Source organism: Malaclemys terrapin, chromosome 4 (genome assembly GCF_027887155.1).
Source record: "Malaclemys terrapin pileata isolate rMalTer1 chromosome 4, rMalTer1.hap1, whole genome shotgun sequence".
NCBI lineage: Eukaryota > Metazoa > Chordata > Testudines > Emydidae > Malaclemys > Malaclemys terrapin.
Window position 1 is genome coordinate 99747806 of NC_071508.1, and position 144179 is coordinate 99891984.

The 144179-nt window shown below is 41.1% G+C and overlaps 1 protein-coding gene and 1 long non-coding RNA gene across 2 annotated transcripts in view; both read left to right on the plus strand.

The window, feature by feature from the left end:
* Positions 1-4646: 4646 nt before the first annotated feature.
* On the plus strand, positions 4647-112481 carry AQR (aquarius intron-binding spliceosomal factor). Its single transcript, XM_054026561.1, has 35 exons — positions 4647-4924; positions 7165-7221; positions 10072-10112; positions 11185-11220; positions 15210-15330; positions 17007-17147; positions 21351-21419; positions 23822-23922; positions 24761-24837; positions 27563-27627; positions 32763-32879; positions 36954-37067; positions 38113-38216; positions 39709-39811; positions 41832-41952; positions 46649-46790; positions 48255-48433; positions 52107-52274; positions 52581-52750; positions 58235-58476; positions 61094-61240; positions 61640-61709; positions 72402-72512; positions 80785-80894; positions 84378-84513; positions 85184-85393; positions 86335-86472; positions 87817-87888; positions 89476-89663; positions 96578-96749; positions 99969-100139; positions 101884-101969; positions 102687-102861; positions 103928-104041; positions 111582-112481. The coding sequence occupies exons 1-35, from the start codon at positions 4841-4843 to the stop codon at positions 111807-111809; spliced, it is 4380 nt and encodes a 1459-aa protein (XP_053882536.1). The 5' UTR covers positions 4647-4840; the 3' UTR covers positions 111810-112481.
* Positions 112482-134308: 21827 nt separating this feature from the next.
* Positions 134309-144179, plus strand: part of LOC128836644 (uncharacterized) — a 10092-nt gene continuing 221 nt past the window's right edge. The window contains exons 1-5 of the long non-coding RNA XR_008444817.1: positions 134309-134539; positions 137761-137794; positions 139421-139482; positions 140695-140765; positions 143455-144179. The exon at positions 143455-144179 is cut by the window's right edge and continues 221 nt beyond it. This is a non-coding gene — a long non-coding RNA (uncharacterized LOC128836644). The remainder of the gene's footprint in view (positions 134540-137760; positions 137795-139420; positions 139483-140694; positions 140766-143454) is intronic.

Consider the following 144179-nt stretch of genomic DNA (forward strand, 5'->3'; position numbering starts at 1 on the left):
TCCAGTCTGACATATCCTATGTAATGCCCGCTGAGGAGATATCACAAGCTAAGAAAACTAAAACAGCTCTGAGGCTGTTCTAACTTGAGCTGAAAGCCAAATCAATTCCTAGCGTTGGGGAAGCTAAAAGTGGCATGCAGTAACATATGTTCCCTCCCTCTCATTAGGTGTACCCCTCACTCCTATGGCCAGGGACGGCTCTATGTTTTTTGCCACTCAAAGCACGGCAGTCATGTGGATTCGGCGGCGTTTCTGCGGGTGATCTGCCAGTCCCGCGCCTTTGAGGCTGGTGCCTGGAGCCGCCCAAAAGTTTTGCACAAAAGAATCAAGGGCAGAACACTGCCCAGAATGTGTCCTACGTTTTTATACCACAAACCAGAACATCGCTGTAGGCTTCTTTACACTTGAAAGTTCTAAATATTTTAAGACGCATCTGTTACTAAACTGAGGCATCATGTTTGAAAGTACCCACATTCACTATTTAATGAGATATACCCAGAATGAAACTACTGGAATTAGACAAATACTGTACACACATCAGTGAAAACAATGTGACACACGACTGAACTGGAATAAACTCAGTAGTGGCTGTTTTTCTGTGGGTACTGAGTCCCACAAAAATAAAGTAAAACCAAAGCTTACGAGATGGGGAGCTGGTAGCACCCCCTATTATTAGGCTGCCTAACACTTTCCAATATAAAAGATTCTTGTGACCTTTTTCAAGAAGTTCTAATGCCTGCCACATATGATCTCAGATTACCTGGAGCTGGTTGAGCACATTTATCCATCAGGTTCCACAGACAGGATTCCCCTGTGGAGTCCCTGCCCTTCCTAAAAGAGAATGTCCCTCTCCTTTGCATATCATTTAAATAACATTCTCTTTCTCCAACCCTTTTCCCCATCCCCTCAGTACCTGTTTCAAAAGCTCTTTGATGTTATTGGGCTTTCTTGATTAAAAACTGCTGCATATTGGTAAGCATTTTCCTTCCAAGATTAAAAAAAAAGTGTGTGTGCATGTGTGATGGGCTTGTCCTCTTGAATATTATCACATGTGGAGTTCCCTTATACTGAAGAGCTTCTCAGAGGGATGCCCCTCAAAGAACTTGTGCTCACGTATAATTGTGAACAAGATAAAGCTAGAAGCCTACTTTAAAGAGCACAAGTCTCCTGGACCCTTCAGGTAAAGGATACTAAACAGATGGCTTAAGTTGAAACTCAGTGAAAATCAGTTTGAAAGACACTTGCTGTCCATTTCTTTCTGAAGGAGAAGATTGAGAATTGTGGTGAAATTAAAAATGGGATCCAGATGAATTACCATATAAAGACATTAGCATAGTGGTTAGTTGGTTTTTGACTAAGCTTAACATTTCTTTAGTCTCCTGTGCACCATGGAAACATGCCTATTACAAGAAAGCATCCTGTATTATTGTAAGTAATATACCATGGAGGACAACACGTACTGACAGTTGATATTTCTGGCACCACTAAGGATTTCTGTTGCTGCCACTGAAGGATTACGGTATTTTAAAAACTGAAACAAAAATTACCAATGTTTAGACAACTCATAAAGCAGTTTACTTGGCTGGGATTGCTGTTTGCAGGTTCCACATCCCCACATCTTCCTTTAGTTGTTATTGCTGTGGAAAAATACTGATCCCAGAAGTCTCCTGCTTGCTGTGTAGAAAATATTTTGTCTGCTTCTGTTTCTTTACGGCAAACATAATACACATTTTGAATTACTCTCCCCACCTCCCATACTTTATTTTAAAGGAACTGAAATCAGATGAATCTTAAGTGGTTTTTGAAAAATAAATTGTTTACATTAGAATGTCTTGATGCCACAGTATTATCTGTTTACTGAGAAGGGAAATATATGCCCCACCCCCCCTCAAGTTAGTCTTATAAAATTCTGTTCCATAGATCTGCAGTGAGTTGCTAAAAACTATTTTCAGGACTCTGTGAATGCAGGATTCCGAGGTTCATATAATTATTTCACTACTCTTGACCCTTTTTACCCAACAGGAAGATTCCCAGTTTCTTTACATCTTTGGTACAATTTTGTCATGTTACATTAAGTAATGGTGAATCGTGTGGGATAATATGGAACACAGTGTGATGGGTAAAGTGGGCATTTCCTTTTATCTTATCTTACTCAATACCCTTCCATTTAATGAGGTTTAGGCACTTGCAAGGGATACATATTCTGCACGTATTTGTGGTAACTGAAAATGACAGACATGCCAATTCCCACCCATACATCTACTATTGCACTATATTCATCTATATCTGTATCCATAATTCATTGTATCTTTCCAAGTTCTTTAAGTCTGATACCCAAGGACTGCATATTGGACTTGAAAAAGTTTTATATTGTGGTGATTGTCAGCTAGACATCACTCTTGATAGTAGTATTTTACTTTGATGTGCATTAAAAACCTCATATTATCTAACAATTATTGGTTCCACTATATATACGTCATTAAGGACTTCCTTGTGCAGGCTTCCCCTATCGCTGGCAGCAGTGTGGGGGAGAGCTACCACTGGGCTGATAATCCTAAGGGGCAGAGAAGGGAATAGATGGAGCCTGGGCTGTGCAGCCCACCCCAATAAGCTGCTCCCCAGAAAGGGAAGCAAGCTGTGTCAGAAAAAGGCCTCCAAGGAGCCGGGGGTAGGAAGGGGATCATTTTATGACCCTCAGAATTGCAGTTCAGTCCCTAATTTGCTCCTGGAATAGCACAGCTTTGCTCTGTCCTTTACTTGGGGTAGATTACAATGTACTAGTGCAGAACATCGTAACATACTCAATGTGAATCAGGCTCAATATTTGGCTATATATACCAGACACAAAATTTTACAGAACATCTGAAGTCAAATTAGGGATCTTACATGATTATTGTGTATTAACATAACATCTAGGAGTCCTGCTATGTTTCCAGATCTCTTAGAGATAGGAGATTAGGCTTATTAAATGAATGATGGAACAGGAGCAACTCGCACTGAGATGACAATGAAATAATTCACTTCTAAAGGATAATTCTGGCTCTGGGGTACAGTAGTACATGGAAAAATCTAAAATGAATAGGTAGGACTGAAATTTAAATAAATGTAGTGATATGAGGTTTTTAAAAATAACCTGAAGTTTAATTTAAGACCATCAGGGAATTCAAAGTTTTAGCTCCACCATGAGTTTAAGTTGCTCAGATCACACACAATTTCTGTGTCATCAGTAGAAGTGTTTCCCCCTCCCCACTTATTTTAGAGGTGAATTTACAACTGTTCTACATCAAGCTACTATCTATTTCTTATTATTCTATATTCTTCATATTACAAATGCAAAATCAGGAAACAGGCTTAAAATCTTATACAATTTAATGTCACAACCTTTTAAGATGCCAGCACAGTTGGTTTTATCCTGCATTTAGTATTGGCACATTGAAATATGTATTTTAAAATGTAAAATTTAACACCACAGCCATTAACAGAAAATAGTGTACAGCATATATTAAAAAGGTGACAAGATACATTTACTTGGACCACAAAGAGTTGGAAGTTCCTGGGCCAGATTCTGTGCCGTGAATTCCCAATCTGCTGGAGACTTTGTTCTGTCCAACCCAATTCCAAAACCTGACAGGAATAGAACTTCCTTTGCACTGCTTCACAGCTGTACATGCATAAATGAGATGAGAATTTGTCCCCTTGACATTAGAGCTTGTAAAATCTCCTCCATATTGTAGTATTACTGTGTCTTTTCTCTGACAGAGATCTGCTGGTATAACTGACACTGTTTGGCCTGACATGAATTTGAACTGGAGACCTATAGTGCAATAACTATGAGCCTCTAAAGTGTGAATTGAAGCATTGGGTCTTAGTTGGCTGCCATTGCTGATTCATTAAACTCTTACATTATCCAGCCACTCAGTGGGGTGGTGCTGCAGGCAAAGGCAAGTGCAAGTTACATTGGCAGGTGTGGAAGAAAAACGAATCACTAATAATACATGAAAATTGCTCTGTTTGGAAATAGGCTTGGGGTAGCTGAGCTCTCTCACTCCTGCTGCTCTGCTCCCTCTTTACAACTGGTAGTACTAGCCTCTTGGTCCCTAGGCATTGCCTTCTCACTGTAGGGGAGAGAGCCGTCTCCCTTGCAGCACCGGGGTCAGGAGCTGCCATTGGCTCTCTTACTGCTATTCTTCCCTGGGCACCACTTGCTTACCCCTCATACTTTTGGTCCCTGGAATAGTGTGATGGGGTTAAAGGGCGACCCCAGCACCTGCCCCCAATCTCTGGGTTAGGGGCACAGGGCAGGATTTGTGAGCAAGGAGGAGACTGAGCTGTGCTGTATAACGGGACGGTACCCTGTCACAGCCACACTCCCTCCTGGCTCCCACAGCAGCACAGGCTCCCAGCCGACTCACCTGGCTAAAAAAACACTAGAGGGTATGGGAGGAGGGCGCGGATTACCATCTTGCTGCAGTTACACAGAGTGCCCAGCAGGTGGTGCAGCCAACGAATTGTCGCCCACTAACTGCCGCTCTAGCAACGAGCGCTCGATCTCTATGGCCTCGCCGGACTGCCTCTCTAGCCCTGGAGATTCTATGATGACGCCAATTCTGCTTCCGTTTTCTCTCTAAACTTCCGCTATCCTGACCCAAGCGGCAAGCGCCAGGTGTAAGGCGAGTAATTCAGCCGGGAGGGCTGAGGCTCTGGGCCGGAGAGTCCATTCGGGGTCGGACCGGGGGCGAGACCAGCGGCCGGGGGGCGGAACAGAACAACCGTGCCTCGAGACCGGTTACCGGGAGGAGACGGGGTGACTGAGGCGCCGGGACCCCCTACGCGCTTCGGCATGGCGGCGGCGGCGGCTTCGCTTCAGCCCAAGAAGATCGTGGCGCCCACCGTGGCTCAGATCAACGCGGAGTTCGTGACCCAGGTGAGGACGGGGAGGGGCCGGAGTGGGGAATATCTGCCCCGTGCTGCGGCCGAGCGCCGTGGCGAGGAGGACCGGCCGCGGGGTGGGAGCCCGCCCTGGGCTGTCAGTCCCGTTAGCTGCCCTGGGCTCTCCCGGGCCAGTTCATTCAGGAGCTAGTGATTAACGACACCCGCTTAGCGACCCCCCGGGCGGGTGGGGTTTTGGCCTTGGAGACGTTCGTGCCGGTGTAGCGAGATTTTAGCCCTTGTGGGTGTAACAATAACCTTCCAAACGTGACCCAAGTGTGAGACAAAGCTGCCGTGTTGAGTCTGCTGACACACAACTCAGTGCTCATAGCATCGCCACATATCACGTAATTAAAGAAACCCAGGCCAGCCCTCCATGAAATCACTGAACGGCGTGCACTTAAGACGAGGTCAGTCAAGCGTGCCGGTTGGCGGCTGGGACTGCAGGTGAGCGGAGGGTGTGCGCGAAGGGAGACAGGCCACACAAGCGTACGAGGGAAGCACGGACGGACGGGATGTCGAACTGCTCAGGCGCTGTACGCACCGTGCTCCATGAACCAGAGCAACGCGCTGCCTAGGGATGCCCCCAAAGCCAGGAGCTCAGCAGGATCAGACTCTGGTCCCTTTCTCAGCCTTAATCCCACAGAGCCCCTACCCACGAAGGGAGCACATGGCCTGCGAAGAGAACTACAGGGAGTACAGATGAGGAATTCAAAGCACTGACTGCTTACACTCACAGCCAGTTATGCGGAAGGCAGAAAGCTGAGGACTGTTCATGTCTCCTAAGAAGGATGTCCAGGTTGCTCAGGTCCATCTCTGCCAATTGCTCCTCTGGCTAGGGCTCCTGAACAAATTCTCTGCAAGAGCAGCTGCAAAAGCCAAGCATGAGCCATCACTATACAAAGCTCCATTGATGTGTGAAATCTTGCCCTCATCCCTGCTTCCATATCCCATCCCATCTACATCAACCCCAGTCGATGAACAGAGACTGAGTGAACACTGACAGTCACCGCTCCGCTATCATGCCCACTGCCCCACATGATTTTTGTCCCCTGCTGCTACTTTGTGGCTCCCGAGACCTAGCCTGTGGGGATGCACACTTAGCATGCCTGCACATGTCCTATGAAGGGAGATGGCACAAGGAGAGGCAACGACAGAAGCTATGTCTATGTTACAAGCCCTTACAACAGCAGCACTGTAGCTGTGGTGTAGATGCTTACTACAGCAACGGAAGGGGTTTTTCTATCTCTGTTGTAAATCCACTCCCTAGAAAGGCAGAATTCTTCCATTGACCCAGTGGCATCTACACCGAGATGTAGGTCAGCTTAACTATATGTCTTTCAGGGGTGTGAATGATTTCATGGCCCTGAACGACATAGCTAGGTCAATGTAAGTTTTAGTTGCAGTTTTTGACTCAACATATGTTCATGAAACTTGTAGAGCAAGCTGTCTATTTATTGTAGGGGAATGGATTTTTCAAGTTCTCATTGTATGGTAGTGTTGAAATATACTGCTGCACAACAGGAAGGTCTTTGCGAAGAAAGTAATAGGTCCTCTGACCGGAGGGACTTATAAGAAAACAATTTGTAATGGTACAAAGTAAGCAGAACATCGTAACTGTGGCCGAAGGTTCAGCGTAATTGGAATGTATCATGAAACAGGTGTGTTTTAAGCAGTTTTATGTGAATTCCTGCTCTACTCTGTCCAGTGGATCCTCCCCTTCTTCATTCAGAATGAAGCTTGCTCAGAGATGACCATGGAGCTTATGGCAGCATATCTCATTAACCTTGCTGAATCAGGAGATGGGGAGTAGTGAGGAGGTGCTAGGCCTTCAACAGAAATTCCTTGGCCCTTTCTGAATATCCTGAAATCTCTGACATTTCTCAGGAGGTCTTAGAATATCTGCTTGGGTGGAGGCCCATGACCAATGCATACTGTGTGGGGAGCCCACCTGCCCTTCCTGTCCCACCATCAAGATGATTTAGGAGAAACATGCAGTCCTCACGCTCCGGAGTTTTTCATCCAACTTGAGCCTTCCCACATCATCTATGGAGCAGTGCATGACTTAAATAGCACCTTTTTATTAGGTATATCTGTTAGGAGATTAAATTTAGCTAGCATGTGGAATAAAAACTTTGTGGTTTTGGGTCACTATAAAATAGATACAAAATCATCTGTAACTACATTGTATTTTTTCCAAATGTTTAATGAAAATACTTTTTTTCCCCCTTACAGTTGGCAAATAAGTACTGGGCTCCACATGTGAAGAAAAAATTACCTTTTGATTCAAAGGTAAAAACTTAGGTTATTACTTGCTTTGGTATTAACAGGATGTAATAGAGTGATGGATGTTTAAAAAATTCTTGGCTAGTAGTATTTAAGAATGTTGTTGTGTTCCATCCCGTCCTTCCCCCGCCCCCACATGGAGCACATCACTGTAGTAGGGTTTCTCTATACAACAAAACAGAAAATCCAGTAGTAGGGTATTAGGCAACCAATGTTGATATTCTAAACTTTGTTGGTATTGTCTTGAAAATTTCCCAAAACAACCTAGTTAACTTTTTATCGTGCTAATCTTTCTGATTTTTATTGATAAATACACTTGCATGTTAATAAGGCCCCAATCTTGCAAATGCTTAACTTTATGTAGGACTAGGAAGTAGTAGTAAATCCATTTATTCATATCTGAATGCTGGTGACATAATAGTAGAATTTTCTGAAGACTTCTCGATCCATTGCTAACTTCGCATGCTCAGCAACTGACCACCCTGTGATCTGTCACACATCAGCTAATTCTCTCCTCACTGGTCGTCCCCTACTATGATGACTTGCTACCATTTCTTCCATGATAATTTTCTCAAGATTACTTCCAGCTCTTCACCTGATGTGATCAAAGTACATAAGTCAGCTTCTGTCCAATAATATTTCTAACATAAGAATCCTTCATCTTTTCCATCCAGGTGATAGACAAGAGACTTTGCCTTCACCATGTTGAAGGGCTGCAGTTTTCTTCTTGTCAGCAACGTTAGTTTCTTATGTAGGACTACTTGTGTGTAAAGTTAAGTACACGTTTGCAGGATCAGGCATAATAGAGCATCCAAAACTACTCCTGGGGGAATTATATGCCAAAAAAATAAAAATTCTGTACACGATATTTTAAAGGTCTGCAAAATTCTGCATATTTTATTTGTAAGGTTAACACAATTTAATCATGCTCCTTCTATCAGCCCTGGGTGGCTGGGGCTGTCAGTGGGTGGTAGAAATCACAAATTCTGCAGGGGAAAAATAAAATCAGTGGGGACATCAATTCTGTGCAAATTTTGCGTTACACAGTGGCGCAGAATTCTGGCAGGAGTAATCCAAACCCAGCTTTGGTTTTGTATACCCAACAACTACAGGTGAGTCAGTGGATCTAATTACAATAGATTCCACAATAACGTGTCTAGGGCTTTAGTTAAGATCTTGTCTGCACTATAAATAAATTGAAACTGAGCTGTAATTAGCTCATGTGCCTGTTATAATTGTATATTAGATGACTCCTTAATGTTCTGGGTCTTCTGATGCATCAGATCATCTTTGTGGTGATAACATAGACCAGAGATTGGCAACCTTTGGCATGCGGCTCGCCAGGGTAAGCACCCTGGTGGGGCGGGCCGGGCCAGTTTATTTACCTGCCGCCTCTGCAGGTTCGGCCGATCACGGATCCCACTGGCCGCGATTCGCTGCTCCAGGCCAATGGGAGCCACGATCGGCCAAACCTGTCAAAGGTTGCTGATCCCTGGCATAGACTGGGAAGGATCGTTCAGTGCTTAGGGCACTGGCCTAGGACATGGGAGACATGGGTTCAATTTCCTGCTGTGCTGTAGACTTCCAAGTGACTTAGTCTCTCTGCTTCAATTCCCCATCCATAAAATGCCTTCCGACTTCCCAAGGATGTTGAGAGGATAAATGCATTAAAAGATTATGAAACTTTGAGATCCACCAATGAAAAGCATTATATAAGACATAGGCATTATCAATATTTTTATTATTAGCGTTATACAAGTAAATTTAGGAATACGTGCTCAGGAGACTTAATATTTTAGATTCTCTTTGTAAACTTGACTAGTATTTTCTGACATTTACGGAAGCACCAAGTCTATGAAACTGATTGCTTGACACTGGCAGTATGTCTACGCTGCAACTTATCCCAGACCCCCTTTGCCTTTGGGCACTGGGGTTCAGTCTCCTCCCCAGCAGTCTGCCTCACTCTCCCCCTTACCATCTTTCCTCTTCCTGTCTGTCTTTAAAACTTTGAGGCTTTTGAACTCCCCACAACCTTTACAGGACTGTGATGTTCCTGAAGAAATGTGTTTCACAAGCCCAGGTGTGGGATCTGGCCATCACATTACAGCAGATCGCTCTAGCACTGTCAATCACAAAGTGTTTATGGAGATGGACATATGAAGTTGTCTCTCTTTCTGCCTACATGCAACTATCCCCTTTTTGAATTAACTCCTTATAAACAGCACAATAACAAAGGCAAACAGATGGAATATATATTTATGAAATATTACAGGCAGCTCCCATGTGCTTTGCAGGGACAGCCCTACCACTCAATTCTTGGTTTAAAGGAAGCAAAAATAATGAAAAATATAGTGTGTGGTTGCTGGATGAAGTTCTGTGGTGACAGTATCATCTAGCATACAAGTCATGGGCCCAGATTTTCAAAAGTTTCTAGTGGTTTTGGATACCTCTTTTTGTGTGTGTGTTTGCCCAACTTGAAAGATCTTAAAGGGGTCTGAATTTCTGAGGGCGGTTTCACAATACTTTCTGAACATCAGGCCTCTTTAATATGTCTCAAATTGGCTACCCAGAATTATTAGTTAGTTTCAAAACTGGTTGTAGCCTGAGCACTGCCAAAGACTTCCTGTGAGACCTTACCCACTTTTGTAAAGCACTTTAAGATCTGTGGAGGAAAAGTGCAATAAGGATGCAAGGTAGTATTGATATAATTGAGGACTCACCAAATGTCATTAAACGTAGAGCATCTAGTTGATGGCAATTCTGATTTCAGAAACCTTAATGTCTAGAATATAAAAATGAATCCATCCAAAAGTATGAGTTATTAATTAATATAATTTAATATATCATTTGCAATAGGTTATTGAAGATGTGTATACAAAAGAAATTGTCAAATCAAGGTCAGTACAATGTTGCTCCTTTATTATTTAGAATATGTTGGAGACATGTATCCATGCTAATTTAAAGTACTTTAATAATATGAAAGTTAGAAAATGAATGAAAAGTGTAGTAATGGCCATTGGCTGACTTATGTGATTTCAGAGATTAAATGTAAGCTTTCTTTATGGCTACATTTCTAGAATTATGATCTAACTAAGGTCTGATCTAGTAAATAAATCATTCTCTGTGTTCCATTCTCTATTCCCTTTAGGAGATATGTTGTAGCCTAAGGTGGTCTTTGTAGTGATGGTTAATTTTAGAGTCGTTCCCCTTACCCCCAGTTCACAGTCAATGTGGAGAAGAATCTCTCCTTCCTACCCTCTGTGATCTCCCTGCAATGTATTCCTGTTTGAGATATGTAAAGAAGCTGACAGCTAGGGAGACCTTCTCTTCTGGTTGTTGTCTTATTCCTAGTTTACTAATAACAGTTTGCTAAAGAGAATGTTTCATGTGCACAAACAATTGAACATATTCTAATGAACCTTAATGTTAAATAGAGAAGAAGCTGAGGCAAAGCATTGTGTAAGGTTAAAAACAAAATTCCATGACTGTATCCAGAGAAAAGGGGGCAGCAACTGATATCCTTGAAGGCTCATGGAATCCGTATAAGTTAACATCCCTGGAAGCAAATTTGGGATCTGGAGATCTCTGGTTTTAAAATCTGGGATACCAGAGTTTGATTTACAGTTGCTTTATTTTTAATCCTCTTTACCTATAAAATAACCAAAATCATTTGGATTAAAAATGATCATTTGTAGATTTTTATTACAGTGAATTCATGTGGGATTCCTTTAAAATTTAATCCATTGCCTTTGAAGAATAGGTGCTGAAGTTAATTTGGGATCCATTTAGCTGTCATTGCAAGGCAATATTTGAAAGAAGTTGCACAGAAGTTTTAGAAGAAAAGTACAACTTTTTATTAAAAATCATGAAGTAAAGGAAAAGTTTTACACTTTTTCTGAGTCATCTAGACTAAAGATAAGCATGAGAGTTTTTCTTTTGTTTCACTTCTTGTCCTTTTTTCCTTTTTAGGTTTGCCATTAGAAAGATAATGCTTCTTGAATTTAGGTAAGTTTTGGAGTGAAATAAAAATTAACTCTCTATAATAACCAGTGAAAGTAAAAGTCAGACACAGGAGCTTGCAAGGTAGTATACTTCGTCCATCCATACTTGCTAAAGCTCAGAATGAGACAAATAGGAAAATTTAGTGCAGAAAACTTGATATGATGTGGGATAACACTTTTTAGAAGGTCTTGTTTCATGATCCTGAATTTGTAATGTAAATAAATATAGAGCATTGAAAAGGAGTACCAAGTATACAGCGAATAGTGATAAATTGTGGACACCTCTTAGGGGCTCTGATTCAAAGCCCATGAAAGTCAGTGGGAGTCTTTGGATCAGACACATAATTAATGTACAACATTTGTAAGGTATGGTACATTTTAAGGACAGTAGCATGACTTTGTTCACCTGACAGGAGATGGAAATCTGATATTTAGAAATGATTAAGAAAGTCTGCTTTATTGTTTTCAAGTTTCACTGTAATGGATTAAATAAAAACCACAAAAAAAAGAAAATGTATGAAATGCCAACATTAATTGTAAATTAATCTTTTATTTCGCTTTGATTTCTCTAGCTCACCTACTGGGGAGGTAGCATGAGCTGGCACTTGGCCAGGACTAAATTATCCCTTCACCTCTGTTAAACACAAGCTTTTTATCTCTTTTTCTGCTGGCGAGAGATGAAGGGAAGGAGTGTGATATACAAATGGGACCATTTATTGGAAAAGTAGGATAAGCTTAGAAACAAAATGTTCATTTTTTTTAAATGTTGGCATTTTCTCCTCTTTCCTCCCTTTTGTATTTGAAAAGATCTGAGGGCAACATCAAATACAATTCTGGTTTTGACCAGGACGATTAAGTAGCTTCTTACTTCATTTCCAGTTGGCATGGATACGCTTGTAAAGAAATACAGTAAAAGCTGTCTTATCCAGCATGTTGGGGTAACTGGGGGTGCCAGTAAGTGAAAAATGCTGGATAACTAAGAGGAAGTGAGTTTGGGTGCAGGAGGAGGTGTGGGGCTGGGGTTGGGGCGCAGGAGGGAGTGTGGGGTGCGGGCTCTGGGAGGGAGTTTGGGTGTGGGAGGAGGTTTGGGGTGCTGGATCTGGGGGCACTCACCTCGGGCGGCTCCCCGCAAGCGGTGACCTGTCCTGGCTGCTCCTAGGCGGAGGCGCGGCAGGCAGCTCTGCATGCTGCCCCTGCCCTGAGTGCTGGCTCCGCAGCTCTCATTGGCCAGGAACCATGGCCAATGGGAGCTGCAGAGGTGGCGCCTGGAGGCAGAGGCAGCGTGCAGAACCCTCTGCTGCACCTCTGCCTAGGAGCAGCCGGGACGGGCTGCTGCTTGTGGGGAGCCGCCCATGAGGAGATTCGGCCCCCACAGTGTGTGCCCCCTGGATCTGGCACTCCGAGCCCCCTCTTGCGTCCCTGCCCCAAGCCCCCTCCCGCACTCTAAACCCTGCATGGCCATTCCTCCACCGAGGAGCAGCAGGGACATGTCACCGCTTCCAGGGAGCCACGCACAGCCAGGTAGGGAGCCTGTCAGCCTCGCGCCAACCGGACTGTAAACCAGACTTTCAATGAAGATTATAAATGCCGGTTTATAGAGCTTTCTGGTTGGTACAGGGCTGGATAACACAGCTTTTCCTGTATTCTGTAGTATGCACTGTTTTAATCTTTCCAATAATCCCCCATTCTTTAAGTTGTGTTAGAGGTTCTCCGTGCTGATACTGCTTGTCAGTATATACCTCCCCACTATTTCCCTAAACCCCGTGTCTTTTCTGTCTCTGTCTCCCCATCTCCATGTCCTATCAAAGCCTCAATCTTTTCCATCTTCATATGCACATTTCATATTTCTCTATCCTTGAACCCCATCAGCTACCATTCTACCAGTTGAGGATGACTGGTCAAGCACCTTTGCAAGAACCAGAGAATCTTCAAAGCACACAGGAGAATCTGAGTGATGTGAGGCTTTTTCTCCACCTATTGGGGCTGACCACTCTCCATACCCTGAGCCCAATTGTGCAAACTGTCCATATGTGCAACTCCCAATGAACTCCCATGGAGGGTTTGCAGGATTAGTCCTCTATCTTTAGAATGGCCATGTGCCACTCCATTTCTGCACTGTATTGTGGTGCACCAACCTTGTCCTTAGAATGCAAGTCCCTTTGGGCAGAGAAGTTACTGCTAAGGCATTGCTCTCCTCTTGTGCAGCACTATATACCCTTTATGATATAAAAAAATCTAATATCCGTGGGTAACCTGAAGTTTGTTGTCAGATGGGTAAGTGTGCATGAAATATTTGTAATGTTTGGGAAGCAAAGTTATGCATATACTGATAGCACTTACTTACCTGTTAAGTTACCCAAAATATTAAAAATATAGGAATGAAAAAGTGGTTAATAACAATAGCAAATTAAATAGGCAGCATTCCTTTATTCAAACTGTAATACTTCAAAACTTATTATTTTTGATAAAGGGCTTTAGTTTACCTCTCAGTTATAAGCAAGGTATGGATTTGTGAAGCTGCAGACCACACTCTAACATATTAGTTGGAGTTTTTTTAATTGTAAAGAAATTACTTATTTTGATGTCATAGATTGCAAAAAGCGAGAATTATTGAGAGCACTAGTTCTTGTTTAATTTATAGTGGTTTATTTTATTTGAGTAATTTTTGTAACTATTAGTGACTTTGTTTATTTAAGTACTTACTCTGGGCTCATATCATACCCTCTCAAAGAAAGCCTGTGGAAACTTTCCAAATTATTCTGTCTTCCTCCATGCGGTTCATCATGCAGAATTTCCTTGTATGCTCCCCTCAGGAGTGAAGGATTTAGGGGAATTGGAGGTTGCCTGTTTTGTAGCATCCAATTATGGCTCCCATCAAGAGTGGAGGCCTATTTTTGTCAGAAGTGACCCTAATTCATCTCTTTTGACTGACCTCTATTTTTAGAGTTATTTCCCACGTAGAGGGCTTTAGCTTATCAGTCAAAGAAGAAAAAAAACAGCCTCCTAGCTAAGACATTACAGGAAAACTGAGTATGCCCTTTCTTCCCCAATATAGTTCCTCTGAGTCCAGTTGTCACACAAACCAAGGATGAGTTGCAATCTTTGAAAGGTGGTGGGGGCAAGTAAGGCAAAATCTTGGGACTAAAGAGACTTGATTACTATTCTTGACTCCGCCATTGATATTCTATGTGACATTGAGAAAATTACTTAACTGTTCTGTGACTGTTTCCCCATCTGTAAAACTAGTATAATTATACTTACCTGCTTAACAGGAGGGTGTTGTGAGGTTAAATCCATTAATGTTTGTGTGTGGTGCTCAGGTATTATGGTTTTGGAGTAGAACTGCTGTAAATAATTAAAAATAAGCTCATGGAGCTTTTGTGGGCTCTGCAGTTGCGAAAGCAAATTAGGATTTGGGGTCTTATTCAGTCTAATGTGTTAATTACTTTAGATTGCTTGCCCTGTGGAATTACAACATTTTGTTGCCTTTGTGTACGACTTATATGTATAATCTTTGCTGATGCTTAGTCATTTTCTATTATCAAGTAAAATATGTATATTAATAATCATTTTATAAAATGTGGTGTTATGCCATAGGGCTTTCTCTCATGAGGGAAAGCTGGCATTTGTATCTGAGTACTAGAGGAAGTGTCTGAAGTGCTTATCATGTGCAGTAGATTGTTATTCTCTTCTACTGGAAAATCAACCTGAAATAGTGTCCAGGCTTATGATATTATGACCACCTAGTACATGTAAAAACTCTTTAATCAACAGTCTTCCAAGTGAGTAATTCATCTCTCTTCATATACTGTGCCTATCCAGTAAGTTTTGCTGCAATGACCTAGATTAGATTTAACTTCAGGAACTACTCACAAGTTGTAAAGATGGATTTAAAAAAAAAAATCTGTAGATAATTATGCTTTTTTCAGATAAGTGACAGATTAGGTGGGTGATGGGAACTAATGAGAAATTCTCTCTCTTCACTCTTCACAGCCAGTACCTCGAAAATTACCTGTGGATGAATTATTCTCCAGAGGTGTCCAGTAAGGCCTATTTAATGTCAATCTGCTGTATGGTGAATGAGAAGTTCAGAGAAAATGTACCTGCATGGGAGGTAACCAATTTCAGTTACAGCTTGCATTGACTTTGATCCACAAGTTGCAGCTTTCACACTGTGCCCACTTAAAGTGATGGAAGGTTGCAGAGCTTACAATGTTAAAAGTAAATGGTGCGTTTTCTGAGGTTGTCTGCCAGAGTACTTTAAGCAGTTGTATGTTTGGGTTTTTTTTTTGAGAAAAGCAGTGGACAGATGAAAGGTTTCTTTTCATAGGGATTTCTCCTTTGATATGAAATCATTTGTTCTACTGTGTAATGCCTTTGCATTTCAGATGTTTCCTCTTTTTTTGGCACTTGACAGAAAGTCTGGCATTTGGTGAAGGATTTCTTCTGGTAGTAGGAAAAAAAATGCTGAGAGGAAATTACGTTTGTGTATGTGGAAATGTATCACTGGAAGTAGGACAACTATTTTATCTCTGTCAGTTTCTTGTTTGAAACCTTTGAGTAGATTTTTGTAGCTTATATAAACTCAAAATGTTTTATGTATAATATACTTATTAGTAACTCCTTCAGAATACCATTTCTTAAGTAAGCCTCTAATTTTTAAATATATATAAGCAGGTTTCAGCAATATAATCTAGGCAGAAATATAATATGCAAACCTTAGAGCAGAGGCACATTTTCCTCCTAATATGATTTACTGATTTAAAATAAATAAATAAATAAATACCTACCTACCTACCTACCTACCTACCTTTTAAGCACTGCTGAAATAGTGATCACCATTAGATATAAAAATATACCAGGTACAATGTTTTTTTAAAAAAAACAACTACAAATCTCATTGTACTTCAATACATTCCAAGTATAGGCATGTGATAGTATGGTAAAGTCAGTAGTTTGTTAGTTTACTTTTTAATAGTGCCCATTATATTGATCTTACAAGAGAAAAGGAAGGGAATTACTTTAGTGTTAGTGAAACAGGCCAGATGAATAGCCTAGATGAGTGACTCCGTTTGCCCAGGTGTCTGCAGCTTCTGTATCAGCACAGGTACTACATGGGAAGTGACAGGTGCAAGCCTCCTCACACCTTCCTATCCGTGTACTTGAGTCTTGTTCTGGAGGGGCAACCGGTCCCCATGATTATCCAATGCTTGTTTTCTCTGCTGAGATGATTGAGTGCCCCTGTTATGGTGGCTTTGTGGGGTAGGAGCTAGAGCAAGACTCCTTGCTCTGACCACCAAACAACTGCGACTTTTTTTTTTTTTTAGTCAGAATCCACCTGATTCCCTGATACTCTGACTGGGCCTGAACACAGGTTAGAGTGGTATGGGGGCTGATCTAATTGGTACCAGCTGGTAATAGTCCCACAGGATCCTCTGCTAGCTGAGCCTAACCAGAACATGGAGTATTCCTGCCAGGATTCTGATGTACCTCCTCCCCAACACACCACCTGTGCCACAAACTGGGTAGAGTGTGTGTCAAAGCCAGCCAGTGCTCTGCCCCTGGGGACTCCCGCACATCATGGGAATTCTGGAACAGGAAGATATGGCCAATCTCTGCTCTATTTGTATTGTGTAAGAAGCATAAAGGGACCAAAGTATGGCAGAGAATCAGCCACAATGTTTTTCATGTGTGGATTTTGTTAAGAACTTACTTAAACTTTTTTGTGTTAGACAGTAAATAGTTTTGACTGGAGCTAATTGAAAATACAACTTTCCCTTCTATTCCTAGACATTCAAAAAGAAGCCAGAGCACTTTCCTTTCTTTTTCAAATGTATATTGGAAGCATCATTAGATGAGAGTGACAGTGAACTGTCTCTGCATGAACAGACAGTCCTTCTGCTCTTCCTTGATCACTGCTTCAACAGTTTAGTAAGTTATGCTGAACATGTTTGAATATTTTCCATATGGCTGTACTGTTCCAGGTGAGAACTAGATTGATTTAATTGGTGAGTCTGCTAAATAGGACATACATTGAAATTCCTATCCTCAGGAGTTGGGTGCAGCATGCCTCCTTCCAACTACTGACTGTCCTGCTACGGGGAAGGGCATGCAGTGTCTTATCTCAAAGTTGAGAGAGGGACACTTGTTGAGAGAGGGCGTGTGTACTATAGAAGACTTAAGAGGGTATAAGACAATTAGTTATTGGAGTCCTAAGCTCAGTTAAATTTATAACTGTATATTATACTGGGAAATGTGCTTTTATTTTATAATTGTGTCTTTTTAAAGAACTGGTTGGAAAACTTCCATGTAAATGAAATTTTGATGAAACACCGAAAAAAGACTTAGCAATTTTTTTTACTTTTCTAACCAGTTCTAGTTATTAATGTATTGCTGCACTAGTAGTTGTTTTAAAGAGCAACCACAAAAGTATGTGTTTAGTTTCTAGTGTAAGTGGTATAAAACTCTAGATCATAACTTGGTGCAATTGGCATTATACATACAATGGATATTTGAAGCTGAACTAGCTTTTGTCCAAAGGGTAGCTCCTCTGGAGCATAAGTTTTCTACACACACACATTATTTGAAATATTGCTCCCCCGTCATTCATGGTGGTGATGGTCTTTCGTTATTTGTATTTTGCTTTCACCTACAAATCCCCAGTCAAATTCAGTGTTGTAGTTAAGCTTGATAGAATTCTTTTTTTTTTTTAAATGTTGATGGATAATATCAATGTTGATTTTTAAGGATTTTTTTTATAGTTTTTTAATCAATTTAAATCTTCACAGTTGCAGGATATTATGGGGCGGGTCAGACAATAATTATTTAATGACAATAGTCACTGAGATTCAAAAAGTTAAAGCTTTATAACAGTTAAAACGCAAATTGTCCACAGGTCAAAATATAAAGTAAATATCCTTAGAGTTTAGTTTAAATTATTCTCAAGCATCATTTTCCTTACTTTGCCTATATGTACATTTCAATTATTGATACAAATTATTTTTGATCGGGTTATGTGTGTACAGTGAAATCAACTTTTACTGATGTTTACAGATAAAATATTTAGTGATTCCAAGCCTACACGTATTGCACTAGGTGCTGTAGAAATGGAGTAAAATATAGTTTGTCCCCCAAAGAACTTACGATAAAATTAAGACAGGATCTAAGAAGTAGTGACCAGAAGGTATGGGAGAGAGTGGTTAAGAGAAACAGTAATAAAAGTGTGTTTACATTGACCAGATATGTTTATAACTAGGTGGTTTTAATTTGTTTGTAAAAATATATTGTAAGAAAACAAATAAGATAAATATTAGGTGTCTCTGTTGTTCTTCTATGTAGCTATTATGAGTTAATATTTTTCTCAGAGGCATTATGGTAAAAGTAGATCTTCAGGGCTGTGAAAGAGAACATGATGGGAATTGGTGGACTAATATGGGGAGGATGTTCCATATATATAGCACAGTATGGAAGGAATTATGAAGGTGCTTGTGGTAGGAGACTGGAACTGGGAGCAAACTCGTGATGTAGGCTGGAATCTTACATGGAATAGGGAACAAGATAAGTTAGAATAGTGGTTAACAAGGCATACGCTAAATTGGGGAGGTCTGAAAGGTCGAGGATAGAGTAGAGCCTCTCATACTTGGCTAGAAAGAGGTCATTGGAGACCTTGGTGAAGCAGTTTCAGTGGAGTGGAAAGGACAAAGACTAAATGGATGGAGAGCAAGGGCAGAAGTGTAGATGGAGCATTCAATAATTCTAGAGATAGTGCATTAGGAGGAAGTTGGGTCAAGGGTGGATTTCTTTCAGATTTTGGGGAGACTATAAGAAGCTTCTATTATGAGTGGAGAAAAAACACTCTCATCAGATTGAGGAAAAGTCTGAAGGAGTGAGTGGAGCAATGGGAGTCATAAGACAAAAGAGGCTTGTGCTACTAGGATATGTGGAGGGGATAGTGGAAGGAAGGAAATGAGAGAATTCACTGTCATTGAGCAGAGGGAGTGATTGGGATGGTCATGTCAGATCTTGCCTATCTTCACTTTGAATTGCCAACTCCATATAGCAGGAAGTCACCAGACAAACCCTGAAAAGTCGCTAGATGTAGCTGTTGCAGCACTCAAAAGGAGTCAAAAATGTCACCGAACAACATTTCCAGAGAATTACACGCACACAAGTATAGTCACAAAATCATTCACATGCAGCTCAATAGTGTTGTTAAAATCCATTCCATGCTCCTCTTACTACATTCTGCTGCACACCAGAAGCAACTACAATAGTACACTGTCATCATCAGGAGGGTGCACTCTGCTCATTGGGAAGGGAACTGCAGCCCTCTCTGCTCATTGGGAAGGGTGCTCTGTATACTGCAGCCCAGGTTGGCTGGGGTTGGTTAATTTCTGCCAAGCCTCCCTTTTTTGCCAACCTGGATTTGAGCTGACAGGTTAGTGAAAGGGGGGAGAGCCCAGAACCAGGGGGAAGAGGACATTCGCCTGACCTGAGCTCAGTGCTGCAGGGAGCCAAGAAAGTAGATTTAAAAACAAAAATCTGCTAGCTGGACCTCTTCCCCCTGTTTCCAGGGTTTCATTTCTGAAAACAGCTGGGCAGCTAACTCTAGGCCAACCCAAGGGAAAGAGTAAATGGGAACTGAAATCAAGCTATCTCCATCTTCGATCCTGTAGTAATGGCTTCAATCCTGGAGGCACAGGGGTCATGTGTGTCCCCCCCCCCCCCCGCCCCATTGGGGCACCTGGCCCTGTCTCATCCCACCCGTGTCTCATTTCATCCGTGTGGCTCTCCCTGCTGGCTAACCTGCCTCCCCTTTCCTGCCCACTTCATTAGCCTTCTTTCCCTGCACCACTGGGTGCGCTATCTACTATGGAGCAGCAAGCAAGAACACATTTGGGTAAAAACAAGCCCTGGCTAATGTGCTGCTTTCTCCAAAGTGCGCCTGGCTTTAGCATTGTATTCAATTAGCCTCCACAAACTGATTTTCCTTGCCTGTAGATTATAGTGTTCTTAGAGCAAGAAGCCTTGGAATGCGATTCTTTCTGAGGACCTGCTCTGGTGTGCAACAGAATGTAGACATGGAATGGATTTTATTAACACTATTGAGCTGCTTGTGAATGATTTTGTGACTATACATATTGGTCACGTCTTTCTCTGAATGTCACTGTAATTGGCAGTCGCTAGATTTGTCACTGGTCACTTTGACACTTATTTTCTTGCTGGGGAAACCAGAAAGTCACTAAATCTAGTGACAAAGTCGCTAAGTTGGCAACACTGCTTTGAAATAGTTAGATAAGAGGGTTTCATGGATTAAATAGAAAACTTAAGTGTCTTGTCTTGACAGAGGATTTGTGAAAGCAAACCAAAACAGAAAATTCCTAAAAGAATAAAGTTAGTGTTAGATAGCATGGCATTGTGTAGAAGTCAACTCTTTCTTATCTGCTTGAAATCTTCTAAATCTAGACTAGTATGTGTGTTTTTTTTATATGAAGAGGGGTAGAGCCCATAATATTTATGGACATAAAGGTATTAGGAATATGCTTGCAAGATAATTCTTTGCTTCAGTCTTGAATTCTTTGCTTCGGTCTTCACGGCTGAGGATGTTAAGGAGTTTCCCAAACCTGAGCCAGCTTTTGTAGGTGACAAATCTGAGGAATTGTCACCAGATTGAGGTGTCACTAGAGGAGGTTTTGGAATTAATTGATAAACTTAACTGTAACAAGTCACCGGGACCAGATGGCATTCACCCAAGAGTTCTGAAAGAACTCAAATGTGAAATTGCGGAACTACTAACTGTGGTTTGTAACCTGTCCTTTTAAATTGGCTTCTGTACCCAGTGACTGGAAGATAGCTAATGTAACGCCAATTAATGGCTGTTAGCCAGGATGGGTAAGGAATGGTGTTACTAGCCTCTGTTTGTCAGAGGGTGGTGATGGACATCAGGAGAGAGATCACTTGATCATTACCTGTTAGGTTCACTCCCTCTGGGGCACCTGGCATTGGCCCCTGTCGTTAGACAGGATACTTGGCTGGATAGACCTTTGGTCTGACCCAGTATGGCCATTCTTAATATTTCTGTAAACAGATCTTAAATGCTCTAAGTTGACTTCTCTATTTAATACCTTGTAACAGGAAGTGGATTTGATCAGGGGTCAGGTGCAGCAGCTCATCTCCTTGCCAATGTGGATGGGCCTACAACCTGTAAGTATTTTATCACAAAAAATGGCAAAACAACCTTCCAAAGAGTGCACAAGGCTTTAAGTATGAAATGTCCATTAACTTTAATGGAAGACTCATACTTTTAAAATCCTATGCAATTCTTTAAAAAATGAACTCCTTCATGTTTGCCAATACTTTCTCTTTACTTGACCTACCGCATCCTCTTGCAAAAATCAGTTTAATTGTATTATAGGTGGCAGGGGTAGCATTTATTGCAGTTAAGGTTTCCTAATACTTTCCATTATGAGACCTGTTTTCGGTTGTTTGTAACTTTGTCAAACTTTAACGAGTTGGGTTGAGAGATCTTCCATGCCAGGTGTCTGATTATTATCATTAATTTTTAAATTCAGCAGAAACAAATCAACTGTTTCTCAGAACAAGCTCAGGGGAAAATTCATTGTTTTGACAATGTAAAAAAATTCTTATAATCATTTGAGAAATTCTAGCACCTCCATGCTTTGGAACAAGGACTACAAATTTGTCAGGGGAGATCATCCTGGTGTCAGGGATGTGCTTTCTGCTGTCCCTGTGAAAAGGGCTCAAATCTGGCCAAGTTATGAACCTCTTAAAAAAAAAATATATCAGTTTACATATACTCAGTAGGTACCTGTTACTGTGACTGCTAAATTCTCTTGGACTCCATCTGTATGGAGCATTCTCCAGCTCTAGGCTGCACCTGTAGGGGCTAAGGACCTTCCTTGCAGTTGCTTTGTCTGGCAGCCCAGGGGCCACTGTGGCAACATGAACTGCAAGCAGAGAGAATGTCTCCTGTATTAATACTTCCCTGTTGGCACGACTGGAATGCAGCCTTACTAGAATGCAGAGGAATGTGGGGTGGTGGTGGTGGTGGGGTGGGTGATGAAGAGAGCAAGAATTGAGTTAAGGATTGGGACATGGAGCTGAGTTGGGGGAGCTGGGGCTGGGATCAGGAACCAAGACATGTATGTTTGTGGCGGGGACTGGTATGAGGAGCTGTGAGGTGACATGGAGATGGGGATAAGGACACACTGGAGGGACTAAGGATAGAAAGGTCTAAGCATTAGATACACTATCCTCAGAACCTGGAATAGAACCCTGAAACACACTGGCAATGTGTATACCTAATCTCCCTATAGTGGCTGTTTCACACAGATGATGATAACCTATATACTATCTGTTAACTTAAATGGCACAGTTCTGTGCTCTTGGTCCTAAGATTCTAACCATACTGATGAACCATGTTGGAGTCAATGAGCTTCCACATGATGAAATTTCTCTTTTCAGTTTGCATTTTTTAAAAACCTAGGAAATTGTGTGCAAACACACCCTCTGTATAGTTGCAAAGTGAGGAATTTAGAAGTTAGCAAATGTCTGAATTAAGATGGCCCATAAAATCCTAAATTGGCCCTCTTGTGCGTATGAATTATGGTAGTCCATGATCACATACTATTTTTTCCACAAGGGAAACTTTACATCTGGCATTTTTTAACTTTTGAGTGCTTGACTTTGCAACCGTAATGATTTTTTTAATTGAATAAATATACTGAGCTAATGTTTATTATTACATACCTATGTCATCTTGTGAGATAAATGCAATATTAACTAAAATCTTTTTGGGGTGTCCAAATGAATTATTTCTGATTATTGTCACTAAGGATAGCATGATCATTCACTTTTATGTTCCTGTATGCTTTTCTTCCCAGAATTGATCCTTGCACAGCTTAACTTTCTTTAACGAGCTTCTAGTACATTATGTCTCTTGTTGTAATGAATGGTCTGTGATGGCTTATACTTGATCTATTTTTTATCTTTCCCAGGAAAAGAGGATTGTTTGTGTAGTTTGAAAAATTGTTTGTTTTTAGAGACAAGGAAAGTCAATATACAATACAGTATGGTGTTTTATTTATTCTTAATGCAAACAATTGAAAGTAACCACACAAAAAGAAGGAAATTCACTAAACAAGACATTACTATCTGGTTATTAATTCATAAACCAAAAATACTCTGTGGGCTTCACTGCTGCAGATCTTTTGATGAAGTCAATGAAAAGTAACCAGATTTTCAGGGTTTTTTTGATTGTGAGGTTTTCTGTTGTTTTCTAAAAATGTTTTATACTGGGATGTGAATATTGGAAGATGATTCTCAGCAGACCATCTAGGTGTGACTAATCGGTAGATTATTAATTCGTGCAATGTTGTAACTTTGGTTGTAATAGGTACTTGTTGAGAATAGATTTGGGGAAACCTGATCATGTTGTTGGGTGTCTGGTTTTAGATTTTTATTTGTGCATGGTGCTACATTTCCCCCCCCCCCCCCCCATTTCCTGCTAACTAGATTTTTATCCTGTATAATAGAGGGGAGTTCATAATTGTTTTTGGTGGCTGAATACCATTTCACCTTTTCAGGCACGTCTGGAACAAGAACTGAAAAAGACACCAAAGCTTAGAAAATTTTGGAATCTGATCAAGAAGAATGATGAGAAAATGGATGAAAAGGCACGAATGCAGTATGTTATAGAAACATTTTTTCATATTGAACTCAAAGCATGTAATGCATTGCTAGTGGTTCAGTTTAGTATTCCTGAGATAAATCTATTTGAATTAAATCGATCTGAGAGTGACTGAAATCAGCAGTTGATAGTGTGCTACTTCCGGACACAGTGTTATAGAACAGCATTCCAGCGAATTATCCTATGTGAAATGCTTATAGGGGTTATTTATTGAATCATCGCCAATTAACATATTAACCAGGTCTTAAAAAAACCTATATGATGAAAGCCGAAAAAGAACATTTAACATTCCATACAGTTGACGAATAAATGTTTCCCTTTCTCCCAGATTTTAGAGATTATTTAAGTCTTATTGCTTACACTTAATGGTTTATTTTAAAGAAGTTTATGCGTCTCTTACCCAGCAATATTAACTCTTCCAAACACTTACATTCCGCTGTGCGTAAGATGCAGCATACATCTGTGATGCATCAATAATTACCTGCACTGCGATCACTTACTTTCTTTGATTCATTGGTAAAGTGGTAATCGATGAGCCAGTTCTTTGTAGTAAAGTTACAAATGTTGGCTATGCTAACTGGTAAGTCACTTTGATTGGTGATAAGAGAAAATGATTGCTGACAAAAAATATCTTGGTTTTGCTGCCGCTGTTTAAAAAAGATGCGGAAGAGTTAAGGTACAATTTCAAAGTTCCCGGAAACAGTTCTAGTAAAATAAACTTACCTTGGATATAAATTGCATTCAGTTTAGACCCTTTTGTGCTAATAAGAGATGTAATATACTTCTAGCCTGCATTTATGAAATATTAATGCTTTGATCCTATGTCTGATTTTAGGGCACATCGAGAGAGAAGATTTCTTTCACAGCTCATCCAGAAATTTATCTGTGTGCTAAAATCAATACCCCACTCAGGTAACTTTGTGTGCATGTGTATAATACATATGTATTTTTTTCAGGTATCATTTAGAAGCTCCTATGGTGCTGAACCAACTGTTCTTAAGGCCACAATCCTTCAGTCAGATCCAATAGGTTTGGATATTTACTTCAATGAGATATTGTGTTAATGTAGGGATCTGCTTGCGTGGCTCTGTCTTCAGGGGGTTTAAATCTCTGTATTTTTGTAAAATAAAATAAATTGGAATATTACTTTACAGAGTTTCTTCTCTGTTGTAATAATATAAGAATGGCCGTACATGGTCAGGCCAATGGTCCATCTAGCCTAGTATCCTGTCTTCTGACATTGGCAGTGCCAGATGCTTCAGAATGAACAGAGTCCCCAGTTCAGCAAAGCACTTAAACATGTGCTGAAGTCCATCACTGTTCAACAAAGGATTTATGTCCCATTGACAATAGAATTTAAGCACGTACTTAAGTCCCACATTCAGCAAAGCACTTAAGTCCACAACATAAACTTGCACTCTCAGTACTGTGGGGTTAGAGTAAGGAGAACAAAAACATACATGAAAAGTGGGGTCTTATGTGTCTTCACCAGAAAATTGGTCTGACAAGAAAATATGCATGCCTGATTTTGAAGGAAAATGTATTAGTACAAGAAGCAATGTTAAACCTGCAATAAAGGCTATTACTATAATGCTGCCAATTTCAGCATCAGCTTAGACTATAGCTCCTGCAGGACCCCTGTTCTTAGTAGTGCATTAGGTTGCTATAAAACCAAAATTCTGGAAGATACTAGAAAACTGAATATTCATTAATGCAGACCCAGTACTCTCCTCACTGGTGTGATCCTAAGAGTCTCCCCCACAGGCCTATTTAAGGCTCCTGTATGACTGCTCTGCTCATGCCTCCTCCTTCTGGGTCAGTGTAACCCTTACTGATTCATCTTGTAAAGCAGCAGGGAAAGTGGAAAAGATACTTCCTAAATCAATAACAGCAACATCTGTCAGGGCTCATCTCTCTTCCCTTTAATAAAAAAAAAAAAAAAAGCCTCAAGGCTATTTCATTTGAGAGTTTATTTTTAGAAAGATTAGTCTTGGTCCCCAGTTTGGCCCCCTTCTCCATGCCCTTATTCCCTTTTTATGTTGGAACCTTGTGATTGGTTTTGTTTGAATTTTGAGTTATAGTGGTTTATTATATTCTTAATTGTATTTTTATCTTGTGCTTGTCTTGTATATTTTTATCTTAATACCTTAGCAGGAGAAGCTTTATTTAAATAAAACCTTATGATTCACAGCTGTGCTGTAGACTTGCTGTGTGACCTTGTGCATGTCGCTTAAGGCTGTTTTCTGCACCAATCTAGAGTAATCAAGCTTGATGCAGGGGGATTCCATGAGGGCTAGGAGAAAGAATCTTCCACTGTACAATCCAAGCTGTGGCTGCTGCTGCAGCCATTTCCATTCCAATGTCCTTGGTTTGTCAAGGGGCAAAATCTACTGGATTTGTATAGTAGTGGATCCATTGACTTTGCTTCTCCCTGGCAACTGCTGGCAACCTCCAAACCTAGCTGCTCTGCAGAGCCATTCAGGCAATCTTCTTGAAGCTGGGTTCCATAGTGTCCCCAAGCCTGTGCATGCTTCTGTACCCTCCGTGCACTGGATTCACACCGCTTTTCTTAACTACAATATGCTGGCTTATGGAAATGTGGTTGTATTGTCTGATGAGAGTACATCGCCACAGTATGCATATGTTTATTATACAGTCAGGCTAGGGGAAAGGACTTAAAGGTGACTGGTCCAAGGATAACCTGCATCTCAAATTTAATTATCAAACAAAATGTTTTCTCCAAGTGAAATTTAGTTTCTTGTTTCACTGTCCTTTATTACTTCTGAATGTCAATTATGCCCTATATTGGATAGCCATAGTTTGCTTGCAGGCACTGGGAAGCCCAATGGGTGCTCTGTGTTAAAGTTGAGTACACTTGCTAGATCTGAACAGGAGTCTTAAGAGGGTATCTGTTTTGCTGCTTATTGTTTTTGTTCCCCTACTTTCTAGTGCAACTCGGTTTTAGGATCGATACTTGAGCTCTAATAGGCAATTCCAAAAATCAGAACTGAGTGCTTTGAAATTGTAAAGACCTTTTATTAAAAAAAGTCATGGCCAAGAATTTTTAAAGTGACTAGTGACTTTAGGAGCCTCAATTTTGCATGCTCCGCTTTTGACATACTGTAGAGGCCTGATTTTTGGAGAGTGGGTGCTCAACATTTTGGGAAAATCTGGTTCCTTCATGGTGTATTAGATTGAGTGCCTCAATTTAAGATTGGCCCAACTCACTAGTTATTTCTGAAAATCTTGGCCTGTGACTTCATTACATCTGAAAATCTGTTTTGGTTTTGGGGAGCATTTCAGAATACTGGAAGAATGATCCAGTAAATGTGTAAATCTAATACGGATTAAATGCTAAGAAATATTAATGTTTGCAGTGTTGTTGTAGCCACGTTGCTCCCCAGATATTAGAGAGAAGAGATGGGCGAGGTAATAAAGATGTTATCTCACCCACCATGTCTCTTTAAGAAGCATTAATGTTAATTATTGGCTAACAAACAAGTTGCTGTGGGAGCTTCAGCTTTTTAGTTCTTGTTTAAATGTGGTATATTTTTAATTTTTGAAGTGTGGTGGAACAACGATGTGAGGAATAAATGATGAGTTCAGGGATTTTTTTGTTTCTGTTTTTTGTGCTTAGGTCCTCTTTCCATGGACAAAGTTCATTACTGTGAAAGATTCATCGAACTCATGATAGATCTAGAGGTAAGATAACTATAAGACAGTGTCTCTCCAAAGCATTTGCTTTTGGAGAGAACATACTGAATATTTTCTGACCATATACTGCTCATTTACCTCTAACTGTACACAAACTACTCCAGATGGAAATGGGTTCAATCTCCATATCTGGAGGGAACAAAATTTTCTAATGCTGTATTACTAAATCTGGCTGTGAAAAGCCCAGCGACTGGCATCCTGTGCACTGACACAGATCTGCCAAACCAGACCTCTTTACACAATAATCCACGATTTGCACTAATGAAGCACGTCCCCAGTTTAAAATGGGGTAAGCTGCACCCATGCAAACAGTGGCTTTGCCTGCCTATAGTTAGGGGTTTGCCCTATGGCAGCTGCACAGGGGACTGATCTTTGATGACTGTAAGCAGGGCAGATTGCCAATGTGTGCAAGTGTAGAATTTAAATTGCCCAAAACAAGTAGATATTGATTGAAGCAGAGGCAATAATTCTGGAAAACAACGAGAATGTTCAAAGGTTTGGATCCATTCCAAGAGCTGTGCTCTTAATGTACATTGGGCCATCTTAAAACATTTTGGATTGCCAGTTGCAGCCTCAGAAAGCACAGGTAAAAAGCTGCCTGAAAGGCTGTCCAACAAGACTTCAAAATCCGTGAGAAGTTTGCAGGCATTGATTTAGAAACTTCAGTCTGTGACTGATGTGTGAAACCAGTGAGTCTTTGGAAGAGGTAATGACTGCATCTGTTAACACCATGATTAAATGATGATCATTAAACTGCAGTGGTCATGGCAGTAGAGCAGTAGTCTCCAACCTTTTTATGCCCAAGATCACTTTTTGAATTTAAAGTATCAGGGAGTAGCCGTGTTAGTCTGTATCTACAAAAACAACAAGGAGTCTGGTGGCACCTTAAAGACTAACAGATTTATTTGGGCATAAGCTTTCGTGAGTAAAAACCTCACTTCTTCGGATGCATAGAAGAAGTGAGGTTTTTACTCACGAAAGCTTATGCCCAAATAAATCTGTTAGTCTTTAAGGTGCCACCAGACTCCTTGTTGTTTTTGAATTTAAAGGTAATCCAGGATCTGCCCCGCCCCTTCCCCCGAGGCCCACTCACTCCATTTCTCTCTCTCTCTCTCTCTCTCTCTCTCTCTCTCTCTCTCACACACACCCACACCTTCACACTTCCCCTACCTTCACTCACTTTTACTGGGCTGGGGGAGGGGGTGCGGGCTCAGGGCTGGGGTCGAGGGGTTTGCAGTGTGGGTGCGGGCTCTGGGCTGGGGTTTGGGGTGCAGGAGGGGTATGGGGTACTGGCTGTGGGGGCAGGCTTAGGGCTGGGGTTTGGGGTGCTGGCTCTGGGAGAGGGGTCAGTGCTGGGGCTTGGGGTGGAGGAGGGGGTATGGGGTGCTGGCTCCAGGAGGGGGCTCAGGGCTGGGGTTGGGGTGCAGGATGGGGTCTGGGGTGCTGACTCCAGGATGGGGCTCAGGGCTGCGGGTTGAGGTGCGGCCTCCCGCTGGGTATCACTTATCTCTGGCGGCTCCCGGTTAGTGGCGCAGCGTGACTGCTGCTAAGGCAGGCTCCCTACCTACCCTGGCCCCACGCTACTCCTGGAAGGTGCCAACGCGCCCCTGCAGCCCCTGGGAGGGGGCAGGGATGTGTGGCTCTGCGTGCTCCCCCTCTCTGCAAGCACTGCCCTCTCAACTTCCACTGGCCACAGCTCCCTGTTCCTGGTCAATGGGAGCTGCGGAGGCGGTGCTTCCAGGCAGGAGCAGCGTATGGAGGGAGACCCCTACCCCTCTGCCCCCGGGTCTGTGCTGGCCGCTTCCGGGAGCAGTGTGGGGCAGGCAGTGAGCCTGCCATAGCAGCAGCCCCGCTGCACTACTGGAGATCGCGATAGACCAGTTGGTGACCACTGCACTAGAGGGAGCTGATTTGCTTGCCCTCCCAGGTATGAGCAAAGATGAACAGATATCTGCGGTGAAATTCTAGTGCTACTGAAGTCAATGGAAGTTTTGTAATTGACTGACTTGAATGGGGTTAGGATTTTCACTTGAATATCTGCTATGTCCATGACAAGCTTGATAGGCAGAGAAAAATACTGCTTTATTGTCAAAGAACCTTTCCTTGGCATGGGATTACAGCTGGCTTGGTTTCCCTCACTCGTTGTAATAGGAAAATGTGTTATATTGATCTTTCTGTGGATACAGTGGATGCTGCTTAATAGCAACCCCAATATTAACAACTTCTGGTTAATAGCAACATTTTGTTGGGAACCAGTCCATCACTGACTTTAATGGGATTTGGATGTTGGCAATAGCATGCCACTTATTGAGAACTCTTTTTTGGAAGATAGGCCCCTACTGCAGGCAGGTTTGTAGGGCTGCAGCCAGGGAAGGAAGTCCTGGGATGTGCCTTCACTGGCTGCAGCCCCTCAAACCTGCCTGCACTTGGGGACTACACAGGAGGTAAGTGGCTGGGATGCCTGAATCCCTGCCCAAAGGGGGACCCCCTGCTGGAGACCAAGCACTGCAGGCTGGGAGGGAAGGCTATGGGCAGGGCAGCAGCAGGAAGAGGGTCAGCAACTGAGATGCCTGGGCTTTCCACGGGAAGTGGTGGGCCAGGAGGGCCCACAGAGCTGTATGGCTCACATCTCTGTTCTCGTTCTGTCCATGTCCCAGTGCTTCTTTCCCTGGCTGTAGCCCCACAAACCGGCCTTCTGCTTATTGGCAACTGCTGGATAATGGCAACTTTTTGCTGTTAACTGAGGGGTTTGCTAATAAGCAGAATTTACTGTACAGATGCTCCCCAACTTACGCAAGCGTTCCGTTCTGGAATGCCTTGCGTAACTCAAATTTTGTGTAAGTTGGAAACGTATACCTGACAATTACGCCAAAAAAAACCCCAAACAAAAAACACCTATTTCTAGCTTACAGAACTTTTTCCGTAAGTGCGGATTTGCGTACCCGGCCGGGAGGGGGAAGGGAGGGACACGGGGCGACTGTAGTGTAAAGTCCACATCCACTTGTCTTTTTTTTTTTTAACCATCTGTATTCTGTTTCAGAATGTAGCTAGCAAAGTGATACCTTGGTTAACTGTAGGAGGGAAATTCAGAGGAAAATTCTAATTGTAAATTCCTTTAATTTTTAGTTGTACTTATAATTTTTATGCCTGTGTTAGTTCATTTGCTAAGACTATAAATACATTAATTATCATCTGAGCTATTAAAAAAAGCCATGATTTATTACTACAGCCAAATTACTTCAGAAATTAAGACATTTTTTGTTTCCTTGCCACAAAAGTAGTACATTGTATTGTAAAACAATCCAGGGGGGCAATAAGGTTCTATAACATATGATCTGTGCAAGTACTGGAAATGTGACATTCTTCTGGTTTCTCTAGTGCAGCTACTTTGAAGATTAAAAGGCAGTAGTTCACACATCAGTGATGTTGATATAGTTTCACATATGAATAGCAGGTTTATTTTAAATTATTTCAACTTCATTAAACTCTGTAAAGATCATGATGGTGGCACTTACAGAAACCGTAAGTACAGGTGATTTAGTGTTTGATACAGGAATATAAGTGTTAACTGGCCCGTTGCTAAAAACCCTAAGTTTCCTAGGATCATAGTAGTTAATAACAAAAGACTAATTAGATCATCCAGGCCATCCCCTTGAAAGTACAGGGCACTGTCCCCGGAGAGAGGACATTTTTATTAAAGCTAATGTTTAAAATCAAGTTTACACAAGTTAAGAAGGAAGGTACTGTACATCTGGGGTAAGGCTTGAGTTATGAGAGATTACAATTATCGGTTACAAGGTTCACAAGATACATACATAGTACATAACCAGCATAGACCCAGATTGGGATACAATGCTGGATCTTAGCCAAAAGGCCAAGAAGCAGTAAATTTAGGTCTGCTATCTGTCCTATGTGTATTACAGGAGAGTTAGAGTTCATATAGTTTGTGAAGCTTGCTGTACTGCTTGGAACTGGCAAACTAGAAATTAGTTATAAAAAGCCATCATGTTCTTTCTTCTCTGTAGCATGTCCCATGTGAGTGGAATATTTTTACATACATTTTAGGTCTCTTCCCCCAACCCCCGCAGTGCATTTCAGATTAAATTACATTCATTACAGTTGAATCTAAGTTACTTGACCATTCTGCCCCTTGCAAATTATATGTTTTTGAAGGAACTGTCGTGGTTTGACTGACCTTTTTTTTTTTTTTTTTTTAGTGACTATGAATGCCAGTTATTACTTACTGCAGTGACATACTGTTTCCTCCATCCCCATTCCCCCACCCCTTATTCTGATTACGTAGTGGTGGTAACTACATACTGGCTGCTTAAATTCTATCTGTATTTTGAATTGAGTATGGTATTCTTTATATCTTGTCCTAAACTGTTACCTAATATGTGCTGTTAAACAGCTGCAATAATACACAAAAGTAATATCTGTATTTCAGTGGTAGGAGTGAAGTCATTTCTCTCTTTCCCTTACATCAGGAAAGATTTTAATAAGGCTTAAATAGTTTAATGTGTGAAAAATTCTGAGATCCATTGTTTTCAGTAAACTTTGAAGGAATGATTATTATTTTATTATGGTCCGTAAAGTACATTTACTGATATAGGTGTCATGAGAAATACAAGTCTTGAATAGTATTTGAATTTAAAAATAAAATATGCACACAAAATATAAGGGAACGACTCAGCTTTTACATTTTAAAAAATGCTCTCAAAAAAGCCTCTTTGTACTGTACAACAGATATGAAGGTCAAAGATATCGTTAATAAAAGAATTGCTTCTATGTCCTGCTAATAATGAAATCAAACAAATCAAATACACCTCAATAGTGAGGTGTGCATTCTGAGGCCCTGACTCTGCAAAAGGCTCCACACTCAGGGATTCATATACCCGCACAAAATCCACTCACTTAAATAGGAGTCAGCACAGGTGAATTGCATTCTAGGATAGATGTCTCTGGGCGGATTCTCTTTTATGTAAATAACCATCACCATCTGTTGATGCAGGACTCAGTCCTGACTCGCCGTCTTGAAATGCAGAGAAGATACATGATTTTGAAACCCTTGGCTTTCCATATATATGTTAAAACTACTACTAATGCCAAGTTATTTATTTTAGGCCTTGCTTCCCACACGGCGCTGGTTTAATACAGTATTAGATGACTCCCACCTTGTTGTTCATTGTTACCTGTCTAGCCTTGCTAAAAGGGAAAGGGAGGGCCATCTCTTCTGCCAGGTGAGTTTTGATCTTACTGAAGAGAGCTCTTCAGTTCTGAAGCAGCTCAAAGTATTTGCTGCCTCTTCTCATGTTATCTATCTTTGTCTGCTGAAAATGATTACTTTGTGTCACATTTTGTTGGAAATAAACTAAAATTTGGATTATTATTGAGTAGACTTTGTACCCAGATTTATTTTAAATCCTCAAAACATTATTTTTGCATTACCTATGTATGTGTGTGTTTATATCCTTGTCTCTGTGCTTTGAGCAGTTTTTAAAATAGTCTACACAGCATTCACCCAATGTGCCCTAACACAGATAAAACAAAAATCAGTTTAAATCTTCTGCTGTATTTGTGACCTCAAATTTTCTTCTGCACAACTCAGTCCTCCCCAGAAGCCATAGGAAGTGAATGGTTTATGTAGCATGCCCTGAAGTTCAACAATTTAGGCTACTTTAGACCAAGGGTTGGTGTCAGCTGAATGGGATGAGGGCAGTCTGGCCTAGTGGCTGGAATGGGCAGCAGGCCTAGCAGCCAGAGGCAAAGCCAAGGGTAAAACCGGAAGGCAGAAACTGGGTACCAGACCCAAGAGTTGAACTGGAGTCCATAATCAGGAACTGGAGCTGAGGGTAAAACTGAAGGTCAGGAATTGGAGTGAGCAGGGTATCAGGTAGGGAGGGTTTCAAGGCAGGGACAGGACAGAGACAAGGCTGAGTGCAAGGCAGGAGCAGGCACAGTGGTGGGTATGAGTACTGAGAAGCTAGTAAGCTGCTGCTGCTGGCTTAAGAGTTGGCCTGCTGGCCTCTGCAACCAATCAGGTTGTGTGCCTAGTCAGGCTGCCAGCTGCAGGCTGGCTGTACTGATGAGTCTGGGTGGAGACTAGCTCTGCTGCAGGCCCTGATTCGTGACAGCTGGGGAGCGAATTCCAAAACTGACAAGGCTTCTTGAACATCCTACTGAATTTGACATTAGAATCACATTATTCCAACTGCCATCCTTCTTTTCTTTTAATGTGCTGACAAGGTCTTAGCAGATAGTATTTCGCAAACTGGTAGTTGTCAATATTTTACACCATCAGAAGGTTGGTTTAAAAAAAAAAAGAAAACATTTCTAAATTTCAGAGTGGTAGCCATGTTAGTCTGTATCAGCAGAAACAACGGGGAGTCCTTGTGGCATGTTAGAGACTAACAAATTTATTTGGCCATAAGCTTTCGTGGGCTAGAACCCACTTCACCAGATGCATGGAGTGGAAAATACAGGAGCAGGTATAAATAGCACCCTCCTATACATGCTGCTATATTTACCTATGTGCCTCCAGCTTTGATCCAGACCACATCACATGATCCATTGTCTACAGCCAAGCTCTAAGATACAACCGCATTTGCTCCGATCCCTCAGACAGAGACAAACACCTACAGGATCTCTATTAAGCGTTCTTACAGTACCCACCTGGTGAAGTGAAGAAACAGATTGACAGAGCCAGAAGGGTACCCAGAAGTCACCTACTACAAGACAGGCCCAACAAAGAAAGTAATAGAATGCCACTAGCACCTACAGCCCCCAACTAAAACCTCTCCAGCGCATCATCAGGGATCTACAACCTAACCTGAAAGATGATCCTTCACTCTCGCAGACCTTGGGAGACAGGCCAGTCCTCGCTTACAGACAGCCCCCCCAACCTGAAGCAAATACTCACCAGCAACTACAAATACACACCACACAACAAAAACACCAACCCAGGAACCAAAGCCTACAACAAATCCCGTGCCAACTCTGTCCACATATCTATTCAAGGGACACCATCATAGGACTTAACCACATCAGCCACCCCATCAGGGACTCGTTCACCTGCACATCTACCAATGTGATCTATGCCTGTAATGCCCCTCTGCCATGTACATTGGCCAAATTGGACAGTCTCTACGCAAAGTAATAAATATACACAAATCTGACATCAGGAATCATAACATTCAAAAACTAGTTGGAAAACACTTCAATCTCTCTGGTCACTTAATAACAGACCTAAAAGTGGCAGTTCTTCAACAAAAAAACTTGAAAAACAGACACCAACGTGAAGCTGCAGAACCGGAATTAATTTGCAAACTGGATACCATCATATTAGGCCTGAATAAAGACTTGGAGTGGTTGGGTCATTACAAAACCTAAACCTAATTTCCCCAATACTAATTTCTCCCTACTGTTACTCACACCTTTTTGTCAACTGTCTGTAATGGGCCACTCTCTTACCACTTCAAAAGTTATTTTTCCTCCCTTGGTATCCTGCTGTTAATTGATTTATCTTGTTAGATTGACCTCACACTTGGTAAAGCAACCCCCATCCTTTCATATATTTATACCTGCTCCTCTTATTTTCCACTCCGTGCATCTGATGAAGTGGGTTTTAGCTCACGAAAGCTTATGCCCAAATAAATTTGTTAGTCTCTAAGGTACCACAAGGACTCCTTGTTGTTTCTATTTCTAAATTTAATACTCTAGCAGCTGTTAATCAAGTCCAACTTGAAATGAAAAAGAAACTTGGTAACCAGAATGATGTGAATTCTTTTTCTGCTCAGGTCCTTTATCATGAGGTTTGTCAAAGCTAGAAAGGCGTGAGTCCTCTCGATCTATTTTCAGGACCAGTATTTGTAGCAATTGTCCTGGACCACTCAGAAGAGAATGAACTTTGATCCTCTCGTTTTCAGATGGATTTCATTGGTTTCATAGCAAATTCCATTTGTTACCTGGATCTATCCAGATATAGTCTCTCTCTGTTGATAGGAGGAGCTTTGCCCTCCAGAGGTGCTGTATGGGGTTAGCATTCTTTTTAAAGAAAGGTGCCTTCTGTGGCCAAAGCAGGCTAGCCAGTAACCCCTTAGCATATAGCAGTACAGTCAGTGTACCAGGTCTCTGCATCTATGCAAACAGTGTGCCAGTGGTTTCAAGAAGTTCTTGCTTATTTTAATCTCATTTAATTTTCTTTAGTAATGGGGTAGTTATGATCCTAGTGCAGCATTCAAAAATTAATTCTACTTTTTCAATGTGATACTATTGAAGCAAACCCTACCAGATTATGATACCTCATCACTTCATGGCAGATGACTAGGGTTTTATCTTTTTCACTTGTTATGCATTTTAAAAAAAAAAAAGTATATCTCCATATATCATAGAACTGGAAGGGACCCTGAAGGGTCATTGAGTCCAGCCCCCTGCCTTCACTAGCAGGACCAAGTACTGATTTTTTGCCCCAGATCCCTAAGTGGCCCCCTCAAGGATTGAGCTCACAACCCTGGGTTTAGCAGGCCAATGCTCAAACCACTGTGCTGTCCCTCTCCCCAAAAAACATCTCCCTGCATTTATTGCAGGCACTAGAAGTTCACTTTATGTATTTGAAGTTATGTTAAGATGTTCTCTGCAGCTTTATCCCATGGCAGTTAGGCTAAATTCCCTATGTAACTAGTCTCAACTTTAACTCTTGGCAGCTCCTAGGAGAATTGCCTTGATAAAAAGTTAATCAACAATTATTTTAGTCTCTTAAGAGAGCACTTCCATAGTAGACCTTTATTTTTTGGTTGGAACTGTAGCCTTTGCATTCCTATGAGAGAGACTGTCACTTTTGAAGTTCATTGTGCACACATGTTGAACATTGTATTGTGCATGTATCAGGTGGTATTTGAACAGTTCATTTTATTTGCATGTATAGCCTTTTTACAAGAATTAGTATGAATGGCATTCAGGGTAATGTGATTGGCCATGTGGATATAAATTCAAGATAGGGGTTCTTATATGAATTATTTTACAACTCTCTGCATACAGAGATAGGTATTATGGACATTGCTGGGACTTCCTTAAACTGTATCTAGAATCTCAAATACAATTGGTTTCAAGTTATTTTTGGCTAATGCACAAAACATATAACTAGTCAGTCCATGCATATTTCTCTGTCTAGATTATTGGTACCTGGGTAAGATATATATTGTACAGGGGTGCCTGAAGTTGAGATGTTAGGTTCCATCTCTTTTTGTTCAAGGCTTTATATGGTAGTTGCTGATCCCATTCTCATACGTCACTAATTTACATGTATCATGTTTCAGCTTTTAGACATGCTTAAATTCTACACTGGCTTTGAAATTAATGACCAGACTGGGAATGCTTTGACAGAAAATGAGATGACTACAATTCACTATGATAGAATTACTTCCTTACAGGTAGGCAAACACTGTGTTTCATTATGTATTTGTTTAAATATAATTTGCAAGTAAGGTGGTGATTCTGGTCTTTCCAAAAGGAAACGTCTTGCTTTTTCTGCTGTATTAAGGAATGGTGCTAGTCTTTCAGTTCCTATCTTTGCATCCTAGCTTTGTTCAAAAATATCCTGAAGAACTTCATATAACACACGCTTTGAATTGCATGAGCAGATAAAAGAACCTAACTAAAGTGACAGTCAATATTAGTAAGCCTATTATCCGATTCAGCAAAACAATACCACCTCCAGTTTTGATCTTGTCAACTCATTAACTAAAAAGGGTCAATCTCCATAAGACTTATTTGTGTGGGAAACCTAGGTGCAGAAGGAAGTGGTATGCGTTATGCAATATATGTCACTTTCCCCAGAATGAGTACTGAGCATTGGACAGCACGTGCTGCTAATAGTGCTGTCTTTCAGTTGAGAGATAAATCAAATCCTGACTACCTGTGGTCAATATGAGACTTTTCACAAGAGCATTATGCATGTTTCACATGGTGCTAATTAGGACTGTGAAGAAATTTCTTTTTGGGTTTTCACTGCAGTTTTGAATTGCACCTCTGGAGGTTCACTGAAATTTTTTTCATGGCCTTTAAAGTTCAGAACTAGATGAACTTTGGTGAGTGAAATCCCTGAGTTTCATAACCTTGTCAGTCTCTACCAAAATTTCATTACTGCCAATTAGGAGGCTATTGTAATGCCAAAACATCTAGTGTTTATTAGATGTGCTAGAAAAATAAATACATCTCAGAAGCCCAAGAATAGTAAATCACATATACTAAGCAGAAAAATAGTTGCTTTTTCATTATTTTTACTCCAATAGTGCCCACTCTGTGCTAGGTGCTGCCACATGCAGAGGAAGATAGAGTTCTTACATGTTCATGATCAGGGTCTTTTATTATTAAACTCTTGTGCAATTCCCCCCTCCTCCCCCCCCGGTAATAAACTTGAAGTTACTGTGAAAAGGTCAATTTAACCTCTCATTAAATTTTGGGGGGCTTTTCTAGAGATCAGCTTTTGCACATTTCCCAGAACTATACGATTTTGCACTTTCAAATGTGGCAGCAGTGGACACTCGTGGTTCGTTGGAAAAGCTGTGTGGACCCCTGAGGTAAGCCATAAAGATGGAAATTCAGTTCTTCTGTTTCAAGGTTATTTCTCTCCATTGCTTGTTATTAGTTTTCCAGCCTTTTCATGTATGTTGTATTATACATGTGTAATGCTGAAATTAGATGTGTCACATTGCAAATTATGACTCCTGGTTGGAAGAAGGCATTTGGAGTTGGGACTCTTGGATTTTGCTTCTGACTTGCTGGTTAACCTTGGGCAAATCATTTGTGCTTCAGTTTATTCATTTGTGGAACCTAGTACATAGACTACTTGCCACATCTGGGTGTGCAGAAGTTTAATTTATTATCGCTGGGTTGCTACTTTTTGCTTGTAAAATGCATCTTTCCCTTAATTCTGATCTCTGGAGTGAAAGAAACATTATCAATTTGAAATCTAGTCATTTTAAAAGTAGAAGAGTTATTAGTTTTTGGAACTATACATGCCCCTGAGTCGTCCTTCCATTTTTTGTGGCTATACAATAATTCAGGTTTTCCTGATATTTTCAAAATGTTTTTCTTTCCTTATTGCTGTATCAAAGACCCACAGAAATCACTGGGGGAATTTGAGTTGGAGCCACTCTTTCTCCCTAAGTTCTGCCAAGTGCATAAAATAAAGAAACGGGGAAAAAACATAAATGCTTTTCACTAATCTTAGTTACAGTTTAAACATTTTCATATAAGTAACACTGTATATATTTGCTGTATTTACAATAGTCATTTTGTAAGTTGACTGGGTGTCCCTTTACGTCTGCTATTATAATAATTCTTAATGCAGTTCTGGGATCTCTGATACTGTAGGATAGATTAAACTCTTTCTGCCTGACTTGTCATTCTGTTAATTTTCCCATTATTTAGTCTTAATAAAACTACAGCAGTAGCAGTAAACAAAAAAGCCATCTTCTCTTGAATTACTTGTTAGAGTTGGCTTTCTCCTGTTCAAACATAATAGCTCATCCTGAAAAATGTAGACCTTTCTAGACTAACGTTTAAAAGTCTAATAGCATGTATTAGCTAATGTGCTAACACATTTTAAAAGTCTAATGTGGACAGGTATTCTGCCTTTAACACACAGGCTCTACCCTGGGCATTAGCTTGACCACTTGAGCAAATATTAAAGGCAGTGTGTCTTGTCTGTTCAAATATATCTGAATATATATGGAAATGAAAATCTTAGCTGGAAGGTCTGATTATGTTCCCTATTTTTGTATCTGAATTCTTTATGAATGGTGTGCTGTATCTGTCGTTATTAATCACTTTCTGTAATGCAGATACTGTGCTCGTTACCTCTAGGCAATTACCAGGTAAAGCAACTAAATGCAAACTTTGCTTAACTTTTAAGACTCTAAGGTTTTTTCTTGATAGTTTTACAGTTCAGGTAACACAATCGAGTCTTAACTATTATTATTATTATTATTTTTTTAACAGCAGCTTTTATAAAATGTAAAAAATCACTGAGTGACTTTTGTATTTCCCCCCTCTCCCCATATTATGCAGCCCAAACACACTCCACCAGGTGGCATCATACCTCTGCTTGTTACCGGCTCTACCTGAAGGGGAAGATACAAGCTATGACAAAGAATTTCTGCTAGAATTACTGGTAAACCACACACATGCAAATTAAATTTATCGCCTGTGTTTTTTCTTGCAAGAAGGCTTGCGTTCACTTCCTCAAACTGAATAAAATCACAGCAATTGCAGCGCTAATGCTGCCAACCACATGATGGCTTTCACAGTTAGGAATGCTTTATGAACTATAGCAGTATGATGACTGAGGCTAGGTCTACACTACCCGCCTGAATCGGCGGGTAGAAATCGACCTCTCGGGGATCGATTTATCGCGTCCCGTTGGGACGCGACAATCGATCCCCGAATCGGCGCTCTTACTCCACCAGCGGAGGTGGGAGTAAGCGCCGCCGACAGAAAGCCACAGAAGTCGATTTTGCCGCTGTCCTCACAGCGGGGTAAGTCGGCTGCGATACGTCGAATTCAGCTACGCTATTCACGTAGCTGAATTTGCGTATCTTAAATCGACTCCCCCCTGTAGTGTAGATGTACCCTGAGTGAGTTGGAAACAGATATGATTCAAATCTAGTAAATTAATGACTAATCTTCAAACAGGGAAAAGGATGACTTAGGAAATATGGCTCCTCTGGGAAAGTGCTGGTGTGTCTGAACAATGGCAGCTTTAGAGGACTGTTACCAGTGTTTCATCAGCAGTTGCTTAAGCTCCACATATCATGAAAGTTGTTACAGCATGTGTAGATGCTTGCATGATACCTGCGTCCTTAGTTGTTTAGACCTGTTTAAAATATATTTAGGCTGCGATTTTTTGTTTGTTTTTGTTTCAGTGCTGTCTAAAGGGATTTAGACATTCAGTTCCCATAAATTAAAGTGAGAATTGAGCATTCAGATCCCATAGGCAGGTTTGAAAATCTCCACGAGTATAGAAATGGGGTGGGGGTGGGGGGAGGAATTCACTTAAGTAGATACTGATCTGAGCAAGGAACTCTAACCTGTGTTGTAATGATCGAACACTTCTCAACATATCCATTGTTCCATTTCCTCTTCGAAGGCTGACATTGCTGTAGCTGATCATATTTTAAAATTATTTGGAATATTTTCTTGATGTTGTATGAGCAGTTTTCAGTCAGATTGTGAACAGATCCTCCTGCTAATATAAGGCCTATTCAAACAGGATGCAGTGGTATCAGACACATTTTTCTGTATAGGCACTTGATATAAATATTTATTGCTGGATATAAAGTATCAGACCTAACTACTATAGGCAAACATTGGTGTTCAGAAAAAATATAGTGAAAATTTGTTGAATCTTCAGTTTAAATTCTAACCTTGTGAGGGAAACATTTAGACTAGATATTTTCAGCCATTTCATACCTTTTTTGTGCTGTTTAAAACTCATAAAAAAATGCCATTTTTTAATAGGGAAAGAGAATCTTTCTTCTCCTGTCTTGTCAAAGAGTAATGTTAAAACTAGGACATTCAAATTATAGTGGGACACTGCAGTATTAAGATCCATGCTTGAACTATTTATGGTCTGATACCATTGAGCTACATGCTAACTATTCTGTGATAATCGTATGACTTCATTTGTGTTTGATAATGCATCATTGGATACTACCTGTGCTCTCAAAGAGCCTGATCCAAAAGTCCTTTGAAGTTAATGGGACTCTTTATTACAGGTGACTTTGGATGAGACCATTAATTAATGAATTATTAAACAGGCCTGGTTTTCAAAGAGGCATAAACCTGGCTTCTAAAATTACACCTCAACTTGTTTGTCATCTTAGTAAAATGGGACCTCTTTCATTGTTTTTTAAAGCAATAGCCCACATCAGGTTGTTAGCAATACTTTTTATGATTTCCTTCAATATACAAACAAGATTGATTAACTGAAGAAAAATAAAACATAGACACTTTGGCGGTAACTTTTTAATTTCTTCAGTCTTAAGGTACTTTTATCACTTCAGCTTGTTGTGTGTTGAAGACATGATCTTTTTAGTGTTCACTTCCTGGATGACCATCCATTATTTGTCACTTGCATAGCAAAATGTTACTTGGTTAGGCTTTGGTTTAAATGTTCACTTTTGCTTTCCTAGGTGTCCCGTCATGCACGTCGAATATCTCAGATTCAGCAGCTTAACCAGATGCCTCTGTATCCCACCGAGAAGATTATTTGGGATGAAAATATTGTCCCAACTGAGTACTATTCTGGAGAAGGTATATTTGTTCAGATATATTTGGATTGCTCTTAAAACTACATAGTTCAAAGGACTTGTAGTTAATTCTAGTTCATTAAGAACTATTCCATAGCTTCTAAATCTGGACAATATTTACTTTTGGCTACTTTAGTGCCTTTTAGCTTCCAAGGGGGGAAAAAAAAAATCCGTTTTTATACGCTTATTTGAATTGGACTGCATAAATTTGATCTGAAATGAATGTCTTCATTACCAATTAGATAAACATAGATTAAAAAAGAATAATAAAAACTTGGAGTAAATCATAAAACAATCTCATTTACTCCATCTATATATAAGCATAGGAAAAAGCTGGGTTCCTCGTTGCTACTACCTGCTCCCAAGAAGTGAACTGTACAGAGCTTGAGAGAGAAGTGACTCATGCCATAGTTGTACAGTGAGCAGCAAGTGAATTCTGTTGAATTCCTTTAAAATAACTTTGCTCTTTTTCAATATTGATTCTTGAAAAGTCAGTTTAGTGTGGTGAGGTTTTGTCACTTTCAGTTTAAACGGAAATCCCAAACTTTAATACATATCCTGTAAACTAACATCTGTACTATAAAACTACTTATGCTCAATATTGGCTATTAATTTTTTTAATATTTTAAATACGTTTGCCAGTAATGGCTTGTCAGTGAACCAATTTATATAGTTTTAAGGATAAAAGTGCCTATCTACATTTGTCACAGATGGGTGGAGGAGCAGTGTGCACATGAGTTGTTGCACACAGAAATGGAGAATGCTTTCTGAAAATTAAGCCTGAAAAATTATTTGTATTCTTGAAGCCAACGGGTGACATGGAATAGAATAGCTACCTCAGTTTTCATTGCCAGCAGAATGTAGATTAGGTAAGGCCACCAGTGCTGCTGCTCATAGTGGAGAGTCTGTAGAAATCCTTATTTCAATGGTGCCCTTTTTAGTGAAACTTCCATTTCAAATGCTCTTATACCTATTAGTATATGGCATTCTTAACCATATATGCAACAAAAATGGAAAGACTTATTTTTCACTTTGGTAAACTGAAACACTAATTTTAACCGATGTCTGGAAAAACTTCCTGTCGTCCTGTGTGATTACTCATTTCTGTGTTGCTTGTTTCACACTTTCACATTGCAAAATATTAATATTGTATACTGTTATAAAGATATGCTGAATATATGTCAGCCCTTTATATAATTTGTGTATAATTGTGCACACACAAAACTTCGTTAAAAGAACATTAAACTTGCAAAGGCAAGCACTCAAAAGTAGGAAATGCCAGAAGTAGGGTTGCCTATTCACTCGTAATTCTGGCATTTCCTAACTTCTGAGTGCTTGAGTGGGTCCACAGACCAGGGTTTCTGTCTATTTGCTGGATCAGGAAGAAGGCCATGAGCCAGTTTTAAACCAGAATGTTTATCCCAAAACTCTTTTTCTTGGTTGGTCCCTGGAGAATCCAGTCTGAACTAGTATATGCATATCTCTCTGGGGGTGCTCCAAAGGGTTGATAACAGAGGAAGTACATTAGCATTCTCCCCCCCCCCCCCTTCTACTAGAGAAGGTACATGCAATGCCACAATAGGTATTAACCCTAATTCAGTAAGATTTAACTTAATTAAATGAAGCTAATTTTAATTCCATAGGGTGTTTCAGGGTATTACAGGATACTGTATGCCAATCACCCCATTGTGTGCTGCTGTATTGACACCCACATGGGCCATCAGCAGGGCTGGAACCTTCAGATCCACTGCACAGACCTCTGCCACTTCAGTTAAGGGAGTAACTGTTAGCAGTAGAAGACTGTCATTCTCTTTGTGGACTGATACTAGAGGGTGTTTGGATACTTTTATCAGTGGGTTTCACAGATGTTTGCAAACAGCGGAGGACTGGTGAGACTCAGAAGTCTTGGGTTCATTCCAGGCTCTGGAGAGGGGTATGCTGTACTGGGCACAGACTCTTTGGCCCATTCCTCCAGACATTTTATCTACATATAGCTTCGCGGAATAGAAATAATTGTGTTCTATCACCTTTCTTTATTGGCAGTGTGTCTCTGTGCTTGTGGAAGCCAACATGTACTGTGTGCCAGAAAGATTTCAAGGATAATATTGCACGTTGCAAGAGTTTTCACGCTTTCACAGTTCATAAACAAAGGTGTAAAACTGGGACAGTAGTCAAGTGAAAGTATTAAATGTGTAAAGCCCTTTGTTATCAATATATACCGATTTCCCTCCCTCCTCCCCCCTCCAGAAAATGTCTGGTTTTTAAAAAAGACAGTAAGAGGGTTTTACCAGTTTAATTTTTTTTTCCCACCGGAAGTTTGGCTTTTTTGGGACTTGGGAATTTTTCGTGGGGGAAGCAGATGGGGCTCTGTCAGGGGGTGATGGTAGAGGTGGTGGTACTCATGGGCTGCAGCCTTCCTCTCCTCTCCTCATCCTGGCCCTTTGGCATGACTCTGTTTGCTTCCTGTGCACAGGAGGGGAGTGAGAAGAGCAGGGAACTGGGTCGTGGCAGCTGAGACCACCTGGCCATTACATGGAGGGGAAGGCTTCCTCACCGGCCTTTTGGTGCATACCCACCCTCTTCCCCAGTACCCCTCTTTCTCCCCCCCGGGGCGGAAGGTTTGTTTTGTTTACCAATTTTCTCCCATTTTTAAATAAAACCTGGTAAATTCCTGGGAAGCTAAAATTAAAAACCAAAACCAAAAGGCCTTCTAAATGAGCCATGTGTAAGAACTTGAGTTGTGGAGCAACACTAGTATTTCCATAGTGTAGGCTAAAAATACAGCTATTTATTTTGGAGAGACAAGGTGAGTGAGGTAGTAATTTTTATTGAACCAGACTTTTTCGTTGGTGAGAGAGAGAAGCTTTCAAACTACGCAGAGCTCTTCGTGAGTTCTGAGAGAGGTACTCAGAGTGTCGCAGCTAAATACAAGCTCAAACAGATAGATTAGCATAAGTAGTAAGCACATATTCTGAGGGACTATTTATGGTTAAGTAGCCTATTATCCTGGGACTGACATGGCTACAACAAAATTGCTATTTATTTTGGGCATTCTGTGCCCAATTTTTAACACACTTAGGTCTCCCTCCATTAGCTTGACTTAATTAAAACTAATCTATCCACTTGAAATTTCATAGGAATGATTTTATGCCAATGTGAAAATGATTTGGGGCTAATTGGGCAGGGTATTTGAGGGACAAGATGGCTTGAAGTATGCAGTGATCTTCTAGAACATTTTCCTATCGTGGTGTTTTTTTTGTTTTGTTTTTTGTTTTTTTGTCCCATGGTAATTCCACAAGCTTGGCTCAGATAAAAATTCCAAAATTTATTTAATCTCCAAACCTGGTGCCAATGCTAGTTGGGGAGGTTGTTGCTGTCATTATTTAGCTGTTTTAAAGTATTTTCTGCATAAAATACAATCTCTGGAGCCACATGGAGCTAAGTATGGGTGGCTATAATGCTGGGAAGATAAGGTAGGGAACTATGTGGGCTGGGTGGGAGGTGTGTGGTTTTTTTAGTTGACAAGTGAGAGGGATAGTACTGAATGGGTGAGATATGGGGCCAGTATGGACAGTGAAGGGGCCCATTAAGTAGAATAGATACTGCTCTCATAGATAAATTCTTTCCTCCTGCTCCTTCTATTCCTTCTCCGTAGCTCTATCAACAAAAATGTATCAGTTACTTAATGAGGGTGGAAAACATTGAACACTAGCATAAATGTTAGTCACTAAAGCACCTTTACTCTGCCCCTATATCACTATTACCATGATGTATTAAAAATAGAGAGAACCCTATTTTCAAATGTTTTACTATATTACTGATAGGAAAAATAAAGGTGACCTTCAGATAACTTTTTTCTGCTGCTTCATAGTGTCTATAGAAGGACAGAAAGCATGGGGATTTTTTCCTTTTTTTTTTTTTTTTTTTTCCTTCAGGTGTATTGTTAACGTCAAGTTTGGTCCTCTCTTGTATTATGAGGGGGTTTCTGATAGATGTTGATGATGGTAGGTTATTGTGAGCCCTAATACAGTGAAGGAATGATGGTGAAGAATCTTTGGACAAAGCAGCTTTTTGTTAAATGTTATTTCTTCATCGAAAATAAAGAGATCAGTTTAATAGTAATAAAAAAAACTTACTTCCTCTTTCAGTTGCTCAGCCGTCACTCTCTTGGCTCTATTCTCTAGTCATCAGTCTTCCAGCCTCACTTCTTCTTTTGGTTTCTAGCGAAGAAACCACCTGACTTATCCACAGCATGTGTCACAGGGCCAGTTCTTCTACATCAGAAACTTTTTGGGAGAATTGTCCAATATGGTTGTCCTAAATGTGGTCACTTCTGGTGAAGTGAGATTTTTTTTTTTTTTTTACAGTGACTGCAAATAATTTGCTGTGGCAATGCAAAGACAGGTGCCTTTTAAGTACAACAGTTCCATACAGAGAGATGGTCAACAAGAATAAAATAATACAGTTACATCGCTTGAAGGTGATTTACAAAGGGGGGGGAGAGGGATGGCCTTTGTGCTGTCCCCCCCCCCCTTTTTTTTTGGTAGTATGTGGCTTTAGAAGAAAGGACTCTTTAAATCTTCTCGTATCACGACTAAAGCATGATGATGGAATTCTATATAGTGTTTATGAATATGTAAAACCAATGAATTTGTTACATTTATAGACAGAAGATGGACTTAATGTTTTTTTTTCCTTAGGCTGCCTCGCTCTTCCTAAACTGAATTTGCAGTTTCTGACTCTTCATGACTACCTTCTACGGAACTTCAATCTCTTCCGCTTAGAGTCTACATATGAGATCAGACAGGACATTGAGGATAGTGTCAGTAGGATGAAACCTTGGTAATATTTCTGTATTAACTAAAACAAACCAAACACCACAATGTAGGAAGTAGCTAAAGCTTTTGGGGGAAAAAATAATTAGTGACATCTATAATATAAAGTGGATACATTCATCTAAGGGCTGGTCCACACTAACCCCCCACTTCGAACTAAGATACGCAACTTCAGCTACGTGAATAACGTAGCTGAAGTTGAAGTATCTTAGGGTACGTCTTCACTTACCGGAGGGTCCGGCGGCAGGCAATTGATGTTCTGGGATCGATTTATCGCGTCTGGTTAAGACGTGAGAAATCGATCCTGGAAGTGCTCGCCGTCGACGCCGGTACTCCAGCTCGGCGAGAGGAGTACGCGGCATCGACGGGGGAGCCTCCCTGGCACGTCTGGACCCACGGTAAGTTCGGACTAAGGTACTTCGAATTCAGCTACATTATTAACGTAGCTGAATTTGCGTACCTTAGTCCGAAGTGGGGGCTTAGTGGGAACCAGGCCCTAGTTCGAACTTACCGCGGGTCCACACGTGGCAGGCAGGCTCCCCCGTTGACTCCGCGTACTCCTCTCATGGAGCAGGAGTACCGGCGTCGACGGCAAGCAGTTCCGGGATCGATCCAAGAAGATCAATTGCTTACTGCCGGACCCGGAGGTAAGTATAGACGTACCCTTTGTAGTAACCAACTGTTTCCAGTTGTTACAAAGGTATAAATGTGGTGTTCCATAATCTCTTCTAAAATACTGTTTCATGCAAGATTAATCTTCTAATAATATTATGAAAATATATTTTGGGTATGGTTGCCCATGAAGAACACTTGTGACCACTATGTGCTGACTAGTATTCCTTTAGTAACATTAAGACCTTATTTGTCTTAAATGTTAACCACAAATTTCACTGTATTAACAATTGTTCTTAATTGTTGATCATTTGTATCAGTGTTATGGATGGGTAGTACTGGTGGGATTTTCACAGGTACTCAGTATTGGCCTAACTATGTTCCCAGTGAAGTCAAAATGTTATCACTCACTTCACTAGGAGCAGAGTTACACCGGTGCTGAGTGCTTTTGAAAATCCCACCTGTATATGTCACCCGTACTCTTTTTCCTCTCTACGTTTTCTGTAGTGCATAGGGTGTAGTCTCCCTTTCATATCCATTAAATCTTTCTGTGGTGTTCTCATCTTCTCGCTTTCCTTGGATGACTTCATTTTTGAAATGTCATCACAAATTTTACCTTCACACAGGAGGTAAGAGTATGAAATTAAAATGTGTTAGTTTACATTATATGTTGATTATTTGATACAAGATTTGCTAAAATTTCGTGCTTTTAAATTCTGGAATTCTGCTTCCTCATATCTCTCAAAAATTGGAGCTGATTATGTGATTTTTAAATTATTCAGCAGTTTAAAGAAAATCTGAATGCAGCAATGGTTAATGGCTCTAACACAACACTGATTTTTTTTTTTAATTGTTTTAGGAAATCAGAATATGGAGGCATTGTGTTTGGTGGATGGGCTCGAATGGCACAACCCATTGTGTCTTTCACTGTAGTAGAGGTGGCAAAGCCCAACATTGGTGAAAACTGGCCAATGCGAGTACGAGCAGATGTTACAATTCATTTGAACGTCAGAGATCACATCAAAAATGAATGGCAAGGTGCTCATTTTTATGTCAGTAATGAACATTCCATGCCCATCATAAATACATACTATCAGAATTTGGGATAAGTGTAGAGCTCTCATAATACTAGTGTTAAAGTACCCTGATCCTGCTCAATATTATGGCGCAGAAGTAGCTACACTATTAATGTTGGTATGCAGAGTTCAGTTTTAACAGGAGATTTAAACCTTTATTTTGTAAAAATCTAATTAAAATATAAAAAAAAACAAATATAAACTTTATATAGTCAATATTTTTATGGTGCTTTGAAAAATAAATTGATATAGAAAAAATAAGAGTTCAAAAATCACCCTAGTGGTTTGAACTTTCCACAGCCCTAAGAGTTTTTACCAAGTATTTGGCAATAGGCTTTGTGATTGTTCCACAGTAGTCCTTAAAATAAAGCAGGAAAACTTCTGTAAAGTGAAACCCTAGGATGCGTTGTCAGCAGTTTTTCATTGAACATGGGACCTCTGGACCTAAAAACCTGATCCTCTGTTGCCTGAGCTAAAAGAACTAGGTCTGTTAGTTCCATCAGTAGCAGACTCAAACTGTTTTATGTGAAATGACAGCCATTCTCCATCTGGGCAAGGCAGAAAGGGCCTGTTCCTAACCAGTCTTCCATTCTCTTTATTCTGGCTCATGTACTTATAGTCAGGTCTCTCCCTCAGCTCTGCAAGGTAAAGCCCCACTACATTTTCAGCTTTTCACCTACCACTACAGGATTCTACAGTAATCTTTCACTCTAAAGCGTTCTTTTTTAAAGAACCCACTTAATTGTTTTTCATCCTGTTCAGAAGCTGTCCCCTTTCTGATGTGTACATTTGGTGCTCGCCAAATTAACAACCACAATTTAAGCCATGTCAGAACATACTTTTCACCTTTTTGTAGCTGAGTGGTAGTTGCATAAACCTCTGCAAATAAAGTTTGTCGTGATGGCAACAGTGCCCTGTTCTGTCGTCTGTTCGTTAGACAGCCTAGAACTACACAAACCAAGGAAACTTGGCGCAGGCCTATACTACTACGTTTTGTTGGCATAACTATGTTGGTCAGGGGTGTGAAAAAGCTACACCATCTAGCCAACATAGCTATGGCGGCAAAATCCCCTCTGTAGACACTCTAGAAGCTGATAGACAAATGCTTCTGTCATTTAGCTAATGTCATTTGGGGAGGTGGAGTTACTATGCTGGCAGAAGCACTCCTCCTTTTGACATATGCTATATCTAGACAAGGCCTGGCAGTCACTTTTGCAGAAGTAGTAGTTGAAAATCTTATTTATGTTTGCATCTTTGTATGTACTGATTTAGAGATGCTTATTGGCATTGACTTTGAAAAGAGAATATGTCTCCAAAATAAAAATTGTCTATATCTATTCTGTTGTTGGAATAATTAACATGAAAAGGGAAAGTGTCTGCAATGTACGGGGTAATGATTTTACATAAGATCTGCCTTCAATATTTATTTTTTTTAAAAAGCTTGCCATAATATTCTTTTATATTGTATGATTTACTTTAATGGGATATCAAGATGGAAACCTCCATAGGTCACTTTAAAATCCTCCAAAACTCTTGAGAAATCAAGAGCCCTCCAAAATTAAAATTGCAGGATTATTCAAGTGAAAACTACTCAACTGGATAAGCATGCTGACAGCAAGCCCAACATGTACCTTCTATGTTACACCATGACACCATTCCTCTTGTAAAAGTAATACCCTGCTTGCTAACAAGAACAGAGTAGACAAGTAGTGTGGAGAGATGGTATAGCCTGCATGCTGGTAGTCTCCTTTTGTTAAAGTTGTGGAGCAAATCTGATCCCTTTTATATTACAATGGAAAGGTGATGGGCTTTGACTTGATTAAAGCCAGTGTTTTTCTGGTTGTGCTTCTTAATATTGTCAGGAATTGCCAGCTGGCACTGTATATCCTATGTTTCCTAGTGTGGTATCAGTAGGCAACACTACGTGCTTAGGGAATTACACTTGAGTTGACCTTGTTGGCAAGCTGCATAGAAGCAATTATTCATATTCTGCAGTGACATTGACTGATAGTCCTTAAATTCAGTTAGAGCAAGATCTGTTAAATATGCTAGAGTTGGATAGTGTGTTGGCTATGTAGGCTGTCACATAGCACAAATGCTAAATGCAGAACATGCAGTAAAATGGATTGAGTTTATGGCAAAAGATAGAACTTTTGGATTGTGATATGAGTTTAAGTCCCAGCTCAGATGCGGCTTTGTAACATAGTAGCTTCTCAGTAGTATTAATAGATACGCCTCTACCCCGATATAACGCGACCCGATATAACACAAATTCAAATATAACACGGTAAAGCAGTGCTCCGGAGGGGCGGGGCTGCGCACTTCTGCGGATCAAAGCAAGTTTGATATAATGCGGTTTCACCTATAACGCGGTAAGATTGTTTTGGCTCCCGAGGACAGCGTTATATCGGGGTAGAGGTGTATTTCCATATTAGGTTTATTGTTGTCACATGGAAAGGATAGATACCTTCTGTACAGTTCAGTAAGCCAACTACAATGGTTACGCAGTTTCAGATATTTCTGATCAATGACCTATTCTTGACTATCAATGGCAGCATGGTAAAAGATGGACTAGAGTATTGTCTGAAAAGCAGGATATCTGATGTATGCTGGACGTCTGAGAGGTTTGTGCTAGGAACTCAGACAAGTCCCTGAATCCACACTATCTATTTTAAAAAACATTCTGCAGTCCTGGTCTCTCTCTTCCCTGATGTCTCCATAGATGGATCTTTCTTTTACATTTTCTTTGCAAAATAATTCATTCTAACTATATTGTCTAAAGCTCCCCTGTTCTGTCTTTGCTTCTTGTTTTTTTCCATTTCCATCTTGTTTGTTAAGCAGACTCTTTCCAGAAGTCATTACTTGTATTTTTTAGTTAGATTTTTTTTTTAAATTGTTCTCTGATTACCTAACAATTTGGTCCAGTCTGCATTGGTTTTAGAGTATTTATTATTTGCATTACTGTAGCACTGAGGAACCTTAGTCATGGACCAAGACCCCACTATGCCAGGTGTTGAACAAACACAGAATAAAGACCGCCTCTGCCCCAAAGAGCTTACAATCAGAGTATAAGACAAGAGACCCCAAATGGATATAGAGAGGTGGGGGAGTACAAGGAAACAATGAGACAATACTAGTCAGCATTATAGGCACTGGCCTTTAACAAGTGGCCTTGTTGACAAGTTTTTTTTTTTTTTTCTCTAATGGGGATCATGACAAAGGAGAGTTTTTTGAAGGAGGAAAATTATAGACTCATAGAAATATAGAGTTGGAAGAGACCTAGGAAGGGAACTTACTGAAACCCCTCTGTAGAGCACCAAATTTTCCTTAACTTTCTATAGAATTTTATTTAAAATGTCTTACATAATTATCCCTAAACTTGGAAGTATTCTAGCCTAATTGTAGTATCAAAGACAGATTAAAAAAGACTGTTGATTCTGTATCCTCTAAAAGCAGGACATAATCCCCCAGTACAAATTATATTGACCACTAAAATGATATGACCCTTCATTTTAGCCAAAAGGTTAAAAAGAAGCTTGCCTGTTGTACACCTTTCCAATTGCTTGTTAAGGAACAAACACGGCAGTTGTTGGTGAATAAACCAAATAACTCAACTTTTTCCCGTTTTCAATCAGGTCTGCGTAAGCACGATGTTTGTTTTTTAGTTACGGTGCGTCCAACACAACCTTATGGCACAAAGTTTGATCGAAGGAGACTTTTTGTTGAGCAAACTGGCCTGGTGTACGTCAGGGGATGTGAAATCCAGGGCATGTTGGATGATAAAGGACGTGTCATTGAAGAAGGTATGATGATGATTTTTAAACTATATATATCTATATAATCCTTTGGAACAAATAATCAACCAGTCTATTAGCTGGTACGAATTGGTCTTTGTTTTTTAGAACAAAATAGACCTATTTCTGAAAACATTAGAAATGGTATGGAAGCATGCCAATAAATCATACTTGTAAATATGAGCTTCAAAGTGAATTTGTCTTAATTCTGTTTCAAAAGTGATTATTTTTCTCCTAAAAAATGTTTCTTAATATGCTTTCAACACTGTTTTCTTGTTTTAATCTACTTTTGATTTGTGTTTCAAATATAAACAGGACCAGAACCCAAACCAAGACTTAAAGGAGACTCAAGAACATTTAGAGTATTTCTGGATCCTAACCAGTATCAACAGGACATGACAAACACAATCCAGAATGGAGCAGAAGATGTCTATGAGACATTCAATATAATTATGAGGAGAAAGCCAAAAGAAAACAACTTTAAGGTAAAGCTACATTATAGCTGTTCTTAGGATAATAGTTTCTGAATGTGTTGAGTTGGAAGAGTTGTTGAAATATATGTACTATATGTCATTGACTAAGATTGGTGGAAAAAAGCTGGCTAGAATTTATTTCCCTCAACTGTTTAACAACAGTGTTGGTGCTGGATTAAAGAGTTTTGGGTCCTGGTACACAATGGCAATTGGGACTGCCCCCTGAGGTTGCGGAGGGGAAATAAGGTCCAGTCCCCCAGAGTGGGAGGCTTCCAAGTGGGGTTGGATCCTGCCTCGGGGTATGGGAGTCCTGAGGGTGGGGTGGTTGGAGTACAGACCCACCCAACACTCACCCCAGAGCAGCTTCTGTCCTGCAGGGCTGGCCTGGCTCACCTCTCTGGCCTGTTGGCTCTTGCCAGAGTGTGCAGGTGGGGTCCTGCCTCCTTCCTGCCCCTGGGTTTTTGTGTGTGCAGGTGTTTTTGTTGCTCCCCCCGCCCCCTGGTGGTCGGGCTCCCTCTGAGATGGGGCGGTCTCTGCAGGTGCACTGAGTGCATGTTAATTTGGGTGTGGACAGTATGTTAAATACAAAGAAAATTTGTAAAGATGCATCTTAAAAATAATAAATGCTAGGAAACTTTAGCCAACCTCTGAAATGAACCTATACACAATTGAGAGGGTAATATTTACTGAAAGTCTGTTTATAAGTTTCAGACTACAAATATAAAGGTCACAAAAAATGGTGCAACTAGAAAACAGTACTGAAAAATAGAGCCCTGCGTGGATACACAATTTATATTTGGGATATAAAGCAGATATCCACAGAGCTGCAGGACTCTAGTGACAACGAATGAGACCAGCTGTGCCACCCCCTGCCCTGCCCACTGGGATGGGCATCAGGCTCACCAGCAGGTGTCCCTGGTCATGCTAGTGTGTGCAAGCGTCTCGCACGCTCCCGGACAGGAGATGCACACTACTGTGGAAAGGAGGAGTGGGCTGGGCGCTGGCTTCTGCAAGCAGCGGCCCAACATGCTGCCGCTTTCATCGCGTTATATCCACGGATATAAATTGTGTATCTGCACAGAGCTCTAATGAGAAACCATTACACATCTTGTGAGATCATTCCCTTCTGCTTTGTATGCACTCTGTATTCTAATTTCCATTGCCTATCACTCTTTCAGAGTCTCATAAAGGTCTGTATTTTGCTTTGTATTCTATCCACAACTTGACTGAGTATAGCAATAATAAATAAATAATAAAAAAAAGTCAGCTCATTTAGTGGGATAAGCATGCAACTTTTCGCCTGAATGATGGGACCCACATAGGGAAATAAAATGACTGAAACCAAGTCACTGTGCTGTGGTGGGGATCAGGAGGGGCCACTACTTTCACATCAGCACAGGAATAGTCACCGTCACTCAAATAATTTCACTTGATTCACCATCGTCATGTTCTTTGTAGAATTATGAAGGGGAACTCCATATACTTTATAACACTCTGATATAGTCATCTTCAACGCACAGTCAACCTGTGGAACTCCTTTCACACAAGGCAGTCAACCTGTGGAACTCCTTGCCCCAGAGGATGTTGTGAAGGCTAAGGCTATAACAGGGTTCAAAAAAGAACTAGATAAGTTCATAGAGAATAGGTCCACCAATGGCTATTAGTGAGAATGGACAGGGATGGTGTCCTTAGCCTCTTTGCCAGAAGCTGGGAGGACAGGGGTGGATCACTTATAATAATAATAATAATAATTAATAATTAATGGAGATATCCCATCTCCTAGAACTGGAAGGGACCTTGAAAGGTCATCGAGTCCAGCCCCCTGCCTTCACTAGCAGGACCAAGTACTGATTTTGCCCCAGATCCCCAAGTGGCCCCCTCAAGGATAGAACTCACAACCCTGGGTTTTGCAGGCCAATGCTCAAACCACTTGATGATTACCTGTTGTGTTCATTCCTTCTGGGGCATCTGGCATTGGCCATTGTTGGAAGACAGGATACTGAGCTATATGGAACTTTGGTCTGACTCAGTATGGCTGTTCTTATGTGAGAATCCATGTGTCAAGAAAAGCTCAGGGCCTGCTTAGTTTTGGACAATCCGAGTATTTTTATGTTTGAAGCACAGTATTGATTTTTCCAGCTTGTTATACTGTAAGAGCTTCTTTGTCCTTCATTATGTCTCCAGTGCACATGTGCAGTGTTTTCTTTTGCTCTTTGCAGTCTTATCTATGTCATCTGTTGTTTTGCTTTGGACTTGAGGTAATGTTACATCACTTATCTGTTCAGATTTCTTATTATGTATCACTGCTTATTATCCCCACTTGTTATTTCTTCCACTTTATCCATGTTTTATTCAAGTTCTGAGATTTAGTATTGACTTCTTCCAAAAGCTTGAGGACCTTTTCCGGCCATTCTGTTGCCAAATAAGGATGTGTGTCTTAGGCTACTGTTGGGAAGAGGTCTTGTGGCTAAAAATGTGCAGGTTAGCCATCTTTGGCTAATCTACTCTCCGAAGTAGGGAGGTGATTCCCCTGCTTGTGTACAGATACTCCTGCTAGCACAAGTATAAATAGCAGTGTAGCTGTGCTACCATAGATAGCGGCAGCAGAGGCATAGCTGAGCCGTGCCCAGCACAAACCTATGATACAGCCCTTGGTTTATCTCTTGTACAGATTCTCATTGTTCAGAGAATGTTAGGATAATGCAAGAGAAAGGAAACTATTTTAAATCTTAATTTCTAGCCATTGTGCCATGAGCACAAAGTGCTGAAGGGAAACGCATCTTAGTTCAGCTCTTTTCTACTTAACATAGTTTTTGTCGTTTTAAATAAAAGACCAAATTGAGGAAAGAATTCTCATGAGAGTGCATTTTGTAGGAGTTGACCTATTACTCAACATCTCAGCTGCTGCTGCTCCAGTTAAGAGTGAAGGTAGCTTCCTGTTATCAGTTGGATATTCAAACACCTTCAGATTTGAAAACAAACAAAAAACAAAACAAAACAGAACACTAAGTTATGGTTTTTATGTGCATTCCATGGCCAAAGTGCATGGTGCAAATATAAACCGAAGGGAAATTGCCATTGAATAGATATGGTAGGATTCTATTGGAAATATTTATGTCCATGCATTACAAAGTTGAATGAAATTCTAGTTTTCATAGGGGATTGTGGAATATGATCTGTGAAGCTGCTTAAGAAGGGAGGCAAAAAGATCCCGGTCTTTTTAATGTGATATGGAAGAGTGTATCTGAAATGAAACAATGGCTCGTGACTCTTTTTTTTTTTTTTTTTTTTTTTTAAACTATGCTTACAATTGCAAAGCAAAGCACTGAAAAGTCAGAAAATTATGAAATTAATGTTGTTTGCAGATGAATTTTTGGCATCATAGCAGCAGTTAATTCCTGGGTCTCTGTTGTGATGCAAATAAAGAAATAAAACCAAGTTAATTTTGAACTGTAATGGATACTTTAGTTTGGTTTGTGTTTGGCAAAGGATGGAAGTGTAGTTTTTAGTTTTGTACAGGGTATTTACAACCAATGGACAGAACAAAAAAAAAATCAACTGCACAAAGCCTTACTTGTTAGTTTTCCTTAATTTCACATTTATTCAATTAAGCCAAAACAAATAATTATCTGTACTCCAATTTATGAACAGCTTATCCATATCTATTGTATATCTTCTCACCAACTTCAGCCAGTTAACAGAAAGCAAGGTATTACTCTAGAATGATTAATGTTAATAATGTGTCAGGCAGATAGAAGACAGCCTGATTTTTATGCTGAGCCTGCAGGGGGGAGAGCAGCCAAAAAAACCTGTTCAGTGTAGTAAATTAAGCAAATATGACAGCAGCAGAAGTGCGAACATAATCGGATTGCTAGATATGATAGTCAGCACTTCTCTGTGATAGGTCAGCAGTGTTATCTTATATGGGTTATCTTACCAAGTTTACATGTCTGTGCATTCATCAAAGTAATATTTAACGTTAGGGACATATTTCTATACTTTCCACCCAAAGACTGAATATAACCATTTAGAAGGATAATCTAGGATATCCCTGTGTTGTAATTAGTTGTGCTGCTTCTGAGAAATAAGATCTCACTAAGTTCAAAATTATGCAAAACCACACAATCTATTCCCTTCTTTCCCCCATCACTAAGCATCATCATCCTCTAGATGTGACATTTGTTATCTGTTTTTGACTCGTGTCAAAAGAAGTTTGAGGAAGCATCGAGGGCATCATGTACTGGCATCTCTGTGAAGTCATGAATATAAACTAGTCCTTAACTTTACAAGCTCTTTCGATTTGCCTTTTGAGTTGCTTGTTCTCCTGATATCGTGGGCTATTAAAGTTGAGGGAATTAAAATAAGTATTATAAATTGACCTACTCCTAATATGTATTTAAATTGCTTTATCAGCCAGGAAACCTGTCATTTATACCCAGAATGAAATTCCAGATGTTTCCTGCTGATTTGTGCTTCTCAGTTGGCTTAAACCTGTGAGTGCTTGTACTGTGTGTATTGTATGCACTCAGATGATGCTTAGGAGGGCAGACAGCTTTACACAGCTCATCTGATTTTGCTTTTTGAGCTAAGGACTGGTTTTAGAATAATAACTCTTCAGGGACACTAGTACTAGACTAGGTGAGTTCTGAAAAACGAATCATTCTGAGGGATCTACAGCTCCAAAATGTACAGTACCTGAACAGTGCTCAAGCACAAAATTACGTAGTACCTCAGGTTAATGAAACGTTGAATAGGAAGATCAGTAGTTTCTAAATGGAACAGTTGTTATAAAAATGCTATCACATCCTTGTGTTCCCAATTTATTCCTGGTCTGTAACTTGTATCTCAAAATAATTTTGTGTATTTTTTATTTGTTTGTTTCTTTCCATGTTTTTCTGCTTCTGACACCTTCCCCATCCATAAGGATTCTGGAATAAGAACTTCCTGGAAATTTTGATGATTGTTTGAGGCAGAATAAAATACAGCATGCCCATCTGTAGCTACAGTATATTTGCTTTGCAGCATTGAGAAAAGAAAAGTGCTATTAGTAAATTCAGCATATAATGGTCAAACACACAGGATACAGAGTTACAGCATCGAAGTGCCACTTTTAAAAAATCACACTTCTGACAGCTCTGGCACTTCAGTGATGATGATGATGATTGGTGGCACTGTACAGACACCTTTGTGAACCAAATAATCCATAGTTTCATTTGGGTTAAATTAGTGCTCACTAATGGGATAGTTCAGTATTTAGACTGTTCTGCTTGAATACCGACATTTTATTGAACAGGCTATTTAATGACGACAGAAAATATAGCAACTGATTCAATCTAACCAAACGCTTGTCAGTGGAAAATAACTTTTTTTTTTTTTTTTTTCTTGGAAACACACTGGGATGCTGGGGTACTTCAGAGAGTTAATCTTCAATTTGTTACATTGTGATGATAAAAGATGTCACTTTTACTGATTCATCTTCTGTTTTGTCACTCACAGGCTGTTCTGGAGACTATTAGGAATCTGATGAACACAGACTGTGTGGTTCCTGATTGGTTGCATGACATCATCCTTGGATATGGAGACCCAAGCAGCGCTCATTATTCAAAAATGCCAAATCAGATTGCTTCTCTGGATTTTAATGACACCTTCCTCTCCATTGATCATTTAAAAGCCAGTTTTCCTGGATATAACATAAAAGTAACTGTTGACAATCCAGCTCTACAGAAACCCCCTTTCAGGTGATCTAAGAATCTCAGATGTACTTGGTCTCAGACAGTCTGATCAGATAATTCTCCAGTTAAACCATGGTATAAATTTAAGTCATTTCAGTTTTATTCCTAAAAAGTACCATAGTGAAGCTGGTACCGGAAAAGTAAGTCAGTTTAGTTCAATGGCTCAAGTATGTTCTTTTGCCTGAGAAAATAGCTCATAAGAGCTGCTGTTGAAATTGATTATTAATATGTAATATTGCAGTGGCATCCAAAGGTCAAAATTAGGATCAGGATGTCATTGTGCCACACCCTATACGAATGCGTATGAAAACATTGTCCCTGACCCAAACAATTGACAGTCTGTAGAGGAAAGTGATATATGAAGGGTGGGGTTACAATCAGTGTGTGTGTGTGTGTCACACGCGCACACACGCGCGCGCACACACACACACACACACAGATTGTATATTGTGTGTGTGTGTATATATGTGTGTGTGTATATACATTTTACATTTGACATCTTTTCTATCATAAATGTAAAAAGTGTCAACTCCTTCCCATCTGTCAGTCTAGCTATCATTTAATTAGATATGTGTTTTGGCAGACATGAGTCTTGAAGGATGTGAAGTGGGGGGAGAAAGACAGTACCTTATGGATATGTAGTGGGCAATGTAGAATAAGGCACCCAGACTACTTATTATTTATTTGTATTGTGGTTGTGGCTGGGAGCCTCAGTCAAGGATCCAGGGCCCCATTGTGCTAGGCACTGTACACACACAAAATGATAATTCCTGGCTCGAAAACCTTACAATCCAAGTATAAGGTGATGGAATAAGTTGGGGAGAAAGGGAGGTGCAATATAATAATGGGACAATATATGTGGGAGAAACTATATACAACCAGTGGGTGAGGTGCAAGATGATATGTTCTAACACAGTGATTCTCAAACTTTTGTACTGGTGACCCCTTTCACATAGCTCGCCTCTGAGTGCGACCCCGCCCCCCCATACATTAAAAACACTTTTTTATATATTTAACACCATTATAAATGTTGGAGGCAAAACAGGGTTTGGGGTGGAGGCTGACAGTTCACAACCCACCCACATAATAACCTCACGATCCCCTGAGGGCCCGACCCCTAGTTTGAGAACCTCTGTTCTAACATCTAGAAATTGCATTCTGTAGTTTTATTCCAATAAATCTCAAAATGCCATGTAACCTTTATTTTTAATTTCTCCTGGGAAATGAATAGTAAGGATTTCCTGTCTTTAGCCGAATATAAGTCATTAAAGTCTTTCAAAATGCCTCTTCATCTGTAACATCTGATGATAGATGTGTAGTCCCTACACAAAGAGAAGATGTGAGCACTTATTGCCTATCACAGATTTTTCCTTTGATTTACACAGCCCTTGCCACAAAAAGAAGCCCTCCATCTTAATTTATAGCCCCATTACATTGTAAAGATATTTCTTACTAATATGCTGTACCATGAAGATGTGTCTGTCACAATATAATATTAAATGGAATTGGAGGATGCAGGAGCTCTTTGTGCTAGTGTCATAAAAATAATGTAGGCAATCTGCAAAGGAAACACTACTACAAGGAGTGAGGTATCACCAATGTTTACAGAAGAGTCCATTGCTTCTGTCTGTAGAGTGTCTATTATTTTCTATCATATATTTATATTTATGTTGACCCCCACCTACATCTCTGCTCCCCCACTCCCTCTGTGCTATTCCATACGATCTCACCTTACTGTTTGTTCATATTATCTTTTTCCAATTCTCTATCTTCTACCCCATGTCTTATGACTAGAACACTTTCCCTGTCCTCATTTGCCAAGTACATGTTCTCTCCACCTCTATATTACTCCTTAAAACTAACCTCTTCAACGAAATCCTTTTGTGCCTCATCAATAATCCCACATTTTCTCTCTCCTGGATTGTTGTCCTATTGTCTTGTCTTGAGTAGAGCTGGCCGAAACTCGGGTTTTGGTTCAGGAGAAGTTTTGGTATTTCCAGATTTGTTTTTGGTTCAAATTTGGAACCAAAGCAAAATTACCAAAATTCCTTGGCAAACCAGAGATCCCTGAAAAATTGGTTTTGGAAACACCAAAATACTGTGTTCCTGAGACCAAGTGTATGAAATTGTCATTCGTGTCAATTTCCTGATTGCTACTTCCTGAATAGTAGCCATGAAATTGAAAAGAATGTCATTTTCATTCTGCTGGGACTTTCAGGGCTGCTAGGCTCCCTGCTTGAACCAGAGATTGCAGAGTCCCTGCTGTGGAGCTAGGAGCCTAGAAGTTTTAGGACTGGCTCCCAGGGTCTAGGGCCATGTGGACTGCCCTGTGTTGAGTATCCCAGGACTTTCGGACTTCTGGGCCAGCTGGCTGCACAGGTTGTCCTACTCCCAAGTGAGAAATAGACTTGGTGAAACATTTTACTCCAATGAATCAGTATTTTCCAGCCTGTTCTAGTCTTGAGTTTTGTCTTACGATTGTAAGATCTTTGGGAAATGGAATAGCTTATTTATGTATATAGAGTGCCATGTCATTTGATGGTGCTCTAAAAATGTATATGAAAGAGTATCTGACCTACTTGTGAAGGAAATGAAGTTGAAACTTTACAAATATGTTTTACAGGATAACTTTCCCACTAAGGGGAGGAAAAGGGAAGAAACGGAAAGAAGAGGATGAGAATGAAGAAAAGACTGAAGAAGCTAAAACATTAATTGTGGAACCTCATGTTATTCCCAACAGGGGACCATATCCATACAATCAACCCAAACGGTAATATTGTTATAACTTTGTGCCTGTGCAAATACATAAGTAACAATCCAGTGTCTGGGAGACCAACATTTTATTGTAGGTTGCAAATGAATTTCCACATTGGTTTGGTTACACAATCCGGAATAATTTCTGCTTATACAACAATCAGAGGATATTTGTTCAATATTTATTTATGTATTTATTTATTTCAGTGGGTAGTAGAAGTGAGCCAGACTGAATTAAGGCCGATTTAATTGTGAATGAATGTCCAAAGGAGTTTAATGCATTTTAGCTAATCCACTTTAAATTCAGACCTTTAGTTAATTTGGATTTTTTTTTGAGTGTCCCACGTAGACAGTCCCTTAAAAACACCTTTTTTATATTTTCTGCATTTATTGAACCTATTTTTGTTCGTTACAGCAATACTATTCAATTTACTCATACTCAGATTGAGGCTATACGTGCAGGAATGCAACCTGGGCTGACTATGGTAAGGACAATAATAATAAAGAGTTATTATTGTATTTCTTGTTGAAAATTATGCTATTTAAGTTTAGGAGAGGTTCTCTGAAGTTCGGGTAACTTGCATTTTCTATGTCTACTATGATTGTGTTTTGTGTTTTCTTCCTACCAGCAGAAAAAGAAAAGGAAACACCCAATAACATCCTCTCCCTTAAACAAAAAGCAAACAAACAAAGAAAATCTCTGAATAGAATTCTGTCCTGTGTTCCAGTGGTTGGGGATTCTTTCTGGATCACTGAATTGACATGCATGTGTGTGTTTGCTGGGGGAGGGAGATTACTAATTTTAGAGTACAGTGATTCTGAGCTAAATTTGTGACTGTTTTGGTTGTATTTACAGTAATTGCAATATCTTGGGCCTGATGCAGTACCCACTGCATGCAGTGAAAGCCTTTCTGTTGACTTCAGTGAGCTTCAGTCTGGCCCCTCAGGAGAATTTCAGTTCCTCACTTCCAAAACTGAGGACATAATCTATAGTATTGAACTTGATTTTGCTTGAATGTACTCATGACCAGTGCAGGGTTCACAGGGGTCACAGTTCTTAAGTAAATTTTCTGCTCATAAGTGTCTTTTTCGCCAGCCAGCTGTTGTCTTTCCTTAAATTAACTACTCCGAATACCTCACTGACTCTTCTTTCTCCACACCACTGTTCAACAAGGAGATTGAGTGTCTAGGCACTCAATGCTGCTTTTTGAAATTAGGCCTCATGCTATCTTTGCTTTCCTCTCCATCTCTTCTTATGTAGCACACAAACACAGAGGAAGGAAAGAAAATGAAACTTTACTTATTAGTTACTGTTCTTCGAGTGCTTGCTCTTGTTGATTCCATTCTAGGTGTGTGCACGGTCATCAGAGTTTTTTGTCTTAGCGGTATCCGTAGGGTCGGCAGTGACGCCCCCTTGAGAGCCACATTCAAATGTCAGTATATCAGGCGCCGTCATCCATATGCTCTTTCAGTCCCTTCTTATCACCTGTGGTGGTTAGTCGGAGCGCTTTTCCTTGCATAGCCACGGGCTAGCGGTTTTTTGTCTTTCCTGACTTCGAGCCTTAAGGCCTTGTAAATAGTTTGTTTATAGTAGTTAGTTTTAAGTACTTGTTAAGTGTAGTTAGAAGTTAGAGTCCCAGGTGAGGCATGTCCCAGTTTCCCGGGTTTAAGCCCTACATGGACTGTAACAGGCGTATGCCTATAAGTGTCCCCCATAGCAGCTGCCTCAAGTGCTTGTGGGAAATCGCACATGAGAAATAAGTGCTGTATTTGTAAAAACTTTCGGCCCCGCACGCAGAAAGAGCGGGCTATTAGTTTACAGGCTCTCCTCATGGAGTCCGCCCTTCGTCCGGCTTCCGTGCTGTCCCACCAGGACTTGCCAAGTACCGTTCCACGTCGCCACTGCCCAAAAAGAAGGCGAGAAAGCATGGCTCCCCGGCACCAAGCAAGAAGGGCCATGGGTCATCAGGCAAGGAACACACTTCGGGCCACTCAGGAGCCACTCGTTCGTGCTTCCCCAGTCGGGGCCCTTAGCCCCCTTAAAAGGTCCACCACCGACTCCCGGGAGTGGCATGGGACCTAAACCCCTGACGTCACCAACACCTTCACAAGTTGCCCCGGTGCCAAGAGAGCAGAGGCCTCCGCCTGCGCTGCTAACGCAGCAGGTGCCGCAGGTATCCGCAAAGGCTCACCACAAGGGCAAGCCAGCCACTAAGACACCTCAAGGCAGTGGAGCACCAGCGATCCCCTGAGACAAAGCAGCGCCGCAGATCACCGGAGTCACAGCCCAAATCCTCTGGGGCTTGTCCTGGGTCACTGCGATCGCGGTCCCCGCCGTATCAACATGGATCGCCTAGAGGGGAACACTGTTCTCCGTACTACTGGCACCGTTTGCCCTCCCACTGGTCATCCTCTCGGCACAGGTCCTGGTCGCTTACCCCGTGGGTGTGCTCTCCATCATGTCTCCGGTCCCCTTGATACCGGCACTGATCCCCTTGTTACCTGGGGTTGTCAGAATCCCCAACAGGGGCAACTTAACTATTTCACTCCTGGCTGTGTAAGGAATAAATCAACAGGAACTCAGCAATTCTGTCTGATGAAGGAGTACTGCAAGTAAGCATGCTCTTGTCTGACACTGCAGTTTATTAGATTTAAGCACACGCAGACATAAGCAATAGGTTTAAAATATCCCAGATATTTGCCTATATTCTGAGATGGTATTGAGTAATCAATGACAGGTCAGCGCTGGCCAAACACCTCCCTGTTGGGGAGTGAAGATGTCAGGAAAAGGTCTCTCCCAGGATGAGTCCCAAGGACTGCTCCCAAACACGCTTTATTATCTAAACTTTTTATAACTAACTTCTACAAAACACATAGGTCATAATGACCCCTACTAAATCATCACTTGTCTTAACTTTCAATAAACTTTTACTATCAGAGGCATCTAGGACTCAAGGCTGTCCAGCCACGCATTTTCTTTCACTCTATTTACCTTTTCTTCCCCTACTGCCATACTGATTAGCAAAACTGCCAGTAGTTATGACCTTGTTTCTGAAATCCTGTCTCCAAATTAACCTTTAACTATGTGGTGTTCTATTTCATTAATTCATAGTGGCTGAGTGCACATAATATGGTTGCAATTAGCTTGATCATATTTTGGGGGTATATATACCCCTCAAATCCAGGGCAACAGCCTCACTCTGGGCACTGGTCTCCAACAGCGACGGTCAGCAGGCAGACTCAGACATCGACTGCCCCGCTGTGGTCACCAGAAGGGGATTCCTCCAGCACAGAAGGGCAGTTCAGACCCTCGCCGAGACTCTACCGGTGCGAATGGGCACCTGAGGCCGCATCAACATCAACGGCACCGCCTTGGCAGCACGGCCAGTGGCCAGCACAATGGCCTTATTGGAGTGCGTGGGGAGTGCCAGTTATGGCAATGCCCCCTTCGCATCGTTCATCTGCGCCACTTTGGTGCAACAGCTGGTGGCACCAGTGGCATCAGGCTTGGTGCATGAGGCGCGCTCATAGGTCAAGGTAGAGGAGACTACATCCATCTTTAAGCCTCCCTCCCCCATGGGGGAAGATGCCCCAGGGCCTCTCCCGGTAGTACAGTCATCATCTTCGTCCCCAGACAAGGCGGTTGTGGGGCCCTTGAGAGGCTAGCCTGCCCGACGATTTTAAAGAACGTCAGGCCCTACTTTGACAGGTGGCCAAGAACTTGGGCCTGGAGGTGGAGGAAATAGCCGAGCAGGCAAACACCTTGTTTAATGTCCTGTCAGCTTACCCCAGTCTGTGTTGCACTACCACACGGTGTCCTCAAAATTGCCAAGGCCCTCTGGCAAACTCCTTCATCCATCCCTCCCACCTCTAAAAGGGCCGAAAAGAAATACTTTGTCCCTACCAAAGGGTTTGAGTACTTTTACACCCACCCTCCCCCAGGCTCGCTGGTGGTCTCTGCAGCCAATGAAAAAGATAAACAAGGGCATACCAGCTCGACTTCCAAAAATAAAGTGGCCAAATGATTGGACCTGTTCGGGAGGAAAATTTATTCAACTGCCAGCATACAATCCCAGGTGGCGAGCCATGAGGCACTCCTAGGGAGATACAATTTCAGTTTATGGGACTCCCTCCGTAAGTTCAAGGAGTCCCTCCCGCATCGTTTGGCCCAGTATGCGAGGTTGCATGGGTTAAAAGACACTGATGCCACCTTTCACTCACTGGGCATGTGTACGCTGCAGTCTGCAAGAAAGCAGTTTGGCTGCCAAGACCTTGGCAGCCTCGTCCAGGGTCTGCAAGGAGAAGGGACAGGGATGTTTCAACCACCGCTGCCCTTCCTCCTACCGTTCACTTGTGCAGCCTGGCCTGGCAAAGCGGCTGGGGGCCAGAAGCACTTGTTTTGAAGGTGTGGTTAAGAGCAATGCCCCAGTCACCTCCCAGGATCCAGCCCATTCTTTCCTCAACCCATCTTCATTCCTTTCCATTTGGCCTGCTCGCTGGTCACTGCTGGGTGCTGGAGATAGTGTCTCAAGGCTACACCCTACAGTTTTTGGCCGCCCTCCCTCCCTCACCCCACTCTCTTTCCTGTCCCTCTTCAGGGATCTTTCTCCCAAGCAAGTCCTCATTCAAGAGGTTGAGAACCTCCTGCACATGGTGGCAGTGGAGGAGGTCCCTTGGGACATGACTGGAAAGGGATTCTACTCCTGTTATTTCCTAATCCCAAAAGCAAAAGAGGGCCTAAGACCCATTCTGGACCTGTAATGCCTGAACAAGTCTCTCAGGAAGTTGAGTTTTCGCGTGGTCTCCCTGGCCTCCATCATCCACTCCTTGGATCTGGGAGACTGGTACACCGCCCTCGACTTGAAGGACGCTTATTTCCATATTTCCATGTTCCAAGGTCACAGACGTTTCCTCCATTTCATAGTGGGCCTGCCAGGCTTTCTTGCCTCACCTGAAAGACAAGGTGGTGCAGGTCCTCATGGACAAAACTGCTACAATGTATTCCATCAACAGGCAGGGTGGAGCGACGTCGTCGGCTCTTTGCCAAGAAGCTCTCCGCCTTTTGGATTTCTGTGTGTGGCATGCCATTCATCTGGTAGCCGTGTACCTACCCGGGACCAGGAATGTGTTAGCAGATCACCTCAGCAGGACCTTCTTGTCTTGCCACAAATGGTCGCTTCATCTGGAGGCGGTCAGTATGATCTTCCAAAAGCGGGGAACTCCCCAGGTGGACTTGTTCACGTCCCGTCAGAACAAGAAATGCCAAGTGTTCTGTTTACTCTGGGGGATGGACAGGGGTTCCTTATCAGATGCTTTCTTGCTCCCATGGTTGGGGCCCCGATGTACGCCTTCCTGCTAGTGCTGTTTTTCCACAGAGTCCTCATGAAAATCAAACAGGACAGGGCAAAGATTTTCATGATAGCTCCCGAGTGGCCTTGCCAACACTGGTTTGGCACGCTCCTGGACCTTTTGGTAGCTGCCCCGCTGCGGCTACCTCTCTGGCTGGACCTGCTGTCCCAAGACCATGTCAGTCTTCTGCATCTGAACTTCCACCAGAGCAACTTACCTGGCCAAGTGGAAAAGGTTCACGTACTGGGCTTCAGAACGACATATCTGGGCTGAGCAGTCCTCGCTGCAGGTGATCCTGGATTAAGTTCTTCACCTCAAACTTCAGGGCTTGTCCCTGTCATCGATCAGGGTCCACCTCGCTGTTATTTCGACTTTCCATCCTCCATTCCAAGGCAGGTTGGTCTTTGCTCACATCATGACAGCCCAGTTCTTGAAAGATCTGAAGCGTCTTTATCCTCGCGTCCGGGACCATGTCCCTCCCTTGGATTTGAATCTCGTACTGTCGAGGCTCATGGGGCCTCCCTTCGAACCTCTGGCTTCCTGCTCTCTTCGCCTTCTCTCCTGGAAGTTTTCATTCCTGGTTGTGGTTACGTCTGCCCGCAGTGTGTCTGAGATCAGGGCACCTACTTCAGAACTGTCCTATACAGTATTCTACAAAGATAAGGTCCAGTTGTGGCGACACCTGGCGTTCCTGTCTAATGTAGTTTCTCAGTTTCATACTGACCAGGACATATACTTACTGGCGGTCTTCCCAAAGCTCCATAAATCCGAAGTGGAACGCAACTTGCATTCCCTGGACGTCCGGAGGGCACTGGCCTTCTATATCAACAGGACAAAGCTGTTTCGCAAGTCAATGCAGCTATTGTTGCGGTGGCAGATAGGATGAAAGGTTGCTCAGTGTCTGCTCAAAGGATTTCATCCTGGATCGCAGCCTGCATCCAGTACTTCTATGAACAGGCGAAAGTGCCTCCACCGGCGATAGTCAAGATGCACTCAACTAGAGCGCGAGCCTCATCAGCGGTCTTCTTGGCTCAGGTTCCGATCCAAGAGATCTGGAGAGTTGCTAGCTGGTCGTCTGTCTAAACGTTTACATTCCATTATGCACTTACCCAGCAGGCCCAGGACGATGCTGGCTTTGGCAGAGCAGAGCTGCAAGACTGTGAACTCCAAGCCCATCTCCATTGACACTGCTTGTGAGTCACCTAGAATGGAATTGACATGAGGTAGTACTCGAAGAAATACTGGTTACCTATCTTTTCGTAACTGTTGTTCTTTGAGACGTGTTGCTCATATCCATTCCATTCTAGGTGTGTGAACGTACGCGGTTGTCTGAGATTTTTGCATTAGCAGTATTCGTAGGGTCAGCAGTGGTGCCCCCTCAAGTGCCGCACTCATGCATCAGTATATCAGGTGCCGCCGGCCCTACTGACGGATGAGCGCAGCACTCAAGGGGGCGCCACTGCTGACCCTATGGATACCTCTAAGGCAAAAATCTCCGACAACTACATATGTGGGCGCACACACACCTAGAATGGAATGGACAGGAGCAACACATCTCAAAGAACAACCGTTATGAAAAGGTAGGCAACCGTTTTTTCTTTGAGTGATGGTCCCTATGTGTATTCCACATATGAGTACACATGCCCACCATGTGCCTTCCTCTGTGTATAGTGAGTCAGCCACTGGAACTGGTATATCATAAAACCTATAACCCTCTTGGCAGCATACCTAACAGGTGCAGAACTCCCTAGCAAGACAAGCTCAACAGACATTTTTCCACACACCATGAATGGGAGATACATGGTTCTGTTCTGAATGACATCTTCACTCAGTGGGGAACACCATCTTGGGATCTCTTTGCATCCCTGGAGAACAAGAAACTACCTCTGTACGTCTCCAGAGCAGCTCTGGGCCACAGCTTGAAGGGTGATTGATGCCCTGCTACTATCCTGGATGGACTATCTCAGATATGCCTTCCCTCCCATTCCACTAATACCACAAGTCCTGCAAAAGATCCATCATGACATGGCTCGGGTCATCTTCATCGCACTCAACTGGCTGAAACAGTTCTGTTCTTTGGCCGCCAGAGAAATTTCAACCAATTCACATCTGATCATTTTCAGATCTGCTGACACAATACAATGATACAATCCAGCTTAAGGCCTGGTATTTGGATGGGCATCTGACATAGAGTGCTCATGTTCAGTGCTGGTTCAATCCAGTCTCAACCAAAGCAGGCAAGAGTCTACTGGGAAATGTTGTCTGGCCAAATGGAAATGTTTCTCCTTTTGGTCAAGTCAATGCCGGTTAGTTCCATAGTCTAGAATACAAGGAATCCCAGTAGACTATCTTCCTACCTATAAGACATTGAGCCTTTGTCAGTTCCTGGTGTGTCCATCTTTCATCCTCTAATCGAGGCCCATACTGTCTTTACCCATCCTACGATGACTTGATTCCCGTAGGCACTTGTTAGAACTTCCCCACTAGAGGTGAAACCAACACCACAGTGGGATCTGTCTTGTCCTTTCAGTTCTCACCAAAGCTCCCTTTGAACCATTAGTCACATGTTCTATGTCCTATCTCTCAATGAAAGTGGCCTTCACCATCACATCAGCCAAGATGGTAAGTGAGCTGGGAGCACTCATGGCAGATCTGCCGTGAATCATAATTCATAAAGAACAGGTCTCTCTTCTCCACCACCCAAAATTCATCCCTAAAGTAATTTCAGAGTTTCACATGAATCAAACCATCTACTTATTGCTATTTTTTCCAAAACCTATAATTGGAAGTTCTTCGATGTATGTGTGGTCCCTGTCTGTAGTCCATTACCTGAGGATCATAATCAGATTCATTGTAAGAAAAGGAACTGGAGATGCACCAGTCATACTGCCCTTTATACTCTTGGTTTGGAGCATGAGGAGAGCAACTGTGCACATGCAGACCAGTGGATACTACTAAAAATCTCTGGACTCGGGTGCATGGTGCCCTTGTGTGGCATACAGATAGGGACCATACATCTTGAAGAATCTCCAGATACAGTTAAGTTCATTTTCATGGACTGATTTTGCAGTCTTTACTCACATAAGTAGGCCCACTGAAATCAGTGGAGCTACTCACCCAAGTAAAGGCTGTAGGATTGGTTAACAACTTAGTTTGCAGTAAGACGAATGACGACCCTGTGAATGATGATAAATAAATGGCTTATAGTTAGACTATATCTGCAGTTCCTGAGGGATTCTTTTAAAATGAAAAAAGACATTTTCCATGTCAGATAGTTTTTGGGCAACAGTAAAGTTCACTAGTGATAAGTGATTAAAAATAGCTTAGTTAATAATGACTTTTTCTGGAACAAGCCCATTGATTTGACCTGCTGGCTTTTTAATAATTATAGCGTTTGGCTAAGAATACACACATTTGTGTATGGGAGTCTCCTTTCATACCAGTATTCCCTACTTGTCAGCTGGAAAGATGACTAGTAAATTAAAATCTTTATTGCCATTTTGTAATATATAATCAACACATAAAATACATGGGCGGGGGGGGGAACTCTAGGTGATGTAGCTCTTTGTTTCAATCTTGTTTTTTTAAATCTAGTATTATGTGCTGTTAATTAATATAATTTAATCTTTGATGAATCAGTAAGAATAACTTTTCCAATATAAGCACAATGTATTATGAAGTACCATCTGCATATTTTTATTTGAAGGCTTTTAGGGATATATTGAAGTAGCTAATAGTGTTTAGTTCCAGCAGTCCATAAGGAAAAAAATAACTACTGAGAGAAATCGTGTGAAGTTTTGGCTATATTTTGCTTATCTCTTATTTTCAGTTTAAAAATATCTTCTCTGATTTCAGAGAGCATTCTCTTAGACATAATGGGAAAAATGACACTTAAAATGAGCATTTCTTAAATAACAAGCCTCTTGCAATTTTTACTTGCTTGAGCCCACAAGATCTTTTTTTGTTTTTATTTGGTTTTTTTTGGCAGCTGTTTGAGCCTGTCTCTTTCCAATTCGTTTTACAGTGTGAACCCATATTTTCATTCCAGTTATGATAAATAAGATGAACCGCTGTTGAGTATATTGTGCTTATTTATGGTAATGAGGTGTGATCCTGCTGTCCTTATATGAGGAGTCCAAATTACATGTCCATAGGACTGCTTATCTGAAGGAGGCAAGCAGGACTTGGCCCGTATTGGTTGAAATGTCATATGTAGGTTCTTGTGACATTGTAATCTGATGTGTGCTGTATTTCTTAACTCTCTTCAAAATACTACAATTTGAGATTGTCCATAATATTTAGAAACTTTACTCAAGTTGGATTTTTGCTTATATTTAAAATGTTAGGTGTAGAGAAAGTTAATTTGCTTCAGTATTTAGGGGTGAATCTGATGGCTCCAGGATGCAAATGTGAGGTGCTCAGTCTCCACAGAACTCTTCCAGAGTATTCCTCACATTAGCTCCCTCAGGTTCAAGGATAGCATTTGGCAGCTCTACTGAGTTTGGGTATGTAAAGCAAATTAAAATATATTTGTGACAGATGTGAATATAAGAACCTGGATAGACAGAGACAGATGGTTTAACTGCTTTTAAATACATATGTTTCAAAAAGCAATGGTATTAAGGATAATGCAGCTACATCAGTGGTAACTAAATCACGTGAATAAAAATGAAAATACTGTATTTATAATCATAAGTAGGCAGCATGGAGTGAAATATAATGTTTGAATTTCAAAACCAAACTTTTAATATGAAGAATTGTAACTGAGATGCGGAGTTATAATGTATTTATTAATGTTAAATTCTGGGCAGTTTCTTATAAATGTATTAATCTCAGATATATTGATAATGTCACCAGGGACAGTCTTAGATTTTGCAGGGACCTACAGATCTGTCGCATCTTTCGCGCATTTAACATGCGCGATTTCAGCTTTACGTGGTCGCCAAAAACAAAAACAAAAAAAGAGAGAAAAATAACAATTTTAATACTGTACCTGTAGTGCGGCGATTCCGCCCACCATTACACTCAATGTAATTTTGACTATACGCGATTTTCGCTTTACACACTGACTGTGGAACGTAACCCCAGAGTAAAACGCAACAGACCTATATTATAAATTAAAAGGGCAGGGCCTCATCAAGCTAGCACCCAACCTATGAATCTGTCCCACTCCTCCTTTCTGATCCATGATATTTAAGTCTCTGCTCTTTCTTGCCTTTCTGTGTTGCCCCATGTCTCACTAGTGTTTGAGGTTCCCCAGCCTCTTGCTACATGTATGAGGAAGTTTCAGTGACAGCCAGTGCTTAATTTGTAATGAAAGAGGTGCCGGGGTGCAAGCAATTTTTTTACATTTATAACTGATGCAGCAAGCACAGTGGTGCTGGAGCAATGAACTGCCAACCCTAGAGATGCCAGTGCTCAGCCCTGGCAAGCCCAGGTACAAATTAAGCAGTGGTCACAGCCTACTGGTTTCAGATTGTGCACCACGGAATCAGAGTCAGCAGTTTGTCTATACTGTCAGGTATATTCCCATTGCACAGGATTCTGCATTAGCACAGGGCTACATTTTCCACTGCATCTTGTTGTATTTATGTCTGGAGTCCACAGAAAGAAGTAACAAATTACACACAATTGACAATGAATGGAGCAATTTAGAGTAGAATTTTGTCATCAGCTTCCTAAGTCAATGCTTTGTCAAAATAAAGATACTTCCTGGAAAACCATCTTGTTCTACCCAACTCGTAATAACTTCTTATTCTTCCAACTATATAGTTGTCATATGTTACAAATACTTCACATCTATACTTGTTCTTTTTTCCATTTTGTAGGTAGTGGGCCCACCTGGTACAGGTAAAACTGATGTGGCTGTGCAGATAATATCCAATCTCTATCATAATTTCCCAGAACAGAGAACCTTGATAGTTACACATTCCAACCAGGTAAATGAACAACTTCTGTATGACACTTTCTTGTACTGCTCTATTTTATGTGGCTTGAATAGTATAGTTATTTCCATTGATGTGGACTTGAACAGGTTTGTGTGGAGTCTTAAACTAGGTAAAAACAGATTTGGAAGTTACGGTGAAATCAAAATTTAAAATGTTCTGATGTATGTTATCAGATGCATTTTCTGTTTAGGACATTTAAGTGATTAGGGTGGAAATCCAAGAAGTTACATATTGTTCTCCTGTTAAATGTATGGGACTTTTCTGCTTCTGCTATATCTGAAATACCTATTATAGCCCCAGTCGCCCTATCGGGACTACAGAATAACATCTCAATTTTGCATTTACCACTGAACCACCATCCCAGTCCAACTTCCTTTGACAAGCCAGATACTATGGGCTTTCAGATATCAGGCAAAATGCACTAGTGTTACTAAATTAATATAAAATTCATCCAGCTATATCAGTGCAAACCCAAACATAGACACACTTAAATCGGTTTAATCCTTATTTAAGTCAGTTTAGGTTAATTTGGGCAAAGCTAAACTCATTTAAGTGTATCTATATTAAGGTTTGCACTGTGTGACTAGATCAATTTAGTTACACATGTGCAACTTTTTTGATAGAATCCAGGCCTATAACACTTGCCTTGTCTTTCACATAAAGACCAGACACAACATCTCCCTACATCCGCCATCTCATCACAGGCCATAGAGACCTAATTACCTTTCCTATTATTATGTAGTCAAGAAATCTAATTGTCTCCCTCATCTGCTCATCTCAAATGTGATCAGGAAAACCTACCGCTATAGCAGTCCAGAGATGCACCTTTAACCCATCCACCGTGTGTGTGTATGTATATAATATATATAGTTCTTCTTCGAGTGCTTGCTCATATCCATTCCATTAGGTGTGCGCGCGCCGCGTGCACGATCGTCGGAAGATTTTTACCCTAGCAACACCGGCGGGTCGGCTGTGGAGCCCCCTAGAGTGGCGCCTTCATGGTGCTGAATATATACCCCAGCCGACCCGGCGCCCCCTCAGTTCCTTCTTACCGCCCCTGATGGTCGTTGGAACTGTGGAGCGCGGCATAGCTGTCCTCCACTCTCCCTAGCTTACTTAGTCATTCAAAGTTATAGTTATAGTTGTAGTTCTAGTGTTTATAGTTAAATAGTTTTAAAGTTGTTATAGTTGTTGTTGTAGTTCAGGGGGTTAAGGGGGTCGTCTCCCCCTTTCTCCCCCGGCCGCGGGCCCGGGCTCATGCCCAACGCTCCCGGCTTCAAGCAGTGCGCCTCCTGCGCTAAGCCTATGCCAACGAGCGACCCGCACGACTCCTGTTTGAAGTGCCTGGGAGAGTCCCACCAAACAGACAAATGCAAGATCTGTAAGGCCTTCAAACCAAGAAGGAGCGGGACTTTCGGCTCAGGCAACTCCTAATGGAGGCGGCACTTAGCCCGGACACTCCTTCCACGGGCCAGACTCCGACGCCTAGCACTTCGGTGCGCAGTGCCCCGGCGGCACCGGCTATGACGACCACGCGAGTGGCGTCAGACAAGCCTCCCCGGCACCGGACCTCGTCGGCACTGCAAACACAGCAAGTGCCGCGGCGCCGGTCATTATCCCCAGGGCATAAAAAAGCCCATAAGACGGGGACGTCCGTGCCGAAGACGCCGGCTCCCCCAGTGCCGGGGGTAGAGCCGCGTCCGCCGGTGGAGCAACGGAAACAGGCGCCTCCAGCACCGTCGACTCCGGCGCCGAGGCCGTCGAGTCCGGTACAAATAGCGTCTCCACCGAGGCCGGCGGTGATACAGTGTCTCCCGTCGACTCCAGAGACCTTCGCGGCGGCAAGAGACTTGATAGCTCTCACGGAGCCGGCACCGCCTCAACCACCGGCACCGACTGTACCGTTGACTCGCCCGGTACAGTCAAGAGGGAAACCTGCCTTGATGCGCCCTCCATCACAAGGGCTGGAACCTCGGCGCCGATCCAGGTCCCGAAGCAGGTCCCCACGCCGCTCGCAGTCCCGGCACCGAATATCGTCTCGGCACCGGTCGTACTCGCGGCCAAGATCTTCGTCGCGGCACCGGTCTACGTCTCGGCACCGCTATGATCGTCGGCACCGATCAACGTCGAGACGTAGTTCTCGGCACCGCCACGCTCGACGCTCGACGTCGAGAGGCCGCTCCCGGCACCGGGCATACTCTAGGTCCTCGTCGAGGTCCAGATCTGACTCCCGGCACCGACGAGGTCATCGGCACCGGTCGCGGTCCCGGCACCGATCGCCGGCACCGCACAGAGATAGATCATCTCCGGACCGGCACCGTGCGGCACCGCAGACCACGGGGATCGTTTCATCTTTCGCGGCACCGCCATGGCCGTCAAGATCGGCGTCTCGCTCCTCGGAGGACCTGTCGAGATCGGCATACCCCCCTCAGGGGCAGGCCGAGGAACGAGACTTGGGCCATTGGCAGGAGAGGGCAGAGGACCACTCTCATGGACCATCTCACTGGTCGTTTTGGACCCCGTGGGCGTATCACCAGGAGCAAGGGGCTTCATTACCATCGACCTCTCGCTCGGGTCACTCGGTCAGAAGGGCCCCAGAATCCACCATCTCTCGGCCTCCGCCTGGAGGCATGGAGGCTTCTGTGTCCACACCACCCGACACCGTGGACCCAAGTGCAGGTGACGCTCCGACCCAAGACCAGGGGGACCGGGACCCCCCCTTGGATCCACTACCACCGGAGGCATCCTCCTCCTCCTCTCCGGATGAGGCAGTGGCGGGCACTTCATGCACGGGTCCCCCTCCGATAGATCTTCGGGCTCACCAGGATCTCCTGCGCAGGATGGCCCGTAATATGGACCTGCAGACGGAGGAGATAGTGGAGGTGCACGACCCGATCGTGAATATCCTTGGATCGGATGCCCCATCGAGGGTGGCGTTACCCTTGATCCGCACGATCCAAACGAACGCGGATACGATATGGCAGACTCCTGCCTCCATTCCACCTACAGCGAGAGGGGTGGAAAGGAAATACTTTGTCCCATCTAAGGACTATGGGTACTTGTACACACACCCCCAACCGTGTTCACTGGTGGTGGAATCAGTGAATGCACGAGAGCGCCACGGCCAGCAGGCTGCAGCGCCAAAATCAAAAGAGGCTAAGCGGCTTGATCTGTTTGGCCGTAAGGTTTACTCAGCCGGAGGGCTACAACTTAGAGCGGCGAATCAACAGGCGCTACTGAGCCGCTACAATTTCAACTCCTGGAACTCTATGGGGAAGTTTAAGGAGTTGATTCCCCAAGAGTCCAGGGAAGAGTTTGGAGCCATGGTTGAGGAGGGTAAGAAGGTGGCTCGGACCTCCTTACAGGCCTCCCTGGACATAGCGGACTCGGCCGCAAGGACCCTGGCCGCAGGTATCGCTATGCGCAGGACCTCCTGGCTCCAAGTTTCGGGTTTGCCCCCTGAATTACAGCAGACCCTACAGGATTTGCCCTTTGAAGGACAGGGGCTGTTCTCGGAGAAGACGGACTCTCGATTGCAGAGCCTCAAAGACTCCAGGACAATCATGCGCTCCTTGGGGATGCATGTTGCGGGTCCCCAGCGCAGACCATTTAGGCCGCAGCCTCAACGTTTTTACCCCCCTCCACCTCGTCAGAGACAGGACCCTGCCAGAAGGCGAGGGCGAGGTGGTAGGAGAAGATGGGCTGGCCCTCAACCCGGTCAGAACCAAGGGCCACCAAGACCACCTTCAGGTCCTAGACAGAACTTTTGAAGGTGCGGTCGAGGACGGCGCCCCAGTCATCCCCCAGGATCCAGCTCCCTCCTTTCGGGATCGCCTCTCCCACTTCCACCGTGCTTGGTCCCTTATAACTTCGGACCGTTGGGTCCTCCGCACGGTGGAGAGGGGATACGCTATCCAGTTTTCTTCTATCCCCCCCTCCCACCCCCTTTCCCCGTCCCTCTTCAGGGACCCTTCTCACGAGCAACTTCTTATACAGGAGGTTTCTACGCTCCTGGCCATGGGGGCCATAGAGGAGGTTCCGATAGACTTAAGGGGCAGGGGATTTTATTCCCGTTACTTCCTGATCCCCAAGTCCAAAGGAGGTCTGCGGCCCATCTTGGACTTGCGCGGACTCAACAAATTCGTAGTAAAGTTGAAGTTCCGCATGGTCTCTTTGGGGGCCATTATCCCTTCCCTCGATCCTGGAGACTGGTTCGCCGCCCTCGACATGAAAGACGCATACTTTCACATCTCAATTTACCCACCTCACAGACGCTTCCTGCGATTCGTGGTAAACACGGTGCACTACCAATTTACAGTCCTTCCCTTCGGCCTATCCTCGGCCCCAAGGGTGTTCACGAAATGTATGGCTGTCGTGGCAGCGTACCTTCGTCGGCAAGGGATACAGGTGTTCCCGTACCTAGACGACTGGCTGGTGCGCGGTCGCACCAAGGAGCAAGTTCACGTTCACGTCCACAGAATAGTGCACACATTCAACAAGTTGGGCATCCTACTCAACAAGGACAAATCCACTCTAGAACCTACCCAGAGAATAGAATTCATCGGCGCAGTTCTAGACTCCAGACGTGCACAAGCCATCCTGCCAGACAACCGATTTGGCACCATCACGAACCTCATTCAAGGGCTCAAGGCCTTCCCAACTACCACGGTGAGGTCGTGCCTTACCCTGCTGGGTCACATGGCTTCCTGCACGTACGTAACCAGGCATGCCAGACTTCGACTTCGCCCGCTTCAAACCTGGGTGTCATCAATATACCGTCCACATCGGGACAGCCTGAACATGGTGGTCACGGTCCCGGACTCGGTCCTGGCCTCCCTCACCTGGTGGCTAGATCACACTGTAGTCTGCGAGGGGATGCCATTTCACGCCCCACAACCCTCCCTGCACCTGGTCACAGACGCGTCATCTCTGGGGTGGGGCGCCCATCTCAACGAACACCATACCCAGGGCCTGTGGACTGCATCCCAGTTAGCCCTACACATCAATGTTCGGGAACTGATGGCGGTACGCCTGGCGTGCCAGGCATTCCTCAATCTCCTACGTGGCCGCTGTGTGTTAGTTCTCATCGACAACACCACGGCCATGTTCTACATCAACAAGCAAGGAGGAGCACGTTCGTCAATTCTATGCCAAGAGGCCATTCGCCTGTGGGACTTCTGCATCGCCCACTCAATCCATCTCACGGCATCGTTCCTCCCTGGAGTCCAGAACACCCTAGCGGACCGACTCAGCAGGTCCTTCCAAACGCACGAGTGGTCTATCCGTCCGGACATTATACATTCCATCTTCCAGAGGTGGGGGTTTCCCCAGATAGACCTGTTTGCATCTCGAGACAACAGGAAGTGCCACGTGTTCTGCTCCCTACAAGGTCGAGCTCCGGGCTCCCTCTCGGACGCCTTTCTGCTTCCCTGGAAAGACCACCTGTTTTATGCCTTCCCTCCGTTTCCTCTGGTCCACAAGGTACTGCTCAAACTGCGCAGAGACCAGGCACAGGTAATTCTGATCGCTCCTGCGTGGCCAAGACAACATTGGTACACCACACTGTTGGAGCTCTCGGTTCAGACACCGATCCCGCTTCCGTTGGATCCGGATCTCATCTCTCAGGACCACGGCCGGTTGCGTCACCCCGACCTCCAATCACTCCACCTCACGGCGTGGCTGCTCCATGGTTCACCCAGGCAGAGCAGCAATGCTCGCACTCTGTACAACAGATTCTACTGAGCAGTAGGAAGCCCTCAACACGGACCACGTACCTGGCCAAATGGAAGCGGTTCTCCTGTTGGTGCGAACAAAGAGCCACATCCCCGTTGCAGGCACCCATTCCCCTTATTTTGGAATATCTCCTCTCCCTAAAACAGCAGGGGTTGGCGATATCTTCAATTAGAGTTCACCTGGCCGCTATATCGGCCTTTCACCCAGGGGAACTCGCGTCCTCGGTATTCTCTAACCCGATGGTCGTTAGATTCCTCAAGGGCTTAGACCGGATGTACCCACAACAACGTCAGCCCGTTCAGACGTGGGACCTCAACCTGGTTCTCTCCAAGCTCACAGGTCCTCCATTCGAGCCACTGGCCACCTGTTCTCTTTTGTACCTATCCTGGAAGACAGCCTTCCTTGTAGCCATCACCTCAGCAAGGCGCGTTTCTGAACTCAGGGCGCTTACATCCGAGCCCCCTTATACAGTTTTCCATAAGGATAAAGTGCAGCTTCGTCCACATCCTGCCTTTCTCCCTAAGGTGGTTTCTCCTTTTCATATCAACCAGGACATCTTTCTCCCGGTCTTTCATCCCAAACCACATGCCACTCGCCAGGATCAACGTTTGCATTCCCTGGACGTACGAAGGGCCCTGGCCTTCTATATTGACCGCACAAAGCACTTTAGAAAGACGACGCAACTCTTCGTTGCAGTGGCCGACCGAATGAAAGGCTCACCGGTCTCCTCACAACGCCTATCCTCCTGGATTACGTCTTGCATCCGGACTTGCTATGACCTGGCAGGTGTCTCAGTACCGCACCTCACCGCTCACTCCACGAGGGCCCAGGCTTCCTCGACGGCTTTCCTGGCACAAGTTCCGATTCAGGACATTTGTAGAGCAGCGGTTTGGTCATCAGTCCACACATTTACAGCTCACTATGCACTAGTGCAGCAGTCCAGAGACGATGCTGCTTTCGGATCAGCGGTTTTGCACACAGCAATGTCTCACTCCGACCCCACCACCTAAGTTGGGCTTGGGAGTCACCTAATGGAATGGATATGAGCAAGCACTCGAAGAAGAAAAGACGGTTACTCACCGTTGTAACTGTTGTTCTTCGAGATGTGTTGCTCATATCCATTCCAAACCCGCCCCCCGTCCCCACTGTCGGAGTAGCCGGCAAGAAGGAACTGAGGGGGCGCCGGGTCGGCTGGGGTATATATTCAGCGCCATGAAGGCGCCACTCTAGGGGGCTCCACAGCCGACCCGCCGGTGTTGCTAGGGTAAAAATCTTCCGACGATCGTGCACGCGGCGCGCGCACACCTAATGGAATGGATATGAGCAACACATCTCGAAGAACAACAGTTACAACGGTGAGTAACCGTCTTTTATGTAGTTATAGTTAGTCTCTAAGGTGCCACAAGTACTCCTACTCTGAAACCTATAGTTATAGTTAGTTATTCATCACTGGCCATAGATTACACCTTGCATTTCTTATCATTTTCTTAAAGTCAGAAAGTGTCCTTAGGCCCTACTTAGCACCCTCCTCTCACTTCAGGCATTATAGAACCACTAATTCTGCTTGCCCCTTTGCTCAGATCAGTCATTAGGCCATGTAACATTATCATCATCTGGGGGAGTTCAGCCATTCTTAGTACATACCTCCCAGTCTCTCTAAGTAACTTTCTCCACATCCCACTTCACTCCTCTACTGGCATTCTAATTGGCACAACAAGAGAGCAACTACTTCTGCATCTTCCATTAAAACAAATATAAGCAGCCATGCAGTTGACCTATAGCTCTCCCCACCCTTCTGTTGATTGGCTATAATCTGGGACAGTGGTATCCAGGCTGTGTTGGTACAGTGGCTTCTGTCTGAAGCAGTCCTGCTTTTGATGAAGCAAAGGGTGATGGGAGAGCTAAGCCTTCGGGAGTTCATTACCTGCACTACCTAGACTAGTGTTTGCAAACTTCTGTATACAGGGATTCCTTTTAGTTATCAGTGAAATGAAGCCATACCTGAGGTGAAAGCCTATGAACAGCACTACTCTATAACTGTTTAAGACAGAAAGTGAAGTATATTCTATCCAGTTGAAACTACAGGGGAATTTTAGGAAGGCATGTACAATAAATGGTAAATGGATAAAATTTGGTTCGGGTGTCATTTCTTCATGACTTGTTGCCTTCATAGCAAATAATAATTGGATGCTAAGAAGTCTAGTACTTGAAACAGTTTTGTAAACCGATAGCCAATTTTTTTTAAGCAGAGGCTTGAAGTAGAGGTGAATGGTTTTTTTTTTTTGTTTTTTGTTTTTTTTTACTGTGTTTCTATAGCATGTAAAGGCAGCAGTATCAGTAGACTGACTTCTTTTCTTCTCCAAGATTAAGGGCTCTAATTTAAGTGTTACCTTCATGTTTGCTTTGATTCCAGTTCTTACCAAACTAGGCATCCTTTTCTAGCATGCTCAATAGTAAATCTTCAGTTTTCCCTGCAAGAGCCTCTGAACTTCTAAAAATTACCTTCTCTCCTGTTCTTGTCAATCTCTAGGCCTTGAACCAGCTGTTTGAGAAAATCATGGCATTAGACATTGATGAGCGCCACCTCCTGCGTCTCGGTCATGGAGAGGAGGAATTGGAGACAGAGAAAGATTTCAGCAGGTGAGCTGATGGGCAAGAGGAAGGTGCTAATAAGCTAATTTGTGTAAACATGGCAAGTGTATGTTTAAACTCCTACTTTCATTGGTAATAAACAAGGGGCAGTTTGCTTAGACTCATGCTTCCTTTCCCATAAAATTCTGTCCTAACATAGTGTCACTGCAACTGTAACTTAGGGTATGTCTACACTGCAGTTAAACATCTTTGACCGGTCCATGTCCGCTAACTGGGGCTTGCAGGGCTTGGGCTATGGAGCTGCTTAATTGCCGTACATTCGGGCTCGGGCTGGAGCCTGAGGTCTAGGATCTGTGAGGTGGGATGTCCCAGAGCTCAGGCTGTGAAGTGGGTTGATCCCAGAGCTCAGGCTGCAGCCAGAGCCCAAACATCTACATTGCAGCTAAACAGCACCTTAGCCCAAGGCCAGGCCAGTTGTGGGTTTTTAATTGCAGTGTAGACATACCCTTAAAGCCCTGAGTGTGGCTTTTATTTTCAGTATAGTTTGTTAGCTAATTCTTCTTTTTTCAATTTAGCCAATTAGGTTAAAAAAACTGCACTTTTTTTTCTATTTTTATACACACCAAGGCAGTTGTGTATTCACCTGTCTTCATCCAGATGTTTGAACTTGTAAATATATTTTAAGCATGTAAACATTTTATGGAGTTTTTATTTAATGAAATGCAAATTGAAGGCTAAAATAATGCACCCTTTGCAATTTCAAATCTCTTTGCAGCTATTCATGTTATTTTAACTTGCAGTATGCTGAATATTGCATATTATAGAATGGCTGAAATTTCAAACTCAGATGCCTTCTGCTTGTAATTATTTTACAGAATTGCTTACAATAGTTCCTTTTAAAGCATTTTTTTAACACCCATTTAAACTAAAGAGCTTGTACTCTAATGGTAAATAATAAATTTTGAAGAATGTGTCCATGATTAACAATTATACATATTTCATGAAGATTTCAGTTCTTCAGCTTAACTTTTGTACAGATGGTAAGCCCTGTTCTTGTAAATACTCTCATGCTTAATTTTAGGTCTGAGTAGTCCCACTGACTTCATTGGAGCTACACATGTTAGTAAATGTTTGTAGGATCAGAAGCTTGCATTGGAAAATAATTGAAGTGAACAAGTACTGGATTATTTTGACAGTATCTTGATTTACCTCACCCACCTTGTGTTTCTGATATCCTGAGACCAACTTGGCTACAGTAACACCTCAGACAAATATTAACATCCAGTAATTTACATAATACATTAACGTTTCCCTCTACAAAATAATCCAAGACTGTTGACCTTCAGGTCTTGCTGCAAACCTACTGCTCTATGCCTAGGTTTTTGGGGGAGAAAACAATATGCTGAGTAATGCTGTTTGGGGCAGGAGAGAAGGATTTGGGGTGGTTGGTAAAAAGGGGATAGAGAATAAGACTGAGAATATATTATTGCCCTTATATAAATCAATGGTACGCCCACATCTCGAATACTGTGTACAGTTGTGGTCTCCTCATCTCAAAAAAAGATATACTGGCACTAGAAAAGGTTTAGAAAAGGGCAACTAAAATGATTCGGGGTTTGGAACAGGTCCCATATGAGGGGAGGTTAAAGAGGCTAGTACTCTTCAGCTTGGAAAAGAGGAGACTAAGGGGGAATATGATAGAGGTATATAAAATCATGAGTGATGTGGAGAAAGTGGATAAGGAAAAATTATTTACTTATTCCTATAATACAAGAACTAGGGGTCACCAAATGAAATTAATAGGCAGCAGGTTTAAAACAAATACAAGGAAGTTCTTCTTCTCGCAGCGCACAGTCAACTTGTGGAACTCCTTACCTGAGGAGGTTGTGAAGGCTAGGACTATAACAGTGTTTAAAAGAGAACTGGATAAATTAATGGTGGTTAAGTCCATTAATTGCCAAATCCAAGATGGGTAAGGAATGGTGTCCCTAGCCTCTGTTTGTCAGAGGATGGAGATGGATCGCAGGAGAGAGATCACTTGATCATTGCCTGTTAGGTCCACTCCCTCTGGGGCACCTGGCATTGGCCACTGTCGGTAGACAGGATACTGGGCTAGATGGACCTTTCGTCTGACCCGGTACGGCCATTCTTACGTTCGTTTTTTTCTGACTGATTACTCTCCGGTGTTTGGGTCGTTCCTGGGTTCATTCTTCATACCAGTGCAATTGTCTTTTTAACATATGAAAGGTGGTTATAGCCCTGTGTGAATGCTATTTTACATATTAATTAAACAAAACTAGGCACATGACATGAATTGTGATGAATCAGAACATTTTTTTTCTTTTTAGTGAAAAATCTGGTTGTGGCCACTTGTAACTCTGGAGGCTGGATTTTGTTTTTAACACTCCAGAAAGCATATTTGATTATGGCTAATGGAAAAGTAATTTCGTTGCTTCAGTTGTAAAATAATGCTCTTTTCAGTTCTGTAACTTCTAGTATTCAAATTTCCAGCTTCAGCTACCCTGTTTTTTGATAAATAAGAAAGTAGAAATAATCATGAGTTCTAGGAGGTTCCATTTTTAGTCATTATAAGAAAAAACTTGCATTTATAAATGTTTTGTTAGGAGCTTTTACTGTCTTTCAAAATTATCCTTTTCTCACATTCAGAAATAATATTTTAAAAGCACACGTATGGAAAACTCATTAAGCTCAGTAACACATTTTTGTTTCCACCTTTAGGGGTGGTGTCAATATAATTGGGTGGGAGGGGAAAAAGTTAAAATAGTATCACATACTATTGCCACCCCTGATTTCCTATGCCATTTGTTATGGTTTTAGTCACATTTTCTTATTTTGTTTAATTTTTTTCTCTCCCATTGTTGTGTGAAAGACTTAAACTGGGAAAACTGACTGTGCAAAGGAAACAATTCTGGATTTGAATAGGGTAAAATGAACACTCTGAGCACAGACAGAAGGTATCCCTCTTACCCCCGCAAGTGGGTCCAATCACCTGTCTAGAGTGTGGCCATTAGAGGATGGACACAGAAGTGCTTCTAAGAATGCTGGGATGCATTATGAAAGATTAACCACAGAGAGCTTTGGTGTTCACATAAGGAAGCATGGTTTGTGTGAGTGAGACTTGGAAATTACTGGTGAAATTTCTAGTTCTGCCACAGACTTCCTGTATGACTCTGGGCAGGTTGCTGAATCTCTCTGCCTCAGTTCCCCACATGTAAAATTTGGATAATTCTTCCCTTCCTCATAGGAATATGTTTGAGGCACTTTGATTCTGTGGTTAGAGGGGGCATAGAAGTACTATCTAGATATAGTACTTCTATGCCCCCTATATAGTAACAGTTGGCAGTTAGCAGTTTTTTGTTCTGTTTTTATTGGTAACTAGAAAAGGCCAGTGCTTGTTCTGTGTAGTTATTTTTGCGACATCCAAGTATTGGCATTCAGCAGAATTCATTTCAGCTGAGAAAGAAACTCAGAATACATAATTCTTTGCATCACATTACATCCATTCTGTAGGTATGGAAGAGTTAATTATGTCCTGGGTCGAAGACTAGAGCTTCTACGGGAGGTTGGACGATTACAGGAGAGCCTGGGAGTCCCAGGAGATGTTTCTTATACTTGTGAAACAGCTGGCCACTTCTTCTTATACCAAGTAAGAGATTAAATATTTTTCCAAAGAGCAGATTTGGACCTCCCTATGTTATAAAGCACAATGTGGATATTGGAATGAATTTCTCAGAATTGAGTCTAAAGAAATGGTTTTGTTTGGTGGCTCAAAATGTAGACAGCAACTGAAGCTATAATTATAATGTTACTTGTTTGTGTTGCTATTGTTTTTAACTCTATGCCTGATGACTCAAATTGAAAGGCCAGCATTCTTGCTTTTTTGTACAACTCTTGGCAACGTTTCTGATCTGGATTTTCCTTTTCAGATAAGACAATCTCAGCAAATTTCTTCATGCTCTTGATGATAGATCTCAAAGCAGTAACTCGCTTTTGCTTTTGTTAGATAACTAAATGAAGGAAAACAAAGGGTACACACAACTGGAAATTCACTTTACATTTGATTTTTATGCTAGAGTACAACATCAAAATAGTAATTTATCTGTTTCAGAGATAGTTTAGTCTTACGAAAGAAATGCAATTTCTCTCCTTTAAATATATGTGTAAATTATTTTTATGAAATCATGTTGAAAACCAAATATAAACCTGTGATTTTTATGCAAATATGTACTAAATAAAAATAGGTAGCCTAAGGTTTAAAAAAAGCCCGTTGAATAGAAAAATATATACACCATCATAACACCTTTGTTTTTTTGCAGGTAATGTCTCGTTGGGAGGAGTATATTAGCAAAGTGAAAGTTAAAGGTGGCAAGCTTCCTGATGTTGCAGATGTCTCTAGTTTCTTCCCTTTTCACCAGTATTTTGCAAATGCCCCTCAACCAATTTTTAAAGGCAAATCTTATGAAGAGGACATGGAAATTGCTGAAGGGTGTTTCAGACATATTAAGAAAATATTCACTCAACTTGAGGTAAGATTTGTAAAATTTCAGTTTACTGGAATTTTTGGAATTATTTATTTGAGGGGGCATTTTTTAAACCAGATAGTATAAAAGGAAATCTAGACCAGCGGTTCTCAACCAGGGGTATGCGTACATCTTGGGGTATGCAGAGGTCTTCCATGGAGTACATCAACTCCTCTAAATATTTGTCTAGTTTTACAACAGGCTTCATAAAAGGCACTAGCAAAGTCAGTACAAACTAAAATTTCATACAATGACTTTTTTATACGTATATACTATACATTGAAATGTAAGTACAATATTTATATTCAAATTGATTTATTTTATAATTATATGGTAAAAATGAGAAAGTAAGTAATTTTTTAATAGCATGCTGTGACACTTGTATATTTATGTCTGATTTTGTAAGCAAGTAGTTTTTAAATGAGGTGAAACTTGGGGATACGCAAGCCAAATCAGACTTCTGAAAGGGGTACAGTAGTCTAAGAATGTTTGAGAGTCACTGATCTAGTCAGTGTATTTGGTGACTTTAGAAAATTAGGCTCAGATAGTTTTAATCTCTAAATTTGATCCCGTGAAGCAATAAAAAACAATGATCAAAAAAAGAGCAAACAGTTGAAAGCAAGTTTTCTAAAAATGAATGTGTCCTCAGACTATCAGGCAATTTTGTATGTGTGTAAGTTTTAATTTGCAGACACAAATAGGTGTTCCAGTTTTTTGTGGGTGTATTTTTACAGGTCCTTTTGAAATTTTGTTTATATTTCACAGCTATGTTTTGTTAGAGCTAAGAAATTAAGACATGAAATTGTTGTAGACTAGTACTTTTTACCTATATCTTTTTTGGTTAAGAATGGAAGGAGTAAAGTCAGATAGCTTTTGAGTGCATAGTTCTGTTGTAAGCAATATCATTTTGTATTCTCATTCTTGAGTGCTTTTTTCTCTTCCTGTAGGAATTCAGGGCATTTGAACTCCTCCGCAGTGGCCTGGATAGATCCAAATACCTCTTGGTGAAAGAAGCAAAGATCATTGCAATGACTTGTACTCATGCGGCCTTAAAACGACATGACCTGGTTGAATTAGGCTTCAAGGTAATGATTCCAATAATGGCAATATGCTAATCTAAAATATTTTCCTGCATTAAAATCCTATATTGTAAACAGACCATTATGTTGACTCACTGCAATTTTTAATCTGTTAAATTACCTAATTTTCCTTTTAATGAAAAATAATCAATATAAGTACTAATTGAGATCCTGTAAGGTATTTTGAGTATTGAAAGGCATAAAGATGTTAATTTGAATATTGCTTGCATATATGAAACCGTGTGCTTGTTTGTATGTGGTCATGACTTGTTTTCTTACTATTTATGCATTCCATAAATGTATATCATTCTGTTTGAAGCCATTGTAAATTTCTGCAGTAGTAGACTATTGTGATAAATTAGGACGTGATTGCATGCCAAGATAAAAGCAGGTGGAGAGCTGAAATAAATAGGACCCTATTAACACGTTGCTTAGCTAAATAATGAACAATTTGAAGAAGAAGCTCATGTAGCAGCACTTGCTTATTCCATTGAAGAGTGTAAATATCAGTGCTGCATTTTCACTTAGGTTTGGTCAGCACACAGTTTTTATACTGGTATAGCTATTTCAGTTAAAGAGAGAATAAATTATAGACCAAAATTGGTTTACTTAAAAAAATGTTAGCTTGATTTTGGAGTTTGGTCCTTCTTCCAAGGCAGGCAGATCTGTTTGGAGGTGGGACTGGGCAGGACTGTCCTCCCCACCTCCAATCTAGATATGGCTATTATGTGGGTAATGGAATGGAGCAGGATAAACCGAAGAAATGGAGTTGTTTGTCTCCCTGGTGAATCTGTCTTCATCAGCAAGTCTTCCCCCCCCTTTCCAGCCAGTGGATCTTCAGAATTATGAATGGAAGAAGGAGCTTAAGGCTTATTCCTCGAACAAGAAAGAAAAAGAGAAAATAAGATAGGGACCCAATGGAAAGTAAATCAAAAACTTAATATAACAAGATTGGTATTCAACTTATTCTGTCATTGATACAAGCCATACTTTTCTCTGAAAAGGAAGAAAAGGTAGGCATAGCATTCATTTTATGCTAGAGCCTTGTTGATTGAGTACTGAGTAGCATTATAGGCTGATGCTGATAATGAGATTTTAGTCACAGAAGACTACATGTGGACTTATTTATTTAGGTTTTAATGGAGATGTGCCTTCATGCTCATGGATGCTTCTCAGACAGAAATGTTGCTGCTCCTTTGGTACAAGTCTATGAAAAGTTAATTTCAACTGTCTGTATATGTGGTTTTGAAATAACTTCTCCCATCAAAAATGTACTCCAGTTTCTGTTCTTGTTTTATGTTTTTATTGACCAGAATCTTTAATCCCCCCCTTCTCTCCCCTCTCTTTCAGTATGATAACATCTTAATGGAAGAGTCTGCTCAGATTCTGGAGATAGAAACCTTTATACCTCTCCTCTTGCAGGTGAGAATTTCATTGTAAAATAAATTACTCCTCTCTCAAATCTTGAACAGTATGTTTTTGCTAATGACTGAAAGTGTGATATGCATTCTTGAGAACAGTATTTGCTTGTTACACCCATGATGCCAAAATCATTTTAAGTGTATCTGTTTCATCCTCAAAACAGGGCCCAGTACTGAAAGTTCCAGAGTATCTGCAGTTTCCATTGAAGTAGTAGGAGTTTGGAAGAGTTGGCATTTCAGGATCAGGCCATCAGTTCATAAATTCTCTTCATTATGAGTAGGGCTCCGGGGCTGTCATGGAGGTTGTGGAAGTCACGGAAGTCACAGAGGCCGGTGTGGCTCACCCCAGGGCTGCCCAAGCAGCTGGCTCAAGGGCCAGCTGCTCAGGTGGCTGTGGGGACAGCCATATCGGCCACTGCTGGAGCGGCTCTGCAGCCAGCTGCTCGGGCAGCCCCACATCAGCCACACTGGCTGCTGCTCAAGTGGCCCTGGACAGCTGGCTCCGGGGACTGCCCAAGCAGTAGCTGATGCAGCTAGCCCTGTGAACTACCCAAGCAGCAGTCCCAGGGATGGCTGAAGCAGCCACTGTCAGCGGCCCCCGGCAGTGGCCCTCAGGGCAGCTAGAGCAGTGGCCCCCAGCAGCTGGTGTTGCTGGCCCTGACTGCCCCTTACTGCAGTGCCCCTTCCTGTCCAAGGTGCAGGTGTCTCAGCCTTCTAGAGAGACAGTGCTCAGTCCATGAGCTCCCAGCACCAACTTACCCTGCTCTGCCCTGCAGCTATCATTGGGCCCTGATTGGCTGCCCCGTGCAGCCTCCCTTTAAGTGGAGGTATTGTCAAAGGTAAAAACTAGGAGCACAGTAAGGCTTGCAGAAACCACAGTTGTATTGCTTCTGCAGTTTCCTTTAACTCATATCCATAATTTCTGAAGGTACATATGATTCTTTCTTTTGCCCTCTGTAATAGAGCATTACTACTTCTGTTGTATCATCATTGCAGTGGGTCAGATTCATTCTTGCTATAACTCTTATTGTGTTAATGGATAAATTAATCTGGTTATGTTCATTAAACATGAGCAATTTAGCATAAAATATTAAACTCTCCTTTTTTCAGGACATGGGAGACATTGGAAGGGCAGTAATAGATGCCTTTAGACCTGTGGGCCGCACGCTGCCCGTCAGAGTAATCTGCTGGTGGGCAGCGAGACAGTTTGTTTACATTGACTGTCCGCAGGCCCAGCTGCCCACAGGTCCCAGTTCCCGTTGGCCGGGAATGGTGAACCGTGGCCACTGGGAGTTGCAGGCGGCTGTTCCTATGGACGGTCAATGTAAACAAACTGTCTTGCGGCCTGCAAGTGGATTACCCTGTGGGCCGCATGTGGCCCGTGGGCCTCAAGTTGCCCACCGCTGCTTTAGACTAACATTTCATTTGCAGTTCAGTGCAGTTTAAAAACAAATGATATTAAATATTGAAAATTAGTGCTTATAACAAAGCCAATTTGACCCTTACTTTACTAGAATTATTTTAATAAGGTAATGCCTGAGCATATGATAACCCAGGTTAATTCTGCAATTTTTTAATTGTTTAATAGAATCCCCAAGATGGATTCAGCCGACTAAAACGATGGATTATGATTGGTGACCATCATCAGTTGCCACCTGTCATTAAGAACATGGCTTTTCAAAAATACTCCAACATGGAACAGTCTCTCTTTACACGCTTTGTTCGTGTGGGGGTGCCAACTGTTGACTTGGATGCTCAAGGAAGAGCAAGAGCAAGGTAAGATAAAGGAAAAAAGTCAGGAGGTCTTATTCCCGGGTACCAGGTTAAAAACATATGGTTTTGAATAACTTACTTTCTTAAGTATTCAGGCCAAATGGATCTGACATTATCCCTTTAACAGCTAGTGGAGGTGGAAGTATCCTTCCAAGGAACTGGTACATTGCCCAGACTTCAAGAACATTGAAATCAAATTCTAGATCATGTTACAAATCTAGGGAAAATGCACCTTTCATGTAACATTATGATGACATGGCCTTCAGCTCTTAAATATAGGAGGCATTCATGATTATTCATATTTTCATAATACTGCTATCATAGAATACATTCCATTTCTCCCTTGCATCCATGATTCACACATTTATCATTTCAGGGCTGGAGTGCAGTAACTCTCAAGCTTTTTCTATCAATAAGGTCAACCTTAAACTCAACCCTCAGGAGCCTGAGAATGACTAGCCCTAGAGAGGACATCACAGCAGTATTCCATACCCTCCAGTGGGTCCTGTTGTATTCATTTATATGGAATGAAGGGCCCAAATAGTCAAAGGTGTTAACATGACCTTGGAACTGTCCAACATAAAACCGTTTTAAACAAGGCTCAGGGTTTAGTTTACAGAGACCTCAGCCTGCTTAGTACCATGGCAAACACACTATTTAAAATCCTTTTAACTGTTTATTTAAAAATACGTAAAAGAAGGAAAAACAGTTAAAGCATTTGAAATGTATTAAATAATGCTTTCATTTTAACAACAACTTTTGTTCCCTTTAGCTGTAGAGTTTTTTTTAAGGGGAAAAACCCCTTTTTTTTCCATGGAGATAACTGTCCTTTTTGGAGAAAATTGAGAAAAGTAGTTGAGATGAGATGAGCTGTTTTTGTTGCTGCTGTTAAAGTTCAATCCTGATTCCTAGAAGACAAACACAAGAAGGGAGAGAAAAGAACAGCAAAGACAGAAAAATGCAGCTTCTGTTTCTGGTATTGACTCTCACTGGCAACCTCACTGCTGTACCAACACTGGCACCGCACATGGTCTTATCATTCACTCCAAGACTTGGCAAACTCGTACCAGCATAGGGCTGTTTTTAGCTGCCTCTCTCTGGTCACAGACTTACAGGAGTGATGCAAAATATGTAGTTCTGCTTAACTAAGCCGGACCCTTATTAGACAGAAGGCAAAAGGTGATGGGTAGGAAAGAGAAGAAATAAGATTAGGAAAGAAAAGAACACACAAACGGGAGGGTATGTGTGTGACAAAGTCTCCTGTCCAGGTGATGGTTAGGATTTAGCCAAAGCCAAGGGAAGTGGTGGTGTCATTTGGCTCCCTCCCTGTGGCTCAGTCTTCTTAGAGGTCTCAGGATTAGGATGAAGAAGGTCTGGGGTCCTAGGAGATGATGGGTGTGGCAGCTCACTGCTGCAGTTGTTGGCAGGCAGCTGTTTCTTCTGCTAACTTTTTCCAAAAGTCGTCGTCTTTTGGGTTTATTAAAGGGAGTGTCGGGAATAGTCCATCCTCTCATTAAATAGTCTATCAATAAACCTAATTTCTGACACACTAATTTTCTGTCATTGATTTCAAGTTGTCTAATCCTCTTCTTTACCAGTCATAATCTTAATACTGTCCTTGAGTGGTGTCAGTAAAACCCTTTCTGTTTAAGTTAATTCATTCTTTCTCTCTCCTTCTTATAAATTTTATATAACAGGACATTGTGACAGTTTATGAACTTTCACTTACTTTTTACAGTTAAACTTACAATTAGGGTAAATTTGTAGGCCCAAGTATCACAATAGTACCCATTTGTTTCTAGCTCCAGTTCAGAGTACTGGTAATTGCTAAATCCTTTAACAGGATGCGACTTAGCTACCTTTGGGTCTTCTCCAGCCACAACTGTCCCAAGTTCACTGTGCTCATTAGGGAACTGAGTTAGGTGGTAGTCAGTTCTGAATCTCTGTCTGTGGAACATATTGCCAGAAGAGATCAAACAGTGATCTGGAGTACCAACCTTAAAATCTGCAACTCTCACTTTTCACAATTGTCTGTCCACAATAACAGAAGCTAAATTAATAGAATAAAATTCAAGAACAAACCACCAAACTCTAGTTAGGTAGGAGTAGCATCTGCTTTGATTTTGAGCATCTCTTGCTTTACTCTGTTTCAGCACCTGGACATTATGATTTCTGCTCAATGTATAACTAAAATAGATACATAGTGCAACTTCACTGAAGTCATTTGAGTTTCACTGGGAATATATCTTGCCCTTTATCCATTAATTGGATTGTAAACACCTACTCCATTGACTTCTTTATTTTCCAAATTCTTCTTCTTGTTGGATATCAGTACATTTTATTGTAGGGCTATCCCTGAGGGCAGACATTTTGGGCCAGATCTTAAGCTAATGTAAATTAGCTCCATTGGAGTTGTGCCATTTTGTACCAGCTGAAGATCTGGCCCCATGTCTTTCTCCAAAGTTAGCACCAGTTCTGATTGCAGGTTGGCTAAAAGGAGCACTTCCACAGTGATTCTGGAGCTTGAGTGCTTGCAGTTTTAAGTTTGCTCCCTAATTCAGGTCTTCCACATTGCACAAAGGCAAAGAACTATATGCAAAGGGTCTGTTTTGTTGAAATTTTTGTAAGAAAAAGACCACCAGTAAGTGCACTTTTAATTTCTGCCATGTGAGACTTTAATTCTAATGTTGCACTATAAAATTCTGCTATTTTAAAATAGTAAATACACCTCTACCCTGATATAATGCTGTCCAATATAACGCGAATTCGGATATAACGTGGTAAAGCAGCGCTCCGGGGGATGGGGTTGCTTTACCGCATTATATCCAAATTCGTGTTACCACAAGCGGTTCCTCTGCGCCCACCCGTTACTTGCTGCGGCCCTCCCCGGGACCCCCCCCCGCCCCAGCTCACCTCCATTCTGCCTCCTCCCATGAGCGCACCGCAGCTCCGCTTCTCCTCCTCCCTCCCCTCCCCCCCTTCTAGGCTTGCCGGGCCAAACAGCTGATTGGCGTGGCAAGCCTAGGAGGGAGGGAGAAGTTGAGCGGAGGCAGAGCAGAGGTGAGCTGGGGCGGGGAGCGGTTCCTCTCCCTACTCCGATATAACGTGGTCTCACCTATAACATGGTGAGATTTTTTGGCTCCTGAGGACCACGTTATATCGGGTTGGAGGTCTAAGTTAGTTAGTCTTTTTTAAAAACGTAAAGTAAAATGAACATAATAAATGAGAACTTTTGAAATTAATTTTTCCATTATACAAATTTATTGAAAAATTAAAAGCTTTGCAGAATATTTGTTTTCTGAGCATATTCACTAGAAATATTTTTCAGGAAGATTTGCATTTTTAAATTATAATGTTTGAGTATCTAATGCAACTAAAAGATAAATAAAGTTAAATTTTGCCATCTGTTGCTCTGCATCTTCCCAGCAAATTTGCATGAAAGGATTGAAGAATTCCTACATTTTGATGCAAACAACTCCTGATCAAGGCTCTCACTTATCCTACCCCATTTCCCTTCACCTCCCCGATTTTAATTGTAATGGACACTTTATGGGAAGCTACTTATTCTAAATATTCTGTCTCTCTGGATATTGACCATTTCCCCTTTGTCGGAGATGTTTGGGATAGTCTTCCCTTTCTGAAAATGCGAGAAACAATTCAGACTTCTCCATGATGCTCCAGGGTTGAGTGTTCCCCTTCTGCCAGATTCTTTGCATATGGTGGACAAATAGCAGCACTTGAATCTTATAGATTGCTAACCTTTAAAATGATTTGTTGGCAATAGTTGGCAAAATCCCTTCCCCCGTCTCTTTTTTCCCTTGGGGGTGGGGGTTGGAAACTAATATTTCCCTAACATTTTGTTCCCCAAATAGTACCACCCACCAAACTCCTTCAAATCCTTTGTTCCATCTTTCCTTTCCCATCACGATATAGCTTACCAAAGGGTGCAAGCCCATAGTTAGGAGGTGCTCAATCTGTGAAGGTGCTATCTATCCTGTTTGATGGCCCATGGTACAATGAACCCATTGAGAGAAGCCCGGGGCTCCACCTATGAGACAGCAGGACATGTAGGGACACGCTTGTGGACAGGGGACTCCAAGAGCTTTTCCATGCCCATGTGCTGTGAACTTAGTTTGGGACAGAGGATGTACAAGCCACATGACAAAGGATATAAAAAAGCAGCTGCATCTTTTCCATTTTGCCTTCAATCCTGCTTCTCACCTCTGGAGTATCTTCTCTACAAACTGAAGTTTTGAACAAAGGACTGATAGACCCAAGCTTTGGATGTGTTCCTCAGGGACTTTACAAGCCAGCAAACTCACCAATGCTGCTAAGACTCACAAGTACAATTTGCTCTCCTTTTTGCGGCCTGCCCTGACCTTGGCATTTTCAGTGTGGGCTACCCTAGGCGTCTCGGGTCACAGTCTCATCCATCTTTATCTGCTGCTCCTAGGTCTTCTGGTCTTATGCATAGTTATTACTCTGCTCAGTCTTCCTTACAGGCAGAATCTTCTCTTCTGTCTGCCACATCTCAGTCTAGATTAAATCTGATAGCTTGGTTAGTTGACCAGCAAGTCCAAAACAAGATACTTCTCCAAATAATAGTCTACTAGCTTTGTGCAGGTTTTTCACCCGTTTGTCCTACAAGAGTCTAGACAAAAAACCTTTTACTGGTATCAAAACAGAAATATATCAACTCTCTGAAGCCTGGATTTTCTTACAGCAGTGATTTTCAACATGTGGGGATCTAAGATTTCCAAAGGGGTATTCACTTTCTTTCAAAAATTTTTAGAGGCCCACAAATGAAAAATGGTTGAAAACCACTGTCTTACAGCATGACCTAGACCTAGCCCAGCACATTCCATCATTGCATTACATGTTTCAACATTAAACAGCAGAATAAATGCAAGCCCATCCAAGTCTCCTATACCTGATGGTAACAGTTTTCTTGTGCAGCATGACTACCCAAGCCAACAATTAGGGAAATTTTTTCCTACCTGGAATCTGTACACAATACTGTGTTTTTCATGATCCAGGCATTCAAACCTCTATGGCATCTAACTCTTTGTGTTTCCATTTTATAAATAATAACTAGAGGAGTTTCTGAAATCTCTGCTCTCAGAAGACACTAGCCTTACTGCATCTTCTACAGGACGAACACTGTTGTTCATTGTCCAGAGTAATTTGTATCAAGATTACTTCTTCCTTCGGTACCCGACAGGAAATAATTCTGCCTTATTAATAAAAATAATACCTAGCTCTTATGTAGTGCTTTCCATCATTAGCTCTCTAAAGCGCTTTACACAGGAGGTCAGTGTTATCCACATGTTATGGATGGAGAAACTGATCGAGGTGAAGTCATTTGTCCAAGATCACCCAGCGGGCCCTTGACAAAGCCAGGAATAGATCCTAGTCTCAGGATAGATAGATCCACTAGGCATTCATTTTACTCAAAGCCTCAATATCCAAAAGAAAAAGCATTTAAAATGCTAAAATGTATGTTAGTGGAGCCTATCCATATAGGAAAACATCTTTGTTTTCTTTTATTTTCATACCTGGGTCTGAAGCATCTAAACCAATCCTGGCTAGGTGGATCAAGTTCTGTATCAGCAGTGTATTCAGCTACAGATAAACTGATCCCAGAGGGGATAAGAGCCCCCTCAGCACATTCATGGTAACATCCTGTCCAGAAAGGGGATCAGCCACCACAAAGGAAATCTGTAAAGCTGCCACCTGGTCATCTATCAACACGCTTATAAAAGCCCCACAGGCTTGACCTGCATTCCTTTGCAGAAACATCCTTTGGCAGGAAGGTGCTCTAAGCAGTGTACTGAAAATAGACTAATTTTAAAGGAGGAGGTGGAAGAACATTCTTCTTCTGTCCCACTTCTTCTTTCTTTCCTACCAATTTTTCTTATTGCAGTTTCATCCCAAATGTCTCAGACTGGGAGAGCAGTCGAATCCAAAATGGAACATATGTTACCTTATTTCTGAGACTGGCTTCTCTTCCTCAGTCTGCCCCTTCTGAGATACAGTTTCCAATTCCCTATACCATGGTCTTTTCAAGGCCCCCAAGTGTCATCATTAAATTAGATTTAATCTACTAATAATTTAGTGTTTTCATGTGGCTCTGTATAAAGGTAGATAGGTTCATCCATGGGGATTGAACGTGCCCAAGCTGCCTCTAGTATTTGCAGTAAGAGAGATACAGTCTTTTGCACTTGGAAGAGGTTGGTTCAGAAGGGAGGATGATCCAAAGGTTAGGGCATTAGCCTGGCATTCAAGAGACCAGAGTTTAATTTCCTGCTCCCCCACAGTCTTCCTGTGCGACCTTTGGGAGGTTACTTACAGCAAAATTTTCAAAAGTGTTTTTTAAGTCCTATTTTCAGAAGTAACTTGCACTTAGCAGCATAAGATTCATTGACTTTAATTGGGACTTAGGCTCCTAAATGTCTGTCACTTCTGAAAATAGGACTTAAAAATACTTTTTAATATTAGCGTGTCTCTGCCTCCATTCTCCATTTGTAAAATGGGAATGTCGGGTCCTCAAGTCACTCTTTACCAGAGGACCGTGGCAAGATATGTCCATGATCTCATACCCCTCAGTTGAGGGAAGGGAGAATTGTAGCTCAGACTACAGCCATGTGCGATATCACCATTCACATCCTCCAAATACCTTGCCAGATTCCTCCCATTAAACAGAAGTGAGACCCCAAGTTTCCTCCTGTGGAAAAAGAAGCAAAAAAACTTTAAATTAAAAATACCAGGCAACCTTTGAATAGCAAGGCATAGTAATGAGAAAAACAGAAACACGATTGTATCTATCTGGTTTGCATGTCACTTAAGAAATATTTTTAATCTGATCCAGGAAGGAGTTCAAGCTCCTCTTACTGTTTTTGTTTTTGTTTTTCTGAAAGTTTGTGTAATCTCTACAACTGGCGTTATAAGAATCTGGGTAATCTGCCTCACGTGCAACTTCTGCCAGAGTTCAGAACTGCAAACGCTGGATTTCTCTATGATTTCCAGCTTATAAACGTAGAAGATTTCCATGGTGTGGGAGAGTCTGAACCCAATCCTTATTTCTACCAGGTAAGAAAAGAGATTCAGTGCCCTATTAGAAATGCAGCATTCTGCCTCATTAAATCTGGAAAGAAATGAAGATAGAATATTGATTTCTTTAACTGCAGTTAAGTAAGCTTTCAGAGCATTAAAATGTTTTTTATATTTTTGCATACATAATGGAATGCAGTTTTTAATGATCAGTCCTTATGATTATTTAGTTATGGAGGTCATAAAATTATAATAATTATTCTGTGGTGTTTGGCTCTCACACTGAAGTATGATTTTCCTTGACTCTCCCTCCCCAAGCCCCAAAAGTAGAAGTGAATTTCCCTTTTTTTTTTTTTTTTTTTTTTTTTTGACTGCATATTTTGTTGAAGATAAATAGTTTTTTGGACCAATGCCAATTACAACCAGTTATAATCTTGTTTATCTGCTTCAGCATTAAAATACATGGCAGAATTTCTCTGTCCTTGGAAGAGGGAGGATTTGCTTTGAGATACATGTCCAGACTGGGAGAGTCACTGTTTTTATTGATCTGTATATAGTGTTCCAAAAAATGGTTTCCCAAACCAGCCTTCACAAAAGGATCAAACTCTACTATATTGTGTGCATGGATGTGTATATTTCACCACAATGTTGTGTAACACTACATTGTGTAACAGTTCAAGCTGCTCAAGTATAACCACCATCAAAGCAAACATTAAAACACTAGGAAATTCACAATTCAATTATGTCAAATGCTATACCGCAGCCAACAACCAGCTAAGATTAAGCGCAATCTTCATCTGGCCCCATTAATCACAATGTGCATCCTCTATCACAATGAAAATCAAATGCCCCACACCTTCAATTCTTTGTTCCTTTCTTACCTAAAGCTTTGTATTAAAAACTGTGGTACAGATGTACAAAAATAGGATCCTACGTTATGGTTCCTATTGTGAAAGTCTTCGATATAATTTGCACAGTTAAGGATTTTCATATGTATGTGTCTGTGAAGGTTTTATTTTTGAATCTTGTAATTTTTCTAAGGTGTATAAAGATGTTTGTAATTATGGATGAGGTCTTCTTTTACTTTTTTAAAAATTAAACCATTATTCAGGTATAGTGAATATATCACTGCTATAACACCATGTTCCCTTGATTAACTTTATTCATAAGAACTTAATTGTTCTGTAGTTTGTGGAAGCTGTAATACTAAAAAATGTACACACTTTCTCATCATAGTAGCTTTTATCCTTTCCATGTAATTTCTGATATTTTTTTTTAATGTGAGGTTTGTGTACACACTCTGTGTGTATTTATAGCACATGGAATGTGTAATTGGTGATCCAGGGTTTTTTAATGGGCAGTGATTAATATGGCTTTCAGAATGCTATTTGTGTTCATGAATGTATGAGTATGTCTTTTTGTATAGACTTAAAGGTGACCAGAATTTGTAGAACATGAGTAAAGTGTTCCAGTATTTGTAGCAATAACTTCAACCAAGTAAATCAGAAATGAAACAGGGAAAAGAGGGATGAGTTGCAGCCTGTATTTATATAAATATAACAATTTGAAGAACTTCATATTCCAAGTTCAAATTGTTATATTTATATAAATACAGGCTGCAACTCAACCCTCTTTTCCCTGTTTCATTTCTGACAGTGGGATTTTCAAACATCCTCAGCATTAGATTAGTTTTGTTGCCAATGAAGTCAGTGGGAGTTTTACCAATGGCTTCAGTAGGAGTTAAATCAGAGTTAAATCGCTGCTAAGCACTTTTGAAAAATCTCAGCCTTAAAACTTATTCAAAACTATGATACTTATTTAGAGGTATCTGTATACTATGATTCCAAGGTTTTGAGGCAGTATAAATAAGAGTTGTAACTTCACTTTGTCTCCCTTGAGGAGGAAATGAAAAATTACAGTTTGTATATTGTAGTACTCAAAGGTCTCGATCAGGACCCCACTGTACAAAGCAAGATACTGTCCCTGATTCAAGGACTTCTGATAACTTCAGTTTTAATCCTATATTGAAATGAACTAAGAGTATTTGAGCATTTCCCAAGAAGTTATTGGTAGGTGGGACTGATTAAGCATACAGTAACTCCTCACTTAAGGTTGTAGTTATGTTCCTGAAAAATGCGACTTTAAGCAAAACGATGTTAAGCGAATCCAATTTTCCCATAAGAATTAATGTAAATGGGGGGGGTTACATTCCGGGGGGGGGGGGGGGGGGAGAAATTGCCAGACAAAAGGCATTGTATACATTTTAAACCATTTTAAACAAGCAATTTAATTCTTGTATAAGTTTTAAACAATTTTAAAGAAACAATTTAATACTACAATCATCATTGCTGAGTACGAAGCAAAGGGAGGTGCCCTCGCCTTACCCCACAAAGGCTCAGCCCACTGGCACTGCAGACAATGAGGCAAGCAAAGAGGCTGAAGGTGCCGTAGGCTAGGAGAAGCACGTTGCACAGCAGCAGTTGCAGTTTCCCCTACTGTGCAAGCACCGGGGCGGGGGGCTCAACCCTCAGCCCGCCCAATCCACCCCTTCCCCCAAGCCTCCACCCTTAACCCACCTCTTCTCTCCCCCTGCTCCACCTCCTCCCCCTTTACTCCACATGCTGCATCCTCGCTCCTGCCTCCTGAACTCCTCAAACCAGCTGATTGCCACGGGCAGGAGGCAAGGGGAGCAGGGGGAAGGCGCTGACTGGGAGGGTCGTAGGGGAGCTGATGAGGGGGCTGCCAGCTGTGGACAAAGCAGGCAGCCAAACGACGTTATATCGGAGCATTGCAGAACTTTAAACGAGCTGGTTCTGTAATGAAGCAGGGATGTAAGATCGAAACAGTGTTAAGCAAGAGGACTTTAAGTGGGGAGTTACTGTATTTACACATAGCTTATTAGCATTAAGCTTTTCATGTAAATATTTTCTTGATTGATCTGTTCATATCACACCCATAGTCACAGAATTGCTCAGTGCATCAACAGTTGTAACCACAGAAACAACAGTTAACAATAATATGGTAACTGGGATTTTCAGCAATCCCTTTATTCATGAGGAACCTAAATTAGATGGACGAAACCTAAGGCTTTTGTTCGTTCCTCTCATTTTTCTACAATGAGCTTGTTTTTCAGTGCTTTGATTTATTTTAAACAGGGGTCTTCTAAATGCACCAGGATGCCTCAGTAGGGTCAACTCACTCCCAAAGTCAGAGGCACAAATGAGCCAACTAACATTTTATTTTCCTTTTAAAATGCAGAATCTTGGTGAAGCAGAGTATGTTGTAGCACTCTTCATGTACATGTGCCTGCTTGGTTACCCTGCAGACAAGATCAGTATTCTGACAACCTATAATGGACAAAAGCACCTGATCCGGGATATCATTAATCAGCGTTGTGGGAATAACCCACTTATAGGCCGACCAAACAAGGTAATTCTCAAAATAACCAAATACTTATCATTCTCTGACCTTTTAGAATTATAAATTACAAAACAATATACTGTAGTTATATAGTTTCACCAATATCTACATGATGAGTTCTTTCTTTGATGACTACAAATGTTATATTCACTGGGATACTGTGGATAGACCACTGTTCCCAAGATGTTACTCAACAGTACATTAATCTTTTCACTTACTTTTGTTTATTTGGACTCTTGCGTAGGCTGTATAACTAGATGAAATATGGTGCTCCCAGGTTGCAAGCTATACAGGAAGGATAAATTAGATGGCTAGCAGTGTTACACAGCAGAAGGATCATAATTACTAACAAAAGATCTTTCCAGAGTGTAGATGCCCACTTGGTGAAATATCTGGTTAAAATCCCTAATTAACAGAAATACCAACATAACTGTAGGAGTCTGTTTATTCCTGGGGGCATTCTGCGCCAAAAATTTTAAAATTCTGTGCCAAAAAAATAAAAATTCTGCGCACAGTATTTTAAAATCCTGCAAAATTCTGAAAATTTTATTTGTCAAAATAACACTACATAATCACACTGAACTTCCATTATTTAGGTAATTTATCTCAAAATATCTGTCAGCAAGTATGTCTGTAACAATACAGACACGCACAAAAATTCCCCTAGGAGTAGAAAATTAAAGAAACCCCTATGACAACCCAGTCCCTGTCTCTGCCCCCTTCACCACCCCTCCAGAGCCCAGCTGGGGGGGCCAGACACCCACAACCCCTCCTTCCTCCCGCCCCCCCCCGCCCTTCCAGAGCCCAGCCACAGTGCTCCCCCAACCAATACACCCAAACCCCCTTCCTCCCAGAGCACAGCCAGAGGGCCCCCTCTTGCCCAGATACCCACACCCTCTGCCCCCCTCCCCCGAGCCCAGCTGTTGCCACCCCAGCCCAGACACCCAGCCCTTTTCTTTCTCTCTTCCTCCTCTTCCTTCCCCCTGCCCCTAGTGGCAGCCATCAGATAGAAGTGTGAGTGTCAGATCCATTGTTTAACAATTGTTGCTGCTCAATTAGAATTGATATGTTAAGTTGGTCACTTATTAAGTGGGAGCCAACTGAGTGACAGTGAACTTTAAATGGCAGATGTCAAAACTATATGAGGAAAACAGTTAACAGCAGGCTAAATGTAAAAGAACATAGATTCAGCCTTGAATACATAGGTTTGTTTTCGCTCGCACAGTAATCACCAAGGATAGCTGGAAGATTATAAGCCTCATTTTATGGGTCTCCCCTTAGAAGTTGTATTCCAACGTTTAAGAAGACATCAATGAATGTTAAAGGTGTTCAACTCCTCTTAATTTCTTTGGAAATTACAGATACTCGCCTTGTCTCTCTGAATCAGAGCTAAATACAAATATTATTGATACTTTCTTGTGATTTTTGTTTTGAATACTTTCATAGTCTTCAAGCCACTACAATCTCTCTAGTAAAAAAGAGTTTGTGTTTGCCATAGTTCTAGGCCATCAAGGTTGATGTTTTTCTGGTAGTGGCTCGAAATGAACTCTCACATAACAGAGAGTGCTAAGACATGCTCTTCCCCTCTCTCCAAGTCATGTCAACCTTCAGCATCAATTTAGCATGATACTTTTCGCTGCAGGAGGCCAGTTTGCTTCTACTAAATTCCAAATTGTTCTTAATACCTTTGGAAATGCAAATATTTTTTGGAAGATACAGTAGATGAGTTAATCTTAATTTATCTTTCTTTTAGGTGACAACTGTAGACAGATTTCAAGGTCAACAAAATGATTATATTATCCTTTCATTAGTGCGAACCAAAGCTGTTGGTCATCTTAGGTATGTAAGAAAATATCTTCACAAATGCCTTAAAATGTGTAATTCACTTCACCTAATTTTACCAGAGCAGAATTTCTGGTAATGAGTGTCCGTATTACATGTACTAAATTGTAGTAACAAAATTAGTGTGACATACTGAAAGAAGCTCAAAACCAATTCCATATATAGCCGTCTGGTACCCACTTCACAGCCACTTTGCCCTTCACTATTGGGTCTTATCTAACTACTGTAATTTGTGCATATTATTGCAGGTACAGTGAATTTAATATTACCTTATTAAAATAGTAGAGAATGCAATGCTAGTTCAAGTAAAGGCTTGAAATAATCTTGAGAAAATAGTCTGTCTGAGCTTGATTTGTGTATCTGAGGTGTTTGGCTTTTGTGTAGTTCCCTATTGATGTGCACATTTGAGAATGTCTGCACTTCAGCTATGGAGGAAAAAAGAGCCTTTGGAGGAAAAAGATGGACACAATTTTGTAAAAACATCTTGTTGCTGTACATGAGCTTGAATGTAAATCTTTACTGTAAATACTAGAATAAAATATTGAAAAAACTGAGAAAGATATTCCCTTATATCTACAGATTTCCTAATGTTCTATATGCCCTTTAATTATACGTGTCTGTGAGATTAATGTTCTATGAAGACGTTTCAGTGGCAATCAAAGCACTAGAGGTAGTAAAAAGACCTTGATCTGTTTGATGTTTTGTTTCCTGAAGGGATGTCAGACGTCTAGTGGTTGCTATGTCAAGAGCCCGGCTTGGGCTGTATATTTTTGCAAGAGTATCCCTGTTCCAGAATTGCTTTGAGCTAACTCCAGCTTTCAGCCAACTTACAGCTCGACCCCTTCAACTGCATATAATTCCCTCAGAGTATTTTCCAACAATCAGACAGGTAAGCACATCTGTTCTAAATTGTACTACATAGAATAGTGTGGTAGCAGTCCACTTTCTTCACTGGGTGCATAGTAAAAGAGATAGGATTGCAAAGCTTCCTCATTACAGACAAATGTTATTTGGATACTTATGGCCCAGGAATTTGCCATGTTGCACCAGCTGTCATTAATTGAATTGTTTGTATTTTAGTTATACATATATAATTTAGTTCAGTTATGTGTGTTTTCTTATTAAGCTTTGCTTGTGCAACACTGAATCAACAGTATGTTATTTTACGTTAAACACTGAAGTACAATGAGTACAGTATGTTGGATATTTTGTTCCTTATTAAACCACTACTTGGAGTCATGTAAATTATCTGAAATAAAACACATGGCTTCTTAATAAGAGAAATATAAATTAATATTTGACACAACATATTGAGAAGTATTGTTTAATCTATTAATCATCACTGTCTTTTTTTACCTTGAATTCTTTGTGTGATTGTGTCACATATATTGAATTGAGATATCTAGAATCTAATAGATGTGTTTTCCTGGAATGATAGGATAGAAGTTACAAATATAACAGTGGAATTTTAGTCTGTGCTTCTAGATTATAATGGTATTTGTTCCTCCTTTTGCAAGTGACCACTTTGGTATCTTGGAAGCAAGAGGTTAATATTCCAAACCCTTAGGTTAATGTTGCTACCGTAAATTAAATGAAACAGTTGATGCTGCATAGCGATGGGACTTTCAGCCCCCACAGCAATATGCACATGTAAAAAAAAGAGAGGTGTTTCTAAGGAGACTATTAGTAATTTTTTTCCTATGCCTTTGCAAATTTTCCAAATGATGTCTCTTTCTCTCCATGTATAGACAGATAACCCTCAATTACATTTATAGGAGCTGCATATCTAGACAAGAACCTAGTCCCCTTCCCGCCACACAGTCTTGTTTAAAATACATTTAATTTCACTTTTGTGCTTTTGCATTTATTCCCTAACATGGGAAAAGCACCTTTCTGAAGATCCATTGTGGTGTTTCTGTATTACTGAATATTAACTGTTCTTATTTTTCCCCTAGAATGGAGAAAGATCTTCTCACCAAGTACATGTTATAAAGAACATGCCTCAGATGGCTAACTTCGTGTACAACATGTATATGCACGTGATACAGAGTACACGCCACTACAGACAGGTAAGCATGCTTATACATTTTGGAAAGCATGCATCTAAAATGTAATTCACTGCAGAAAATAACTTACTCAGGGGATGCTTTTGAGATGGGTAGGCTAAAATTTGATGTACCAACTCTTACCTTACATTGGTTTCCATAGTCCCTGTAGCTTTTTAGATCAGTGAGGCAGGGAGAAAGGGATTCCTTTTTTTTTTTTTTTTTTTTTTAATTTAAAAATGCTTCCTGCTACACAAGCACTCAAAACTCCCTTTGTATTAACAAATATATGAATGCGATGGATAGAAACAAAATGGTGGTAAGGAATCAAATTTTGTTGCTGGCAAGAGTTATTTGGAGGAAGGAACAAGAACTGTTTTGTTTTTTGTTTTTTTTAAATGCACACACAAAACCAACACTGATATATTTTTCGGGTGTCTTCAAGTACAAGAGTATCAATGCAGCGGTCACTGGGGTGTAACAGCTGGAAGTTAGTTACCATCGATGGACTAAAGAAGTTTAACATTTCTGAGCAGTGGCCTCTCTTCATACAAGTGTTATTATTTAAAAAAAAATTTTGCGCTATGTATGTGGGAGAAAGTGTACGACAATGTATTGTATAGTTAATGAGCTACTTAAAGTATAACATGCAAGCTAAGCTTCCCCATATGAAGAACAGCTGGTGGAAAATGAAAGCCGAACCGCTTCAATCAGCCGCAGACTAAAAAGACTCCAAATGTTGTTGTTTTCTTATGAGCTGAAGATTGCGTATGGCCTGCAGTGTAATGGGATCGCCCCTGTATGAAATGCAGATGAGTCTCTGCTGCAAAAGGAGTGTGGTCAAATTCTGAAAAGATGGCTGAACACTTCAATAAGGTTCTGAACTGCCCATACATAACAATCAGCATCAGCACTTGATGATCTTGAAGAACTTTCAGTTCAAGACCAACTCTCAGTTTCACTGAACATATGTGAAATATGGAAAGTTGTCAAGCAAGTGGTAAATGGTGAAGCAGTGAATCCAGCTGGTATTCCTGTGGAGATCTTCAAATATGGAGACCATGAGCTGATCAGGAACATCACTGGCCTCTACTTAAGGTTTTAGGAATGGGAGACTGTGCCACAGAAACTTACAGATTCCAACATTATTCACCTTTACAAAAGGAAAGACAGATGTGTCTATCGATGATGTATCATTCAAGGTCATTGACAAATTTTGCTACCTAGGCAGTGTAGCTTCACCAAATAGAATGATTTGACAACAACATTAGGAAGTACATTGGGGCAGCCAGCAATGCCTTTGGAAAACTTTAGTGTCATCTTTGGAATGAACACGGTGCCAGACTGCAAACAAAAATTGATGTTTGCTGTGCCATCATCATCACCAGATTCCTCTATGGCTGTGATATGCGGACTATCAACACCACATAAAACACTTGGATCAATCCCACCTATGAAGTCTACAATGGATATTGGGAATTAAATGGCAAGATTTGGTTCACAACACCAAAGTCCTTCAGTGCCACAACATCACAGGCATTGAAGTTTTTATAATGAGAGCGCAGCTACGGTGGTGCAGTCACGTGGTCCATATAGCTGAAAGTAGAATACTGAAGATGATCTTTTACAAAGAATGGCAGACTGGAACTCATTTTAGGGGCAGACCAAGAAAACGTTACAAAGACTTTCTCAAGGCCTGTCTATCAATGTTGACCGGGGAACCCTTAGGTCATGACAAGGTCCAATAGCGTTCGCTCCGCCACCTCAGACTGAAAAATGTTAAGAGCTTGCTGATTGCTGCAATCAAAGAGAGAAATGAAATCTGTAAAGTTAAAAGCAGATTCATCTACAATTGTCTTCACCTGTGGCACTTGCAGATGGGGCTACAAGTCTGAAATTGGATCTTGGTCTCATCCCAGGATCCACAATAAGTGACTAGCTCATCCATCGAACTCAGTTGAAGACTCACTCATATGTGACCACTATTTTTAAAAAGAAATAGTTGAAATAATAAAAATCTTCATTTTTAAAGGAAAATAGAATATACACATCATGTGGTATGGCGTTTGTCCCCTAGTTATTTCTTCTCTTCCAATACCACAACTCTCACCTGAGGCAGACCAGCCCACTCCTCTCCTTCCCTCCACAGCCAGTTGTCTGGCTATCTCCACAACTACCCAAAACCTATGTAAGTGTGTCTTTCTTTCTCTTGCTATGTGGTGATGATGATGATGTGGTTCTGGAGTTCCATATGGCAGATAGAGAGATGGTTCAGCATTTATGCAAAGAGTCAGGGATACGGTTTGCAGTTATTTAGGCAGAAGGGTCCAAGTATTGATTAGCAGCCAACAAGCAATCATCAGTGGGCACTAATTTATGCAAACACATGTCTCTGCCTCGTTCCCCCTTCTTATCCCTTCCCTCCTCATTTGTCAGTTTATTCATCTGCTTCTTATTGTCTAAATTGTAGTCTGTGAGCTCTCTGGGGTGGGAACTGTCTTTGTGGTGATTTGTATAGTGGGGCCTTTATCGTTGATTAGGATCCTTAGCTGCTACAGCAGTTGAAATAATAAAAATAATCATTAAGTAGTGCTACATGCTAGAAACAGTTGTGTGTGGCATCAGGCACTAATGATGATATTTTGCACTTGCATAGCTCTTTGCACCTAAGAATGTAAAAGAACTTACAGATACATTCATAATTTTGCTAGCATCTAACTACAGTAACTCCTCACTTAACGTCCTCCTGGTTAACGTTGTTTCACTATTAGGTTGCTGATCTATTAGGGAACATACTCCTTTAAAGTCCTGCAATGTTCCCTTATAATATTGTTTGGCTGCCACTGCTCTGCCCGCCCAGCGCTCCTGCTGGGGAGCAGAGTCGGGGTGCGGGGACTTGCCTCGCTCCACCCGCCCGGCACTCCTGCCAGAGAGTGAGCCAACCCCTGACCTTGTTGGAATACTACTTCTACTGTACTGGTGAGTACAGTATTAAATTGTTTAAAATTATTTAAAACTTACACTATATATGTATATAATGCCTTTTGTCTGGTGGAAATTTTTTTTCCTGGAACCTAATCCCCCCGTTTACATTAATTCTTATGGGGAAATTGGATTCGCTTAACATCATTTCGCTTAAAGTTGCATTTTTCAAGAACATAACTAGGACATTAAGTGAGGAGTTACTGTACCATTGCTAGCATCTAAAACTAACGCATTAATAGCTAACACTAGCAGTGCAGCTACTTGTTCCCTACTGTGACAGTGAGTCATGCTCTCCCTGCAGGAAAAAATGGAGCCAAAAATTGAAAAAAAAACAAATATGCAGATATTAGAAAGCATTGTAATGTGTGTTCCATAATCCATTTTAGTACAAGAAGTTATTTTTGATTTATATTAATCCATTCTTACAAAAAAGAAATGAGGCAGTAATCACACGGGAGGCAAAATGAAACCAGCTGCATCATAGAAGTCCCAGTTTACATCTGCCATCAGGAAGCATATCTTTAGTAAGGATAAAAGAATCTCAGTTTGAGAAATTCATCTTTTTCACATGTCCTTAATTGGTATTCACCATACATTATAAAGACCCAAATGGTAACTTCAAAGTTCATAAGATTATTTCTCGACCTCCATAATTAGCCATAATAACAGCTATATAGATGTCTCCAGAGTTGTCATAAACACGTAATAACAATGTCAGCTAATTGTAGATAAGATTTCACTGTAATTAAATACATAATTTATAGTGTGAATTAAAACTCCCTTTGTCTGAACTTTGGGTTCATTAAAACCATTCTCAGTATTACCAAAAAGTATCCATCATGTAGCTGAATCATACATTCACATCTCTCCTCAACTGGGAGTTGTGCCCAGCACTAGCAATCTTTTTCAGCTGATTGTATCTTCAGTCTTCTCTGCCAGGTATCCATAATACTGTTAATACTACTGCTCTTAATGCTTTATACTTACATAGTGCCTTCCAACCGGAGGACAAAAACACTTTGCATATATTAAATAATTAATCTTCACAATATTGCTGTGATGCACTATGGGCTATCTAAGGATTGCTTTATCAACTACTCAGACTTACTGTTCTAAGTTATTTGTTTTGGATAAAATTCACACAAGTGTAGAGAGCCTGTACAACACGTTCCACACCTTTTAATCTATGTGATAGTGTTTCCCTGGAAGAGGCATCGTGCTAGCTACAAATAGGCTAGTACAGAGAGTTGTTGAAGACAGACCTGGAAAAGGACTGCTGGATCAGATCTCAAGAATACCTAGTGGTTGTAAATGTCTGCACCAAGGTTTGTGAAGGGGCTGTGCTTCCTGTTTCAAGCCATAGATGGAGTAGGAAGAAGGTATAGTGCAGCCCAGTGATCTTCCGTAGAATCATAGAAATGTAGGACTGAAAGGGACCTCAATATGTCATCTAGTCCAGTGCCCTACACTGAGGCGGGACTAAGTATTATCTAGACCATCTCTGACAGGTGTTTGTCTGACTTGCTCTTAAAAACCTCCGATGATGGAGATTTCACAGGTAATTTGGATAAAATTCCCTAGGTAATTTGTTCCAATGCTTAATTACCCTGACCGTTAACAAGTTTTTTCCTAATGTCTAACCTAAATCTAACTTCTTGTCCTGTCCTCAGTGTTTATGAGGAACAATTTATCACCCTCCCCTTTTTAACAACCTTTTACGTATTTGAAGACTTATTATGTCTTCCCCCCTCAGCTTTCTCTTCTGTAGACTAAACAAACCCATTTTTTTCAATCTTTCCTCGTAGGTCAAGTTTTCTAGGCCTTGAATCATTTTAGTTGCTCTTCTCTAGACTTTCTCCAGTTTTTTTAGGAATGGAGATATCCCATCTCCTAGAACTGGAAGGGACCTTGAAAGGTCATCGAGTCCAGCCCCCTGCCTTCACTAGCAGGACCAAGTACTGATTTTTGCCCCAGATCCCCAAGTGGCCCCCTCAAGGATTGAACTCACAACCCTGGGTTTAGCAGGCCAATGCTCAAACCACTGAGCTATCCCTCCCCCGAGTTTGTCCACATCTTTCCTGAAGTGTGGTGCCCAGAACTGGATGCAGTAATCCAGTTGAGGCCTTCTCAGTGCTGAGTAAAGTGGAAGTGTATCTTGCTTAAACACTCCTGCTAATACATCCCAGAATGGTGTTTTCTTTTTTTGTGACAATATTACATTGTTGGCTCATATTTAGGTTATGATCCACTATAACTCTCAGATCCTTTTCTGCAGTATTCCTTCTTAGGCAGTCATTTCCCATTTTGTGTTTGTGTAGTTCTTTATTCCTTAAGTGGGGTACTTTGCATTTGTCATTGTTGAATTTCATTCATTTATTTCAGACCATATCTCCAGTTTGTCAAGATCATTTTGAATTTTAATCTTGTCCTCCAGAGTGCTTGCAACCCCTCCTACCTTGGTATCCTCAGCAAACTTTATAAGTGTACTATATCCAAGTCATTTATGAAGATACTGAATAGAACTGGACCCAGGACAGGTCTCTGTGGGAGCCACCTGATATGCCCTTGCAACTCATTTATGAACCATTGATAACTACTCTCTGAGTACAGTTTTCCAACCCATAGTGCACCCGTCTTATAGGTTCTTCTAGGCTATATTTCTCTAGTTTGTTTGTGAGAAAGTCATGTGAGACGTTATCAAAAGCCTTACTAAAGTTGAGAAATATGACATCTACTGATTTCCCTCTATACACTAGGCATGTTGCCCTGTAAAAGAAAGATATTAGGTTGGCTCGATATGATTTGTTCTTGACAAATCCATGTTGACTGTTACCGATCACCTTATTTTCTTCTAGGTGCTTACAAATTGATAATTTGATTGTTTGTTGCATTATCTTTCTGGGTGCCAAAGTTAAGATGACTGGTCTATAATTCCCTGGGTTTCCCAGCTAGTTTCACAGCTAGTGCCAGATATGCTGGGGGGGTGGGGTGGGGGAATGGAATTTCTTCTTCCCCTGTAAGGAGTGGCCAGGACCAAGGCAGACCCACTCCCAGAAACCTCCTCCAGCTGCAAGAAGCTCTGCACACCTCTCCTCCCCCTATTTTCTGTTTCCTGTGGCTGAGGAGCAATGGGGAAGGTGAAGCTGCTCCCCTGTCCACCCAACCTCCCTGCATTCAGACTCCCCCATACCCAGACCCCCCCGATGAGCCTCACTGCCCCACACCCAGAACCCCCGCACCCAAACCCCACCCTGCCAAGCCTCATCCTCCCTTGAACCCAGGCCCCCTGCCAAGGTCCACCCCACCCCCCGCATCGAGACTCGCACTGAGCCCCTTTCCCCTGCATCCAGACCACCCCCTGCTGAGCCGCCCCACTCAAACCCCCATCCCAAGGAGCCCAAACCCCCTGCACCCAGACCCTCCTGCCGAGCCCCATCCCCCCCACATCCACATGCCCCCGCTGAGTCCCAACTACTTCACTTGGACCCCCCCTGCAGAGTCCCAATCATCCTGCTCCCAGAAACCCCCAGTGAGCCCCTGTGCATCCAGATTCCCTCACCCCACCAAGCCGCCCACACCCAAATTGCCCCACACAGAACCCTCTAACCCCACACCTGGATCCCCACTTAGCCACTCCACACCTGGATCGGGGGCTAGGGCTGGGCATGCATGCAGGACTCTGTCCCTCTCACTCGCTATCTTGGTGCTTCTGGCACAGAAGCGCAGGGCCCTGGGGTATTTCTGGGGCAGGCTGGGCCCTTGCGCTGTGTCAGAGGTTGGGTGCAGTCTCACCGCCTAGTCCGTGTCCTGAGGGTAGGGGAGGAGTTGGGGGAGGCTGCAGGGTGATCTTCCACCTCCGTGCACCAGTGGCCTCTCTTCCCCACTGCCATGCTGGAGCCTCCACATTTATTTATTGACAAATAAAATATGCAGAATTTTTAAAATATTGTGCACAGAATGTTTGTTTTTGGTGCACAATTCCTTCAGGAGTACTTAGTCTCCTGTTTATAGATAGGTACTATATTGGCCCTTTTCCAGTCCCCCCCCCATCACCCACCACCAAGTCCTGTGTTTTGGATGATTTTGTTGTTTAAAAAATGTGTAATCCACCTCTTCTTCCTACTTAGGTGGTCTAAGTAGACCCCTCCATGACATCATCCTTGGTTTTTTTTTTTTTTTACTTCTTTTATCCTTACCTGGGTGTTTGAGTGAATTCCACTACTCCCAATTTACTAGGGGTGAATTTCCCCTCTTCTTTTATAGGATTTAGTTAATCTGGAAAGCATGAACTGGTAAGACATGAGTATATTCTAAATTAATTTTCATTCATACCTCTATTGAAGTTGCATTAATTGTTTCCTAACATTCAGAAACAGTAAATACTTATGAATGTAAGGGAGAAAGACATTTATGACTTTGGTGGTTAGTGTTTCTGGTCTTATGTACAAATAATTAAAGATATTTAGGTCTTAGATCTAAGGTGAGCAATTAAAGCTAAAATGGAAATTGGTATACAAGTCTTATCATAAAACCTGAAGTTTATGTTTGTGTATTGAATAATCTTCCCTTATATTATCAGGATTTATTGCCCCCACCAGCCCTGGTTGAAGAAAGTGAAACAGTTCAAACTCAGGAAGCAGAAGCAGAAGTTGAAACCAACAGCACACCAGTGGAGAGTGAAGAGACGACGGTGAAGGAAGAGGGAGAGACGGTGAAGGAAGAGGGAGAGCATCGGAAAATGCCAGAGCATCCAGGAAGAGATAGTGATAGTGAAGACAGTGAAGCTGAGACTGAGACTGAAAAGTGATCTTTACCCTCAATATGTTTTGGGCACAGACTGGAGATGGTGATAGAGCCAAAATAAGTTGGACCTTATTAATAGCTGGCTGTGTAATGTGACCTGTTCTGCATATTTTTCACTGAATATTTCAGTGGACAAATTTAATGATTGGTATATAGTGGTAAATATTAATGAGTACTGAATTCTTATCAGTATCAATACTTCGTAGTTATTCATGTCAAGTGGCTAGTGCTTTTCTTTCATTTAGTAAAAATGTTTTTATACTTGTTAATGTTTTGGATAGAAAAAATAGACATTTTTAATAAGTTTATTGATTCAACCATCAAACTTCTAGTGATTTTAAGTATTTATCTTCAGGCCCACTTCACATTCACTTTCCCTAACGCTTATATATAAAGTGGACAGTGGAGAGGTTCAGAAACAAACTGCTTATGCTTCTATGCAGAGGTGTTGGTATGGGCCCTAATTCAGCAGGATACTTAAGCATGTGCCTAACGTTAGACACATGAGTAGTCCCATTGACTTCAGTGGGAGTTAAATACATGCTTAAGTGCTTTGCTGAACAGGGACCTCTGAGAGCAGCAGAAGACCATGTGCTAGCTGTGTTCTTTTCATTGCTGCCTTCTGCTGCTGTTCTTAGTTTGTCAGCATAGACAATAAAAAAAATTTTCATTTTTATTTTGAGACACAGTAATTGCCCATGATAAAGTAACATCAAATAAAGGTGAAGGTCGTTTTCCACATACGCAGGAACTGGGTCTGCAAAACATCAAACACGTAGTGAGACAGTGCTTGAGTGGATTTTCTGGGGTAACTTCCAAACATCCTTCATAAGCTCGTAGGGAGTAAAAGGTTTTCCACTGATTCAGCATCTGCCAACTTGGCAATTGATTCAATTAAACACACAGTTCTTTCTCAGTAGATTTGCAAACAAAGCAGTAGCCATTGGACCATCCTTCATATTCTTTGCTGGCAAATGAAAGAGAATTCGGTTGTGAAATTGCCAGCAGGATTTTCTCAACAAAATGTAGACAAGAAAATTGTTCATACTAATGAATTAAAACATTCAAGTTTTCTAAATATCTTTATAGTAAAATAAGACTCAAATGTAAAGAAAAACAATTAGAAGCAAAACTTGCCTCCTCTCCCTCCCCACCCACACACACACTGCCAACATGATGTATGATGACCCCTATCCCCATCATCTTCATTAAAATCAATCTCCCTTCCCATGTCTCCACTATTGCACATCACAATATCTAGTTTTGGTACTCCAGCCTTTTTGTGAGGTGCTACATTTGTTTTCTGAACTCAGCCACACCAGCAAATGAATCACTTGAGAAGCGTGTGCGTCTGTCTCCATCCATCACTTTTAACAGAGAGGAAAAAAATGCACAGGTTCTTTTTTAAATTATCTGCTAGTGGAGGGTGAATGGTGCAGAGTTAAATATGTGGGTGATACAGTTTCATAAACTAACGTGCATATGTTTAATCAGGGATGAATAGTACAATGCCTTCGGGCAACATGTGACCAGCTCAGCTGAGGGTCGTCTTTGCTTTCCAACCTATTTTCTATAAATATTTGAGTGTTTGACAATCATCTATCTTGTGTTTTTTTTTTTTAATGGAACAGGAGCATGTGGTATTTGTACGTAATTAATGAAGCAACTGAAAGAAGGAAAATTGATTTTTTTTTCTAAAATAGGTAGTTGAATATTGTAGCCTGATCTATAGATTATGAATAAGAATTTGCAGCTATCACTTTGAGGGTTGACAGGTCCCAAGATCAGGCCTAGTATTATTAAAATTATTATATAGTTGGGAACCCTGATGTGCACAGGTGCAACATTCACACTATAGGAACGCTTTTATTTACAAATAATTAATACATTTAGCAAAGTCACAAACACTCTAACTCAATAAGGTAGATAGAGATAATACAGAAAGTGCATCTGAACATCCATACTCTCACCATCCCTTGCAGAACAACCTGAAATGTTAGCCATCATCTTTATCATCACCTTCCTCATCTTCACCAGTGGTCATCATTCTGGCCCCTCCCAAGGCCTACATCTCCCTCTACTACTGCCCTGGGATGCTGCTTTTATAATATGTTTAATGCATGTTCAGTAGGAGTTTTCCCCCTCTTCCTTATTTATATTTCCTCCCCTTACCAATGTTAAGGTGTCCTTAACTATCTCAGTAGCAATAAGAGTACAGAGCCTGACTGAATGCCTACAGCAACTGGAGAAGATTAGAAAGAATAAAAGAATGAGAAGATACTTTGGAATGTATTTGCAGACTCACTGGCGATTTCCCCAATGCCTACCCCACACGCTGATGCACACAGAGTCTGTGTTGAACTGTGCTATATATGCAGACCCTTCTGCATGGTCTCCAGGAGTCTTGGCTCCCCAGTGCAATTTGTACTTTTTCTGCTGTGTCCAGAGTAGGAGTGTAGATTTGCTCCTAAAATGGTGAGGAGAGTTGTGAAGGGGATTGGAAGGGAACCGAGATTGTACTAAACTAATAGCAAAAGCTTGAATTACTGTTTTACTGCATCCTCATTTGGGGCATGCCTCCCTGGGGGATTGAGGGACAACAAGGTAAGGAGTGGGAGGGGAGAAGAATTAAAGGTCTATTAACTTAGAGAATGTCTGCACTTAAAATGCTGAAGCAGTGCTGCTGTAGTGCTTCAGTATAGATGCTATCTACACCAAGAGAAGAGGTTCTCCCATTTACATAGGTAAGCCACTTCCCTGAGATGGTGGTAGCTAGGTCAACAGTTAGGTGGGTTTACTGATGTAAATTTTCTAATGTAGGGGGAGTGTGATAGGCTTCATTTTCTTGAAAGGGGAAGGGATCAAATTTCAGAAGTTTGGGAGAATGGATGGTTTACTGAATGGTTGTAAAGCTTTGGCTTTTTGAATCCTTCCATTCAAAGCCGACAGCCGTCATGATTTAAATATATTGAAATCTTTCCTCCAAAAAATGCATATAGTTACTTGTTGACCTTTTTCTCATACGAAAATCTCTCTCTCTCTCTCTCTCTCTCTCTCACACACACGCACGCACACACACACGTCTAAATCCATAATTTAGGTCTTGGTGGCTTGTTTTTGAAAGACAATATTTTCTTGGGATTTAACATCTCCTTTTAGTGTTTGCAGCTTTGTGCTAATGAATGAGAGACAGATAGTGAAATTGAATAGTATATTTTCATTATTTCAAGTTGACTGAAATGCAAACTGTAAATAAGCACTTTTTACAAAACCCTAAGAGCTATAGATGTTTCTATTTTTTAATGCCATCCTTGCAGATGTATCATGGCAGGACATTTGTAAGGTGGCCACGTGGTCTGCAGATTGGCAGAGGCCCTTGGGTTTTTTCGCCTTCCTCTGCAGTGTGAGGCATGGATCACTTGCCAAAGGATTCTCTGCACCTTGAAGTCTTTAAACCACAAGTTGAGGACTTCAGTAGCTCAGACATAGGTCAGGGGTTTGTTACAGGAGTGGGTGGGTGAGATTTTGTGGCCTGCATTGTGCAGTAGGTCAGACTAGAAGATCATAATGGTCCCTTCTGACCCTAAAGTCTGAGTCCTCTAGCCACATCTTTTCCGCTCACGATTCCGTCACCCCAGCAATGGTGGCAGTGGATGCGGCAGTTGGCCATGCCATCCTACAGACTGACTTCTTGTGAGTCCTTGCACTCACTTCCATGCCGAGCACTGCTGTCTACTCTCTGCAATCCATATAGGGACCATCACTTGAAGGAGAAGGGGAGGCTGCTTACTGTAACTGGAGGTTCTTTGAGATGTGTGGTTCCTATTTGGATTCCAATACCCTCCCTCCATACCCTCTTAGAGCCTTAAACTCACCACGCGGCCGACACACATGAGGGTCAATAGACATTACTACAAACAGTTCCAGTGCATGGCATGCATGCACACCGCCTTTGGAATCCAAATAGGAACGATACATCTTGAAGAACCTCCAGTTACAGTATGCAGCCTCCCCCATCCTATTGAACAGTGTTATACTGTAAAAAGCGACAGAGTCCTGTGGCACCTTATAGACTAACAAAAGTATTGGAGCATAAGCTTAATGTTATACTGTGTTTTCTAAAGTGAGACATACCACATACATTTGTAAAAAGCAGATGCATCTGAAGAAGTGAGGTTCTTACCCATGAAAGCTTATGCTCCCAATACTTCTGTTAGTCTTTAAAGGTGCCACAGGACCCTCTGTTGCTTTTTACAGATTCAGACTAACACGGCTACCCCTCTGATACTTGACACATACATTTGGGATGCTGAGTTGGATAGGGAGAGAGAGGTCCTTAAAAATCATCCCCTTTAGCTGAGGACACATACAGGAATACTGAAACAAGAGTTTTGGGAGAATGCTTAGTTGCCAAGGAGTCTTCCTTTTGGACATGTATTGGCTACTGTCTTGAAATATAAATGGACATGGTCCGGTCAGTGTTTTTATTCACCATATTTAAGCATGTGTGAGCTTGAAAAAAATAAGTTTACTTAAAATAACCTTAAACCCTGATATTGGCTGAAGTATCCATACCCTTTAGTGAGTGGACCAGAAGAACCATCCTGAGAAAGGGAAGGACCTAGATGAGACAGACCCCACTGAATAGTAAAAGTTTGTGTTCATTTTCCATGTTGGAAACTTTTTTTCCAATAAGCTCTTTCAAGTGTCTATGGCCCAGATTCTCAGTGGTATTTAGGCACCTGATTCCTGTTGAAATCAATACAAGCTAAATATCTTTTGAGGATCTGGGCCCCAGTCTCATTTGTAAGTTACTTTTAAAATGAAATTTTTGTAACAAGTATTTTTGAAAAAAAATGGCTTAGGCTAGCAAGGATGTATGTTGGAAATTATTACTATATTTTGTGACTCTGGAATTGTTTATAAATGAAGAGAATGTGCCTATGCCCAGTGCCCCACCTGTAGAGAAAATCTTTACTGCAAAAAAGATTGACTTCCAGTTTTATTAGCTCAGTTGTCTTGGTGTGTACCCTAAAGTAGAACATTACATACATGCCTTGTGGGGACTGTTAAAGTCATTCCTTAGCATGAGAATCCTACTGACAAGAGTGAGTATGATGTGCATCTATCTAGATTTGTATATTGCTCTCATCACTATGTTATTTGAGCATGTAACAAGGAAAATTTAGGACTGGGAGTGGGTGGGGCACGTGGTGCTCCGCCTGATCTTTGGCTAAACCAGGAATCTCTGTGGGATTGCTCCAGCCAATGTAATTTAGTAGATTGAGGTGGTCAGCTCAGGATCAGAGGAAAGAAAGGTGTCTTAGAGACAACTTTTTCCCAGCTGCATTCTATGTAAGCTTGGCTCAGTTGAGGACTAAGCCCTTAGTATCTGCCATGCTGCTTCAGTTCGCATTTTGAAAACTGCCACATCCTGTCATAGAAATCAATGAGCCAGTATAACCTGAAGGGAGTACAAGGCTAAGATTAAAGTAACCTGTGCCCTGCCTTCTCCCCTCCAGTTTAGAAGTGAAACTGGGCTGACTTGGTGCCCTTAGCCTGACTATCCATTGCCATCATTCCTGGACTCCTTAGGCTCCCTCATAGGTACCAAATGATCCAAACATAATTCAGATTCTGTTAGTGTGTGTTCCCATTCGCAAACTGATTCAATCCCCACTGAGCAGGGAGGCTTGTAATGCACTAGGTCCTAATCTCTCTCATGCACACAGCTCAGACTTCAGTGGTGGGCCAACTGTCCTAAATTGCTCCCTACTCCCACAACATTCACCCACTGGCATTCTGTCAGCCTGAACTATGTAATGAGAGGAGGCATCGAGGACAGCTGCTGCTGCTGACTTATCGCTCAGTCCTGTACACAGTACCCTGCTATAAAATTCTGAGCTGAATCAAGTAAGATTTACTGATGCAAAATCAGGATGAGGACTTTAGGAAATGTGTGGCTCCTTATAGTATGAAATAAATTATATATTCTATTTGTCTACATATATACAGGTATATTTATTGGAAGACAGGTTGTAACTGTGAGTTACAACCTTGAAGCAAGCTTCTCTTATAAACCCAAACGTAATGCACCCATCTAATTTCATCAAAATGAAATAAATCCGTCTGATATAGTACATTACACATCTTACCTAAATTCTGTCCTTATTTTGGACAGTTTGGTTCAAATTGGGCAAAAGTTGTTGTAGAGGCATTCTGGAAATCTGAGGGTTCAGTATATGAGGAGCCTTTCAATTATGATAATATTTTTCTAATGCTTTTTTTTCTCTGTCCCTCCTCCCCCATCTCTGAAAGAGGTTTGCCCTGCAAATTACAATTTATTTATTTATTTTTGGTAGCCTTGCTCCAAATTGGTGCCTTTTAATGTTTTAGGAAAGTTGTGAGGGAATTATAAAGATATAGAGTAACAAAGAGTCCTGTGGCACCTTATAGACTAACACGTATTGGAGCATAAGCTTTCATGGGCATGCGTCTGACGAAGTGGGTATTCACCCACGAGAGCTTATGTTCCAATACGTCTGTTAGTCTATAAGGTGCCACAGGACTCTTTGTTGCTTTTTACAGATCCAGACTAACACAGCTACCCCTCTGATACAAAGATATAGAGCTGATACAAATAACTATTGCTGTGGTGCAATTATACCTGTTAATATATGTTTGCAGTAAAAATGTATACATTATAAATATGCTATACGTGGTCTGGGTGACATGAGCAGAGGCATGGAGGAGAGAGCCAGAGCTCAGGGACTCCACTGGGGAAGAAGAAGAAGAGAATATGGGAGGAGAGAGCATCTCTGATCTGAACTCAAGTGCACCACATGGGGAGAGGAGACTATTCTAAATCCAATCCCCTTAGCCTCTGGCTCTCCCCATTAGTGCAAAATTCACAGGCAAATTTAAGTGTTTAAAGTAGGACTGTCAATTATTTGCAGTTAACTCAAACGATTAACACAAAACAAGTTAACTAGATTTTTTAAAAATTGCAATTAATTGCAGTTTTAATAATACTGTTACATTTAAATTGGTATTTTATTATAAATATGTTTGGATGTTTTTGGATGTTTTTCTAAATTTTCAAATGTAGTGATTTCAATTACAATACAGAATACAACGTATTTTTATTATTATTTTGATTACAAATATTTGCCCTGTTAAAAAAAAAAAAAAAAAAAAAAGGAAATAGTATTTTTTCAACTCACCTCATACAAGTACTGAAGTGCAATCTCTTTCTTGTAAAAGTGCAACTTACAAATGTAGAATTATAATATTTTTTTACATAACTACACTCAAAACCAAAACAATGTAAAACTTTAGAGCCTACAAGTCCATTCAGTCCTACTTCTCGTTCAGCCAATCGCTAAGACAAACAAGTCTGTTTACATTTACAGGAGATAATGCTGTCCGCCCCTTAATTACAATGTCACCAGAAAGTGAGAAGACGCGTTTGCGTGGCACTGTTTTAGCTGGCATTGCAAGGTATTTATATGCCAGATATGCTAAACATTCGTATGTCCCTTCATCCTTTGACCACCATTCCAGAGGACATGCTTCCATGCTGAATTTAAATTGGTATTCTATTATTGTTTAACAGTGCAATTAAAACTGTGATTAATCGCAACTATTTATTTTTAATCTCACGATTAATTATGATTATTTTTTTAATCATTTGGCAGCCCTAGTTTAAAGTTTAATCTCCCAGGATGCACCATCTGAGCTTCTGTTTTGCATGAGGGACTGTGCTGTTGTGGGCAACTGGAGCTGGAAGGCAGTGTGCACAGAGCAGTGGTTGAAGGCATTAGACCTGATGGGGGGAGGAATTATATGAGGAGTTGCCTTCCAAGCAGAGTGTGTGACAGAGATGTAAGTATATGTGGTTGGGTGTTGGTTGTAGTCTGGATTAACACCCTTTTGCACCCTTTCCACCTTAAAAAAACTGTTTTGTTGTTGTTGTTGTTGTTGTTGTTTTTGGTTTTTTTTAAGGGAACCATGCAAACAAAAAAAAAAATAAATTCTGGGGGGAAGACCAGGTTGAGTCATTTTTTCCACCCCAAAGCTGGGCGGGACGAGGATCTGACTCCACAGTTGAGCTCAGTTCCCATCCTCCCAAAAGTCCCCCAGCAGCACCATGTCCCATGTATATCTGAAAGTCTGTGTGTGCAATTTTGTGTGTATGGTTGTCTGTCCATGTGTGTGTCTGTGTAAAGCATGTCCCCGCAGTGTCCTCCGTACAAGGTTGTGTCCTGTGTCACATCACCCCCAGCACTCTGTATTCACCTTTGGTCTCTGTTCAATCTCCCCAGCAGGCCATATCTGTCTCCCTCCCAGCCATACCTTTCTTCCTTAACAGGGAAGGGGCTGTTTGTCCCTGTCCCATGCTATGTGCTGCAGAGATCTGGGGAGAGGGTTGGAGGAGTAAAGCAGGTCTCTTCTCTCTGGCTCCTCCTGCAGTCTGAAGTGATATTGTCTATATGCTAGGGAACTGAGCTTTTCATTTCTACTCCTCAGCTGTCAGGTAGTGCTGAGATAGCTGCTGCCGCACAGAGCGGCATTTGGGAAATTAGAAATGGTCTCCCTTTCCCTTTCTTGCATCCCTGCTATCACCGATACAAATTTACAGGGGGGAAAAGACATCGCAGCTCCCCCACCTGTACCTGAAACTTCTAGGGGAAATGTCCACATTAACCTCTCCTAGCGGTTGTGCCTGTGGGACAAATGTACGTGTAACATATACTGGTCACTTCAAATTGATAGTGTCTTTAAAAAGACTCTTCTCCAGTTTTTGCTGAAGAGGGGCTTTCTGTAGTTTGATTAGTCTCCACCTAAAACTAGAACCCCTAAGAATAATCTGCAAAATAATCAATGATGTTACAATAAAATGAGACACGGTTCACTAATCAAATCTGTAAAAGTTGACAGCCTCTTTTGTAATGCATGCCTCTCTCGTGCTTGATTCTCCCTGTCTGCTGACTTCTCTCCTGCCAGTCTTCCTGAGTCTTTGGAGTTTTCCATCCTCTCCTCTTTGGCAGCTTTGTGTTTGGCACAAAATGCCCTTTTAGCTCTTGCACCCTTGCCCATCTCCTCCTTTTCTTTAGATCACGTTAATTAAATGCCATAAAAACTAACCTTCACCTTGAAAACCCAATTTAAATCTGTGTCTTCAGCTTCTCGTGATAGGATATAGTTCATTAGACTAAGTCTAAGAACTATGATGAATAGGAGAGGGATTACTTTACATGGACAATATAAATGTATCACCTACAATGCTTGGCCAACTCAAACTTTCAAAGGCAATCTCTAAATTAGTGACAGAGTGTGTACGTCCATGTCTGTCCGTGTGTAAAGCATGTCCCCTCCGTGTCCTCCCTAAAAGACCATGAGACTACAGGGCAGGAGTTCAAAGGTCGGTTCCTAGTTATGCCACTGACTTGCTTTTAGCCTTTGGCCTCACATCAATTTCTGTCTGTTAAAATGGAGATAAAGGGAAGCTTAATTTACTAGGTTCTTTAAAGCACATTGAGATTTGTGGGTGAAATATGCTATCGAAATGCAAAGTGTTATTAATATTACAGAATTTAAACATGACTGGGATTTGTATGTGCATTAAGGCCCAACCCAACAAAAGATGTAATCACAGGCTTAATATTAAGATCCCAAGTAATTTTATTCAAGTCAATGAGACCACTCCAGTTCTTAAAGTTAAGAACATGCTAAAGTGCTTTTCTGGCTCAGGACCTAAATCGTACGTAGGCATACTCTGTGTTTTTATGTGTAAGAATAAAGAACTATGGGGTTAGAAACAAAATCCAGTGATAGTGAATGGATGCCCCTCAGAGCAATGAATAGTAGAACACTTCAAGGGGTCAGTACAGATATCAGTATTGTTTAATGTACTAATAATTTGAAGGAAGATATGGACAGTGAGTTGATGAGGTTAGCTGGAGACTCTAGGTTATTTAATTTAGTAAAAGCTATGGAGAATTATGAGGAGCTCCAGATGGATTTAAACACATTGGGGGACTGGTTAAGTGTATGGCAGATTATCTTTAACTTGGAAAAACGTAAAGTAACACAAATTGCCAAAGATGGGCTCTGATTTTATAGGATCCTCTCAGGAAAAAAGCTTACGAGTCATTGGACTAAGTGGACAGCTCAGTGAATATATCTGTATAGATACTGATTAGGATGAGGGAAAACATGGAGCCTTGAAGGGTCCTGCATATGAGAGTCATGGAGAATGAGGAACAGTTGTCCTCAGTTAGGCTGAGAGGAAAGACCTGAGCAATTTCAGCCTTGCAGATAGAATGGCAGAATTAGGTTGTCAACCATTTCACGTGCCATGGTGAGTCCAAAACATTGAGTAGTGATCTGCTTTCTCCCCCCCCCCCCCCTCGAAACTGTGGGTATGAGGAAGTCATTCACCAGAGCGACAAGGGCTGTCTCTCCACCATGTCCTGGCCTGAAGCCTTATTGGGATGGATGTTGGCAACAGAGAGGTGTAGTTGCAGCCTATTTTTAGTTAACTTCTCAATTAACTTGCTTAAAAAAGAGAGATTGGAAACTGAGCAGTAATTTGTGAGATTGCTGGCACTGAGTGCTTATCTATTCAGAGTAAAGGTTAGACTCACGAAGCTCTAAAAGACAAAAATGTGTGCTATAATTGGAAGTTATGGAGCTGCTCAGGGAAGATGGGGTTGGAGGAGAGCTAATGGAAAAGGACTCTCTGCCTCCTATACAGATTAACTCCAAAATTAGAAATATGTCTGCAATATGTCCAAGTCAAGGTTGCTGTGAAAGCCGTAACTATGAATTTTGTGACCTCTACACATTTAATCATAATGCAATCATAATATTGCATTAATATAGTTTGCACTGAAATTTTTATTAATGAAAATAAAAATTCAGTGGCAATTGATGATAAACTGTGATTGCATGAGAGATGGCAATATAAGATTCAGATTACCATGTATATATCTTGAATGTAGGATGTAAAATTTAAATAACTGTGATCAGGGCCAAAGCCTGTAACTGGCATGCAGCTAGGCTACCTGCTGGAATCCTTTTGGGTGGTGGAAGGAAGAAATATTCTTTCTTTGAGCTATCCAAGAACAAGAAAAATCACCTGCAAAATTTCTTATGGCATGACAAATACCTTTTATTTACTTACGGTAATCCAAAATAGCAAACCGAATTTAATTTAACTTTATTTGGTTAAGGAATAAACACCAAAAGCAGAGGTGTAAAATGAAAGTACCTCGCCAACTATAGAAATGCTATCATATTTGTCTTCTCCCAACAAAAGAAACCATTACAAAAAATCTGAACTGTATCAGAGGAATTTGGAAATATTTAAAGTGAATGTGTGACTGATACAAATACAGCAACATTCCATTGGGGATTTTGGAGCTCTTGATTTTTTTTTCCCCTCTCCCGTTTTACACTACTTCCATCACATGCCTTCTCCATTGGGCACTATTAATGTCAGGACTGTGTCTATCACACTGCAGCAAAACCTTTCTAGATCTCAGCCCTGCTAAGAAATACCTGGGACTGAAGGACCCAGACAAAGGACTCAGACTATCATTTAGGATATGTAAGCCAACAGGTCCCTTCCAGTCCATGACCAAGTTCCCTGTTGTCACATAGAATTCCATTCATATATTTATTAAACTCGATCTTAAGCTCCCTATGGATCTTTCCCTCTTCTCCTCTCCCTGAGGTAGAAAAGAGAGGATGTTTACTGAACTGAAATGCTGCTGCCAGAGCCATCACTGAAGACTGTAGGCCAGATCCTCAGTTCTGAACAATCCCCCTTACGCTGCTCTGCAGCATGAGAGACCTAACACTACCATAACAAGGCAGCTGGAATTTCCCCTTTTTTTTAGGGGAATCTCTGGCTGGCATGGCAAGCTTTACACAACTCTGTCACGACCCTTTGGACACAGGGGAGCTCTCGCTGCATAATGGGGTTTCTGGATGGCCAGCATAGAGTTCTAGGCCGAGGCCAGATGGGACCATTGTGATCATCTAGTCTGATCTCCTGTATTACACAGGCCAGAGAGCTTCCCTGAAATAATTCCATTTTGATTAGAGCATATCCTAAACCCATCTTGATTTAAAAATTGCCGGTGATGGCAAACCCATCACAGCTGTTGGTAAATTATTCTAATAGTTAATTATCCTCACTGTTAAAATGTTATGACTGTAGCCTTTTACTTTATTTAAGGTTAATTATAATTTAGTAGGTTTGGCTCTAGCGGCTATAGTTTAAAGTTCAACAGAGTTACCTCTGTTTGTTTTATATTTAGAGTTCATGGGAACACATGAAACCATAGGCAAATAACACATACAACTACAAGAGCATTTATTTGTTAGTAATTTTATTAAAATTACTGACAAAGCTATAAATGTTACAGCATATACAATTTCTAGAGATAAGTATAATGAACCAGTTATACCTACAGACATATTTACATTTTTCTAGATGGTCCTTTTTTGGATTGACCCTTAATACGGGAATGGTTCCTCCTGGAGTTTTACCTAGGAAGCTCAATTTTTCTGTTCTGGGCAACCTTTTTTATACTGTGAATTTGTCTATACCTACATTCTGTGCATGTACATGAAAGTGTCAACCTTCTTTTTCTTATTGGTTTGTGTCCCCTGGAAACACAAGGGACCCTGAATTCTATAGGCTGGGTAGGTTTTTGTTAACATTGATGTACCACCTTTACTCTGTGGTTAGGGCATGTGTTAGAGACAATATTTGTTGTCACAGCATTTTATAATTTAATTTAATCTTTCCAGCTATACTTTTGCAATATTACCAGTTGGTACCTCTTTTCCATTATCTTTTGGGTTATTTCTTGGTCATTGACTTGCGCCATTATTTTTGTCTCCAAGGCCCAAAATAGCTAAGGTCTTGCAGGCTTCGGCCTATGGGTTTTTGCGTTTCAGCTTCTCTTACTAATGTCTACCACATAGTTCCTTTAAATACTGATCAATCTTATACTTTTATAGTCCTACAAATTAACTCTAATTAACATACAGCGAATATATGTAATATAACATATTGATTAATCAGAACAGAACACGATAAATGGATACTAAACTAAAATCATCAGCCACTTCCCCCCCCTCGACAGGGTGTGTGTTATCTTGTTGTTAAGAAATGATTAGATAATAAGAACCCTGTTACATGCATATGACAGTAATGATTAATACCTAAACACATCAATTACATTTGTTATGTGCTAAAGTATTATATGTAATTTAAATTTATGCCTAAAGATTATATGTAACAACTTTATTTGCACGCCATTCTTTTATATTATTAGGGATTGGGGTTGGGTTTTTTTAGGGACTTTTGCAATTGGGGAAGCAATTGCTCCTCTGCATTGTGGTACATAGTTACAATTATATGGAGCTTTTTGGGACTTGATGTGGACTTAAAACTTGTAAAAAATGCAAAGTATAACTTCCTTATGTACTTTTTTATATTAGCTTTGGCTGGTGCTGGGGCTGTGACAGTTGACAACAAGGGAAAGGAAACAGGCTAAGTTATACGCGGCAGGGGGTTAACCCTTCGTGTGCGTAGTGATTTAAGTTTTCCTTTCATGTGACATAGGGCAAGGATGGTGCACATAGTAAGGATACTGTGACCAGCAATTCATCCTTTTCATTCAATTTTCATTTCTTTAGGTGTAGTATCTTTTGAACTGCCACTATTTAAAGCTTTTTGCGTTATGTTACTAATTTTAATTGTGAATTTTTTTTTAACAATTGTTTTAGCTGTAAGGTTAGTGGTGGTATATAGGCACGAAAAACTGGAGTACTTTGTTTAGTTAAATCCTGATAATTAGGGTTACTTAGAATAACTATTTTTAAACTAGTTATTTTTAAAAGTGGGCATTGGAGATATTGTTGTATGACCAATTGTTGTAGGCACTTGTGGTTTAAAACAAAAATTTGGATTTGTGACCATACATTTACGTTGACCATGCTAGAATTTTTTTTATGATTAGTTACTATGCAATACTGCCCTTCTTTTGCATACGCTATTTGTTCGATAGGATATTTCGATTTAGTTAGTTGTACTGGACATGGTATTTGTGTTGCATTCATGCCAGTAAATCTTGTTGATACCTTTCCAGCTGACTACACAGTGGAGTTATTACCTTAAACACATTATGCTTACAGATTCATTGATGCCCCTTTTGAGAGTAACAAGCCATCTGCAGGACTTTTCGTGTTTGGGTATTGTGATGATACACTATCAGCTTGTTACATGATACACTTGCATTTATTTTTTATAAATATTGTTTTTTAGGTGACCTATGGACTGGACGGTAGCTGATTGGTCAAACACATTTTTATCTGGATTGAACACTTTATCTGGGTAGCTATAAAGTGAATGAAACATATAAGGATTGTGACATGTCATAAAGTTTCCTTAAATAACATGTATTATGATTTGGATGTGGTGTCACAGATCCCAAGTTTTTTATTGCCCCGAATGATTTTTTTTTTTTTTTTTTTACAGTTCATTTGGCATTTAACTTTTTTTTTCTCACTTTTGAATACATTATGGGCAATACCAATTTAAAATGTGCTGGTTTTTAATTAATGTTGGTACCTTTTTAGTTTTAAGAACAGTAAGGCATTCTTAATAGTATTGATTACTTATTTTTTATATGCTGAACAAATAATTTTTTCCCAAGATAATGATTTTTGTTCTGAACATTATTAAAGTTTACCAATTGATTGATTTTTTTTTTTTAGTTTTATTAAACAATTTAGTGATTTCATGCACATTATATACTATAAATAGTTCCTTGGTTGATAAGCCATAAATTCCTTTTAACATTGAATTAATTACTTGATTAGCTTCTTCCTGAATTACATAATTGATATGCTCTTTTTATTTTTTTAACATTCACTTTATTCCAAATTGACATGTCGGTATGAAACAATCCTGTAATACTATTTAGAATTTCCAAAGTATTTGTTTTTTGTTTTCTTTTAGGAGCATACAGATTACTGTGTATCTCCAAACCCAAATTATCAATGTCCTGTACCAGTTATTGATAAGCAGTAATCTTATCCACAAGGAGTACTGGAAAAAAAGATGCCACTTGGGTGTCTTTACAATAACAAAATTAGCTCATTTGCCAATGAGATAAATTTAACACAACAGGGATATGCATGAATTGTACTTGATTGGTTAATACCCCTGACATAGGTGTGGCAGTGAGACCACTAACAGGGCTTTTCTGCAATTCTGGACATTCCACCGAATTCTGTGAATTATGCGTTTGGTTTTTTTTTCACTATTATTGCCTGTACCTCCACTTTGAATTATAATAACTTTGACTTTATCCAAAACCTTAATTTCGATACAGGCTTCTTTCTTATTTTTATGATTTAGATTGTATATGATTATTGCTTCACATTTTACCGAGCTTTGACATTTGATTTTTTTTCCCATGATTCATACTGAATTCCATTACTGATTGACAAAAAGTGATTTTTCCCTGGAATATATGTTTTACATTCTTCCCTCCTAGATTCCTCCAGGAAGGGGGAGATTTGTTTCCAATTTACATAAGGCATGTATTCATTTTCTCTTATATTATATGCAAGAATAATATGTTTCCCTATTATTTCTTTAACATGTTGGTAAAATTTGTTATGAGTGGTTTGATGAAGTGTTTGGCTGCCTAATTTTTTTTGGGGGGGGGGAAATAGTGTACATACCTTTCTCCACGTATTTGAACCTTCAGTGGGAAATGTTTCCATAATACCAATTTTTGCCCTTCTTTTAATACCATATGTAATCCCAATTTTTACAAACCTGACATATGATTTGGTACCTTATGCATTGTTACAGTTGTACTATTCGTCCATCCAGTAAACAAAGTTTTATTTTGAGTTTTAGATATAAACAGTTCATGGTTTGGTTGATAATTCCATTTAAAGAAAATTTTAGTTGCCAGGCATGGTATTTCAAATTGATCTTGGCCTGGTTTCGTTCTTTTTCATACCCAATTTACTGTTATTTGCAAATCTTTAGCTTCAATAGGCAAATTTGAGTTCTGTCTCAATGCAACATTTTGATTTACACTAACGGTTTGTGTTTCTTGTGGTGAAAGTTGTGATTCAGTTTGGATGGCAGCATTCAAGCAGAAGTATAGGATTAGTGTCGTTGAGCTTTGCATTTTTTCTAGTTTCTGTTGCTGGGATGATTGTACTGGCTTTCTTGCGCAATTATTGTTTCTGGTTGCTGCGCCTGTGGGGGGAGAGTTTTTTTCCAGCACAGTTTCAACAGATTTGCATAGTAGAATTTATTAACTTTTTTGTTTCCCTGTAAGATTCTAATTTTATACACTGAGGTAAATGCCTGTAACAGGAGGGCGCAGCAGTGAGCCCGGAAAGGCACTAAGGAACCCCAGAGGGGGCTGCTGTAATGGGAGGGCGCAGCAGTGAGCTTGGAGAGGTGCTAAGGGACCCAGCGGAGGCTGCTGTAATGGAAGGGTGCTAAGGGAGGATAGGTCCATCAGTATCTATTAGCTAGGATGGGCAGGGATGGTGTCCCTAGCCTCTGTTTGCCAGAAGCTGGGAATGCATGACAGAGGATGAATCTCTTGATGATTACCTGTTCTGTTCACTCTCTCTGGGGCACCTGGCATTGGCCACTGTCAGAAGACACAATACTGGGCTAGATGGACCTTTGGTCTCACCCAGTATGGCCGCTCTCATCTTCTTATGTTCTTCTGAGGTACTGAGTCTATTCACAATAACATGTGGCCCAGTCCATTGATGGAAAATTGTGTTCAGGTACAGCATAAGATGGTCTCCAATTTCCCAAGCATTTTCTCTTTGATTCTTATTAAAATAGGTTTTGCCTTTTGTTTGAATTTTTCCAATTTGACAGCTACCTGCAAGTGGATCTGATTTGAATGTTTTTGTAATGCTTGCAGATAGGTTTTTAGTTTGATTTTCTTTAGCTGTGTGCCACTGGTATGCCACAAAAGATGTTTAGGCATTGGCATAGTTTGTCCAGTTATTACATCAAATAGTGTATGAGCTGTGGAGGCAGCTGAAGTCACCTTGAGTGCCATTAAAATGAGCGAAATTAGGGTGTTCCTATTGTGTCATCTACCTGTGTTCGCAGCATGAGTTTGATGGTGCGATTTGTTGACTCTACCATCCCTGATGATTGAGGTCTGTATGAAATATGCAATTTTTGTTGCACTTCCAACAATTGTAGGCATTTTTGGAACACTTGTCCAGTAAAAATGTGTTCCTCTGTCTGACACTATCCTAGCAGGGAGTTCCCAGCAAGAAAAGACTTGTTTCATTAAGATTTTTGCTGTAGCCAAAGCAGTGTTTGCTTTTAAAGGAAATGCTTCTCCCAATTTAGAGAATGGATCAATGATGACCAAAAGGTATGGGTTTCCTCTTTGAGTTTTTGATAAAGGTCTCACAAAATTAATTTGCAAAGCTTGCCATGGACCTTTATACATTTGAGATATTAAGGAAGCATTCTTTTTTGTGGGGATAGGATTGTTTTGTTCACAGACCAAACAATTTTCACAATATTATTGCACATCTATTTTCATGCATGGCCACCAACCCACGGAGGTGAGGCGCTGCATGGTTTTATTTACCCCTTGATGTTGTCCCGAAGGTGTGTCATGGACCAAGTAGATCTGTCATTTTCCTGCACAACTGGGATGGGACTACCCACACTGGAAAATGCTCTTCGAGATATATCAATATACCCTTATTTATATATAACTCTGATTTGTACTTTTGACATAGGGAATCTTGTGATAGGGAACTTCAAGCTGTTTGTTCTCTGCTTTTGACAATTGTCTGATTCTTTGCCTGCAAAGTTTTTAGATCTGGTACCCCTGTGTTGAATTGGTCTTTTGCTGCTCCGACTGGGATCAAATTTGATTTTGCCATGGGATCTATTTGCCTGGGTTTCTCCCATAAAATTCCACTACAGGCTTCTTTTTTGGCTAACAAATCAGCATGATGATTTTCCTGAGCATATGGCCCTATTTTACTATGAGCTTGCATCTTTTGAATTATGCGTTGCTGTTCTGGAGTGAATACTTGTACGGCCAGTTTGACAATATATTGTAAAAATGATGTATATTTAAGTTGAGCTCCATCTGAGGATGTAAATTCATAAGCATCCCATACTGGTAAAAAAAAATCTAAGTGAATTACATCCTCAAGCTGAATCTGAAAAAATAATTAAGGGGTGGTTCTCTTTAGTGATAGATAGTTTTTGGCACTGTTACAATACACATGCTACTGCTGCAAGTTTCACATATTGAGCAGGATGTGGAGCACATGAGTGTGATAGTTTCCAAACCATATCAGTTTCCCTCAGATTTACTTATCCACTCTACCAATGTCCAGATTATTTGATTTTGGAGAGATACCATCATTTCCTTTGATTATGATAGCTGGATTCGTCAATGAAAAAGCAATAAGATTCTGTGATTGTTATATGGGATGGCATTAATGTGAAGAATTGATTTAAGAGTTTCTTTTGATCTATATTTGGACACACATGATGGTTTTCAGAATATAACAGAGCCTCTGGCAATGGAGATTGAATCTGAACTGGGGTCACTGTTGTATCTTTGCCCTGCAATAACAAGGTACAGTGTGCCAGTTGAGCATTAGACACTTGTTCATCTTTGACTTGATTAGAAAGCAAGAACATAGAATGCAAGACTATTGGATTTAAGCCAATCAAAAATGAAAAAAGTTGGATTGCCCAGTTGGTGGCTAACAAGTACTTCTTGCAAGTGGAATATTTAAGTTTCACTGGACTCATTTTTCTGGAAGCATATGCCACTGGTTTGATTGTTCCATGTTTCTCTTGAGAAGCTGTTGCTGCAAGTGCAGTTGTGCTCACAGATACATCTAGATGCTATGGTTTGCTGGGATCTGGGGTCATCAGCACAGGTGCCTGCATTATTGGTTGCTTTAACTTGATGAATGCATTTACATGCTGTTCAGACCCAAGCAACTCCCTTTTTCAAGAGTTTATAGAGTGGACCTGCAATGTGAGCAAAGTTAGCGATGATGTCCTGATGGTATTCTGCTAAGCCTGAAAAAGAGCGTAAAGAAGTTATGTCAGTGGGCACAGGCAATTCCCGAATCACATTCACCTTCTGTTGGGCAGGTGTTCGACCTTCTTGAGACCACGTGATGCCTAAAAAAGAAACTTCTGAGACCATTAGTTGTACCTTTGTTGTGTTACACTTCGTCCTGCTTCCTTAGCACTGTGTCAAGGCTGAATCCCCACTCTGTCACTCTGAGAGCAGAAGTGGGGGCCTGCAAGGATTTTAAAAATTAATACTTGCCACTCCAGGCTTGTATTACACTTCCAAGGTTACAGCTTTTCTCTGACTTTGGCTTGGTAAACGCTACCACCACTCAAATACAAAAAAACCTCCTTTGAACTCAGGAAGGAGCACTGGGGAATTCCTCCCTGTGGGGTACCCTCAAGCCCTTTCACTCCTCCTCCAGGGAAGAGCTGAGAAAGAAAACAAAGGAAATTAGCTGTGGCTACCAGCTAATCAAACAACATGCACAAACCTCTTAGGACACCAAAAATCCAATTCTGTTCTTTAAAAAGCTAAATGTTATTAAAAACAAAAAGAAAGAAAATATATCTGGAACTTAGACTTTTGCTAGATTTTTAAAAGAGCAATTCCAAAAATCAAGCACTCAAAATAGCTTTCTTGGGGTTTCAACTTAAAGGTTTCAAGCAAACAAAAGCATCTGGAGTTAGCACAGTGGAGATCCACAAGCCTTAAAAAATAAACAGAAAGAAACCTGATCGCTTCTAGCTAAACATTCTGATTTACTTACACCTTTGGGTTGTTAAAAGTAGTTTTAGATATGATCTGGTTCAAACTTTACACAGCATTCCTGCTGCCCCATCTCTTCAGCACAGAGAACAACAGACAAAGGGAAAGTTTCTTTCCCAATTTTAAAAGTTCTGCCCAATCCTTTTCTTTTACCTGTGGGCTTGTTAACCCTTTACAGGTAAAGCAAGAAGAGAACAGACACCAAGAGGGATTTTATACCTAACTGGCTCACTGGGTGTCCATCAAAGGAAGCTACTCTCCCCCCACCATCCCCTTCATGTATCACACACTGTAAGGTCTGGCCTGATCCAGAAAAGGATATTGCTTCTGTGAGGGAAAATTTCCTCCTGAAATTTTAACAGTTACATCCATCATTTCACATTCCCGCTTGTATTTAGCAAAAGCAACAACATGCTTAGTTACTAATGCCTGCACATTAGTTCTCCCTTTTGCAATGTTTTCTATGATATACATTCCTGGTTTAGTTACAGTTGAAACAATGTCACAAATGCAAATGACAACAGGTTGATTGTCTAATGCCTGTACTGTTAAGCATAGCAAGCGATTGGTCAAATCTATAAGGCATCCATGTTTCCTCAGAAAATATACTTACAGTAAATTGTAGGGTTCTTTCAAATTTGCTAGTGCAAATACATGTTTTATGTCCCCTATTTCTGTCACTACTGATTTTGATAACTCAGCTGTGATCTGGTTACTTGCAAATGTTGCTAACACTCTGGGTTGTCCTGATGATAAAGGGGATGATTTTGGATTTTTATCATTGATTATGCTGATTGAGGCTTCAATGTCAATAATAAAAAATGGCAGCCCCTCACCATTGTTGATACTGTGGGTTTCCCATTTACATCTTTTTCTAAAGAGGCTACAAATTTGCATGGGGCCTTTTGGCGTCACCCATTCTGTTTTCTTGGATTTACATTTTTTTCCGCTTGGTCGTTCTCATACTCCATGCATGGAGTTGAAATCCAGAATGCCAGTTCAGTTGTTACGGCAATGGGTTGAGGTGGGGTGTGTTGGTTGTTCAATATCCTGGAATTCATTTGCTGCTGTATTTTTTGCATTTCACACTTGTGAGAATCTAGTGTTTTCCCTATTTGACGGAGTTCTTTAATAATTATGTCCGTTATAGGACTAGGGGGTCGACGAGTCAGGATTCTCAGGTGAGAGTGGTAACGATTCATGTCAGACATGAATTGTTTCCTGCTTGTGGTTGGTGAAGATGGTAAGGAGCATGTCCCTATTCCTTTATTCGTGTTTCTAGGGTCATAGTATCTGGGATTTTGAATTTGAGGACATCGTGGTATACCCCCCCCCCCCCTTGGGTATGATCTGATTTTAATATTATTATCCAACCCTGTTGGACCAGGTGATTGTCCTTATGTCATAGTTTGTAGGCCTTCTACTTTAATTACTGGTTTACCTGAGGCTTCTTGAGCAACTGCTATAGGAGGGTGAGTTCTTTTGGAACCCTTCTGTTGGGTTTGAATATAGGCTTTAGACAACAAATCCAGCACTTCTGGAAGAGTGCTCCCGGGGTTGACATGCATTATTACTTTACCCCGAACTGCTTCTAAAGAATTGTTAACAAGCAAATTAATATACTGTGGTTCTGTTTCCTTTCCAGGCATTTCATTAGATATCCAAGCTGAAGAAAATTTATTATGAAATTCATGCAGTGACTCACCATCACGTTGCTTCATGTTAGCTACCAAAGTAATTCCTGGTCTGGATGCATATTTCTTTCTAACAGTCGCACAGTGTTTTTGAATGATTTTTTTCCCCTTCTTGAAATTTTGGTGGCAATGTATTCCATAAGGCTCTGTCTACAGTTAACTGTAGAATCTTATCCAAATTCTCTTAATCTAACAGCAACAGTTTCACTACTGTTTCTAAATGTGCTGTGGGGGCAGCCACTGGATCTCCTTTTTTCATCAGCGCTACCATTTTTGCAATGGCTTCTAAGGTTTTTACATGTGTTACCATGGCTGTTGGAGAGACATGTTTACTGGATTCTACTGGTTCCACATTAGGAATTGATTGATTCTTCTCCTTCATGGTTATATTGGGGAGTCTAGGTTTCTTTTTCTCTAGAGGAATTGGTATCTCCCAACTTTGGGCAACTTTAACAGTAGATAATTTAGATGTAGGGTTTTGCTGTAACCCTTTACATTTTCTTTTGCCTTGGGTAGGTGCCTGTACCTTAGGAAGGTTTGGCACTGGCATAGGTTTCTGTGGAGATTCTGATTTTGGCTCTAAAGTGGCATGGGGTACAGTGGGCACATCAGATTCAAAATGAAATATGCCACTTGTTCTTTTCATTATTCCTTCTGATTCAGTTGACTTCAAGATATCAAAAATACTTGCTGGAATTTCAGGTTGCAAAGACTTTTGTCTTTCCTGAGAGGTACTGATATCTAAGATTGCCTTCTTACAGGCCTTCACAGCAACTTTTATAGTTCCCTGAGTTTCTTGTAACAAACAGCACAATTGCAGATGGGTTTGTTACAGGTCTGGCTTACTCATTCTTTGTCCCTCTTTCTTCTCACTCTCACAACAGCTACTAATTGCTCTTCGTTTCATTTCTTGTCTTAAACCTGCAATATTCAATTTCTTATCAAAACTTCCATCAAAACGTTTTACAACTTATTTTTTCCTTGCTTCACTACTGACAGTTTCTTCAAATCCCCCATTCTCTCCCTCCGAATCTTCTGTGTCTGATACTTCCTCTATTCTTAGCTCTCCACATTGTTCAGTTTCCTGTTGTTCTTCCTGTCTGAGTTTAGCTCTCAATCTGGTAAGTAGGGGTAAAATTCTACCTCCACGTTGTTGTTCTTCCCCAGGTTCCACCACAGCTACTGGAATATCTGGAATTATATTTACAACATATAGAGGTGGCAACTCCCAGGGGCAGCAGGTTTGTAGAAATTTTGGTGGTGCCCAGAGCCCACTCCCCCCAACTCCATCCCCCACCTGCCTAAGGCTCTGGGAGGGAGCATGGGGGCCGGAGGGGGGAATGTAGGAAGGGGATGGGGGTGCAGGCTCTGGGAGGGTGTGGGGAGGGTGCGGCGCTTACCTAGGGCTCCTAGGCAGGGTGGGCCGAGGGGGCCTCCGTGTGCTGCTACCCCCAGGCACTACCTCCACAGCTTCCTATTGGCCGCAGGGGCGCTTGGGGTGGGACACAAACCCACCCTGCCCAGGTGCCGCAGGGAGAGGCCGGCAGCCATGGGGAGCGAGCAGGCAGGAAGCTGCTCAGCTCCGCTGAGCTGCCGGTGGTGAGTGGGGGCCCCAGGCTGTTTTAAATGGTCCGGGGGACACGGGGGAGGGGGCACCCAGGGGCAGAAGGCGGGAGCTGGGCCCATGGTGCCTGGGCGCCGGAATATTCCTGGTGCACAAGCACCACGGGCCCATAGAACTCGCCGCCCATGGTAACTCTATCTCCATACAGTTATCCTCCTCATCTACTCACATCTCCTCATTTTCACCTTCAATATTGATTACCTGACGTGACATTCTGGAGGATATGTATTAAGTTTGTTCTAATACCTGTGTTCTGTGAGCCAGCTCTGCTATTCTCACTTCTTGCCCAAATGAACGTCCCTGACCCATTGCTCTGTCTCTCCACATCAGAATTTCATAACCAGCTTTTTGTAACTGTTGCTTGCTGTAGCTTAGGTGTCTTGCCAAACTGTCCCTTTGATCCAGGAGTATGGAATTTACTTCTCTTGTCCTACTAAGTTGTTCTCTCAATGTGTCACTAGTCTCCTGCTCTCTGGACAAGGCTTGTCTTGTCTCTTACAGTTGCTTTCTTTTAAATCTTCTCCCCAGGATGTTACATGCCAGATATACAGAATCCACGGCTATTCCTTTCACTTCTTGAACTCTTTTCTTTTCTTTTTCCCCTCTCAAAGAAGGAACACGTTAAATTCCAAGGATATCTATGGGCCCAGAGGATGCCATTGCTTGGTTTTCTAACTAATCCTCCCCCATGGGTTTTGATGTAGTTTCGCACAAAGGCCTCCAAGGACATTTGTGGGTCTATTAAAACACATGCCTGAACAGATAATTTATTCTGTTCCATACTTTCCTTAGAAAAATTATAGAAGGCATCTCTTCCTTGCTCCTGATAAATATCTTATAGGGATTTCTCTATTTGAGAAGGGCTTGTGGCGCTTGCTTCTCCTGTAGCTGTTTTACAGCTGGAGTACACCGAGAGGCGGGGCGGTGACCAAGGTAACCCCACAAAGTTTTACTTGATCCTCCATCGGCGATGCAGTCCAGAGGAGTATAAAATTCATGGAGCTTATTAACAGATTTGGGGAGTTTATGACTTGCAGTTGAGGGTGGAATATCTGACTCACTCTGATAGGGTTTCTACCCATAAGAGAGTGCTAGAATCCTTTTACACAACTGCGGTCTCACTATTTCTTTCCCCTGAGCTCAATTCTTACAACATCAGACAGGTAGACAAACAAAACAACATAAAATGCAAACAAGCATAAGCGAAACAGGAAGTCTCCATTTTAGTTCATTATGACTTTTGATCTCTCTATATTTTTTTCTCAAACTTTTGTTTCTTATTGGTTTTGTGTGTTTTCTATGGCCCTGCTATTGGACACCAAATCTGTAGCCTTTTATTTTATTTAAGATTAATCATACTTCAGTGAGTTTGGTTCTGGCAATTAGAGTCTTAAGTTCAACAGAGTTTCCTCTGTTTGTTTTATATTTCAAGTTCATAGGAACACATGAAACCATAGGCAAATAACACATACAATTACAAGAGCATTTACCTTTTAGTAATTTTATTAAAGTTACCGACAAAGCTATAAATGTTACAGCATATACAGTTCCTAAAGATAAGTATAATGGACCAGTTATACCTACAGACATACTCACATCCTCCTAGATGGTGTTAGTCTGTTGGCCCTCTCATGGATTGACCATCAGTATGTGAGTGGTTCCTGCTGGAGTTCCCCTAGAAAGCTCAATTTTCCTGTTCTGGGCAACCTTTTTTATACTGTGAATTTGTCTATACCTACATTCTGTGCATGTACATGAAAGTGTCAACCCTCTTTTTCTTATTGGTTTGTGTCCCCTGGAAACACAAGGGACGCCGAATTCTATAGGCTGGGTAGGTTTTTATTAACATCGATGTACCACCTTTATTCTGAGGTTAGGGCCTGTGTTAGAGACAATATTTGTTGTCACAGCATTTTATAATTTAATTTAATCTTTCCAGCTATACTTTTGCAATATTACCAGTTGGTACCTCTTTTCCATTATCTTTTGGGTTATTTCTTGGTCATTGACTTGCGCCATTATTTTTTGTCTCCAAGACCCAAAATAGTTAAGCTAAGGTCTTGAGGCTTCGGCCTATGGGTTTTTGCGTTTCAGCTTCTCTTACTAATGTCTACCACATAGTTCCTTTAAATACTGATCAATCTTATACTTTCATAATCCTACAAATTAACTCTAATTAACATACAGTGAATATATGTAGTATAACCTATCATCACATGATAAATAAATAAATGGATACTAAACTAAAATCATTGGCTGCATGACTTATTTCCAGTCTGAATTTGTGTAGTTTCAACTTCCAGCCACTGGAACATGTTATACCTGAAGAGCCCATTAGCAGATATTTGTTCCCCTCGCAGGTACTTATAGACTGATCAAGTAATCCTTTATCCTTCTGTTTAAGTTAAATAAATGAAGATCCCTGAGTTTATCACTAGAAGACATGTTTTCTAATCCTATGATAATTCTTGTGGCTCTTCTCTGAATCCTCTCCAATTTATCAACATCCTTATTGAACTGTGGGCACCAGAACTGGACACTGTATTCTAGCAGCGGTCACACCTGTGCCAAATACAGAGGTTAAAATAACCTCTCAATTCTTATTTGAGATCTCCCTATTTATGCATCCCAAGATTCCATTAGCTCTTTTGGCTACAGCTTTGCACTGAGAAATCATATTCAGCTGATTATCCACCCATATCCCTAAATCTTTTTCAGAGTCGCTGCTTCCCAGGATAGAGTCCTCCATCTTGTAAGTATGGCCTGTATTCTTTGTTTCTAGATGTATACATTTATATTTAGCTGTATTAAAATGCATACTATTTGCTTGTGCCCAGCTTACCAAATGATCCAGATCACTCTATCAGTGATCTGTCCTCTTCATGATTTACTACTCCCCCAGTGTTTGTGTCATCTGTAAACTTTATCAGTGATAAGTTAGGGCAGCTGGCGCTGAACTGGCTTCTATCTGCCTTAAGACTGGGGTGTGCAAAAATGGTTTAAAACCACATTTTCCCTCTTCCTTTCCAGTTCTGTGCTAAGTCTGGGACAAAGGGACTACTAGTGTAAGTAAGAAGTGTGTGTGTGTGTGTGTGTGTGTGTGTGTGTGTGTGTGTTTGCAGGTTTGGGCTCTTACATGTGTCTCATTTGTTCATTGTTTTTCTCTCTTTCATTTTCCTGCTCTATTTCTTTCTAATCTTTTTCAGAATTTGCAATTGTTTATTTATATCCTTCCATTACCAGCTCTTCTCTGTGGTCTATTTAATCTCTGGTTTACTTTTATTTTTCACTTCCCTTTCAGGGTTTTAATGTATTTATTTCATTTCAGTTTTTCCCTCTTTCCGCCTCTCTTCCATTATAATAATTTATTAGGAATATTTTATTTTAATTATTCTTTTATTACTGTTGCCTCCCTTAGTTATGGTGCCTTTATGTTTTTTTATAGAACTGTGTTTACAGATTTCTTTTTCCCCTGTTAAAATATACCCTAGAAAGCTGGGCACATGTGAAGAGTAACTGCCACAGGGTGGCAGTTGGAAGGGTCTGAACACACTGGAGGCTGAACTAAAGCCCACCAGGGTGGGTGTGGAAGAAGACAGGAAAGATTAAGGGCTGAGGGTGTTTCTGTTTATGCTCCCACCCCAGCTCTGGACACCTAGTAATATACTGGGGCCAATTCAGAGTCAGCTGGGAGGGGAAGAGCCTGGTTGGTTTGGGGGGGGGCTGCCCCTCTTGCCCGCTCCCTGCGGGCAGTGGGGCAGTCTGCCTCCTCTCTCCTGAGGGTGAGGCAGGCTCCTTGTTCCTGCTGAGACAGGTCCCTCATCCACATGGAGCCATGGGCCCTGCCCCATGGTAACTATGTTCACCTGATTGGAGCCCCCATGGCCCAGCCCTGCAGCTGCCGTTCCCCCTCTGCCCCCCAAGGGGTGCCAGACCAGAGGTCGCTTCGCTTGGTGCTTGCGCAAGACTGGGTGTGGAGTGGGTACATGTCTCTGACATCCCCAAAGTAGGGCATAATGTGTGACAGGGACCCAAAGTGAGGGGCAAGGGCAGGAGAGACAGGGCAACTAATTGTATAGGATGTGTGAGCGTAGACTGCGTGTGTTCAGTTCTTAGGTGATCAATGGCAAATCTTTTCCCCCAAGTTTATACTGTCGGAGATATTTGTATGACAACAAGACATTTGTTTCAACTCATCTGCTCCCTGTTGCCCACATGAAACAGTGGCCTGTTTGTGATGTCACATTGGTTACTGTGAGCGTATTAATGTTTTGATACACTTCTGTTAGATGATGTCAGCAAGTTGCATAAGGGGGAACAAAGACTTTTCTGTTAAGTTCCTGGTGTTATTCAGCTTGCTTGTTTTCTTGTGCTTCAGTGAATGCCTAGAAGAGTACATCTGGTCATTTAAAAGGCCACAGAAACACAGATGCTTTAAAGGTAAGCCTTATATTGCTGTGTTACTCACAATCAAACAAAATATTTACCTTCTGTGTCAAAGGGCAGTTTAAATTAAGTTAGTAAAGCAGTGTCCTTTCATGGACCCCAGCTACTTGATGCTAATATGTTGCTGTATTCGTCTGTTACTAATTTAACCACAGAAACCTGGAAATCAGCAGTGAAAAGGGCCTATTGTGGAATCTTGTCCATTAGCCACTGCCATGGCAAGATTATACCCTGTGGTGCATAACATTTTCTAGTGGTGCTTTAAATGTCTCAAGCAACAGAACGTCTCTTGGGACATTGTTGCCCAGCCTGAGTAATCTCACTGTCAAGAAGGTTTTCCCGGGAGCCTCCCTAAATTTTCTTTATTCATCCCATCATTTATTTACCTACAGTAGAACCTCAGATTTATGAACACCTCGGGAATGGAGGTTGTTCATAACTCTGAAATGTTTGTAACTCTGAACAAAACGTTATGGTTGTTTTTTCAAAAGTTTACAACTGAATATTGTCTTAATACAGCTTTGAAACTTGACTATGCAGAAGAAAAATGCTGCTTTCCCTTTATTTTTTTTAGTAGTTGACGTTTAACATAGTAATGTACTGTATTTGCTTTTTTTGTTTGTTTGTTTTGTTTGTGTCTCTTCTGCTGCCTGATTGTGTATTTCCGGTTCCAAATGAGGTGTGTGGCTGACTGGTCACTAGTAACTCTGGTGTTCATATCTCTGAGGTTCCTACTGTATTTTATTATTTATGATTTTTTTGCACAGTGCCTATTGCCATGGCATCCTTTGCATCTTAATAGCATCTCAATTAGAAACAACCAATTTAAATCAGTAATATCTACACTGATACTTCATTAAAGATCAGTGTAAATTCATGATGGCTAATTAGACTACCATTTTGACACCCTAAGTCATTTCTCACTATCCTTGATGCTTAACCACTTCATCTTCATATATTTATAGATGGGTATCACAATTTCTTTAATCTTTTGATAAACAAGCAGTTCTTTTAACTTTTCCTCAATAAACCCCAGCACCATAGCCATTTTTGTATTATTTGAACTGCTTCCAATCAACCTACATTTTTCTGGTGCTGAGGTGCCTGGAATTGAATGCAATGCAGAACATAATGCAGTATTCCAGACATAGTCAATTTATTTTGTTCATTAACTGTTTTGACAGTATCCTGATCCTGTTGTTCTAGTTTCCTTAGGTGGAGCTTGGCCCAATCATCGATTTTTTGAGTAAGGTGACAATTGGGAATTCTGGTTAAAGGTATCCATTTTTTTAAAATATATTTTGTGTTATAATTCATATATGACAAGTGATATTACTTTAAAATGATTATTTATATAGTGCCAGAGGTGTGTGCAATTACTGTTTAGAGACAGTTACAAAATAGTACATCTCTGCCCCAAGGAACTTACTACCTGAAGGCTCAAGCCTTCGTGTGTGTAGTTTCAACCCAATGGGACTATGTACATGAATAAGGATTACTCATGAAATTGGGACTACTTGTGTAATTAAGGATAGGAAGGGCCATCTTCTGGTTAGTGCACTGGACTGGGAAACAGGAGATTTGGGTTTATCTCCTGGCTCCACCCTTATTGATAAGAGCTTGGTCAAGACACTTAATTGCTCTATGCCTCAGTTTCCCCATCCGTCAAACTCAGATATGCCCTTTCTGTCACCTTTTATCTGTCCCCAGGACAGAGACTCTCTCTTACTCTTTGTTTTTATAGTTCCTACACAATGTGACTGTCATCTCATGGTAACCCGGTAGTAGGGTGACCAGATGTCCCGATTTTATAGGGACAGTCCCGATTTTTGGGTCTTTTTCTTATATAGGCTCCTATTACCCCCACCCCCTGTCCCGATTTTTCACATTTGCTGTCTGGTCACCCTACCCGGTAGCTACTATATTACAAATAATAAATAGAGCTAGATGGAAAACCACATTTCCATTTCATAGGAAATATTCACTTTTTGACATTTGTTTTGTTCTGAATTGGAAAAAATATTGAAATTTCAAAATTTCTCTGAGAATATTTCCAAAAATTTTTAGCTTGGAACATTTCATTTAGATGAAGTTGAAACTTAATATAAAATATTAAATTAATATATATAAATGTTATAACATCAAGATGAAATGGAACAAAAAGTGTAAAATACCAAACATTTTTGCATTATCAAAACCAAACATTTCAACCACATTGAAATGAAACAAGAAAGTCAAAATAATTCATTTTAACATTTTCCTTTTGAAAATTCTGTCTAAGTCGACACATTCCAGTGAAACATTTTGATTTTGGCAAAACTCCATTTTCTGATGAAAAATTATTCTGTTGAAAATTCTTTGACCAGCTTTAATGAATAACAATATTAAGTTCCTGATAAAGACTACAAGAAAATGGAATTAAGGTTGAAAATACATAGCAGTAATTTAGGGTAAAATAAATTACATTGTAATTGTCCCAAAAGCTGGCATTTTAAACTCAGGAAATTAAGAATTATTATTAAACTTCAATCCAAACGTGTTAAGGTACAGCCATTAACAGTTAGGGAACATCGAAACACCTTAACTCTATCCTGTAGTGACACCATCCAAAAAGCATATGATTTGATTAAGGCATTTTAGTGCTTCTGGTCCCAAATTAGATTACGGTACATTGATTTTGAAAGATGCATTCAGATTTTTTCTTTTCTCCTCACAGTGCCACTACAGAACAGAGTTAAGATTGTCTGGATGACTAAACTGTGCATTTCCACATTTTAACATATTTGAATTAACATAGAACATTAAAAGTAGTCCGAAGAAAACTTTCTGGGGGAGAAAAAACTTTTATGAGGAATCCTTTATGTAACCTACAGGAACATAAAGGTGACAATCACCACCAAATAGCAACTGGAGTCCTCACAAGTATAGCAGGATGCACCAAGATGCAATTAGGGTTGTGTAATATTTTAGGATGTATAGTCTTAATGTTTTCCCAGGCTACTGGAAGAAAGAGCAAGACAAAAATAAAGGACCCTGACAGCTCACAACATATGTCTCAGTTGAGGGAGGGGGGGTGGAAACAACTATTATGGTGGTTCTGGCCCCGACTTTATTGGACTGTCAAAGAAATCACATACTCCCAGTGTTGGGCTCCCAGAGGAAGTGGCAGTGAAAGGGGCCAGCAGGTACTGAGGCCTGGTCCCCACTAAGCCCCCACTTCAGACTAAGGTACGCAAATTCAGCTACGTTAATAACGTAGCTGAATTCGAAGTACCTTAGTCCAAACTTACCGCGGGTCCAGACGCGGCAGGAAGGCTCCCCCGTCGATGCTGTGTACTCCTCTCAGCGAGCTGGAGTACCGGCGTCGACGGCGAGCACTTCCGGGATCGATTGCCTGCCGCCGGACCCTCCGGTAAGTGAAGAAGTACCCTGAGATTGAGCAGATTTGGTTCTAGTTGTGTACACACTGTATCTCCAAAGTCAGTCAACAAGCAGCAGGAATTGACCTCATTCAGCATTGCCTGTTGGCGTCCTGAAAGGCTATGTGCACCCTCAGAGTGCCTGTGAATAAGACCTGGATTTCTTTATGCTGTTAACATCATATGATCTTCCTGCCTTACTAATCTTCATTATGTTCTTTATCTGGAGTCATATTTTCTTGTAGTTTAAAAGCCACACTTGCTACTTAGCATAGCTCTATATAGATAAGTATCTGAATTCAAAACATTCTGGGCTGGAAGATAGTGGTTCTAATATAACTTTTGTTTCACCCAAGGCTACACGTGTGACTTGAGAACTGTATTGCATTAGATTATTTTGTAAAATATAGGAGTTAGATTTGCTTTGCTGAAACAACTTTTTTTTTTCCCCCTGAATAGGAATTTTTCTTAGGAAGTAAAATATATATAAAATATCTTTTAACAGAACCTGCCCAAATTAACCCCTATTTTCTAACTGTCTCACTAGGTTCAAGATGGCAGATTGCAGCTGTATTATGTGGGGAATATTTTGGCTCATTGTCCTGGTGTTTTTTGGCTGGCCCTTAAGCATTGCCTTGGGTGGCCTCTATGGATTCCTCTCCCCTCTCACTACCTTAATAGGACTGGATGACTTCAGTGAAGCACTGCTGAAGGGAGTAAATTTGGGGAGACAGTGTGCTAAGAATGTACAAAATGGCAAGCCCCTTTGCTGAGCAATAAAGACAGAATTGCAACTGACAAGCATTTTACTGTGTCCTGCGCTGGATTTCAGAGTTATTTCTGTACAAAAGTTGTTTGGTTCTTGGATAATGTATAAATGGGACTTGATAATCTCTGAAGGAAACTATAGCAATACTGTTTTGTCTTTTAAAACCATTCTTCCTGTTTCCGCAATGAGTAATGATGCCGTTTTTACTTATTTGTGCACATGAATTGAAATTAGAGAGAAGCCAGAACTGAAACACCAGACCTAAACCTCAAATTAATGTTAGGATTAACAGCCACAGTTCTCAAAACTTGGGTTCCAAACTGTGGGCACCCACATTTAAAAACATTGTCCCAGAGCTCAAATCAGTCCAATGGCCCTAATCAAGAGGGCCACATTTGGAAAGATGGGAATCTGCGTTTGAACCCTGTTTGGGGGAATGTTTGGCTCCTGAATTTTATTTGGCCTCGTTATAAAATATGTGAAAGTTAGATTGGGCGTTCCTG

Excerpts from the sequence above, each read along its gene's own strand:
- AQR (XM_054026561.1), top strand. The coding sequence starts at position 4,841 with ATGGCGGCGGCGGCGGCTTCGCTTCAGCCCAAGAAGATCGTGGCGCCC. Across the intron at positions 27,628-32,762 it reads AACTCATGATAGATCTAGAG|GCCTTGCTTCCCACACGGCG; the intron begins GTAAGATAACTA and ends TATTTATTTTAG. Across the intron at positions 100,140-101,883 it reads TTATAGGCCGACCAAACAAG|GTGACAACTGTAGACAGATT; the intron begins GTAATTCTCAAA and ends TCTTTCTTTTAG.